Here is a 144,179-nt window from a genome sequence, read left to right on the forward strand (position 1 = left end):
GAAGACCACTGATGATCACAGCCCCTGCCTGAACGTTGTGTAAGTTTTAGTCTGAGAGTTTCAGGAATCCATTTCTATCAAGCTAGTGTGCCTGTTCCAATCATATTCATAGGGCTTTCCCTGGTGGCTCAGTGGATAATAATCCATCTGCCAATGCAGAGGACACAGGTTCAATCCCTGGTTCAGGAAGATACCACATGCCTTGGAGCAACTAAGCCTGTGCACCTCCACTCCTGAGCCTTTGCTCTAGAGCCCAAGAGCCACAACTATGGAAGCCCCGTGCCCTAGAGCCTGTGCTTTGCAACAAGAGAAGCCACTGCATCGAGAAGCCCAAGACCACAACTACAGAGAAGCCCACACAGCCCTGAAGACCCAGCACAGCCAAACATAAATCTTTTAAATATCATCTTCATAAAGAGGAATTTTGTGGTAGAAGCATTTAGTGGATTTGAAAGTCCCTTGGCTGTTTGCTGAAATGATTCGATTTCTTTTTTTAGTTTCCTTTTACTGAGAGGAGCTGAGGATATTATGGGTTAATGAACCTCCCACTATGAACGGTCTTGCCTATTGTCATCGCTGATTGCAACAGCACTTGGGTTTCCCCCTTTTCAGACATTCTCACTTGGAGCATAGTGATTATAACAGTCAGATGTCAGTTCATCTATTCCAACTCCCCAAGTAATATTTCCAAAGCAAGAGAAATGTCCTCCCTACACTACTTCCCCTAAAACTAAAAGCTCCCCCTCCCTGATTCACAGCCCTGGAAACCCGGGGGTGAGACAGAGATGAGGTTTGGAAAGCTCTTGACTGATTGGGGTCCAGGAGGAGTCCATGCTTGCCTGCCCGCCCTGACCTGGCCAGGCGGTGTGTCTCCATTCCTTGGCCGTAATAGGCGTCCTGGTTAATGAGAGTAGACATGCGTGATTCGTAAGGTCATCTGAAGCGGGTCAGGGATTTATGGGCCTCCATTCTGTTTTCTGGGGAGCGGGGGAGATGGCAGGCAACTGATGCAAAGGGAGGAGTTGGGAAACAGAATGTGACCAGTTGCAAAAAAAAAAAGATTTGGAAGAGAAAGCAGACTCCCACATCAGAGCACACTTTATGAACCAGAAGCAGTTTCGTCATCTCTGGAAAGTGTGTAAGGTTGTATCAGGCTCTGAATGGAGTGAATCAGAACCAAACAGTCCCTACACCAACCCCTGTTACAATGACTATTTGAAAACCATCATTTAAGATGCCTTGGCAGAGATGAAGCCTCTCAGATGTATCCAGAGCCCTCAAGAAGTTCATAATATAGTTGCAGAAGAGATGATCAAAAACCAGAAACACTACTCTATAGACAATAATTCAAACACAAAGTATGTCAAAGGGCAGTTTATGACAACAGGAGTAATACAAGAAAATAGTAAAATAGAACGAAAGGAAAAATATTAGGCAATGAGTTACAGATAAATGAAAATGACATTTCTGACCCCCAATAGCTGAGAAACTAGTGAAGAGATTTTCATGTAAAAAATAATGGATAATACTCCTTGACAAATGCAATAACAGAGGTATAAGCAAGATATGAAAAGAGCAAAGCAAAGCGGGTGTGATTAATTCTGCCTGGGACTGTCAGAGGTTTTCTCAATAAGGTAAAATTTGATTTTTTTTATTTTATTGGAGTATAATTGCCTTACAATATTGTATTCGTTTCTGCTGTGCAACAAGGTGAATCAGCTGTATGTATACATATATCCCCTCCCTCTTACATCTCCCTCCCTCCCGCCCCATCCCAGCTCACTAGGTCATCACAGAGTACCAGGATGAGCGTTCTGTGGTAGACAGCAGCTTCCCACCAGCTCTCTCTCACATGTGGTAGTGGATATACATCAATGCTACTCTCCCAATTCGTCCATCCCGCTCCTTCCCCCCTGCCTTGCCCACATGTCCATTCTCTACACCTGCGTCTCTATTCTTGCCCTGCAGATAGATTCATCAGTACCATTGTTCTAGAGTCCTCATATATGCATCAATAGACGTTATTTGTTTTTCTCTTTCACTCTGTATGACAGACTCTAGGTCAATCCACATCACTACAAATGACCCAATTTCATTCCTTTTTATGGCTGAGAGTTGGACACGACTGAGCGACTGGACTGAACTGAGTATGTAGGATGTCTCTAGACAGAGAAAGGATACTAGGCATTCTAGGTAATACAAACAGGAAAGTGCTGGGAGCCAGCGTATTGCATATTGAGTGCATAGTGCATATTGAGTGCAGCACTTTCCACAGCATCATCTTTCAGGATCTGGAATAGCTCAACTGGAATTCTGTCACTGCCGGGAGCCAGCGTGAGGAACTCCTCCCGTGGCAAAGGTCATGAGGAAGGAGGCTCGGCATACGCAAAGGCGGGATCGAGCCTCAGGAGTCCCCCTGGAAATTCTCGAGCATCTACCCCCAAACCAGAGTCTGCCTACTTTCTGCTTTGTGCTTTCACCTACACCTCTGACTTTATGGGGAGCTGTCCCCCACTACCTCTCTCTGAAAAAAGAGTTAACTTATAGCTCCAGTTAATGAAGTTCCTGGGTGTGACAGTGTTTCAACCTACAAACTCCTTTGGAAATCCTCTAGCCTGCCTGAATAGGTTTTTCCGGCCACATGTGATTGCTCAGAGCCTCCCAACTGTGAGAGGCAGGAGATGTTCTAAACTGTCTAAACACAGATTCCTTTGAGTAGTTAAAAGATTGATTAGAAATTATATTGGTAAAGGGTTTTTCACTTGTTGGGCCAATGTTTGCTGCTAAGTCTCCATACCCCTTACCTACTGTGTCCTTGGCAGTGTATTGATTGATATAATGGGTGTATAGAAATGGAAGTAGTAGCCTCAATGTTTGTAACCTTGGACCCTTGAGTTAATTCTTTTCTTGATTGAGCCCACCTCACCTTTGCCCTATAGGAATGCAGCTTTGTCCAATGCTTTTTTGGAGGCTGTCACCTGACTTTGGAATAATCACCTTTAGAGAAAAATAAGTTTCTTAAAATGTTAACAGGCCTCTGGGCCAGAAGATGATGCAAATCACCTAAACTTTTGCATATGATAAGTTTGCAGGAAGAAAGCCTGGCTTACTGCATGACTCTACCCCTTCCCCCATTATCCTCTATGCATAACTTAAGGTATAAAAACTACTTTGGAAAATAAAGTGCGGGCCTTGTTCACCGAAACTTGGTCTCCCCATGTCGTTCTTTCTCTCACCTTCTGGCTGAATTATTCAGCCTCTTTTCTCCACTGAATTTACTCACTGAGCTATCCTTATTTCAGCCTCTTTTCTCCACTGAATTTCCTCACTGAGCTATCCTCATTCTATTACTCTTTATATCTTTGATGAATATTTAAATAAATAGGTCGCTGATGCCATCTCTCCTTTGAATACCCTGGATCAGCCGGGGCTGGACCCCAGCAGGAAAGGAAGAAAGAGAGAAAAGACTCAGTGTTTTTAAAATCCTTTGTTACTGTGCGTATACAGAGAATGAAGTAGGAAGAAAGGCAGGAAATAAAGTAAGAGTTAATGGGGACAGATTATGTGGGGTTTTCCATGTCATACTTAAGGGTGTGGACATTATCCTTTGGCACTAGGGAGCCAAAGAAGGGTGTAGGCAGGAAGCAGACTGATCCTGCTTATGACTTAGAAATATCACCTTGATGACAACATGGAGATGAATTGGAGCAGGGAAAGAGGAGGGGGACCACTCAAAAGACACTTGAAATATACCAGGAAAAAAACAAGGGGTGGGGGCTTGAAGTAAGGAAGAGACATTAGGAGCAAATTAAGGGGTAGGTTAGGAGGTATTTAGGAGGAGAATGGAAAAGCATGGTGAAAGCTTGGGGGTGGGGAAAACACAGGGTGTGGACAGTAAGCCATCACCCAAGCCAGAAACTCAGGGGTGGATCTCCCCTTCACTTGATAGGAACTGCTGGGAAAGGAATAGTTTCGTAGGGAAACTTGGCAAGAGGGAGTACAAGATAGGTTTTGTACCTCTTATTTTCAAAGAAACCCCAGTGGAGAAGGCATTTGAATACATGAGAAAGGACCAACATTGCCTGATGCCCGAGAGAATCTAGAGACAAAAACTGACAAGTGTCTATTGAACAAGTGGGTCATTACTTGTCATCTTGGTGCCCCTGCAGAATAGACAATACAAAGGGGAATTGAAGAATTTGCACCACATCCATGGCACCCACCCAAGACTGAATGACAACCCTGAGTCCAGCTGTGGGCAGTGCGCTTTCATCTTCCATACCCTCCATGGCAAGCAAGTCACAGCAGTGTGACAGGCTCTTGCATATACCCTGGGCCAGGGACACCACCATGCCTTAAATTCAGCACCAACCAGCCTAATGGAGCTGAGATGACTGGAGTAGTTTGAGTCAAACACTGTTAGATGTATTTTTTTTTTTTAAAGAATTGAGGTACAGTTGTTGGCTTCCCTGTTAGGTCAGCTGGTAAAGAATCCACCTGCAATGCTAGAGATCCCGGTTCAATTCCTGGGTCAGGAAGATTTGCCTGGAGAAGGGATAGGCTACCCACTCAAGTATTCTTGGGCTTCCCTGGTGACTCAGATGGTAAAGAGTCCACCTGTAATGTAGGAGACATGGGTTCGATCTCTGGGTTGGGAAGATCCCCGGGAGGAGGAAATGACAACCCTCTCCAGTATTCTTGCCTGGAGAATCCCCATGGACAGAGGAGCCTGGCAGGCTGTACAGTCCATAGTGTCACAAAGAGTTGGACACGACTGAGCAACTAAGCACAGTACAGTTGATTTACAGCGTTGTGTTAATTTCTACTGTACAACAAAGTGATTCAGATATATATATATGTGTGTGTGTGTATATATATATATATATATATACATCCTTTTATTTTTTTCATTATGGTTTATCATAGGATATTGAATATAGTTCCCCATGCGGTACAATAGAACCTTGTTGTTTATCCATTCCATATATAATAACTTAACCTCTGCTAAGCCCAACCCCCTCCCCCTTGGCACCTACAAGTCTGTTCCCTGTGAGTCTGTTTCTACTTCATAGATACATCCATTTACGTCCCATTTTAGATTCCACGTATAAATGATATCATATGGGATTAGTCTTTCTCTGTCTGACTTACTTCACTTAGTGCGATCATTTCTAGTTGCATCCATGCTGTTGCAAATGGCATTACTGTGTTCTTTTGTGGCTGTGTAATATTCCACTGTGTATATGCACCACATCTTCTTAATCCATTCATCTGTCAATGGACATTCATGTTGTCTCCATGGCCTCGCTCTTGTAACTCCTGCTGCTATGAACACAGGGGAAGATGATGATGATGAGACGATGTTAGTCATTCAGTTGTGTCCAACTCTTTGCAACTTCATGCACTGTAGCCCACCAGGCCTCTCTGTCCATGGCATTTCCCAAGCAAGAATACTGGAGTGGGTTGTCATTCCCTTCTCCAGGGGATCTTCCCAACTCAGGGATCAAACCTGTGTTTCCTGTATTGCAGGCTGATTCTTTACTGTCTGAGTCACCAGGGAAGCCCATAGGGGCCAGATGCACATTCTTTATTTCAGATCTACACTCCTCCCCACCTCTTAAAGTTAGAGCATCAAGGAAGAAGCAGAATAGTAGGCAAAATGCATATGCATGACTTTTCAACACAGTGACCCTATTCTGCAAAAGTGCCCAACCCAGTGGCTCTAACTCTGAATTATCAAATTAGATTCCCTTGTCTTGGGCAGGGGTGAGACAGAGAAGGAAAGGTGAGAGGCATTGCTGGCAGGCAGAGGAAGAAGAAGGAGCTGTGACCAAAACTCTCAACTGAAACTACTTTCTTCATATTTGTTTAACTTAAGAGTGAAGTCATTCAGTCATGTCCTACTCTTTGCGACCCCATGGACTATAGGCTGCCAGGTTCCTCCATCCATGGGATTTTCCAGGCAAGAATACTGGAGTGGGTTGCCATGTCCTTCTCCAATTGTTTAACTTAAAGTCTTTGTTTAAATCAGGCCAAAGTCCTTTTGTATTCACATTCATAAGAGAAAACAGGCTATGTTAATAGAGTGGTTCATATGAGTTCCATCTGAGATTTCATTGCTGGTGTAATAATGACATGGGATTTCTGGTTTATTGGGAGTTTTGGGGGGTCCTGCCACTCTATTCTAGTCCTTAGAGATCCAAGATCATGTCTGCTTCATCTTTATAACCCCTAGAGTTCTAGAACACATTCTGTGCTTTATACACATTTCTGGTATTGAAACTGATAGGAAATTGAGAAATTTATAGGCAGAGGCTGAATTCCTTAAATGGGTGATTGGTAGTCCAGATTCACCCCTCCCTTCTGGAATCTAGATAGAGACCCTTGGAGGTCAGAGCACAGATGTCATCACAGGGGTCACCAAGCAGAACCACAAGTCTCCCCGAGCTCACACACGTTTCACCGGCCTCAGAGGTAGATTTACTGGGAAGGCAATGGGGGTCCCCCATCTTGCACTGGCAGTATGGGTACCTCGAGGAGCTGGGAATTCTCCAGAGTTCCAGGTGGGAAAGGGAAGCCAGGTTGTAACTGGGAAACATTTCTGTGTTGCTATTTCTGGTCAGTTGACCATGCATCTCAGAAGACTTGAATCACTCCAGGTCACAAGGGTAGCTTAGATTCAAATGGAGATCTCCCTGGCAGCTCTTGTCTCTCCCTTACATCACATCCCATCCCAGGCTCTCTCCGGGTCTCAGGGGGAGAGCAAGTCCCCTGAGAAGTATAGCCGCTGTGATCAAATTGCAAGAAAGAGGCTTGGGGGCCTGTGGTGCTGTGTTAGCCCGCTGCTCTCAAAACACAGCAGCCTGGAAGATCAGCTTCCCTGGGGATATCCTCTTTTAAATTCCACCAAAATTTTTTTCCAGAAAAATTGCTTGCATAGAGAGGGGGATGGATGAGCTTCTATATGAGCGTATTTATATCCATAGATATTCCATGCCATAGGCGGTATAAATCCCAGAGAGAAGATGTCAGCAGCTCCATGCTCAGATGGGAAACTTAAGGAAGGCTACAGTTACTAGTATTTCTTAAACATACTCAAAAAAGAAACTACACTTCCAGACACACACACACACACACTCTCTCTCTCTCTCTTTTTTTCCTCTCTCTTTCTCTCCGTCTCTCTCTCCCTCGCTCAGGCCTGCAGAGGAAAAACAATCTACTCCTGTCCAACTCATCTGGGTCAGGCAGACCCTTATCCCAACTTTCACTGCAAGAAGAGTTCTCTGCCAAGTTGCCATGTATCTCTCTTCAGCTCCACAACCCTCAGGATAAAAATCTGTTTGGCTTTTTTTTTTTTTTTTTATGTGGCTCAGAATAGTTTTTTCTCTACTCAGATCATTTAGCAACATTCCTTCTTCTACCAGTCTCTCCCCTGTCAAGTACCTCCCTGTCACAGGCATCTCAAAGCTGGCCAGGGTTCTTCCAGGCCCCAGGGCATCTCTATTCCCAAATCTTCCTCCCCTTGACCTCTTTTCATTGAAGATCAGGAGCCTGGGGTTCAACCAAGGACAAGAACATGCTGGTAGGGAAAGTGGTCACTTTGTGTCACAAATAACATAATGCCACTACCCCCTATGTTCACATCTTAACCCCAGGAATCTGTATTTTCCATCACATGGCGAAGAAGAGTTAAAGAATGCATGTAGGGACCTCCCTTGCAGTCCAGTGGTTAAGACTCTGTGCTTCCAGTGCAGGGGGTGTGGGTTTGATCCCTGCTTGGGGAACTAAGTTTTCACATGCCACATGGCATGGCCGAAAAATGAAAAGTAAATTTTTTGTTTGCTTCCATATTTATTTCCTTTTAAAATGAATTATATTTGCATGCTCTTTACCTATTTTTTCTTTTTTCAAAAAAAATATTTTTAATTGAAGAATGATTGCTTTACAATATTATGTTGGCTTCCAACATACATCAACATGAATCAGCCATAGGTATACATAAGTCCCCTCCTTCCTAAACCTGCCTGCCACCTCCCATCCCATCCCAACCCTCTAGGTAAAATTATATAGCCAGTGGAAATGTACTGTATGAGGCAGAAAGCTCAAATCCAGTGCACCACGATAACCTAAAAATATTTTTTTAATATTATATAATAAAAAGATGCAGGTGGAATTAAGATTGATAATCAGCTGACCTTACCACAGGGTTTATCCAAGGTAGGCCCAGTATAATCACAAGGTCCTTAAACGTGGACGAGGGGGACAAAGGGGAGAGGGCAGAGCCATCTCACGTGAGAATAACTGGGCCCATCAAGATGACTTTGAACCTGAAGAAGCCACGAGACATAAAACATGGGCGCCCTCTAGAAGCTGGAAAGGGCAAGGAAACAGTTCTCCCCTAAATCTTCCACAAGGGAAGGTGGTCCTGATAAGACTAGAAGGTTAGCCGGGTGAGACCCACTGTGGACTTGTCACCACCAGAACTGCAAGATAATAAATCTGTGTTATATGAAATTACTCAAGGTGTAATTTATTCCAGCAAGACTAGGAGACTGAGGTCTTCTGCAGGAGCATGTGGCACAGAACCTGAGCTGCTCATGAGCTCATCCTCGGAAAACAGGCCTCCAGGGACAGGACCCTATTTCCAAGAGGAACAAGGACCCGACTGCTCTGCCTCTCTGATGTGTCAGGAGTCAGATGGTCTATTCCAGAACATCTCAGTTATGCAAACTGCTGGTCAGATCCCAAGGACCCGAGCATATGGGCAAGGCCCAAACTCAGAGCATTACAGGTTGTCCCAGGAGGTATGGTCGCATCAAGTCTTCATCTGTCACCCACTTATCTTGGAAGGGTTTTGCACTCTAAGACAATAAGCAGGCATGTATGTAAGTAACAGATGCTTACTTCGAGGCCCACATGCGTAGAACGTTGCAGATAAATTTAACCCAACGCTGTATGTGTATATAGTTTAGTTTTTATTTTCTGTGCTGCTAACAAGCAAACTTCTTCAGGTCTTGAGAGCAGGTTTCATTTACAGAGGCGCCTAGCACATCTGGCACATTCTGGATGCGCAATCCCTCGGGGTCGGATTCGAGATGGATTTGCCCCTCAGGAAGGAGGGACCCCCTCCTGGGAAAAGTCAGTCTTTCCAACCTGAACCCAAGCCCAGGTCCGACATCCCTCTGCTCCTGAGACTCTCCCTCCTTGAGCCCCGCCCAAGGGAAGGAAGCTCTTCAAAGGGCTTCCAACTCTTGCCTCTCCCCCTGGAGGGAGAGCATTGAGCCCCGGCTGGATCTGCAGCCATTCTGACTCCTAGAAAAATGAAAGGCGTTTCGTTTTCTCCGTGGACGTGTGTCCAGGTTTGATACGGGAACTGCGGGATGTTTGTTCGGTCTCTGCCTCTGCAGACGGGGAGAGAACGTGAGGACCCTGGGAACCCTGGGATCCTAGGTTATTTGTCAGAGCTCCGTGCGCCCCGGGAGCGCGGGAGCGCAAGTGTCCCCCTGGGGTGGTACACACGCACAGCCTACAGCCCCCCCGCCGTCTCCCAGGCTTCGGGCAAGGAAAGTCCGCTCCCCGGGGGTCCCCACCCTCCCACCTGGCCCGCCCCCTACGCGCCGGGCGCCGCGCCCCTCCGCTCCTCTTCTCCCCGGCTCCGCCCCCCGCCCGCGCCCCCGCATCCCGGCCTCCCACCCCCGCGCAGCCCGAATCCAGACCGGCTCCCGGGACTCCGGCGGCTGAGAGTCCCGGGCGCCGCTCGCTCCTCCTGATTGGTTGAGCTCCTGTCAGTAGTAAAAAAGGATCAGATAGCAAACTGGGGACCTTCATAAAGGCGTGGTGGGGATGCTCGAGGAGCGGGCAGCCTATGACATCAGCCGCGCACGCCTGGGATGCCCGCGGCGCCCGGCCAGACCCCGAGGAGGCGCAGGGTCCCGCCGGCCGAGAGCGCAGTAGCCCCGCTGCGGCGAGGGGGGAGGCCGCCGCTTTCCGGGGACACTGGTTTCGGTCCCTGGCTGCCGCTGTACTCCTACCCAGGGGAGCTCGAGGAGAGTTGGATGAATTCTGGGTTGTTCACTGCGGTCAGCTGAGCTCCCGGGAGCCCGTTCCTGGTGGACATCAGGGGGCGTCTGGCTAAGGGACCAGCGGCTCTCTGAGACTCAACTCAACATGACACTCCTGGGGTCTGAGCACTCTTTGCTGATTAGGACCAAGTTCAGATCAGGTAGGGCGAAGACACTGAGCGTTCCTTCTTCAGCTCTTCCTCCTCTTCTACGTCTCAGCTGCACACTGCTTCCAGTGCGCGTTTCAGAGCCCGCCTTGGCTCCTGCACCTCTGTCCCCCAGAAGCACATTTGGGAAGTCAAGAATTTTATGAGCCTGGGTGGTGGGGCGTGGGGGGGGGGTGGCTTTCATGTCTTCTGTTGTCAATGCTTTGAGCCGCAGAGTGTGGTTTGGTTTGTGAGAAGGCCAATCCCTTTATTTTTGTTTCTGTATCTGTGTCTAGAAAAAAAAAAAAAAATTAGTTGTGGGGGGAGGGTGCATCCCAAAAGGAATAACCTTGAAAATGAGCTCATGGGGATTTCAGGTTTGAGAGCTGAGAACTGTGAGAAGATGAACCTGGCGCTGGACATTACATACAGGAGCCACTTCAAATGTAGCTAATCCAAACAAATGTATTTCCCAAAAAAAGTCACTTGGGGAAAGTAAAAATAGCAAATTTGGAGCGCACCAAGTATTCAAAATGACATCACTGTAGGGAAAAAAAAAAGTCTAGTGCCACAAATATTTTTTCCCAAACCATCTGATATTTATAAATGGAGACTTTCCCCCCAAATTTCTGTCCCAATAGAGAAACTTCTCCGCGGACACTGAGGGAAGGTGAGTGGGGAAGGAGACGGGGCCTTTAACTGCCCTGCAAACAGGCCGCTGCGTGTACTTGCCCCTGGAAGATATTGGTGTGCGGGTCTGCACGCCGAGACAGGGACAGTTCTTCAGTTCTTTGTCAGCAGCTCTGTGTAGAATATTGGTTTTAGAAAAGTGGTGACAAACCGCTCAATAAATGGTACAGCTTCTACCTAGAAGATGCCATGTCTGCATGCTCAGTCGCTGCAGTCGTGACTGACTTTGCAACCCTGTGGACTGTATCGCGCCAGGCTCCTGTGTCCATGCGATTCTCCAGGCAAGAATACTGGAAAGGGTTGCCATGCCCTCCTCCCCGGGAATCTTCCTGACCCAGGGATGGACCCCGCACCTCCTGCATTGGGAGGCCCGGGTTCTTTACCACTACTGCCACCTGGGAAGCCCAGAAGATGCTGTGAGTTACTTTAAACTGTGGTGTGAACATTGCCCATAACAGGTGTTATAAGGATGCTGGCATAGTTTGCTAAGTTTTCCATAGCCTTTCTACATGGGACCACTCAGCATGTCACTTGGAAGGAGGTTACAAAAAATGAGAAGAGTGGATGCTGTAAAGTAGGGCCCTCTGGGACCTCCTTAGGTGCGCCTGGCTTTTAGATGTCTGTGGGATCCCATGGAGATTTTCTATGGCTCTGTACTGTCAAAGCGAGATAAAAACTTGAGAACTTGGGCTCAAGACAAAGCGCCCTGAAACAAGACTCAGCGCCCTGAAGATCCGGGGCGAGTCTGTGAGGCACTACGTTCTGCAGCGGAGTAATCCATCCTTTCCGTGGTGAGGTGAGGTGCTTGGTCCGTTAATCCACTAGAGACACAGAGACACGGCCACCACTTCGCAATTTGGTCAGGACCGCAGGGCAACACTGCCACCTTTCTGAAGAACAGAGGATGTGAGTTTGTTCTGTGAGAAGCTCCACACATTTCCGATGCGCCCTCACCAGTTCCCTGTAGGGCCAGGGGAGGGCCTGGTTTGTCTCTGGATGGATTTGGGAATGTACTTGATAGTGGAATTTCGAAACAGGCTTGTCAAGCGATGCTTCCTTCAGCTGCAGTGCAGAGGAGAGGCGGACGGTTCTCCCAATTCCTGCCTTGGTGGGCTGGTGGAGTCCTGTGTCTCCCAGGCAGATCTTGCAGACCTGGACCCTGGAGCTTCTGAGAACTCCAATGGCAGCCTCACTTTTGTCCTTCTTGGTTTGTTTGTTTGTTTTAACTTGGACATGCTTTTGTGTCACAGAAAGAGTTGCTTTGGGAAAACGTGCTATCAAAGCAGACAAAGGCAGGCTTAATCTTCTACTTTCTATAAACAGAAACAGAGGGTCTGAAAATGGACCAAGTGTTTTGGTCATCTGAGATGTTAGGAGTTGATGATGTCTTGAAAGATAGAGAAGAAGACAAACTGAATGTAAAACTAAGTAGGCATCATTTTTCTTATGTGATTATTCTTCCTGGAGATCATTACTGCTGTAGCTGCAGGAACACAGAAGTCTGGCTGGCAGCTTGAGAGCACAAGGGCCTCTTCAAGAGTCCTCAGTTTACTTTATGGCTAACAATGGATCAAGAAGCCTCTTCTCTGTTTTGATTTCTCTCTCTCTCTCTTTCTCTCTTGTTTTCTTTTTTTTTTTTTTTTCTACTCCTTTTCTTTCACAAACTGCTCAAAATGTAAACTTGTAAAACTCCATCTCACTGCTAATGTTTGCTTTGATAGTAGATTCTGGTGTATTTCATTTAAAATGTTTCAAAAAGCAGGAAACAATTGTTCTCTGATCATAGTAAGATGGTAGGACTGGTTTATAAGGGAGCAGATAACTGTTTCCACTCTGAAACTAACATTATGGTAACCGTTTCCAACTGACTTTCTATAAACTTTCTATAAAAGGTATTTGAGTGACCTTGTTATTGAACTATAAAGTCTGCTACCGGAGCAATACGCATGAAAGTTTACATGGACAAACATGTTTAGTGATCTAAATTCATCCTACTGGAATGCCAGACTCCCTGGATTTTTAGCAGGTACCTGTTCTTATCAGCTGTGTAACCTGAAACCTTAGATAAATTACATAATTTTCTCTGCCTCAATTTGTTTTGTTTGAATAATAAGAAGAATCATAAGATTGTTGTGACAAATGTGGTAATACAAGCAGAGCATTAAAAAGAAAATGCCTGGCACTTAGTTAGCCCACAAAAAAAAAATACTGTTCTATTATTCATATTCATTTACAGGGTGGTCCTAGGTTTGACATTTCTTCCCTGTGACTCTTGGTTGCTTCATCTGTAAATGTCTAGGCTAGGTTCGGTGATTTCTCCCACCCTTGAGAAACATTTTATGGTTCTGTGAAAATGCGAAGATTTAGAATACGTGAAACTGTGATCGGGCTGTGTGTCAGTTGGGCATACATCATAGGCAGTTTACTTACATGCAGTCATTTTAGTGTTTTTGAATTAACCACATTTTATTGTATTCCATCTTCTAGTTATGTCGATATCTGTAGTCGGTATCACTGTTGATAATTTTCCTCATTACCATAATCCTCTGCCAGGAAGACACAAGGACCCATATGTGTGCACACATGCACACACACACACACACATACACACACACACCATGCACAAAAGATCAAAAGGAGAGAGAGAGGTCCATTAGTGGGTTTCCCTTTTTAAAAACTATTGTGTTTCTTTTGCTTTGTTCTCTTTTTCTCTTCTTCCCATTCAAACAGCTCATACCAAGGTGGACTCTGGTTTCTGCCATGACCTTGACTCTATCCCCCAGAAATTTAGGGTTGTCAATATTTAGCAAATCAAAATGCAAGATCCCTAGTTGAATTTGAGATAAGCAGTGATTAATTTTTTAGCCTGTTGCAATATTAGGAGCATACTTTCACCTACACTGGACATTCTGCATTTTCTGTGGTAGCTGGGCTATAAAACTATGTATATCACCAAATTTAATTGGTCTCTTCAGATCTCTTTTTTTTTCCCATCTACAAAATAGAGGATTTGAGTGGTTCATCTTTGCAGTCAGTTTTTAAATTTTCCTGAATGAATAGCCTGAGTACTTTTGTAAAGTTTTAGTGACTATAAGCTTCATAAAAGCATCACTATGTCATTTTTTAACTGTCATATCCTTGGGGAACCAGACATAGAGTAGATGTTCAGTAAGTTTGTCTTGCGTGGATTGATGAATAATTCACACCTGCCATCTTTATAATTTGTTGGTTTCGTTCAGTCACTAAATCGTGTCTGACTCTTTTGTGACCCCACGGGCCGTAGCCCGCCAGGCTCCTCTGTCTATGGGATTTCCCAGGCAAGAATACTGGAGTAGGTTGCTATTTCCTTCTCCAGGGGATCTTCCCAACTCAGGGATAGAACCCACGTCTCCTGCTTTGGCAGGCGGGTTCTTTACCACTGAGCCACCAGGGAAGCCCTGACTTTATGATTAGCCCATTATTATCCTAAGATTATTCTGAAGGCAGTCTTTTCAATTGCTTCATATATTCAGTGTTCTTTTCGTAATTTGGAATTTTGCGAGAACTAAACACCATAGCCTGGGTAGCAAAACAACAGACATTTATTTTCTCTGGGGGCTGGAAATCCAACATTACCATCATGGTAATTTTCTGGTCGGAGTTCTCTCCCTGGCTTGCAGACGGTCGCTTTCTCACTGTGTCCTCACATGGCAGAGAGGAAGATAGGCAGACAGACAGCGAGCTCTCTGATCTCTTCTCATAGGACCCTGATCTCATCACGAGGGGCCCACTATCAAGTCCTCGTCTAAATCTAATTATTCCCAAAGGCTTCATCTCCAAGGACATCCCTGATGGTCCAGTGGTTAAGACTCCAATCTCCCAATGCAGAGGATTTTGGTTTGATTCCTGGTTGGGAAATTGGATCCTGCATGCTGCAACTGAAACCCAGCCAGCCAAATAAGTAAAATAAATAAACCAAGTCTGTAAAAAAAAAAAAAAAAATACTATCACATACGGAGGTTAGGGCTTCAGCATGTGAATGTGGTATGTGGTGGGTGGGTGGGGGGCACAGTTCAGTCCATAAGAACAGCTAAGGTCACATACTCATAGGCCCCAGGGGTTAGGATGTACACATCTGTGGGGAAGGAGACATTATTCTACCTTATGATAGTAGCGGCCACTATGTCATTCCTCACTGTAACCCCTCCACATGCCTCTGTCCTACAGACTGTACTTCAGCCCTTTTCCCTGCATATGGATTATCCAGCCTTAATCCCATTGTTGTCCACAGGGTGGTCCCCAGAAGACTCATTTCATAGTATGTTAAAGTTGTTCAGCAGGAAATCTGAGGGATGCAAGGACTTCCTTGGTGGTCCAGGCATTAAGACTTCACCTTCTAAAGCAGGGGGTTCAGGTTCGATCCCTGGTTGGGGATTTCCCTCTCAGGGAAAAAAAACAAAACATGAGACAGAAGCAATATGGTAACAAACTCAATAAAGGCTTCTAAAAAAAAATAGCTCACATCAAAACCAGAAAATGGAAAGAGGGAACAGAGTATAGTGAAAAATTAAATTGGATTTTTAATTGCAGAATTTCTGAAGACTTTACTATTTCTAATGTCAGTTATGAGCTTCTAAAAGGCAGTGATTCCCAGGCATGTTTCACCTTTATTCACACAGCACCTCAGAGGGCAAGTTTAGCTGGACAGACACATCATGGAAAATTTTTTCTGGACAGAGAGCCTCACAGTTTCTGAGCGTGATTTCTCTAACGGGGTTAATCTCTACACATAGGTCGCCGACAGGCCCTCCACACCAGCCAGGTGTAAACTCTGATGCTTTTCCTTCCCCCGCCTCACTCCTCAAACCTCTGTTATTTATTGTCACCAATGCCCCATCCCAGGAATATCCAGCAGAGGCTTATATATAATGCCTGTCCCCTAGGAGCTCACAGGCCACCTGGAAAGTGCTGAACAATGCTATATGAGAGTTACATATTTATGCATTCATTCAACAGACATGCATGAGATATCTCTTTCCTGTTGCCCTTGTAATGGAGTCTGTGTTAGGAGCTGGGAGTCTGTCTGGGGGACAGAAAAGACCTAGCCCATGTTCTCACATGGGATGTTAGAGCCAACCCTCTAATTCTCTGTGTGTGATTCCTTTAAGCTGTGCTGTCTAAAAGCCCATGTGACAACACAGTTAGCTGGATCCTAGAAGATGAGTGTATTTCAAGTCCTAAATAGGAATTTTAAATCTTTTATAAAAACTAGAGGGGGAGGACTTCCCCGATAGTCCAGTGGTTAAGAACTCGCCTTCCAATGCAGGGGGATGTAGGTTCAATCCCAAGTCAGGGAACTAAGATCCCACATGCTGCAGGGCACCACAACCAGAGTGAAGCTGGCGCGATGCAGCCAAAAATAAGTAAATAAATAAATTTTTTTAAAAAGCTAGAGGAATATTCAGTCAGGTCACCTGCCTGAGACCATTACTTTCACCTCATATACTCGGAGGCGCTTGGCTTCCCTAGCATCTTCATTACCATGGCAACACTCCCAAATTCCCCTCCACACCTAACCATCCTTATTATTATCCCTAGCTCTAACCACTACAGCAGACACTAAACTTTTTACTTGGTTATTTGTTTATTTGTCCACGAGGGCAGGAATTTTTGTTTGTTCCTTCATTTTCACTGCTTTCTTCCCTGGCACCGAAAACGGTGATGGGCATAGATTAGGCACTGTTAAAAATGCCTTGAATGAGTACATTTTATTTTCCCACCAAAGACTATTCAGAAACAATAAAAGTAAACGGGGTATGTTTTTATATATATTTTAGGCATATTGGTGTCAAGGGTAGGGGCTTAAAACTAGAACAACAAAAAAAAGAATGAGTGGATATAAATACAGAATTCTGAAAAGTAGTTGCCTCTGAAGTGGGAGACACGGGGAGAGTATATACGAATGTGGTCCAAGGGAAGAGAAAGGTTATCGTGATGCTGGTTTTAGCTTGATTGGTGGTGACATGCATGCTGATTTTTAATCAAATGAATTAAATTGAAAGATGCTTGCTTCTTGGAAGGAAAGCTATGATAAACCTAGACAGCATATTAAAAAGCAGAGATATCACTTTGCCAACACATGTCCATATAGTCAAAGCTATGGTTTTTCCAGTAGTCATGTACAGATGTGAGAGTTAGTCCATAAAGAAAGCTGAGTGCTGAATAATTGATGCTTTCAAATTGTGGTGCTGGAAAAGACTCTTGAGAGTCCCTTTGACCGCAAGGAGATCAAACCAGTCAATAGTAAAGGACATCAACCTTAAATATTCATTGGAAGGACTGATGCTAAAGCTGAAGCTCCATACTTTGGCCACCTGATGCGAAGAGCCAACTCACTGCAAAAGACCCTGATGCTGGGAAGGACTGGAGACAAAGGAGAAGAGGGCTGCAGAGGATGAAATGGTAAGATAGCATCACTGACTCAGTGGACATAAATCCGAGCAAACTCCGGGAGACAGTAAAGGACAGAGGAGCCTGGCATGCTGCAGTCCATGGAGTCGAAAAGAATCAAACACAACTTAGTGGCTGAACAACAACATTCATGGGTCAGTGATGACATTGTGACCTGTACTAAGGACAACAATGAATCCAATTTAATGTACCTGGGATCTTTGGAAAAATGAAAATGTTTTTTAAGACCATAAAGAGTGGCCTTCCTCTTTTATCTGCTACAGTGCATGATAGACACAGTAAGATTTTGTCAAATTGAACTGAACCAAATTTAATGGCTTCTGATCTAATTGAGTTGAACTGGACAATTAATAGAATTGCATGGCAGATGTCCAAGTGCTCAACTGGAGGGATAGGGTTTCATGTACCTCAGAAAAGCCGAACCTGAATAGGAGGTGTTGGAGCATAACGTGGTCTTTCATCTGCTTCATTCTCATGTAGCACGAGCTCACTGGTCCTCTATCGGATAGTGACTAGCTGTCTTGCATCTCTGCCTAGATCAGGAAGGTGAAGTCAGCAAGTGTGTTTCCCAGGTACCAGCCTTTGAAGTCTTATGCCCGCTCTCCAGTGGGTAGAACTTAGACCTATGCAGGAGCCCACACACCCACTCTCTGACTCACAATCTTGGGAAAGTCAGCTCAGCTCACTGGGTACCTGTTTCCATGCTGGCAAAATGGTTCCTGCCATTTGTGAGGGAAAGACCTTCGTAGAATTACTGAGGCTTTCTCTGCATTCCCCATGTGAGAAGGGATTATTTGATCTGGTGGCTTGTGAATTGCACAAGAGAGAGGCATGGAATGGTGAGTTCGATAGACATACATAAGATTTTTTTTAATTAGTTAATTTTGGGCTGCACTGGGTCTTTGTTGCTATGCACAGGCTTTCTCTCGTTGCAGCAAACGGAGGCTACTCTCAAGTTGTGGGGATGGGCTTCTCTTTGTGGGGGCTTCTCTTGTTGTGGAGCACAGGCTCTAGAGCGAGGCTCAGTAGTTGCGGTGCATGGTCTTAGCTACACCATGGCATGTGGAATCTTCCTGGACCAGGGATTGAACCCATGTCCCCAGCATTAGCAGGTGGATTCTTAACCACTGAACCACCATGGAAGTCCTAAATATGATTTTTAAGACATCAGCACAACCATTAGCCAAATAACAAATTTTTGCAGTCTTATGATTTAAGTACTCAGATTTTCAGCTTTATTGAGCAGAGAGCATTTGTTTAAATCAGCGATTTGCAGTCATTTCCATCCTGACATCATCCAGAATAGCTGGTAAGTCAAGCTTTACTTAACTATATTTGAATTGCTTTAAAAAAAATTTTTTTTTTCTGTCACACTGCATGGCTTGTGGGATCTTCGTTCCTTGACCAGGAATTGAGCCCACACCTTCTTCAGTGAGAGTGCAGAATCCTGACTGCTGGACCACCAGAGAATTCTCTGAATTAATATTTTTAGGTAAAAAACAAGGATCTCCAAATTTTGTTACAATAAGATGTATCATTTATTCCCAGAAATTTAGAATAAATAAAGCTGATTCCCAACTTTAATTTTTACAGAGCGTAGCAAAGTGCTCCCTGGAACCACTGAAGAAAGAATCATTTCTTTCTTTTCTCCTGTTATTTGAAGGAAGATAAATTCTCCTATTCCCCTATAGATACTACTAGAATACTTCTCTTACATTTCAGCCACTCCAGTTGATGTTTGCTGTATTCAGATACCTTAGATCATTAGAGAAAGCAATAGGATTCAAGCAGTAGAAGCAGTGGATTAAGCCACTGTAACATTGCAAAATGTATTTATTGGGTCCCCCATCTAGAACGTCAGTCATCACTGGGTATGTGTAGCAATGGTCAGTGATTACAGCCTGTCAAATTCTCAGTATGTCTTGCCTAACATCTCCATCTGAACTGCCTCTCAAGTAAGTTATCCAGCCCTCAATCTGCGTCTCTTTCCCCTTAGACTCTTAAATGGTACAAAGGCATCAGTTCTTTCTCATTAAATATAGTCCAGTAGCCCCCAGGAATGTCCCTATTCCACAGATAATGACTTGAAAATACCCCATAAGCAGCTTTTTACTTTCCTATTTCCGGGAACTCTCCTTTCAGGAAGTCATTCAATTTTGTTGTCCTCACGACTGGTTGGTCTGGCTTCTTATCCGAGGTAAAGTTCCACATGGAACTTTTTTTTTTTCCTCTCCTTTTTTTTTTTTGAAATTTTATTTTATTTTTAAACTTTACATAATTGTATTAGTTTTGCCAAATAATCACATGGAACTTTTTGATACTCAGTTTTACAGAGAGTAACCGATGAGGCATAAAATGTTAGAAGAAAATTTTCTTTAAATTTATTTATTTTTCAATTGAAGGATAATTGCTTTATAGAATTGTGTTGGTTTCTGCCAAACATCAACATGAATCAGCCACAGGTATATTTATGTCCCTTCTCTCTTCAACCTTCTTCCCACCTCCCTAGAAGACAGTTTTAAATTTAGTGCCCTCCCCAAACACAGAGAAATGTCAGTAAATGTTATATATTATCTCATTTCTTGATCAAATGGCAATTAAAAAGCATTCTTTTATTTTTTGTATTTTTTAAATTTTTATACAATTTTTAAGTTACTTTCCATTTATAGTTATTACAAAATGTTGACTATATCCCTCATGTTGTATAACACATCCTTGAGCCTATTTTATACCCAGCAGTTTGTACCTCTTAATCCCCTACCCCTATACTGGTCGTCTCCCTCTTCTCCACTGGAAACCACCAGTTTGTTCTCTATATATGTGAGTCTGCTTCTTTCGTTGTTATAATTTAGGTATTATGGCTTGTTGTATTTTTAAAATCCCACATGTCAGTGGTATCATACAACATTTATCTTTTTTTATATGTCTTATTTCACTTAACATAATGCCCTCCAAATCCATCCATGTTGCTGCAAGTGACAAGTTTTCATTCTTCTTTATGGTCAAGTAATATTCCACTGTGTGTAAATACCATGTCTTATTCATCTATTTATCTTTATCCAGGTGTTGATGGACACTCTGGTTATTTCTATATCTTGGCATTTATAGACAATAATATTGTGAATGTTGGGGTGTGTGTATCTTTTCAAATTAACATTTTTTTAATGTATACCCAGGAGTGGAATTGCTGAATCATTTGGTTGTTGTATTTCTAGTGTTTTGAAGAACGTCCATACTATTTTCCGCAGTGGAGGCACCAATTTATATTCCCACCAATAGTGCATGAGGGTTCCCTTTAAACAGAAACTACTTTGAAAGTTGAAATATTTTAAACTCAGCAAATTAGGGATCAAAACATACCAGAAACTACCAGAAGTGTTCAAGCATAGAATAAAGTCTAAAAAGACCCATTCTCAGTGATGATCTCCGGGTATCTAGACAATAAGTAATTTTTAATTTTTCTTATATCCTTTCTTATATTCCTATATTCCTTATTTCAAAGATCTATTCAGTGTCTCCTGCATCTTCTGTAGTCATCAGGAATAACTTGGGTGATTCATACATTAGCAGTGGGCTTTGCTTGCATGTTTATGTTTAAGCCATGGAGTCACAGGAGATAAAGATTCCTGATGGGAAGAGCTGCTGAGCCAAGTTGGCTGAATACCTGGGAGGTTGAAGGTGTTTTAAATTCCCACTAATCCAAGAGCATGTTCACATTCAAACTACAACAGAGAAAACCTGGTCCCCAGCTGAGACTGAACACTGACAATCCCTCTGGTTAATTTATGTCAGAAAATTCCAATATGTATGTTGTGATACAGACCCTGCTGTCTCATTGACCTGGGTTCAGATTGTGGCTCCTCCATTCCTGATCGTGTGAACTTGAGCATATTCTTCAAGCTCTCCTCTTATCCATCTGAGAACATGGGACCAAAAACTGCCCGCTCTGTGGAAATTTTGTGTGGCTGTAGTGAAAAGGCAAATAAAAAGTACTTGATCTAGTACAGGGATGTGCTTGCTGTTGTTCAGTTGCTAAGGTGTGTCCGACTCTGGGACCCCACGGACTGCAGCCTCCAGGCTCCCCTACCCTTCACTCTCTTCCAGAGTTTGTAAAACTCATGTCCATTGAATCAGTGATGCCATTCAACCATCCCTTCTTCTGCTGCCCCCTTCTCCTTTTGCCTTCATGTGTCTATAGACTTCAACAAAGCTAGCACTTTTATTCACAGATTAGTATTCATGATTTTATCCTTGCTGCTGCTGCTGCTAAGTCGCTTCAGTCGTGTCTGACTCTGTGCGACCCCATAGACGGCAGCCCACCAGGCTCCCCCGTCCCTGGGATTCTCCAGGCAAGAACACTGGAGTGGGTTGCCATTGCCTTCTCCTTACCTACATCCATATACTATAGGCTGTTGTACAGTATTTTTAAATACCTTTAATATTATTATAAAATATCAATTTGTTTGTAAATTACCAACCACTAGCCTCTGATGATTATGTCATAAGACTTGCTGCTAACTCTCCTCATTGCTTTCTTTTTTTAAGATATCTTTTAATGTGGACCATTTTTAAAATATTTATTTTACTTGTTTATTTATTTGTCTGTGCCGCGTCTTAGTTACAGCATATGGGATCTAGTTCCCTGACCAGGGATCGAACCCAGGCCCCCATATTGGGAGTGTGGAGTTTTAGCCACTGGATCAACAACAAAGTCCTTGGACCATTTTAATATCTTTACTGAATTTGTTACAATATTGTTTCTGTCTTATGTTTTGGTTTTTTGGGCCTGAGTCATGCGGGATCTAAGCCCCACCCCCCAGCTGGGAGTTGAACCTGCACCCTCTGCATTGGAAAATGAAGTCTTAACCACTGGACAACCAAGGAAGTCCCTCATTCCTTTTCAACCCCAGGTGGTGTTTGCAAGTAATACAGATAATCATTATCACTGCAGCATTTACAATATATTCTATAAATGTTTTATATACATACTATCACTTTCCCTCTCTTTCAAAAAAAACTTTTTGAGGAAGACATTGTTATCATTTTCATTCTCCAGACAGAGGTGGTGGTTGTTCAGCTCAGGTCTTAATGTGTTTCCGGTGAGAGCCGAATCTTGCAAGGTTACCAGTCAGCTCTAAGGATGAGCATGGCTCATGACTGTTCTTCCAGCTCCCCTGATATCCCAGATCCTCCACCTTGACAACTGAAAATGTCATTCTGTCTAAAGCTGAAACCAAGGTGGAGAGCTCTGACTACAGGGAGCAGTGCCTGGGGTTCAGACAGCAGTCTGCTAAATTATAACATCTTTTATTTTTATGGTGAATTAAACTCTCAAGTCGTTGTGCCTATATTTTCATAACAACTCTGTGAGATTGCAAAATTGGTCGTGCGGATGAGGAGACCTGAGGGTCAGGGATGTTAAGAAATTTGCCCAAGGTCACTTAGTAGATTTAGAAGCAGAGCCTGGGCTCTGGGCTCCCAGAACCAAGTTGGCCACGTGGTTCCTCTGAGGAACACACAGCCAGGGGGAAGCCATGGGGATGGTGCAGAGATGGGTGGACGCCTGGCTTTTTCAAAGCCAGTCACTCTCAACAAAATAAATGGTCCTTCTGCTTAGAGCTGTTTTAGCGGGAAGCAGCTATCTCCTCTGGCTTCAAGACAGAAAGGACTGAATTAGGAGAGGTGGAATTCAGCAAGTTCTACTGAGAGAACTGAATAGGCATAGAAACAAAGGAGACTTTGGCTTTGGTAAAGCACCACCCTCTGCAGAAGTTTCTGGTCTTAGCACATAGACTAGAACCCAGCACCATGGAACGTCCCAGAGACAGGAAATGTTCCAGCTAGAATACTGGAGTGGGTTGCCATTTCCTCCCCCAGGGGATCTTCCCAATCCAAGGATCGAACCTGCCTCTCTTACATCTCCTGCATTGGCAGGCATCTTCTTTAACCACTGTGCCACCAGGGAAGGAAATGGCAACCCACTCCAGTGTTCTTGCCTGGAGAATCCCAGGGACGGGGGAGCCTGGTGGGCTGCCATCTCTGGGGTCACACAGAGTCGGACACAACTGAAGTGACTTAGCAGTAGCAGCCACCAGGGAAGTCCTGAAATATTATTTTTGATTGTTGCAAAACCTTGTTAAAAAAAAAAAAGCAGGGCCAAGATTATTTTCTAATGTGTAAAAAAATTGTAATATACCTACACTTTCTATTTTCCCTGTATCTCACAATGTTTCCCATGACAGGTGGGCACTGGCAGGTGGAAATGCGAGTTTCTTTCCTCCAGAATCCCCCACCCCCAGCATCAGCTTTCAAGGAAAGCAGGTCAAATAGCAGGTGCTGGTCCACACAGGCCCTTCCCGCCTCCCCGGGCGTGAGCGCGCTGTCCGCCTAATTCACTTGTGGCTGGAGGCCACGGAACACATAAACAGGCAGGGAAAGCCTCTGGGAGGAATCTTGATGCCCAAATGGAGCCATTTGTCTTTTGAAATGATTGTTTGAAATTGTTTATGTCAGTTGCTGAGTTGCTGTTCTGCGCTCCAGGGACCTGTTTGCGATGGAGGAAAAAATTTCCCCACGGCTGAGCGGGCAGGGCTCAGTGGGCAGTTCTGATGACAGCGTGGCCCGAGGCTGGCTGGTCCTCCCCACACAGGGAGGACTTTGGGGACACACACCACAGTCCTTTAGAGCACCCCAAGATTGATCACGTGCTCATTGCTTACTGAGTACGGCTATTAGCACATCACGTATATGTTATACGAACTGACTCCTCACAACAGTCCTAGGGGGTGGTACGTTGGCCCCCTGTCTGTCCCCCCACATTCATGGATGGAGAAATTGGAGCACCCAGCCCCAAAGGACATCTCATAAAACTCCACGAGTAGTAAATGGAAAAGCTGAGACTTGAACGCACCTACCCCTGGCTTCAGAGCCCACGTCTGTGACTCCTGCCCTGTACTGCTCTTCACAGGCATCTAGACTGGCCAGAGCTGGCTTCCTCGTCCCATCCCCCCTGCCAGAGAGCAGGTGAAGAGCCTTCGGTCCCCTTATTGACGTCGTCAGCCCCACGGGACGTCCACTCGAGGCCCGCGTTCCTCCTGTCTCTAGTGTCTTGAAATATTGTAACATAAAGCCTTCGGCTCACAGACCTGGCAGCTGGCTGCGTGAGAGAGAATTCCTTTTGAGGCCTGAATTAGTCTTCTTCAAATGTTTTGACAAACTGAGAGCATGGTGCTTAGGGAAAGGGTCGCTTTGCAGTGTTTGTGTGAGCAGACGTCGTTCTCAAACAACTCGACTCTGTGCGTGAGGCTTAATCATTGAAACAACCGCGTGGTCAGCCCGAGCTGGGGCTCTTGGCATGTGAACATGCCCATGGTTTTCTAACCGACGTGTGTCCAGCACTGGAAGCTGACCTGAATTCGTGTGTCTCCTTCTGTGTCTCAAAGGAAGTAGAGTCAGGACGTCTTGTGAGGTGAAGAAAGAATTGTGGTGCCTGGCCCCAGCCTCTTTCCCGTGCTCATCCATGAGGACTGCTCAGGCCAGTCTAGCAGCCCCTAGGCTCCCCTTCTCCGTCTGACCACAAAGGGTTACTTCAGTCACCCGATGGTCATTTTCTCCTCCTCTTTCTGGGTGTCCCCAGACATGGATGGGTGGACGGTCCACTTCTGTCCTTCTTGGTCACTGTGACCCCTTGGCTGCATGTCAGTGCACAGGGTAAGTGGCCAAGGGAACAGTTATTGTTGGTGCCTGGACTCTGAAGGTGAGGAGCAGAGTGTGCTCAGATGTCAACAGGACACACGAAGATAATCCCTGGCTTTCAGCCTTGTTTGAAAAACACGGCCAGGGTTGGGGCAGGAACAGTGTAGACAACCTGGCCTAAAAGGCCACCTTCTCTCAGCTCTCATCGGCTTGTGTCCTCTGTACCAGGTGGGCTGATGCCTGTGTACCCCAACCGAGACAGCATCAGACCCACAAGTGATGCAGGCTGCTCCTGGGAGGGCGGTTTGTCCCAGAGTTGGAAAATACCAGGTCAGTCAGTTCAGTCGCTCACTGGTGTCCAACTCTTTGCAACTCCATGAGCTGCAGCACGCCAAGCTTTCCTATCCATCACCAACTGCCAGAGCTCACTCAAACTCATGTCGGTCGAGTCAGTGATGTCATCCAACCATCTCGTCCTCTGTTGTCCCCCTATCCTCCTGCCTTCAATCTTTCCTAGCATCTGGGTCTTTTCCAATGAGTCAGCTCTTCACATCAGGTGGCCAAAGTATTAGAGCTTCAACTTCAGCATTAGTCCTTCCAATAAACATTCAGGACTGATTTGCTTTAGGATGGACTGGTTGGATCTCCTTGAGTCCAAGGGACTCTCAAGAGTCTTCTCCAACATGACGGTTCAAAAGCATCAATTCTTCAGTGCTCAGCTTTCTTTACAGTCCAACTGTCACATCCATACATGATTACTGGAAAACCATAGCTTTGACTAGACAGACCTTTGTTGGCAAAACAATGTCTCTGCTTTTTAATATGCTGTCTAGGTTGGTCATAACTTTTCTTCCAAGGAGCAAGCGTCTCTTAATTTTATGGCTGCAGTCACCATCTGCAGTGATTTTTCAGCTCAAAATAAAAAAAAAAATTCTGTCACTGTTTCCATTGTTTTCCCATCTATTTGCCATGAAGTGGCAGGTAGAGGAAAGGATTCTGAGGCAGGCCACCTATTGGACAAGAAGAGAGCAGTTATTTCAACAGTCTGTGTCCAACAGTATCAGCTTCTAGCCCAGAACATCGCTGAAACTTCTGGGGGTGGTCCTGCTTGTTACTTTCTTTCCTTTTTTTAAACATTTTATTTTTTAAATTAAATATTTATTTATTTGACTGAGCCAGGTCTTAGTTGCAGCATGTGGGAATCTTTAGTTGCAGTATGCTAATTCTTAGTTGAGGCATGTGGTATCTAGTTCCCTGCCCAGGGATCGAACCTGGGCTCCCTGCATTGGGAGCCTGGAATCTTAGCCACTGGACCACCAGAGAAGTCCCTTGCTTGTTACTTTTCACAAAACCCTCCACTGGCCTGTGTCCTTGAAGACAGTGATGTCAAAGTCAGGGGTTGTACCTGAAGGTCGGTTCAGCTAAACCCAGGGTGTGGTTGTTTTTTAGTTGCTCAGTCATGTCTGACTCATTTCAACCCCATGGACTGTAGCCCCCCAGGCTCCTCTGTCCATGGGATTTCCCAGGCAAGAATGCTGGAGTGGGAAGCCATTACCCCTCCAGCAGATCTTCCCGACCCAGGGATAGAACTCATGTCCCATGCATTGTGGGTGGATTCTTTACTGCTGAGCCACCCAGGAAGCCCCAAACCCAGGGTGGAGGTCAACAAAAGAAGTTCAATGCCTACATTATGGACAGATATGACTGCCCCTTCTGAGGGGAGAACCTGCAGCTGGCTGATGCTCTGCTCTGTCTAGGGCTTGAGGTCCTTACCTGGCCCCACAGAGAGAAGATGCAACATTAACACCACTCAGAGACGTTTCCTGCAACATGCCTATCCCGGCTTCCAGGCTCTGCCAATGTCACACTTTGCAGTATATGTTTTCGCCACCTTTACAAACCCTGGGTCCACACCTTAGGGATTTTGATTAGTGAACCAGGATTTAAAATAGGTCTCAGAGCTTTGCTTGCTTGTCCTGGTAACTTTCCACTGCCACCGGCTGTCCCTCTTCAATGCTAATCAGTAGGGAGCATCTTGGTTTGCAAACAGTAGAGAATTAAATAGAATTCCTGAACAAGCTTAAACAGAAAAGCTTATAAGCATACAGGGATGTCTCATGGAACTCAGCAACAGGAACGTGATTGATCCATAGAGGAGGATGGGCTGGAATTGGGGACTGGAACACCCTCCAGCCACACTCTCACTGGCTCTTTGCATCCTGTCAGCCAGGTTCACCATCTGTCCAGTTCATGTGGTTGAAAATGGCCACTCCTCACAGCTCCAAAATAGACATCTGTCTCCCAGTCCTATTTCCAAAATTTCTAGGGAAAAGCCCAGCCTCGCTGGGTGAGAGGCCATCCAGTGGGAACATCTTGGCTACACAAAACCCATCTCTGTAGTAGGTCAAAAGAGCATTGCCTGGTAATTCAGTGGAAAACCATTCAGAAGGGAACGGAAGGCAAGTATCACTTGCTTCTCATTTTCTCTTTTATCTTTTACTCTGTCAAAATCTCCCCTTCTCATCGGGGAAGCCAAGTCTTTTGGAAACGGAAATTACCATTGCACACACACACACACACACACACACACACACCCCCCACACACACACACAGACACACACAAAGTAGGCTGTAGTTTAGTGAAATGGAAAGGTAGCAAATTAAGTGTCATGGGCTTAACAACTCCATTTATTTATTTGTTTAAGTTTCCTGGGAGAAAAGACCAGAAAAGTCTCTCTGATTCAAAATGACGTGCCACTTCCCATTCACCATATACCCACAATTGTAATTGTTTAACATCTTTTCCCTCCTAGGCTGTAAAATTTTCATAGGCAGAGCCTGTGACTGCTTTATTTGCAGCCAGATCTTTAATACCTAAAGTGGTATCTAGACGTTTAGGAAGAGATCAGTAAATACTGAGTGGATAAAATGAAAGATTGAACAGTGTTAACCCACTCGCCTTTCTGCCAATGAAAGCCTTGCCTCAGAGGCCCCTGACAGACTTACCAATTTTGCCACCAATAATTACAGTCACCGTGCTTTAGTGTTTGTCGTTTTATTTTTATCTTTTTTTGCAAAAGCCTGGGGAAAGAAATTGTCATGTAAATTTGATTCAACTGTCTCTGTCTCTCCGTCTTCGATTTATTATCAAGACACAGTGATTCCTCTTTTCCATTTGTTTCTCAAATTTTACCTCTCCTCTCTGTTCTCACCATGTCTAAGTGAACTTTCTTACTTTGCTAATGGATCCTGATAAGGGTCTTCACACCAGCCGTGTCTCCCCCATTCATTGTAATCACAAGATTATTTGTCCTAAAATCTCAATGTTACCATATAACTGTGCTGCTCAAAAAATACCTTCTAGAACTATGATATGACATCCGTCATAGGTAGAATCTAAAAAGAAATGATACAAATGAACTTACAAAACAGAAAGAAACTCACAGACTTATGGTCGCCTAGGTGGGGAGGGGAAGGAATAGCTAGGGAGTTTGGAAAGGTCATGTATACACTGCTCCACTTAAAATGAATAATCAACAAAGTGCTACTGTATAGCACATGGGACTTTACTCAGTGTTATGTTAGCCTGGATGGGAGGAGGGTTTGGGGAAGAATGGATACATGTACAGATATGGCTGAGATCCTTAGCTGTTCACCTGGAACTACCACACCATTGTTGATCAGCTGTGCCCTAATACAAAAAAGTTTAAAATTTAAACTCTTAAAAAAGTTTAAAATTTGAAAAAATAACCTTCTATCTTTCTACAGGATGAAGTCTGAGCAGTACAGCATAGAATTCAAGGCCCTCTGTCCATGAACCTCACTTCCTTTTCCAGTCCTATCTCTTCCCACCCCATAGTAGGATCCCTCTCCTGGAACAAGGTGATATTCTGGGGTACACTCCATAGTGGGTGGGGCCCGATGCAGGATTATAATGTGAGGCCCTGTAAATGGTTACAATTTCAGGTGGTGAAAACACAGCGTTAGACTAAGCACGGGGCCCTTCATGGGATGCTGGTGGCAGGTGATATGCTCACAAAGCTGGCACTGGACAGGAGGTAGCATGTCGATTCCATATTCTAGTTTTCAATGAGTGCTTCTTCCCTTGATCAGCAATTCCCTTTATCAGCCCTCTTTCTAATAAGATTCTCCCTTGAAAAAGTAAAGGTTCTGTTCTTTTATCCTTGGTAGCCTCCTGTGAATATGGATGCTTTAATCATGTGTTGCCTAACACTTTATTTCTCTGACTCATGTGTGGGTGTCTTTTCTTCCTCACTAGATTATTCACACCTTAAATTACTGTATATCATGGTCAGTGTCTGGAGATGCCTCAGCCTATAGCAAGGAACAACTGAATCCTTTTTGAGAGACTGAGTTGGTAGATTCATGCAAGATTGTGTGATCAGCAAATTGGCCTGGGGTCCCTAAAGATTTCTGGAGTCTTTGTAAAAGTGATAGTATTTGGGGTCACGTTTCCTCCTCCAGGTTCATTTCAAGACCCAGCATTTCACATCTGACTTCTTAGAACCAAAAAGGAAAAAACTGCCTTTTTCCTGCAGTTTGAACATAATGCTTAGAACTATTCCAAGACATGTCGCATCATCTCATGGGGAAAACTCTTGAGATTAAGAAACATCTCAGTGGCTTGAATTTGGAGACATACAAAGAAAGACCCTGGTCAAAGATGAAGCCAAGGGTCATGAAATATTAACACTCCAAGGGACCTCCGGGATCACCAGCTCATCTTTCTTGTTTTAGTAGAAGAGAGCCGAGTTGTGGAGAGGTGACGTATCTTTGACCAAGGTCACACAGCTATTTCATGGGAAGAGCAGGGCCTGGTCCCCTGAACTCTCTTCTGACTTGCAGAGGACATCCACTGATATATTTCAGCAGACAGAGTTCTGGTGAGCTTCTAACTGCAACCCATAAGTATTTTGCCTGTGTGCAAAGTAGGAATTCTGTATAGATGCAGGTTAATTTTTGAATGCAGTTCACTTTGGTTTTCTCTGGGATTCTGGACTTTGACCTCCATTATCCAATACTCAAATGATTAAAAGAATTCGTATTTAGACAGAGGGCATGTTGCATATGCAGGACTTGAAGAAAGTATAGAGCAACGAGAGTAAAAGCAGCGCTATAGGTCTGATGGAAAGATGGCTCTCAGGGTTACCAAGGGATGCTGATTGCTAAGTAGGGTTCAGAGGATTCTACTGGGAGCCAAGAGCCCACTGTAAGAAGGTGATACAGAAAGAGAGCAACAGCCCACCACCATCTGCTGGTGAGAAAGGCTTCCCTCTGCTGCTGTTGCTAAGGAACCTGGGTGTGGTCCTCTGAATCCGAAGCTTTCCTGCATCTTGTGAGGCTTTATACCCCTGCAAAGAGGTTCAATGGAGAAGGAAATGGCAACCCACTCCAGTATTCTTGCCTGGAGAATCCCATGGACAGAGGAGCCTGGTGGGCTACAGTCCATGGGGTCGCAAAGGGTCAGACACGACTGAAGCTACTGAGCACACAAGGACATTCAAAGGACGGAGAAGGGCTGGAGAAACAGGGTTCTGCTGAGGCAAAGGTGGCGTCGTAATCCACCCCTCAGTCCTCACTCCGTGGATAAAATCAACCCATCTGTTCCTGAGCAATGTCTCCTTGGCGGGTTGAGACTTTTTCAGATCAAAATCATGAAAGTAACATGTTTAAGTTGGAAGAGATTTAGAGACGATCCAATCCAATGATTTTTCAAACTCTGATTCTTAGAACTCTGACATTTCACAAGAGGTTCTGCTTTTATTGTGCACCCTGGTCCTGGGTGTTGTTTTGTTTTTGCTTTTCCTTCCATGTAGGATTTCAGCTTGGAAAAACAAAAAGTTTTCAGTGATTTTTTTTAAGTTTGAGAACACCTATTGCTGACTTTGTCTGTCCTGTCCTTCATGGGAAGGGAGACTGGGGCCCAGAGAGGACCACCTTGTGTTATTATTTTGAAATGTTGTTGGAAGAAGACTCTTGGGTTCACTCATCAAAATTAGGGAATTGCTTTCACCTTCCCTGGTAATCATGGCAGTGCCATTGTTGGGCTGGATTTTGTGGAACATTAGAAGAAAGATGATGATGATGAATATATGATTCATCATATATATTCATATATATCCATATGAATATATATATTCATATAGATGATGAATATATGATTGGTTTAGTGAGTACATGTCTTCTGTTTATCATTCACTTTCCTTGAGGTTTTTTTTTTTAATTTATTTCTCCTCCCACCCAAAAATGACTTACTAAATGTAAAATAAATAAAAGTTAGGTTATGATGTTTGTTATGTTTAAATACGAATTAATTTAAAAATTGGGGAGAAAATCTTGTTAATCCATGCATTCTGGTGTTCTTTAGAAAATATGACCATTCTTAGAGGCTGTAGAGGTGATGGCAAGTTAGCTGCACAGAGACCATGGGTGAGACGAGGCTAAGAGAGATTCACTTAAGAAAAATGGAGAATTTGGTAGGGAAAGAAAAAAAAGTTGAGTGGCGGAAGGGTGGAACAGAAAATCAATCAAATACCAATAATATGATAGTCTTAGGAAGCCATTGTTTCCATGGCAGCATGGGAGGAGTGGTGGGTAAGGATAAAGATGATGCTCTTTGTAATAATTTTTTTAGATGGACCAAATAAAACTTTAATGCACAGATCCCAGAAATTTCTTTGGGATTCTTTGTGTGATACAACTGCATGGGCCCATGTCACATTCTAGACAGAAAGTAATAAACAAGAATTCACAATTGCCAAAGAGCTGGGAAACACTAAGACACGGGGCCCATCTCCTGCTTCCTTTCTGGAGCAGGACTCATATGCCCCTAATCTGACCCATCTTTTACATTCTGTTAATTACATATGAACTGAGAGCCATCACTGGAGTACTTACACAAACACAAATACTCTTCTTACAATAAAAAATTAACCCTCTGTCCTACTCTCTTTCTTCTTTACTTCCTCTTTCTACCTTTAGCCCATCTTTGCTTTCTCTTCTTTTGTCTTCTCCCTTTTCTGATAGAATGAGTAGTTCAGGATTGATTCAGACTCAGACTTCACTGGATTAAGCTTTCCCTACCTGCCATGGCTGAGACGGTAAAGCGTCTGCCTACAATGCAGGAGACCCGGGTTCAATCCCTGGGTCGGGAAGATCTCCTGGAGAAGGAAATTGCACCCCACTCCAGTATTCTTGCTGGGAAAATCCCATGGATGGCGAAACCTGGTAGGCTACAGTCCATGGGGTCTCAAAGAGTCAGACATGACTGAGCGACTTCACACACACACACATCTGCCATATGTAAACATGCTCATGGACACATGGCACTGTCTGGACTTGATATGTCACCTCTGTTGCTGATAGAAGCTACTGTTTTATTTTTCAATTTTTATTTTTTTTAATTATGAAAGCATGAGGACACATTTACAGGAGACTTAGAAAATACAGAACAAGGTTATATATAGTTTCACTATATATTACAATTATTTATAAGTAGACAAAATGAGATTTTTAGGTGGAATTTCAATATCAAGCTCTCAAAAATTAATAGAATGAATATACAAAGAAGTAGAAGGATATGCATGCAGATGCTTGCATAGTACTGTCCAGCTCTTTGTGACCTCATGGACTGTAGCCTGCCAGGCTCCTCTGTCCATGGGATTGTCCAGGCAAGAATACTGGAGTGGGTTGCCATGCCTTCCTCCAGGGGAATCTTCCCAACCCAGGGATCGAACTCACATTTCTGACATCTCCTGCATTGGCAGGTGGATTGTTAACCACTAACACCACGTGGGAAGCCCAGAAGAATATAATAGACCTGAAAAGCCCTGTGAAGAGAAGCTTTTGTGTGTATATATATAGAAATTTTATGAATTTTTGTCTATCTAAAATATTTATAACATTCTGATTCCACTTGTTTGATTTAGTATGGTCAGAATGCTAGATTTCTAATTTATGTTCACGCAAAACTTTGATACAGTTCCATGTATTTTGGCATCTACTATTACTGCTGAAAGTCTAGAAAATGTATACTTTTAGAAGATAATTTTATTGTTTGGAACTCTGGACCCTTGTAATTGGGAATCATTCTGAAGGCTTGGACTGGGTCATCTACACAAATATTATGCAACTGGAGAGCTGAGGGTTTCCCAAATCAGACTCCCATGCCATACAAAATGTATATTTAAGTCAGGAATAAATCCAGCCTGTAAGCAAACAAAACAAAATATTGAGGTCAGAATGTAAAGAGTAGAAACAGATTCAAGGGTTATATATGTAGTATATAACAAAATTAACATCTAAAATCCATTTGATTAGAAATTATGTTAGAATAATTAGTTAACAATTTGTAAAATTAATGAAAACCTTTTTTAATACTATATACCAAATTTAACTCCAGATGCATTCCAAAGTCAGATACAAAACCCCAAATCTTAAAGATATAAGAACATTTAAATGAATATATAATCTGGAGATGAAAAGGATTTTCCAAAGTATACACCAAAGATAGAAATCATAAAAGAGCTTTTAAAAGGATTGCATATAGAAATGTTAAATGCCAAAAACCATTGCACTCAAAACTGAGTGGAAACTAAAACCCAGGGGGAATTTACAACATATGACTATGTTTAATGTGCTTCAGATAAAAATAGCTCTCCCAAAACCTATAAGAAAATGTAATGCCAATGGAAAACTTTGCAAAGACTGTTATCAAGTCATTCACAAAAGAAAAGATACTAATAATCAACAAATCTATGAAAATGTGTCTGACTTATTAGAAAGTATAATGGATACCAATCAAATTAGTAAGGCTTTTTTCTTCTTTAATAGCATTGATAATAAGGGTGTAGTGAAAGGGAAACCCTCCAATAGTCCCAGTAGGAGTACAAATACATCACTTATGCAGGAAGAAAAATTAAATGTAAAATAAAATGAGATTTGTTAAACAGTTATTGGTGCATGACCAGATACTGTGCAGTCATTAAAAATGATGGTGTACATATATACCCCTGACCCCCAAAAATGACAGTATATTACCAATGAAAAAGAAAGTCACAAAACAGTGTAAAAACGTGGTCTCATTTTTTCACATAGTATATTTGCTTATTTCTATTTCTCAAACCTACTTTTTTTCCTCAGAATTTCCTGGAGTGTTTGTTAAAATATATTTCCAATATACCACAGGACTATTGGACCATAGTCTCCAGGAAAGGCACCAAAGAGATAGTTTTTTTTCCCCCAGGACCCAGGTGACTCTTGATATAAGATAAATTGGGTAAATCCTTGATCTAAGCTAAGCTAATCTCTTCTTTTGCTTTGTATTAAACTGCAATCCAGAGAGATTCTGGAACCAGTCTAAACTACAGCTTCGTAGGAGTGGGGGATGGGGGTGGGAGTTAAAATTATGTGTGCTACATTCCAGATGAGTGATCCCGTTTTAGAGCTTCAAGCTTGTTCAGACCAATATTATTAAATCAAATTCCCATCAGCCTCCTTCTATTTTGGTCAGACAGGTAACAGAACTTCTCTTCAGCTCCTCTGCTTCACATTCAGTAACGATCTTCCTTTGTTGATGGCAAATGGAAAGTTTTCCATTTCCACTGTTCCCTAGCAATGTGACATTTTCAAACAGTAGCACAAAACTCTTTAAATAGAAAAGATCCATTTCTACTCTATCGTGACTCAGTAACAGCCTCAGGATTCTTCTCAAACTTTCCTAAAAATGTCATCTTTGGGCTGGACTCAAGAGGAACATTTCAGCCAAGGAGACGCATTTTCCACTCTGTCAGGAATGAGCCAGCATGGGGTTGGAACATAAAGTGTTTTGTAATCCTCAGAAAAGCAATACTTCTCACCAAAACCATGGCAACAACTCTGTGTGATGCCGTCAGAGCCTGGGATTATTCAGGAGCCTCATCCTAACCAGAGACACGGCTGAGCCATTCACCTGTGTTGGTGAGAATGGTACCCTACAAGACTGTTGCTATGGAAACACTACAGACAGTGATACTGAGCTGAAGGTCCCTTGTGCTTAGTTACCAAGGAAGCAGTGAAAATGAAACATGCTTCCTGTTTTAGTGGCTTCTGATTCTTCATTTGAAAGGATACCTTCCAATGGAAGAAATACATTTTATCATCCAAATTGTTTCATTTGAAATTTGCACCCACGAGGCTAAACTTTAGAGTCCAAAGTCTATGTGACAAGAGGAATGTCACTATATCCATCAATTCCTATATTCCCTTCCTCTTCTACCTGAAACTCTTGAGAGACGTGCCCCGCTAGACCTGGTCCTTCCCATCCTGGCTGGCTCTGCTCTGCTGGGCACAGGCCACTGTTGTGTTCTGGTAGCAAGCCAGTGGTGTGTAGACGTATTCTAGCTACCATCTTTAAAAAATGTATTTTATTGAGGTATAGTTGATTTATAATGTGTTGATTTCTGCTCTCCAGCAAAGTAGATTCAGATATAGATATATCTAATCTTCTTTTTCATAGTTTCCCACAATGGTTTATCACAGGATGTTGAATATAATTCCCTGTGCTCTACAGCAGGACCTTGTTGTTTATCCATTCTTTATATACTACTTTGCATCTACTAAGCCTAAACTCCCAATCCATCCCTTTCCTCATCACCCTTTGGCAACTGTCCTCTGTGTTTGGGAGTCCTACGTGTTTCCCCAACACACAGATGTGCTCATCTGTGTTGTATTTTAGATTCCACATATAAGTGATATCATATGCTATTTGCCTTTTTCTGACTTACTTCTCTTAGTGTGATAATCTCTAGGTCTACCCATTTGCTGCAAATAGCAGTCTTTCTTTCTTTTTCATGGCTTAGTAATATTCCGTTGTGTGTGTATAGCACAGATTTATTTATCCATTTATCTGTAGATGGTCATTTAGGTTATCTCCATATCTTGGCTACTGTGAATAGTACTTCTAGCTCCCATTCTTGAGTTGGGTACCCAGTCTCAGTCCCAGCTGCATTCAGAGAACCTATTCCTGGTCTTGCACAATCCTTGATCCTAAAGTTTCTATATATTCTTTAATAATCTTAAACAGGAAATGCTTCCCTGGCTGGTTAGGGTTCACACTTATATAATATTACAGGAATGTATCCCCTCTGCTTCCAGAGAGGTAGGTTCTTGAGGTGGTGGCAGAACTTGCTACTCACATCCTAAAATACATTTGAGGGGGTGGGTGGGAAAGCAGGCTAGAGTAGTCAAGACACGTTTATAAAAGAAGATTGGTATAAGATCCTCACTACCAGGTATGAACATCTATGCTTAAGTCTAGAATAATTCAAATAGTGTAGAACTAGGACAGGAAAAGGCAGACAGATGAGAAAATCAGAATTGAGAGCCCAGAACTTCTGAATAAAGAAGCAACTTGATTAGTATAAACATCTGTGTTTGTACCAAGAAAACTTCTGCTACTGCTGCTAAGTTGTTTCAGTCGTGTCTGACTCTGTGCAACCCCACGGACAGCAGCCCACCAGGCTCGTCTCTCCACAGGATTCTCTAGGCAAGAAAACTGGAGTGGGTTGCCATTTCCTTCTCCACCAAGAAAACCAAGTTGGGCTAATATCAGTCTTGAAGAGAATTTAATATAGTAGAGCTGATATTTTTATGATTAGATAAAAATCACTAATCTCAGTATTGTGTAGAAAAGAACAGCATGTACTGAGGATTCCTTCTTGTTCTAAACTTAATATCTTCTCAGATCTACTTATTGGTTCCTAGGCAATTTATGGAAATTTCTAGAATGACATAAATATTGCCTAACTCAACTTGGTCACAGTAATCACCATGCTTTATTTTAACATTCGGGGGACATATCACATTGTTTTTTATTATCTCATTTTGTCCTTAAATATAACATTGTAGTGATTTTAATTTTTTTTAATAAAGAAACTTACTGGAAAAAAAAAGAAGCAACTTGAGTATAAACACAGGACTCTCAATTCTGATAGCGATGACTAGAAGAATATAAAACTAGAGAAAAAAAAATTGCTTTGTTTCTGAAAGCTAAAACAGATTGACACCTGAATGCCAGAACCATATGAGAACACGTTGGGATGATGTGGAAAAGATATCAAGAACTCCCTCCCTTTCACCTCCCAAAGAAAACCATATGGCCTCAAATGAAGTGAAGAGAGAGCTTCATGGACACCTGTAGTGTGTAGCTGGTTGGACCTGGAAGCAGGCATTAGGCTTGGACTGGAGAGCAACCCTCTGCTCAGAGTATTTTTAGCTATAGTGGAGCAGTGGAGGGTTGCCAAGGGCTCTGGGGACACAGATGACCACAGCAAGCTGAAAGAGGGGAGGGCAGTAAAGCACGAAGAGACCATCGGGGATGGAGGCCAGGCAGTAGCTAAAGACAGCTGTGCCCAAAGGTGCCGGCCACTGGTGGTGCGGTTTTGGCCCAGTGTCAGGACTCTCCCAGGTGCAGCAGGAAGCAGGCGCAGAAAGGGATGTGGTCATTCAATCTCCACCTCTAGCCTTGGAGCTTTGCCAGACCTGGAGAAGAAGCCTCCCAGGGACAAATGCCACTGCCAGGATCATCCTGCCCCTGGCTGTCTGGCCTTTCCCTCTAGGCTTGGAGCGCTGAACTGACAGCCTGCCCACCAGTCCTTCACTGGAGAGAAGGACTACAGAAGCTCCCAGGTGACAATAGGGGCAACGCCAGGGGCGCTGGGCAGCCAGCCATGCTTCACTTAGCTAGTGAGAAGAACACAGTCTTTACAGTTTACCCAGAGAGTTACCGTTTCTGATATAGTCTAGTCATTCTTGAATACCCTGATTTCCTTCTGATACCATTTCTGTTCAACCTGAAGGATTTCCCTAAGTATTTATTGTAGTCAAGTCTGCTAGGAAACAAATTATCTGATTTTCTCCTTTACCTGAACTATCTTTATTTCACCTTCATTCCTACAGGATATTATGTGTTCTGGGTTGATAGTTTTTGTTTGGTTTTCATTTTGTTTTATTTTCTGAACTGTGATTTCTGCTGAGAAGTCTGTGGTTATTTAAATCAATGTTTTCCTTTATGTAATGTTTTGTTTTTCCTGGCTACTTTTAAGATTTTCTCCTTCTCTTTGGTTTTCAGCCATTAGATTATGATGAATCTAAGTGTGGTTTTTCTGTGACTATATCTGGTTTGGGGCTTCTTGAACTTTCTGAATCTGTACATTTCTGTTTTTCACCAAATTTGGGGAGTTGTGGCAATTATTTATTTTTCTGCTCTCTTTCTGGGGCTCTAGTGAGCCAATTATTATATATACATCAGGTAGATCTAATGATCTAATTGATGCCTTTGAACTGTGGTGTTGGAGAAGACTCTTGAGAGTCCCTTGGACTGCAAGGAGATCAAATCAGGCAATATTAAAGGAAATCAATCCTGAATATTCATCGGAAGGACTGATGCTGAAGCTGAAGCTCCAGTACTTTGGCCACCTGATGTAAGGAGCTGACTCATTAGAAAAGACCCTGATGCTGGGAAAGATTGAAGGTAGGAGGAGAAGGAGATGACAGAAGATGAGATGGTTGTATGGCATCACTAACTCAAAGGACGTGAGTTTGAGCAAGCTCTGGCAGTTGGTGATGGACAGGGAACCCTGGCATGCTGCAGTCCATTTGGTCGCCGAGTAGGACACAACTGAGCAACTGAACTGAACTGAACTAAACTGAATGAGCTGATGTTGTTAACAGACTTTTTGATACTGGGGCACAGGAAACTGAGGGTCTGACCACTTTTTTCATCATTTTATCTCTCTTCTTCAGTTTGCTCTGTGTTCAAGTGTACTGACTTGATACTCATTCTTTTTTTAGGCCTTTTGGTGAATTTTTTTTTACTTCAGATATTCTACTGTAAATCTTGTATTTCCATTTGATTCTGTTTTGTGTGTTCAGTCCTAAGATGGAGTCACATGAGACTGTTCAGCGAAGCACAGTCTAGCCACCAAAAGGAATTGATAGCAATTCAGCAACATTGGTCTCTCCCATGAAGGTTGGCGAGAAGCCAGTTCAAAACCCATAGCAACACCTTTAAAAATTACTCATCTTCATTACTGTTTCAGAATATCTTGTTTTTTATGTTTATTTATTCATATATTTTTGTGCTGGGTCTTCCTTATTACATGGGCTTTGTCTCTAGTTGTGGCATGCGGGGACTACTATTCCTTGTGGTGTGCAGGCTCCTAATTGCAGTGGCTTCTCTTGTGGAGCATGGCCTCTAGGGCTCAGTAGCTGCAACTCCCGGGCTCTACAGCACAGGCTCAATAATTGTGGCACAGGCTTAGTTGCTCCATAGCTTATGGGATCTTTGCAGATCAGAGATCGAACCCGTGTCTCCTGCATTGGCAGGTGGGTTCTTTACCACTGAGCCACCAGAGAAGCTCGTCTCAGTATATCTTATGACTGCATTTGCTCTGAAGCCTCACTGTGGAATAGTAAATGAACTTGAAAGACAGCTGTATAGCCTTTTCATTTTTATTCTCTCCATTCTAATTTTCTCTTCATAAAAGCAATGCTTGTTCTCTCTTTTCATTATAAGGTGATCAAACCAGTTCCTCTCTTTGAAAATCTCTGCTCTTTCTATTCTCATCCTGAGCAGCTTAAACCCAGGAATCAAGACGGCAAACTCTGAATCTCCCTGAGAAAATGTATATGTCCAAAGATAGATTCTTTTAGGGGGTTAAGTGAGAAGGAAATAATAAGTATTACACTCATAATATATATCATATATGTAACTTACTTATATACATAAATATATGTGATATATATGTAATCTACTTGTGCTACACATAGTAACAGAAAGTTCCATAATTTACAGTGTGTACAATTTATAGTGTTTTACATTTTCTAACCAAAGCATGACTCCATTGGCCCTTCTCTGAATTTCCAGGTGAATTCCAGACTCTCATGATAGTACGATTATTATTTTAATATTCATTTCATTCATTTATTTGGCTGTGCCAGGTCTTGGTTGTGGCACACGGGATCTTCCAGCTTCGTTGTGGCATATGAACTCTTAGTTGCAGCCTGAGGGATCTAGTTCCCTGAGCAGGGATCAAACCTGGGCCACCAGCATTGGAAGCATGGAGTCTTAGCCACTGGGCTTCCAGGGAAGTCCCAATACTACCATTTATTAATGACTTATGGTACCAGGCACTCTGCTAAGCAAACTGCATACATGTTTTAATCAAATTATAGCAATCCCACAGGGCATGGTTCCCATTTACAAATGAAAAAGCTGAGGGTCAAAGAGGTTGAACAGCTTGCCCAGAGTTATCCACCCAGGAAGGGGCAATCCCAGGTGGGATTTGAACCCAGGTGACACTTCTGAGACCAAACTTTCTTTATTCTGTCTCCTGTTTTGAACTCGTGGCAGCATTTGATGGTAATCATCTCCCCGGTAGCATAGCAGGGGGAACAGAGTGTGACACTGAAAATAATGCTCACTTCAAAGAGGAGACTAGACTTCTAGTCTCCAGTGGTCACTCACTTGCTGGAAAACCCTGCAACCCCTCAGCTTCTCTCATCCTTTCTTGCCCATGTCTACAACAAAACACAAGTGTCCTTCACACACTTCAGACTTTCAGAACTGTTCTAGAAATATGAGAAGTGTGATCAGGCCAAAAAAGATACGAGGCAAATAGAAGTGATCGCAATCGGTCGTAGCCTAGCTCACATACTAACACTTCCTTTTCTAAGTTTTACAGTTACGACTCCAACAGAGAAGGACCCAAGAACAGCTGGCTAACCAAGGCATTGTACCACGTGAGTAGCTCTGTTTCTTATGGACTGGTCTATATGGGGGTGGCAGGGGGGCATGCAATTTGGGAGCTGGAAAGCACCTCAGAGGTCATAATCCAATTTCATGGATCAGTCTCCCCAGATCCTCACGGACTCTGGGTCAGCAGGAATCCCAGACCTTAGAGGCTTTGTCCCAAATGCTACTCACCTGCCAGGGCTTCCCTTTACTCATAGAGGTTGTACCTAAAATTCTAATGTAGTGGATTTGATTACAAGACAAACACAATTCTATGGGCCTTCATCCCCCTCTATTTTTAGAATTGGACATAATCATTGTTCTTCCTGGAAGCATCAATTGTATCATCTTTCTCTCACCTCCTTGGTTTCACTTCTATTTGAGTACTTGAGTCCCCAGTTAATTGAATATTGTCAATTACTTCCTTTCTGGAATAATGAGCAGCAATACCATTCTAGTATAAATGGTGTAACATTGAATTGCTGCCCATCATTTGGGTCAAAGAAGGATTATCCTATCTTTTGGAAGATATATTTGAAATTTCCTACCTTGAAACTTGAAAACTTCAAGTTTAGCAGTTGAAGCTACCTTCTGGTGAGCTATAAAAACAGAAAAAGTACCAAATAAATGGAATTACCATGTAAGCTCCTTTAGGTTACACTTTTTTACTTCTTCCCGCAGAAGTTAAAATTTTTAATTTTTTAATTAAAATTTTAAAACTAAAAATCCATAATGACTCCTGCAGAAATCCAGGTCCTTGTCCAGACTGTGACTTCATAGTTAAGCATGCAACAAGCCAGCATTTGCCCTTGATTGAATGTCCTACAGTTAGTAACCTTGGTGCCCTGTGATCCAAAGTCTAAACATTTTAAGTATAGTCGGTGCTTCAGAACCAGAAAAGAACTAAGAATATTTCAAGCTCTTTCCTTTGGGAGTTCAGATGAAGTTCTTTGTTCATGGCTCAGCCCTGCAAAGAATAAACAGCAGGTGACCTATGGCAGAACAACTTTTTTTAGCGATTTGCTAAGCGCAAAAGAAAGATCTCACCCTGCAACTGAAAGGCTGCTTTGATCAAATGTACAGTTAGAATGAGAAACCAAAGGCACAAGGCTGTGTGGCCTGTTTCATCTTAGCCAGCCCAGCAAGGCAGGTGTTAAAACACAGGAGAGACCCACAGTCTACAGGCTTCATGTCAGATAAATACATTGGCGCTCAAAGCCGAGCAGGCCAGTCTTATTTCTGAATCCTGTTGCAAATGTGTAGAATTGAATTTGTTTAACCACCATCTAGAACTGAACGATTCACTAACAGTGAAGTGTAGACAAGTGTAGATCCACCAGGATCCTCTCAGCAGATCACAGTCTCTACCACATGCCTTCAAATATAAGATGAATACGTCAGTTTCAGTGGGATTAAAATACTCAGTTCTTTCGTGGGGGCTTCCCTGGTGGCTTAGAGGTAAAGAACCCACCTACCAATGCAGGAGACTCGGGTTCGATCCCCAGGTCAGGAAGATCCTCTGGAAAGGAAATGGCAAGCCTCTCCAGTGTTCTTGCCTAGAAGACCCCAAGGATAGAGAAGCCTGGCTGGCTACAGTCCACGGGGTCCCACAGAGTCGGACACAACTTGGCAACTAAACAATAACAACAGCAATCCTTCATGGACATGTCTTTCCTTGATTCTGGAAAGAAAATTGAAGTAGAGAGACCCAGTATCTTTACGTTTGCTCAAGCTGTTCACAACTGATTTAAAGTTTAACCTACATGTTTAAATAATCCAAACCTGGGTCTTGCAGCTGCCATTTGGAGGAAAATAAAAATTTTTTTTAAGTTTCTGGAGTTAAATTTCAGAAATAAGACACCTAATAAAAACAGGAATGAATCTAACGGCACATTTTTACATAACACCCCTATGTAAGGTATGCAAATTAAATGTCCATTTGCAGAGTAGGGTCCAAAGGAAATAGAATCTTTTGTTATCCAGGATTTCCAGAATCAGATAGTGTGGGGCTTCCCCAGTGGTTCAAATGGTAAAGAATCTACCTGCAGATCAGGGGACACAGGTTCAATCCCTGGGTCAGGAAGATCCCCTGGAGAAGGGAATGGCAACTCACTTCAGTATTCTTGCCTGGAGAATCCCCATGGACAGAGGAGCTTGATGGGCTACAGTCCATGGGATCGCAAAGAGTTGGACATGACTAAGTGACTAACACTTTCACTTTTTTTCACTTTTCTCCAGGATTTCCAGAATCAGATAGTGTATATATTAACGAAATACTGCTTAACAGAAATTTTGCACTCATAGCCCATTGTGTCTTGAAGACAGTTGCTGGGGAAAGTCCTATGAGTCATGCAGTGATATTTCCTTTTTAATTCAGCAAAATGAGAAAGGTAGATTAAGCAGCATCAGTTTCCCATAGTCTTCAGCCACCTCCTCTCCAAGGGCGTCACTTCTGCTGTAGAAAATTGTCAAAGCTACAGCAGGTGCACCCGCCCAGTGCAGGCCTGGCCCCTAGATCTCAGGGACTTAGCACTTCTGGGGAAGCCAGACCCAGACAAGCCTCTGCACCTGCTGAGATGGGGAGCCCAGATGGTGGCCCCATTGACCCAGAGCTTAAACACTAGTCTCTCTACTCAGCCACCCCACCACGACCAGGCACACGTGTGTAAAGGCAGTTGCTCCAGAGAAGGAACAGGAACTCACAGTCTCTGGGTCTTTTCTACTCAATCAGATTCAACATATTTCAAGATGACCCAGACTCTGTGCAGGGTGGTATGCTGGGCGCTGTGGGGACCACCGTGAGCACAGCTGTACTTTGTAGAGGCTCAAGATTTTAGGGGAAAAGGTGACAAGAAACACAGAAAGTGGGACCAGTTATATTTCCCAAGAGGGCTTTTTATGTCTTCCTTCTATCATTTGAATTTTCTGAAGCAGAAGAAAAGAGGAAAGGAGGAAGAAAGTGAGTAGAACATAGGGAATCAAAGCCGGTAGTCATTGGAGATCACCTAATTTGATGATTTGGGGTGTTTTTTAATAGTTAAATATATTGTGTATTATGTGTGTATACACACACACACATACTGGCTGGAACAGGGTCAGGGGCCTCTGCCCCACTCACTTGGCCCCCGTCACTCCTCTTAGATAACCCTGTTTCTCTTCCCCAGGGTCCTCTTCAAACAGAGTTTGAAAACCCTGCCCTAGTCCCCGTCTCACTGCCTTTAACCTTTATGAAGCTGAGATTGGAGAGGCCTCAGAGATGCGTCAAACATCCCAAAGCCAGAGCCCAGAGCGGTCCTATTTACAAACTGGAACCGCGAGACTTTAAATGCACGCGCAGTAAAATGATAACACAGCCTCACCTTGTCCATAACACCCGAAATAACTGCAGTGCTCCCCCTGAGTTTTCAAACTTGTTATAAATTGCTCAAGTGGAGAGCTGCTGGCCAGGTGAATTGTTCATTGTCCTTCCGTTACTACCAGGTAGCCCTGCTGGTTTAGTTTGTTCACAGAAATACCTGCTCGCCTTGGATAGAATTATTCTTGAATTGTGCATTAGATTGACCCAAGGCCATTGCCCATTGCAAAAAGAAGAAATTGCAGTCCCCTCCTGTTGCAGCAGCTGAGGCCAAAACCTGCATCTCTTGATCCTGGAGTAGCAGCCAGCACAGAGCCCCTTTAAACAGTACGAAAGTGCTCTCAGCCAGAAGTACACCCCCAGGCTGGCTTCTAAGACTGCTTTCACATTTATAGTATCAATGGTGGAGTTCACATTTTCAAAAGAGTCAGGAAAGCTGATGAACTAGCCTCTCAACAGTAGTGTAGAAATATTACTTAAGAATTTATGGTTCAGACTCCCTTCCAGAATCCCACCTCTGAATCTCAAGAGGAAAGTTTCAAATTGCCTACTTGCCACCATCAACTGGAATTCAGAAGCATGGCTCTGCCACCATCCCCATCAGGCTCAAGGCTGCAAGAGGACATCAGGGTTCTCTTATTTTTTCTTGTTTTGGGACACAGCCCAACCTCCTGTGGGCAGGCTCAGGTCTGCTCATCATTTCTCATGCAGGTTTTCTCCACTACATTCTTCTCTTTGGGCACCAATCTCCTGGGTTGGAGGGTAAATGCTGTGGCTCAGATGGTAAAGAATCTGCCTGCACAGCAGGAGTCGTGGGTTCGATCCCTGGGTGGGAAAGATCCCCTGGAGAAGGAAATGGCAACCCACTCCAGTATTCTTGCCTGGAGAATCCCATGGACAGAGGAGCATGGCAGACTACAGTCCATGGGGTCACAAAAGAGTTGGACATGACTGAGTGACTAACACATATCTCCTGAGTTGAATCTTAAATACTATTTTATTCCAACCCCTTCAGAATTCTTAGTGCAGAAAGAGATTCAGCTCTGAGTGTTCGATGAAAAAAAAAAGTCATAGAGCAGTTCAGTAGATATTTTGACCGTCTGTTGGGAGAAAAGCCCCATGGAACACAGAGGAGTTAGACGTGAATTCTGTTTCAAAGAGCTTACCGTCTAGAATGTTCTCCCAATTCTCTTGCTTAGTTATGCCTGTTAATAATATTGGACAACATCTCACAACTACATGGAGTAGGTTTCTGGGAGACCTGAAGGAAAGAAATGACTTTCTCTCTCCTTCTGCTAGTACACTGGGGCTGATCTCTATGAATCCAGGGGAGAGAAGCAGGAACATTGAGTTGATTCTCCTGGAATCCAGAAAACGGCATTAGAGAACTGAAGTCGATTACAGAAGCCCAGGGGGCGCCCAAGAGGCTACGACTTCGCCGAGACTCAAAGAAAGCCCCGCTGGCCAGAAAGAAGCATCTGGGCAGCTTGGTTCCGTGGTCTGATGGATGTCGATGAATGGAAAGATACAATGAGCTGTGTGTGAATGGTGCTGCCTTTATTTGTTTTGCAGACTAATCCAGGCCTCCGCAGCCGCATACTTACGGCAAAGCCTTGGTAAATCCCTGGATTCTCTGGTCCTCCTCCTGAATAGCGAGAGGCGTCACGGGCCGGTCCCTGCACCCACAGCACACGCAGCGTCTTGATAGTTTTGAGAAGCTGGCGGGGCAGAGCCTTCCTTCCTTTCTTCAATGCCTTCATCTGACTTGGCTTCTCCCCACAGCACCGCCTCCCCACCCCCCACTGTTGGCTGTTTGAGCAGAACACGCACAAGGGTTTCATCTGTCCCCCTTCGCTCCCTCCTAACATCTCAAATGTGGAGTGAGAAAAAAGCCTCCTCGGTTTTCATACCAAGCCCATTTGGGTCCAAAATCCTAACTTCTCTATTTCCCCCAACTCTTTGCTTCATCTCTAGTTCCTTGCTCCTTAGAAATTAGTGATCTAGCAATGCAGGCATCACATGAATGTATGTATCTGTGGACCCTTCTGAGAAATTTCGGAGTATTTGTGTAGAAGGCATTGCATTCCCTGAGCATGCAAGCCAGGCTGTAATATTACAAAGGTCCATTGGGAAAAGGCAATCTTTTCAGGCTCCCTGAGACTATCATTTGGGTCCTGAATGGGCCATCTGTTGTCACCCTAAAGAGATGAGACAGTTTCCAAAGTATTAACCACACATGCATACCATGGATCCCATTTGTTTGGAAGAAAAATACTCCTGGTCCAATTTGTCTTTAAAAGCAAAGCCAATGGACTTCCCTGGTGGTCCAGTGGTTAAGACTCTGCACTTCCAATGCAGGAGGGTGCAGGTTCGATCCCTGGTTGGTGAGCTAAGATCCCCCATGCCATACAGCATGACCAAAAAAAAAAAAGCAAAGTCAAGAGGACAAGCATTGCTAAACCTGTTTGTAAGTGGGAAACTGAGAACATGGGAAGACTCTCAGACTTGTTCAAGGCTGCACCAGAAGTAGATGGTAAAGCAAGGACAGAACCCAGAGGGATGGCTCCCAAAACTTTAGTCACCCAAGACTTCTTTAATTATACCCATGACTATTGTAGAGCTTGTATGTAAATCAGCTGTGTCTTCCTCCCCCCAAACCCCTATATATATGAATTATTATCCATATATCTGTCTTTGATTAATTAATGGCATATAAACTTACCAGCCAGTGCTTTTTGATGAGAACAAGCAGTTCTAAACCAAGTTGTTCTGCTTCTAGGCAGCAACTATGAAAAGTGGCAGTTTCATGAAACTAAGCAGCCTTTCTCTGGACAAACACACCCTTTTTCTTCAGCTCTTTGAAATACTGAGAAATCAGTCGTAGACATCAGGCACCCCTTTTTGAAGTCTCTGATTCCCAAGTACCTCTGATTCCCATCTACAGATCAGGACCTACTTGCCATGGAAATGCCAGAGAACCAGAATCCCCCTGGGGGCTTGTCCGAACACAGACCCTCTGTCCCTCTGCCTCTCACCCAAGCTTTGGATTCTGTAGGTCTGGGTGGGGCCTGAAAATTGGTACTGTTGGCAGGTTTCCAGATGATGCCAAAGATGCTGGTCCAGGGCCACACTTTGGGAACCACTGCCCCAGCTGCTGCCCCAGAACACCAGCTCTTGGACGCAGCCTCTTGGTCCTGACCCGTACACCAGAGGAGGAGCTGGGTTCTCCCCTCCAAGCCGAAGGGGAGAAGGCAGGCTCCGCCTCCACCATCAGAACTGCCACCAGCCCCAGGCTTCTCTCCCTTAACAGATTGTCAACGGCCCTCCAGACTGTTTTCTCGTTTTTCCGGGTCCCTGTTGGAGGCAGGAGGTTAGAAGCAGGGGGCCACCGCAGGAGGTCTGTTCATATCTTGGGATCTTTTCCTGAGCTCTAAGTAAGCAAATGTTTATACACACAGCTGACCCAAATTAGCCAGAGCTGCGCAGACAGAAATAGGAATAGCCCGTGACTAAACTCCTCATCGAGAACATGAATTCCCCTGTGAGAAGCGATTCATCTTCTTCCCAGGGGATGAGCGAGACGTGTGGCTGACTGAATTTACAACCGTATTTTAATTTGGAATCACATTGACTTATTTTTTTTTATTTAGCAATCCAAATTCCTTTTTCAATCCTAAATGTCAATGTCCCTTAAATACAAAATGTTGCCATTTGATACTCCCAGGGCTGTCAGCAGAGGAGGTCCTTCATGGATTTTCCAAAAAGTCAATGTGGTACACAGGAATGCAGTTTCACTTTCTTTGGCCCTTGGGGGGAGGGGATGAAACCCTCTTTTCTCTGGAATCCCAGAAAAGATACATGTCACAGAGGCCATGGCAGGCCAACCCAGTGCCCCATGTAACATCTTTTAAGTCCTAGAAAGAAGAGCATGGGGTATAACCCAGTGTGTGAATCTTTTTAGCTTCCTTCCCAAGTCCTTGCTGAATGGTCATAGCCTCTCCCACCCTGTGGCAGAAGGTTCCAGAAGACCATTGTGTGCCTGGCATCAGAGAACTGGACTATTCAGTCATTTCACAGGGGAATTGTTACCACCAAAGAGTGATGAATTGTAACTTTAAGATACAGGAAATGCAGCATTTCGTGGAAGAGTTAATAAGCTCTACTAATAAGAATTGAAAAGCCTCAGGGATAAGAGAAGCAGATAAATTCCCCCTAAACCCTAAGCCCAATTAAAACCAATTGAGTTTGGAATGTAAGAGCCATCTCAAGATAGATTCATGCTGTCCCCTTAGGGTTGCTTCTTAAGGAAAAAGTTATGTCACTCTTTTTAATGACTTAGTAAGGAAGGCCACACTAAAATCAATTCCTTTTCTGGATTGTGGAAGGGATTAAGCCACATCAGTATTATAATACCTAGGTGACCACCAGACTGTTGGACAGAGGTGAAGACCCATGGGTTCAGATGGTACAGGCTCACCAGGACCCAGTGGCCCTCAAGCAGATTTGTAGGATCTGGTTGCCTGGGGAAATAGCAGATGGTTTCAGAACTCCATCAGTGTAAATTGCAGCTGTGATCAAAGGCAAATAAAGACAAGCCTCCTGACTCAGGATGGGGGTCAGACCCAAGTCAGAGAAACTGTATGAGCAATGCAGCAGACCGTCACATTTTTCCAGAGCCACTGAGTCAGGGGACAGGGGAGGGGAAAGAGGCCATTGAAAAGGGCAGAGTTGGCAGAGAGGTTCCTTTTAAGAGTGAAAAGCAGCAAAGAGAAACTGGAGGTGTTAGATCGATGGGAGATGTGGTGGTCAAGCAACAATTTATTTTTTTTTCTCCTATAAAAAGGAAGCCCCTTAGTCTCTGGTCAAATTGAGGAGAAAAGGACTTGTCCAGTCTCCTTGGCACAAGGCAGCCAGCTGGGACCAGTCTGCCTGTTCCTTTGGTCAACTCTGCAGTAGTTTGGGTGAGACAGGAAAGTCTAGAGAGAGATGCCTCAGTAGCTCCTCAAGCTCCCCAAGCAATATCCAAGGATAATGGGCTTGACCAGCTGCCAGGACCCAGAGTGGAGTCTCCCTTCTCTCCAACAAGCCCGTCCAAGAGCTGGGCTCACATGAGGCATGGTTTTGAGGCTGAATGAGACACACACATTCACACGCATGCACATGCTCACACATTCACACACAAGTGTCCATCTGGTTAGATATCCAATTTTTTGTTTGTTTGTTTATGCCAGTCAAAGTTTAGAAGACTGTTTCCTTGCCTGCAGCTTGTGAGTTGACATCTGTTGAAGTAATATTAGAATTCTGGATCACGTGATCCACCCACTTGTTCAGACCTCCAGTCCAAGAGAATATTCGACGCAATTCTGCAACCGCTGATCAACCTCATCACTTCTGATGAAAAGTTACTGTTTATGGCTCTGGGTTGTGATTGTTCCAGGGGATCAGGAAAGGCAACGAAAAGGCAGATTTTTGCAAAAGCAAAGCCAAAAGTTCATCCCCATGAGGCATTGCTGGGAGCTGGTAGGAGGAAAAGCAGTGGGGTCGTGGAGAGAAGGAGGCTGGCGTCCGGTCCAGGTCGTTCCTGGCTGCTGTGGACTGTGAGGGCCCAGTGCCCGTGTCTCCCGGTCATCAGTGTTTTGAGCATCACAGCTGAAGAGAAGTTAGATGGTCAGAGGACCTTGGCTCCTAGCCCTACCTGTGTGACCCTGGGCGAGTCAATCCCATTCCAGGGGCCTTAAGTTTCCCCATTATTTTACCATCTCCAAGGTCCCTTCCAGCCCTCAAAGTCTCATTCCGTGCTTCTCTCTCAACACCCTTTTGTTGCATGTTCTTGCCCGACCAGCCACCTCCCTGACCCAAAAGGACAAGTCACCTCCCACAACATGGATCACAGCCCTTCCACTGACCTTGACCTCCACCCAGACTTCTGCACTCAAGGGCAGGGCAAAGTCAAAGAGAGTGGTGGTCACCCCAGTCTCCCCATCTCCCTAAAACTAGAGCATCACCTGTCCCCACCCCTGGGCCTGCCCCTCTTCGGAATCTTGGAATGCCCCGTCTCTGCCACTCCTTTTCCTATTGCGTATTCTGCCCCTGCTGCTCCTCCTGTTTGAGGCTGACGTCCACCTTTCTCTGTGTCCTCCGGCCTCGGGGAAGCTGGTGACCTCCAGGCCTTTCTTCTTCAACTGCTTGTGGCCTGAAGAAGGCGATCACCTCCCCGCCGCCCCCGTGCACAGCTCAGCAAGCACACCGGCAAACGCCGCCGCGCCGCTCCGGGCCCCAAGGCCCCCTGCTCACGTCTGTATCTTTCTGTTTCAGCCCTGAAAAGCCCACCTGAATTCCATGAACAAAGAAAACGTTTGGATAGTGACAAGGTAACTTTCTGCAAACCTCCCATCTTTCTGATCTCAGACTCCAGGCTATGGATCTCCAGGTACTAAGTTTGGGCAAATTTCTCCTACAATTGGCTGGTCCCCTCCCCCCACACTGTGTGGCATCTTCCTCCTAGGCTCTGAAAACTGTGGAAATAGGATCAATGATGTTGGCTTTGAAAGTGCTATTGGTGAGCTTTAAAAAAAAAGATGTCCCCAGTCTTTCTGATGTCGGCAGGGGCATCCCTACAAGGAGTTTTCAGAGACATGAAATGAGGTAGATGAAGTGGGTTGGCAAGCTGGCCTCTCTTTCATAACAGGTGTTTCTCAGTGATGAACAGATGATTTTAAATCCAATTCAGTGGTAGGATAAGGCCTGCGGATACTTGGCTTATTTGAGGCTATTTAAAGGCGAAGAGGTTTCCCTGGTGGCTCAGTGACAAAGAATCCGCCTGCCAATGCAGGAGATGCAGGCTCAATCCTTGGGTTGGGAAGATCCCCTGGAGAAGGAAAAGGCAACCCACTCCAGCATTCTTGCCTGGAGAATCCCATGGTCAGAGGAGCCTGGCGGGCTACAGTCCGTGGGGTCGAATAAGTTGGACACGACTGAGTGACTAAACAACAATGGAAGGCTGAAGGAATTCTGTTTATTTCTCTTTCTTTTAGCATTTGAGGGGGGAAATTAGCATGTATTCTCTACCTTCAGAGCAAGCCTCTGCAATTGAATTTATAGATACCGTAAGTGCTAATTAGGGAGCATCAGCAGCGCACCTAGAAGGAAGGCCAGCAAGTTCCTTCTCCTGGGAGGCCACTGCTAGAGAATCCTAGTGGCTAGCGAGAGGGTAGGGGAGCAGGGAAGAGGGGCGGAGCTCCAGGACTCCCTAGGGCTGCTCATGGGAGGCTGTGCTTCCTGCTGCCTGGAGAATAACTGCCTTTCATCAGAACTGGAGTGAGCCCCAGACCCCTCTTCTGGGGGCCAATACACTGAGATCAGAACCCAGAAATGAGGGCCCTGAAGTTCGGTTATGGCTCTGCCACAGCCCACACCGTCTGTGCAGACAACTCCATCATCAAAAAAACTTTGCTGCTGCTGCTACTGCTAAGTCGCTTCAGTCGTGTCCGACTCTGTATGACCCCACAGACAGCAGCCCAACCAGGCTTCTCCGTCCCTGGGATTCTCCAGGCAAGAACACTGGAGTGGGTTGCCATTTCCTTCTCCAAAGCATGAAAGTGAAGAGTGAAAATGAAGTCACTCAGTCGTGTCCGACTCTTAGCTACCCCATGGACTATAGCCTACCAGGCTCCTCCATCCATGGGATTGTACCTGTCTGCCCTTTAAGTTTGGAGCGCTGAGATGGACCAAAGCTTTTGACCTCTTTATCTTATTTCTCCATCCTGAAATTACTAGAGAGGTTTTACTAGATGAGTCCTCCTTCATCAGAATGTAGAACAGGGTTATTTGCATGTTTCATTTGTAAGAAAGTAATGCTTTTTTCCTTTTGAGAGAAAAGGGGTTTCTTTTAAAGTTAAAATTAGATGATTCGGCTGTATGATACTGAGAGTAGAATTGATTCCATGTTCGTGTCCAACAGGCTGAAGACACCCTGAAGCGCAAGGCAAGAAGCAGGTCCGACCGTGCAGCCGTGGTGAAAATGCACATACTCCAAGGTAGGGCTGCTCGAGATCATTAAAGCAGTACCGTCGGTGAGAGGGAACACGGACCATTGCTCAAGGTTCTTTGTCTCTGCACAGTGGCTGAGTCCGCTTAGAAAGGAGCCACTTCCATTCTGAAGTGGTTTTTGAGCTGTCACCTAGTCATTCGAGGCCATGTTGATGGTCAAATCGAGAAGCCATATGGTGGCCCCAGAAGGTACCACACTTGGGGTCCAATCTGAGCTGCACCACTGCTCAGCTTTCTCTGCGCACACAGGGCATGGCCAACATATATCAACTTCCTTTAAAATGTCCATCCTTCATACCAGTAATAAATGTTTAGTTTTGAAAGAGTTTCCCCGGGGCTCAGCAGTAAAGAATCTGCCTGCAAAGCAGGAGTCTCAGGTTCGATCCCTGGGTTGGGAAGATCCCCTGGAGGAGGGCATGGCAACCCACTCCAGTATTCGTGCCTGGAGAATCCCCTGGACAGAGGAGCCTGGCGGGCTACAGTCCATGGGGTCACAAAAGAGTTGGACACGACTGAAGCAGCTGAGCATGCAAGGCTTACCAAATGATGTTTACTGAGGAGACCAGAAAACAAAACTATATTCACAGTCGAATTCAGGAAAGCAAAGTATATACATAAATTGTATTTATAGTCAGATTCTATGATGAAAAGACAAAGACCTAACAATAAATACTGTGTAAGTAATTAAGAAATACACCCAATTATTAAAAACAGTAGATTCTAAGTGGAGGAGGTTTCCCAATGCTTTCATTTCTTTTGCATAATTTTTTTAACATTTTCTACACTTCCAGCAATATATATGTATAAGAATACATAATCAAAAAAGGAATGTTATCTGTTGCATCATTACCATCTTGAATTAAAATATCAGGCTATGAGCCCCGAGAATCGGATGCAACTGAGCAACCGAGCACACACACACATGAATAGAACAGTGGTACTATGAGGTCTGGAAAGATCTCACCTTCTAAATTTTCAGAGTTGAGCAGAAAGCGGCAAACTCTCATGGAACCCTAACTTCCGGTTCTGCCTTATTGCAACAACTGGCTTTCAAGACTCTCTTCCATGTTCTTGCACAGAAATAAGTCAGGGCCCCGCCCAGAGAGGAATAAAGAGTGATTTAGAGCTTGTCAGTGATCGTTCTCACCCTCCCAGTGATGAGAAGCTGAGCTGCCTGTTGGGTATATTCTTTTTTTAAATCCCTGTTTAATTAAATAACCATTTCCCTCCAAAATTGTTTCTCTTTTACAACCAGATCAGGACATTTGAATCAGTTAGTATCACAACCTCAACAGGTCTGAAACCCTTAAGAAGTCATGCTATCGCAATTATTACAATTGAATCGGATTGTTAGGTCCCTTCAGTTGTGTCTGACTCTTTTGCAACCCCAAGGACTGTAGCCCGCCAGGCTGTCTATCCACGGGATTTTCCAGGCAAGAATACTGGAATGGGTTGCCATTTCCTTCTCCAGGGGCTTCCCAACCCAGGGATCAAACCTGCATCTCCTGCATCTCCTTTATTGCAGGCAAATTTTTTTACCGCTGAGCCACTAGGGAAGCCCCAATTATAACAATAGATAATATTTACTGCCAGCTCATCATGGGCCAGGTAGTACCCAGGTCTCTGGCATTTCAGGCAGATTCTTTACCAGCTGAGCCACCAGGGAAGCGCATACAGACTGGATGGGCATGTGAATGCTGTCGTTTAAAGTCAGTAAACGAGGCAGGCCCTGTGGACTGTTTGCTTACAGAATCGACAAATCGCACATTTTTCTCCCGAAATCCTCACAAAGCCAGTTTGTCTAACACTTCTATGCTCTTCAATTTGCCTATATTTGGAACTGTCTAGTCTTTGCTGCTAATCCATGTGAAAGGAGGATGATTGCATCAAAAAATTATTAGGATGGCTGCATACAATGTGTCAGAGTGTTTGGGTTACAGAAGCAAGAAACAGAATAAAAATAAAACCACAAAAATGATATTAAATTCTAGAGCCAATCCTCTTGATTTTAACCCCTCAGCTTCCACTGCAGAGAGATCGGTTCCAACTGCCCAGATGAAGCTGAAAAGAGCCCGTCTCGCAGATGACCTCAACGAAAAGATTGCTCTCCGGCCGGGGCCGCTGGAGCTGGTGGAGAAGAACATACTCCCTGTGGACTCTGCTGTGAAAGAGGCCATTAAAGGTAATTAGCTCCAATGGCAGGCTTCCTCCGTGCTGGGATCTGAGGGCAGCCGTGGCTCTGAAGTGCTGGGGTCCTGGGGGTGAAGGTGTGTCACTAAACAAGAGTCTATCCAGGGGTTACTGTCCCAAAATGTTTCCAGAAATCCCAGGAACAAGGAAGAAATTCCCAGCCACCTGCCTCCAACGTCAGGTTGACATAGACCAGGGTGGTTCTGGTCAAGCAGGTCAGAACATCTCCCCCATGGGGATCCATCACTCTGGAGTCATGGTGCTCCTTGGTTCCCTCTTTTAAAGGGGTGGAGACTGGCAGAACAGAAAGAGCACTGGACCTGAGTGGGAAGAACTGGGCGCTAAGCCCAGTTTGGGCTCTGTGGGTTGAAAAGTGTTAGTCACTCAGTTGTGTCTGACTCTTTGCCGCCCCATGGACTGTAGCCCGCCAGGCTCCTCTGTCTAGAGAACTGTCCAGACAAGAATACTGGAGTGGATAGCCATTTCCTTCTCCAGGGGAATCTTCCCAGCCCACAGATTGAACCCAGGTCTCCTACATTGCAAACAGATTCTTTACTGTCTGCGCTACCAGGGAAGCCCCCTCCACCCCCCCCCCCAAAAAAAATATATATACACAAAATATATCTTTAAAAAGCTGATCCTCTATCTGTTACAAATATTACACATCCTTTTGTCAACATGTCCTTTACCTTTTTGTTTGTTTTATTTCTGTCCTTTGTCTTTTGATTTTCTGTGTAGTGTATTTTACCTGTAGCAGTTTTTAATTTCTGTATAGTTCAATCTCTTAATCTTTTTCTTTGAGTTTTTGGATGTTACTGCTTACTGAAAACACTTCTTACCTCAAGAATGGAGTTATTCACCTATTCTATTTTCTAACATGTTTATACTTCATTTTTATATTTCAGTCTTTATGCTGAAATATAAAAGTATTTACACTTTTATATATGAGAGTGCGTGGTTTAAGAGACAAGGTTTAGTTTTCTTTTTTCCACAGTTTTAGTGGTTTGTGTTATAATGTGTCTTGATCTCTGTCTTCACAAGTTTTTTTTTACATTGGCCTGATTTTTCTCATGTTTCTTGGCTATTCTGTTAAGTTTCTGGTTGGTGAAATTTAGGATCAGTTTGTAACATGCCAACTTCGATCCTGTTAGAATGTTGTTCGGGATTGCAGTGAATTTATGGGTTAAGTCACGGTGAATTCATATGTTTAAATTATATGAATTCTTCTGTGGCAAAAAGATAGTATCTCTTTTCACCTACACGAGCCTTTTTTAAAAATTCCCCTTGGTAAGGTTTTCAAAAATAAATTCATCTCAGTTATTGCTTGCGTATGGGAAACCTATTAATTTTGCACGTTTATTCTGTAACTGGGGTACTTTGAAGATTTTCTTAATAGTTCCAGTGGTTTCTCATTTTTATCTTAAATTGTTTGGATATATAATCACATCATCTGCAAATAATGAAGATGTGCCTTCTGGTTTGTTCCTCCTTTCTGTCTGGAAACACTGGCTGGTTGTTGAAAAGAAACATCATGGAATTATTAGTAAATTGCAAAATATCATTTTAAGTTACATGCAGTATATTCATAGCACAAATTATATATAATTTTGTGTATTTTATTTATAAGTTACCTGTTTGTATTTGTAAATGATAAATAAATGATAACAATAGACTATATTATATAAGTCTAATAATATATATATTTTATTATACATAAAATATACAGGTGTGTATCTAACCTATAAAATATGTATGAATTATATAAAACACATATAATTTATATCTTTACATTATACAGCTTTATTGTATAATTTAATAATTATTGATATATTACATAGAAGAAAATTATTATTATTGCTATATTGCCAGTGGTTCAAAAATAGTATTATAATGTTATATATTGGATTGGCCAAAAAGTTAGTCCAGTTTTATTTGTGATGTTGGTGATAACACTTTTGTTTGATTCAGTCTTCCTTGGGAATTTCTCTAGTCATTCACCTCTAAATATGATACTGACTTTTGCTATAAACAGATATTCTAAGGAAGTGTTTGTTCTATTCCATTATTAAGAGTAGCTTGCAAGATGGATGTTTAGTTTTTAAAATGCTTTCCACGTTCATGAAAAGATGACCATTTGAGTTTCTTTCTCTCTTCTAGGAATGTGATACTACTGCCTTTCTTAATCATCCTTGTATTTCTGGAAATAAATCCTACATGGATATTTCCCCCCTAGAAATTGCTAATATTTTATTTGCAAATTTTACATCTCTTTTGTTATTAGTTGGGATAACAGAAGCTGCTAACCAAACCACAAAGTTTCAGCTGCTTGACAGACATTTATTTCTTATTTATAAATGGTCCAGAGAGGGTTTTCTTCTATGGCAAACGTTTCAGGCACACAGACTCCTTTGGTCTTGCTGCTCCATCATCCCCTAGCACAAAGGCGGCAAACTTAAAGAGCTAGAGAGTAAGCAAGCTCTCCGAGCTGTCACAACAACTCAGCTCAGCCATCGTAGTGGAAAAGGAACCACAGGCAATACATAAACAAATGGGCATGGCTGTGTTCCAATAAAACTTTATTTACAAAAACAGACAGCAGGCTCACCAGCCATAAATTTGCCAACCTGTGCCCTGCAGCCTTATCATCCTCCAAATCTAGCCAGAGAAGAGGAAAGGAAGGAACAGCAATTTCACAGGAATATCTCTGTACTGTGGAAGGGGGAGGGGGGTATAAATTTTAATGAGTAGCTTTTGGTCAAGAGCCTGAACAACAGCCATGCTGTGGGCACAGAAAAAAAAAAAAAGAGCATCTGAGAAGTACTTGATATGCATTGTTAGATACTGGTAGAATGTGTCAGTGTGGATAAATGGAAGAGTCACTGATGACCAACCTTGGTTCCCCTGCTGGTCAGCTAGTTAAATGGCAGCCATGTATCAAGATGGGGACTGTGAGCAGAGGGGCAGATCAGGGGAGAGATGATGAATTCCTGTTTCATGTTGGAGCTGAGGGGTCCACAGGAACTCCAGGGGCAGGGGTTCAGTAAGCAGGGCTTTCAACCAAACTAGACTGCAGAAGAAAGTCTTGGTCTAGAGCTACAGACTTAGAAGACTAAGGAAACTTAAACTGATGGACTTGCTAAGAGATCCCTTTCACGTATTCATTTCTTCATTTAATGTTTATGGAGCATCTTCTGTGTGTCAGGCACTGTTCAAGCATTTGTGACATATTAATGAACAAAACCTACAAAAACGTCTGCTCTAGCAGAGCTTATATTCTAGCACAGGAGACACAGATGATCAGCAAAACCCGTGAATAATTATATATCCTAATAAAAAGTGATAAATGGTGTGAAAATAGAAGTTGTGCAGGGTACAGAGTGCCCAGTAGAGGGTGGTTGGGGGGAAGGAAGGAAGTATAAAGAACAAAGAGAATAATGTATAAACAGAGGTAGGGATCTGTGAAGAATAAAGAGAAGGAAAAGCTAGAGAAAAGGTCGGCAGAGGTTGACCTCATCCAGGGAACCCCCATGCGTCAGCCTGTTTAGCAGCAATCTTTCAACGTGCGTGAGTTTCTACCAGCAAGGCAGTGGCATCTTCAGTTCAGTCTCTCAGTCACGTCCAACTCTTTGCAACCCCATGGACTGCAGCACACCAGGCTTCCCTGTCCATCACCAACTCCTGGAGCTTGCTCAAACTCATGTCCATTGAGTTGGTGATGCCATCCAACCATCTCATCCTCTGTCATCCCCTTCTCCTCCTGCCTTCAATCTTTCCCAGCATCAGGGTCTTTTCAAATGAGTGGCATCTTATGACATGTCATCTATCTTATGACATGTCATAGGGACAGAGGAAGCTTCTCAGAGACCAGCTGTAGAAATAGCCCTCTGAGTAACCCTTCCAATGGCACTGATGGTCCCCACCCCTCTCCTGGCTGTCACTTCTCTGGATCTCATCTTCCACCCTCAGCAAAGCAGCAACTCAGGGTGGTGGTTTTCTGTGTATTGTTCTCCTGGCCTCTGTGTATATTCCGTCCTTGGTCCACGCGCCTTTCCAGATGTGTTTACATTTTCCAGCTCCCTCCGCAGCTGTGCGTCTGTGTTTCTGCCAATTCCAGAGCGAAACTCTCACTGTCTTCCTCCCCATCCCCCCGCCCAGGTTTTATTCAAGACCAATTTTTCTTCAACACGAAGATGAAATAAACTAGAACATCTCGCAAGGAGGCTGTTGACAGAGAACCAGCCCCCACTGTGGGGTTTTTCTTCTCCTTGGCAGATGTCCCCACCCTTGCCCTCAGCTGAGTGACTGTAGCAAATCTTTCCCCCTGCACCTTCCTCTCCTTCAGGGTGCCAGCCAACCTTCACTCTTCCAGCCTGCAGGTTTATTTTCTGAGTCAGGTAGAAGTTTACAGATTCCAGCTGGAGGAAACTTAGGCTTGTGTGGGCTACCGTGATATGATGTGAAAGAAAAGGGGGCTTGTGTTTTAGGTTCTTTTTTGTTTTGGTTTTCATTTATTTTTAGTTGGAGGATAATTGCTTTACAATACTGTGTTGTTGTCTGCCATGCATCAACATGAATCAGCCAAAGGTATACCTATGTCCCCCGATCCTTGAACCCTCCTCCCACCTCCTTCCCTATCCCACCCCTCTAGGTTGTCACAGAGCACCAGCTCTGGGCTCCCTGGCTGTCTATTTTGCATATGGTAATGTGTATGTTTCCATGCTGCTCTATCAATTCGCCCCTCCCTCTCCTTCCCCACTGTGTCCACAAGTCTGTTTTCTGTGTCTATGCCTCCTTTGCTGCCCTGCAGATGAGTTCATCCGTACCATCCTTCTCGATCCACATATATGCAATTTTTCTCTTTCTGACTTGCTTCACTCTATGCAATTGGTTCTAGGTTCATCTACCTCATTAGAACTGACTCAAATGTGTTCCTTTTGTATGGCTGAGTAATATTCCATGTATATACGCACTACAACTTCTTTATCCATTCATCTGCTGATGGACATCTAGGTTGCTTCCATGTCCTAGCTATGGTAAATACCAGGTTTTCTGATTTTACTGACTCGGGGTTTCCTCGTGGCTACATCTCACAGCCTACACCTGTTTTCCTGTTTCTCCTACTTAGAAAACCACCAACAGCCTCTCTCTCTCTCAGGCCAGAACACTGAATGTAACAAATGCCATAAGGGAGGGATACCGTGCGAGACCAGAAGATGTGCACTGGAGTTGAGCCTGGCTTTGTTCTGCTTGTGTGTGGTCATCGGCACTTCACACTCTCAGTTTGGAGAGCTCTCCTCCGAGCTGGTTAATCCTCTCTTTGGTCATCCGAGTATCTCCTTCACTGCCAGGAGCATCCCTTAGCTACCAAGGAAGCTGTCATTGTCCAGAGGCCTGGCTTCTGCTTGAGGAAAGGAGAACCCCGGCTGGCTTTCCCAGCTATTTAGACAATAAAAGGGTCCTGGTGTCCTGCTCCAGGGGGCAAGCTCCTCCACCCTAAAGTGTCCTCCTCTTTTCCTTGGATTGAGCCAGGCTTCCCACCTGAATGCCTGAATTTGTTTTTTCAGCTCCTTTTAAAAAAAGTGAACCCTCAATTCAGAATGAAAAGAAAGTGAAAGTCACTCTGTCAGTTGTGCCTGACTCTTTGCGACCCCATACATGAACTGTAGCCCACCAGGCTCCTCTGTCCATGGGATTCTCCAGGCATGAATACTGGAGTGGGTAGCCATTCTTTTCTCCAGGGGATCTTCCTGACCCAGGGATTGAACCTGGGTCTCCTGTATTGCAGGTGGATTCTTTCATGATTGGAGCCGCCAGTGAAGCCTGATTCAGAATATACAGCCCCATTTTCAAAGATAAAGTCATTCTTTCTATCACTGTAACCTTTCAACACAGGAAGCAACATTTCTGTCCCTGGGGGATGGCCCAGAAATCATCCATTTACAAGTGTCATGTACCTTTTTCTAAAAGACCCTACAATAGTCTCAGCTCACTTATAACCACAAGGCTAAGACTTTATAATAAAACAAAACAAAAATTCTTGTTTACTAGGAATCCAGCCATCCTTCAGACTTCTAGAAGTCTCAACACTCTCTAATCATCCATTTTCAAGGCAAATAGACACCAACCATGGCCCCTAAACCAGATGGCGGGGTCATTTGCTTTGGCATAACTTTCTCATGACCAGAATCTATCATTCCATAATGAGAAAGGATTTCCAAAGTGCAAATGATCCTTGAGGGAAAGAAACATGTGATAAATACTTTTCTGAGGAAGATTCTAAAAAAGGTGGTGGGAAAAGAGAACCAGGAAGCCAGTAGCTTTGGGGGTCGGGGATGTCAAGGAGGAAAGTTCAGGTGCTCTAAGATGACGCTAATGTATCTTTACCCACCTAACAATCTTCTTTGTTCCTGGAGAATTGGTTTCAATGGTCAATAGAGAACAAGTGCTGATGCAGCGTAACTGTTTTTCCCAACTCCTGTAGTCCTTAGCATCAGGGTCTGTCTAGAGACTTAAAGTCAGTTTCCTTTTTTTTTCTTTTTAAACTTTTTATTTTGTATTGGAATATAGCCAATTAACAATGTTATAATAGTTTCAGGTAGACAGCAAAGAGATTCAGCAATACATGTACATAAATGAATATGTACACTGTAATATGTATGTATGTAAACAGTCAGACACAACTGAGTGACTAGGCACAGCACAGCACATAGAAAGGACCGTGTTAGTCGCTCAGCCACGTCCTACTCCTTGCAACCCCATGCACTGTCGGCTGCCAGGATCCTCTCTCCATGGGTGTTCCTAGGCAAGAATCTTCCTGATGTAGGGATGGAACCTGAGTCTCCCACATTGCAGGCAGATTCTTTACCATCTGGGTCACCAGAGAAGTCCCTGGGTCAAGAAGATTCCCTGGAGAAGGGCATGGCAACTCACTCCAGTATTCTTGCCTGAAGAATCCCATGGATAGAGGAGCCTGATGGACTACAGTCCATGGGGTCACAAAGAGTCAGACACAACTGAGCAACTAACACTTTTATTTTCATGTATATATATTCTCCCCTAATAAAGTCAATTTCTAAAGTGCCAGGAATTTGAGATAAAGGAATGCTTGTTTCTCCAAAGTCCCATGTCCACCTATTCTCTTCCTGAAGCCATCTGATCCCCTTCAAGAGCCGTGGGCTCCACGGCCTTTGTTGGACAGTTCAATCAGTCTCCTCCAGACTGTAGTATCCTCAGTGTATAGGAACCTCTTTAGGCGGAAGCTGCATTTAAACTAGCTCCTGGCACCCGACCACCTCCTCCCTCAGGAAGTGGATTTGGCTTCCGCCTCTTCCAGGAGGATGTTAGGAGAAGGGCTGACCGAGAATTAAAATAGCCTTCATACATGCACCGCTCAGGCTTGCATACAGATAAGCGAGTGAAGTTTGTTCTCGTGTTCCACCCCCTGCACTCCAGTCCGTGGTGTGGATCCAGAGGCAAGGTAACCAGGACCCTTACTATCTTACTGTAATCTCGGAATTTTAAATGTTTATACAGAGGAAAGTCCAACTGACTCATTCATCTAATCACTTCCGAGAGAGAGAAAGAGGAGTGGGGGTGCGCCAAGGGGCCAGACTGAGATCCCCAAGAGGCCAGGCCCGGAGTCAGCCCTATGGGCATAGCTGCGGGGTGATGTCAGGACTTCCCGAAGCGGGTCCTTGTCATCACATGGCCCGACGTGTCTCCAGGGACAATAGCCAGCGCCCTACACTCCAGCAGCTCCCAGCGAGCCCCGGGAGATTGGAGCAGGGGCCCTGGGTCACAACACGGAGCTGATAGACTCTGCTTGTTCCTGCGGCAGCCAGATAAGGTGACCTCTGTCCCTCTTCACTGAGCCTGGCCTGAACCAGGCAAGAGAGGGGGGAGCGCACAGCCTTTCCTGCGATGTCCCTTGTGCTCTGGAGAAGGTCTGCTTCGCTTTCCCAGAATGAACCTCTTGATGTTTCTGGCTCCAGAGTTGTGCTGACTTTTGCACAGCTAACCACAGGATCAACTGCCTCTTGGGTGGTCTTTTTAAAATTTTTGATCATGGTAAACTTGAGACAGGCAGACACTCCTACCAAAACCAATAATAATAACAACAGCTAGAAATGATTGGACACTTGTGTGTCAGGAACCTTGTGAATAACATATAACATATGTCAACCTCAATGCTTTTTTATTTTAAGAAAGCTATCTCATTGATTTTTGAAAAATACCTATTTATTAATTTGGCTGCCCTGCATATTAGTTGTTGCATGCTGAGCTTCCCAGGTGGCACTAGTGGTAAAGAATTTGCCTGCAACACAGGAGATGTAATAGACGTGTGTTCGATCCCTGGGTCCGGAAGGTCCCCTGGAGGAGGGCTTGGCAACCCACTCCAGTATTCTTGCCTGGAGAATCCCATGGACAGAAGAGCCTGGCGAGCTACAGTCTATGGGGTCACAAAGAGTCAGACATGACTGAGTGACTGAGCATGCACTCACAGTGTCAGAGTGGAAAGGACATGCTGATTTATGACCACGACAGCAGGGCTCCACAGTCCTCCCACGCCTTCTCTGAGACAATGGCAACAAGACTGTCGTGATCCCCTGCCTCCTTTATTCTCACGGTCAGGGTGTCACGTTCATTCCCTCAGATCTCAAAAACTCAAGTAAAAGATGTTGTGAAGGATGGAGCTGTCCTTAGCACACATGTGCAGAAAAAGGGACACGGCTGATTTCTACGTCATCAGCCCCACCTCACCCACCAGCCCAGCAGGTCTTAACATGTTCCCGAAACAACACACATCTGACAACCTCCCTGGAGGAAAATCCATTTTGCCACCCCCTCTGCTGGGACTCTGAGCATCTGAAGGCTGGACCTTCAGTCTTAGCTCAATCTCTAGAGAACTGGGGCCAGCCTGGACCTTGTGATGACCTCCTCTACAAAACAGGGATGAGAGATTGCAGTCCTTACTCTGACTTCCTGGGCCATTCTGAAGCCAAACACAAGTTGACTGTTTCTATTACTGCTGCCACTGCTAAATGGACTGCTGATTTGAACTACTATCTTTTGTGTGTGGGGGGGTGGGGGGAATTGTTTGTTTTTTAGTGTTTGTTTATTTATTTGGCTCACTGGGCCTTAGTTGCACACAGGATTTTTCATCTTCGTTGCGGCACAAGGGATCTTTTTTGTTGTGACATGTGAGATCTAGTTCCCTGACCGGGGATCAAGCCCAGGCCCCCCACACTGGGAGCATGGAGTCTTAGCCACTGGCCCACCCAGGGAAGTTGCACAAACTACTATTTTCATCATGTGTTATCTTTCCACTTAAAGTCATTGAAGGGGAGTAGTCAGGGAGTAAGAGAAATTTTCTCTCTTTTTCCATCCCCACCCTTCTTATGATATTTCTACATGAGTTAGAACCCTTGGACAACTTTGTGGTTTAATTAATTCACTCTCATTTGTATGAGTTTCAGATGTAATACTCTTGTATGGAGTGGGGAGTGGGGGTTGGGGGGCAGGGAGGCAGGGGGTGAATTCTTTGTCACATGAAGGGTCAGATCATACAGAGAAGATCCATACCTGTTCAGACTGAAGGAAGTGGGGAGGGAATATAAGATGCTAATGCTCGGCCATCAAGAGTTCTGTTGGGCAGAGGAGGCTGACAGCCCCTGGGGGCTAGCACAGTCAGTTCTGGGCTCTCTGAGTCGCTGTGCACTCAGGCCCTGTACCAAGTAAACCCCAACAAAATGCTGCAATTTCTGTGGATCAGTTCAGATCAGTCGCTCAGTCATGTCCGACTCTTTGTGACCCCATGGACCGCAGCACACCAGGCTCCCCGGTCTATCACCAACTCCCAGAGCTTGCTCAAACTCATGTCCATCAAGTTGGTGATGCCATCCAACCATCTCTTCCTCTGTTGTCCCCTTCTCCTCCTGCCTTCAATCTTTCCCAGCATCAGGGTCTTTTCTAATGAGTCAGTTCTTCACATCAGGTGGCCAAAGTATTGGAGCTTCAACTTCAGCATCAGCTCTTCCAATGAATATTCAGGACTTATTTCCTTTAGGATTGACTGGTTTGATTTCCTTTCTGTCCAAGGGACTCTCGAGAGTCTTCTCCAACTGTTCAAAGTATCAATTCTTCAGCACTCAGCCTTCTTTATAGTCCAACTCACATCTGTATATGACTACTGAAAAGACCATAGTTTTGAATAGATGGACCTTTGTTGCAAAGTAACATCTCTGCTTTTTAATTCACTATCTAGGTTGGTCACAGCTTTTATTCCAAGGAGCAAGCGTCTTTTAATTTTATGGCTGCAGTCACCATCTGCAGTTATTTTGGAACCCCAAAAAATAAAGTCTGTCCCTGTTTCCTTTGTTTCTTCATCTATTTGCCATGAAGTGATGGGACCAGATGCCATGATCTTCGTTTTTTGAATGTTGAGTTTTAAGCCAGTGAGGAAGACTTAATACCCACTCAACCCCAACTCCTATGCCCAGCTGGCCCTGAATAACACATGTCATCTTTTAAACAGGGACAAAGCCTTCTTTAACAATGATATATGTATCTATTTACTTCCTTGGCTTTGTCGGGTCTTGGTTGTGGGACATGAGATCTTCCATCCTTGTTGCAGGTTTTTTAGCTGTGGCACGTGGGATCTAGTTCCTAAACCAGGGATCGAACCCAGTGCCCCTGCATCGGGAGTGCAGAGTCTTAGCCATTGGACCACAAGGGAAGTCCCGGGACAAAGCCTTTATTTAATTCCACAAACAGAAGTAGGAGTTGAAATGCCAGTGAAAACGTGTTTTCTAAAGTAAAGAAATTAACAGGTTGAGTTACAATGGAAGCATATTCATAGAGGCTTCCAGAAGGACCTGCCGGGGAAGATCACACAATCTCCTGGAGAAAGGGAAAACAGTATAAAAATTCCTTCATGTTGTGTGAAAAAAACAAATTGAGCTTCTTTGCAGAGTCCAGGGTTTGCCATGAGAAAAGAAGGGAGGGAGTGATCTAACTCTGGACCCTTAAAATAGAGGATGGGGACAGGGGTGCAGTGGTCTGAGACCAGATGGGAGAGAAAAGTGACCCATGATTGCAAAGAAAAAGCAGACATTTGTCAAATAACCCTCTGTTAGAAAATGAATCGGTTTCTGACACACACATAAAAAATACTGGCATGTATTTATTTCAGATGATACATGAACAGATGTTTTATATTCTTCTCTGCACTTTTCTATTATTTCAAATTTTTATAGATACAAATAAGGGCCCTTTGGGGAATAAAAATTGAAAACTAAAAGTTCCTGTTAAGACAGTCGAATACTATGTAGCTGTTACCAAAAAATTGAGGCCCATCTCTATGTGTTCACATGCAAAGATCTCCAAGAAGCACTGTGGAGTTAAAAAATATATATATATTTTTAAAGCAAGTTTCAGCATGGTCTCTTTCACCCAGTCCTAACTGAATGAAATGCTTTTTAAATCCGTGTGTGTCTTGCTATATGGATAGAATTAAATCCGGAAGAAGAAATAAATCATTAATGCAAGTGGGATTATTATATACCTTGTTATGTTCATTTCATATGGTGCGAATGAATTTTTATAAGTAAAAATTACTTTTATAATCATAGAAAAGTGGCATTGAGTTTTATAAGGAATCCTGGAAGCCGAGAAGCAGCAGGGCTGGTCCCCTAGCCTTTCCAGATTAGCAGTCTGCCCAGCGACTGGAGTTCTCAGCCGCTCTGTGCTTGCCCGGCCTCCCTCCTGACTTGACGCTTGCGTGTCTGAGTGGGGGTCCGGGACACATGCCAGCAGCGGTGGCGGTGACAAGCCCCAAACCACGTTTGTTCCATTACTTCCAGCTCCTTTCCAATCTCCCCAGTGAGAGCTCCTCTCTCTTATCTGCCCAGAGCTTGAGTCAAAAGTTCTTGTCAGCATGATTGCGGAACACCGGGCTGGAAAACTTGCTGATAATACATAAATTCCTTTCCAAGAGCTGTGCCTGCAAGCGGGTCAGGAGGGCTCTGTGGCCTCGGCACATTTTGTACTCTGCACTTGGATAATAAGAGAGGAGATCTGGTAACTAAGAAATGGGAGGGACATTCAAGGATGTCACCACAGTCCCACCTGGTCTGGTAACCCCACTTTCCAAGCCCAGGCCTGGGTTCCCCTCCCAAAACCATGAAGCCTGCTGGGGAAGAATCTGAACATGTACGAGTCGCTGGGGATTTCCAAAATAGACAGAAAGATAAGAGGAATAACAACAAAATCCAAAGAATTAAAAAAAAATAATAAAGATCACGCTCCAGTTTCTGAGACACATTTATGGCTTTTTATAAACAGATATGCGTTTGTTGAATGGAGCTTCAGTACACCCTGGTGACATTAGGCCTCTTCTGACATTTAGAAATTTAAATTTAGGCGCTCCCTTGGCTTATCCTTAATAGCAAAGTTTGCAAAACATTTTGTGCCGGGTGCCTGCTTTGTATGTGAACACGATGCAAATGGCACGCCGTCACATCAACTTCACCTCTCCTCGTAAAGCCCGAGGGAGACAGGGGGCCTTCTCCCCCAGTGGCCCACATTCTTTCCTTCATCTTCCCTGATTTAGCTCCAGAAAGATAGGGGTTCACATAACAAAATGTGCAGGAATGGATCAACACTAAGTAAAGGTTGACAGGTGATGATAGACCTCTAGTATGTCACTCATTCCTCCCCGCCAAACATGCCACTTTTATAAATGCACATCCCCCTCTACGGAGTAAATAGAGGAGAGACCAAATCATTTTAAATCTACCTTCACTCTTACCTTGGGCTTCCCTGGTGGCTCGGACAGTAAAGAATCTACCTGTAGTGCAGGGGACCGGGGTTCCTTGAACTGGGAACTCTGAAGGCAGCTGGTAGTGCCCCGAATGGGGGCGACATCTGGAAGCTTGTCTGCTGACCCAGTTCTTGGCTTCCCCTCCCTCAGGGAACCAGGTGACTTTCTCCAAGTCGGCGGATGCATTTGCCTTTGAGGAGGACAGCAGCAGTGATGGGCTTTCTCCAGATCAGACTCGAGGGGAAGACCTCCAGGGCTCAGCGGGATCCCCCCCGGACACGAAAGCTATGGAGACCCCTTTGGCGGGTCCTCGAGGGACAGTCCAGGTAAACAAACCCCCTTCCAGCCTGCTCATCTCTTCAGTCCTGAAATCACGGCTGCCACGGTGGGTTTAGCATAGAGACCTGAGAGATGTCTCTTCACAACACATCGTCCTGTTGCTAACTCTCACCGTGTTCAGTTCAGGGTTCTGTGTGTGAGGGCAGGAGCTTCCAGAAAACACCAAGAGAGAGAGTCCCCAGAAATATGTCCTTTGACTTAAATTTTCAGTATCTACTCGGCCAAGTAGATCTCTTTTATCTCCATTTTTGCAGACAAGGTAGAAATGAGGCTCCCAAAGATTTGACAGTCAGTCGACAGTCTCCTGGAAAGAAAGGGCCACTGCAGGACTGGTTTCAAAGCTCACGGTCCTTCCTGTGATTGAGTTGCCACTGTAGGATCTGGGGAGCAGGAGCTGGAGGTGCTGGTGGTTGCTGTTCAGTCGCTAAGTCATGTCCAACTCTTTGTGACCCCAAGGACTGCAGCACGCCAGACTCCTCTGTCTTTCACTGTCTCCAGGAGTTTGCTCAAATTCATGTCCATTGAGTCAGTGACACTATTTAATTCATCTCATCCTCTGCTGCCCACTTGTCCTCCTGCCCTCAATCTTTCCCAGCAGCAGAATCTTTTCCAATGAGTTGGCTCTTCATGTCAGGTGACCAAGTATTAGAGCTTCATCTTTAGCATCAGTCCTTCCAGTAATATTCAGGGTTGATTTCCTTTAGGATTGACTGGTTTGACCTCCTTGCTGTCCAAGGGACTCTTAAGAGTCTTCTCTAGCACCACAATGGGAAAGCATTGATTCTTTGGTACTCAGTCCTCTTTATGGTCCAAATCTCACATCCGTACTTCACTACTGGAAAAACTGATTGGCTAAAAAGCAGGAGACCCAAGCTGCTCCTGCCTTTAGCAGGTGTCCACACGCCAAATCCTGCAAAGGCTGCCTCCAGCCCTAGCCCAAACGTAGCACTCCCCTCTTTCTGGACAAATCTACAGACTGTCCAGACATGATAAATATATGTTGCAAATACTATTAAAAGCACATTTATAAAGAGCAGGATGATAGCTGTCAACAGCTACTGCCATGATTAAGCACCAGCTGTGTACCAGGACCAGTGCTAGGCACCTTGCGGGCGTTTTCTATCAGATGTTACAGAGAAGGAAATGAGTTGGTGAGGCTGAGTGTGGCCCTGGGAGCACCACAGACCACCCACCCTCCAACTCTGGAGCATCCCCTCTAGAAGCCACATCTAGCCTTGATGACACTCCCCTCTGCCTGGCAGGATGGTATTCCTGGAGCCCCCAGAGAAGATGAGTGTGAGCGTCCGCATAGGAGGAGGAGAGGAGGGGTCACACTCATGTGACAGCAAGATGTGAATCTTCCACCACATTCCGACTCTGGAGAGAACCCTCCACCCTCAGCCCCCTCCTTTCAGGAAGACCTCACTCCTCTTGGCCTCACAGGAATTGTTCAATGACTTGAAATCAGATACTATATATATATATATATACACACACACACACACACACATATTGCCTATTTTTATTATTTTTTTATATTATTTTATATGGGGTTTCCCTGGTAGCTCAGTGGTAAAGAACCTGCCTGCCAATGTAGAAGACATAAGTGATGCAGGTTTAATCCCTGGGTCGGGAAGATCCCCTGGAGAAGGAAATGGTAACCCATTCCGGTATTCTTGCCTGGGAAATATCATGGACAGAGTCCCGGGCACTCGGAGAATCCGGGTAGCCCCGGCTAGAGCCATGTCCCGGAGCCTGCGCACTGCTCTCATTTTCGGCGGCTTCATCTCCCTGATCGGCGCCGCCTTCTACCCCATCTACTTCTGGCCCTTAATGCGGCTGGAGAAGTGCAAGAAGGAACAAGCCATAAATCGAGCTGTTATTGTTCAAGAAGACGTGCAGCCACCAAGGTTGAAAGTGTGGTCGGATCCATTTGGCCAGAAATGAGAAGACTAACACCACCTCTAACTATGAAAGTAGATAAGAGACTTCATGCTTTCAGTTCTGCAGTAAGTTCAATAAGTCACCTGGCTAGAGAACGCTGGCTGGAGCAGAAAACTCTAGAAGACCATAAAAAGTCCTATGCATGAGGAGTAGGTCCCTTCTTAAAAGGACCCTGGAACAAATCATACTATTAGGAGGGTTTTCATGATTTGGTATCCTTTCTAAAAATGAAGCTGTCTCACTCAGCTGGACTTGAAGGCTATCTACATATTATTCAGTCTCTACCTCTTAGCCAGCCAAGCTGTGATATGAATACAAGCAATTAGTAGACTGGGGAAGATTCTAGACTGTTTTGCTATCCTCCAAATAGGAAATTTCAGGGGGAAACTACCATATTGAGCAGGCTCATAGGGCTCTTTGAAAATGTTAAAGTTGATAAAACTCTTTGAGGACAAGGTACATTGTACTTTTTAAGAATAAATAGTTCAAGTCAACTATCTCATTAGGAAGGTTGCTGCATGTTGAGAAATAAACAAATTTGAAGCAAACTAAATGGGTCTGCATGCCTATTAGAAATCATTGTTGAATTGACTGAAATGAAAATATATATATTAAAATGATTTCTCTTACTTAAAAACAAACAAACAAAAAAAAGAAATATCATGGACAGAGGAGCCTGGTGGGCTACAGTCCATGAGGTCAAAAAAGAGTCGGACACAGCTTAACAACTGAGCATGCATTATTTTATATATTTTAATTATATATAGATATCTTATATCTTATTTTTATTATATATAGATATTTTATATCTGTGTGCACTTTTAATTTTTCAATTGAGGTATATAATTGACATATAACACTATACTACTTTCAGGTGTTCACCACAACTGTTTGATACCATATATGTCATGAAATACACAATATATCAGATCAGATCAGTCACTCAGTCATGTCTAACTCTTTGCGACCCCATGAATCACAGCATGCCAGGCCTCCCTGTCCAACACCAACTTCCGGAGTTCACTGAGATATCCATCGAGTCAGTGATGCCATCCAGCCATCTCATCCTCTGTAGTCCCCTTCTCCTCTTGCCCCCAATCCCTCCCAGCATCAGAGTCTTTTCCAATGAGTCAACTCTTCGCATGAGGTGGCCAAAGTACTGGAGTTTCAGCTTTAGCATCATTCCTTCCAAAGTAATCCCAGGGCTGATCTCCTTCAGAATGGACTGGTTGGATCTCCTTGCAGTCCAAAGGACTCTCAAGAGTCTTCTCCCAACACCACAGTTCAAAAGCATCAATTCTTCAGCGCTCAGCCTTCTTCACAGTCCAACTCTCACATCCATACATGACCACAGGAAAAACCATAGCCTTGACTAGATGGACCTTTGTTGGCAAAGTAATGTCTCTGCTTTTGAATATGCTATCTAGGTTGGTCATAACTTTCCTTCCAAGGAGTAAGCGTCTTTTAATTTCATGGTTGCAGTCACCATCTGTAGTGATTTTGGAGCCCAGAAAAATAAAGTCTGACACTGTTTCCACTGTTTCCCCATCTATTTCCCATGAAGTGGTGGGACCAGATGCCATGATCTTCGTTTTCTGAATGTTGAGCTTTAAGCCAACTTTTTCACTCTCCTCTTTCACTTTCATCAAGAGGCTTTTTAGTTCCTCTTTACTTTCTGCCATAAGGGTGGTGTCATCTGCATATCTGAGGTTATTGATATTTCTCCCGGCAATCTTGATTCCAGCTTGTGTTTCTTCCAGTCCAGCATTTCTCATGATGTACTCTGCATAGTAGTGAAATAAACAGGGTGACAATATACAGCCTTGACGTACTCCTTTTCCTATTTGGAACCAGTCTGTTGGTCCATGTCCAGTTCTAACTGTTGCTTCCTGACCTGCATACAAATTTCTCAAGAGGCAGATCAGGTGGTCTGGTATTCCCATCTCTTTCAGAATTTCTCACAGTTTATTGTGATCCACACAGTCAAAGGCTTTGGCATAGTCAATAAAGCAGAAATAGATGTTTTTCTGGAACTCTCTTGCTTTTTCCATGATCCAGCGGATGTTGGCAATTTGATCTCTGGTTCCTCTGCCTTTTCTAAAACCAGCTTGAACATCAGGAAGTTCACGGTTCACATATTGCTGAAGCCTGGCTTGGAGAATTTTGAGCATTACTTTACTAGCGTGTGAGATGAGTGCAATTGTGTGGTAGTTTGAGCATTCTTTGGCATTGCCTTTCTTTGGGATTGGAATGAAAACTGACCTTTTCCAGTCCTGTGGCCACTGCTGAGTTTTCCAAATTTGCTGGCATATTGAGTTCAGCACTTTCACAGCATCATCTTTCAGGATTTGGAATAGCTCAACTGGAATTCTATCACCTCCACTAGCTTTGTTCATAGTGATGCTTTCTAAGGCCCACTTGACTTCACATTCCAGGATGTCTGGCTCTAGGTCAGTGATCACACCATCATAATTATCTGGATCGTGAAGATCTTTTTTGTACAGTTCTTCTGTGTATTCTTGCCACCTCTTCTTAATATCTTCTGCTTCTGTTAGGTCCATACCATTTCTGTCCTTTATCGAGCCCATCTTTGCATGAAATGTTCCCTTGGTATCTCTAATTTTCTTGAAGAGATCTCTAGTCTTTCCCATTCTGTTGTTTTCCTCTATTTCTTTGCATTGATTGCTGAAGAAGGCTTTCTTATCTCTTCGTGCTATTCTTTGGAACTCTGCATTCAGATGCTTATATCTTTCCTTTCCTCCTTTGCTTTTTGCTTCTCTTCTTTTCACAGCTATTTGTAAGGCCTCCCCAGACAGCCATTTTGCTTTTTTGCATTTCTTTTCCACCGGGATGGTCTTGATCTCTGTCTCCTGTACAATGTCACGAACCTCATTCCATAGCTAGGCCCTTAAATCTATTTCTCACTTCCACTGTATAATCATAAGGGATTTGATTTAGGTCATACCTGAATGGTCTAGTGGTTTTCCCTACTTTCTTCAATTTAAGTCTGAATTTGGCAATAAGGAGTTTGTGGTCTGAGCCACAGTCAGCTCCTGGTCTTGTTTTTGCTGACTGTATAGAGCTTCTCCATCTTTGGCTGCAAAGAATATAATCAATCTGATTTCGGTGTTGACCATCTGGCGATGTCCATGTATAGAGTCTTCTCTTGTGTTGTTGGAAGAGGGTGTTTGTTATGACCAGTGCATTTTCTTGGCAAAACTCTATTAGTCTTTGCCCTGCTTCATTCCGTATTCCAAGGCCAAATTTGCCTGTTACTCCAGGTGTTTCTTGACTTCCTACTTTTGCATTTTGGCCTAGTTATTTGCATTTTGCATTAGGCATTAGGCCTAGTTTGGCCTAGTTGCATTAGGCCTAGTTGCATTAGGCCTAGTTTGGCCTAGTTATTTGCATTTTGCATCAGTTAATCCAGCAGCCTCAAGTGAGAGATGAGGGCATGGGCTCTGAGAGAAAAGGATGCTACAGACCTTTGACACGTGCTCAGGCAAAGACTGGGCAGCTCAGGGGCCTTTTCTGAAAGTCATGGCATAGGACTGTGGGACAGGAAGAGGATGCTGCGTTCATTTCTGCATCCTCTATGTGTGGGAACGTGCCTCTCATTAAGGTTTTCCTGATGCTGCATCCCTACACACACATATTTATATACACAGACATACACACAGACACACAGGTATGCACACACAGACACACATGCAAAGGAATGTATACACATACACATATCCACACATACATTACAGAAGCATACACAGAGACATATACGCACATACAGAGACACACATACACACACATACCTACACACTTTCCTTCCATCTGCCAACCCCCTTCTCATCTGACTTTTTCATTGTCCTACCTTTCCCCCAAAGTCCCTCCACTCATTCCTCCCGCTTCTTCTCTTTTTCAATCCACTGTCAATTCCAACATGTAGACCTCACTGCAAGTAGGTAGATCCCGCCCACAGGGTGACCAGATGTCCCAGTTCGCCTAGCCCAAGCTAATTCTATACCTGTTGGATGGAATGATTATTTATCATGCCTGCTTTCTCTCTTAAAAAGAGTCCTCAATTGGTTGACAGATCATGTACTTGACTCTCCACCCCTGGGGACAGAGTCTGAGGTTTTCCTCAGATAAGAAGCTGGGGTTGATGCAGCAGAGCTGGGGGTGAGGGTGGGTGCCTCCACTGCAGCATCCCCGTGTCACAGTTTCTGCTCCTGCATCCTAATCAGGCTCAAATTTGGATTTTCAGGATTCAGAAAATGAGAGGAGTGACCCAGCCCCACACCCCGGCAACCAGCCAGACCCGGGCAAGCAGGGGCTTGGCTCCCTGGGCACCCCCATCACTGGGCACACAGCCGTAAAGGTAGGATGGGCCAGCCTCCATGCCCGCCTGAGCATGCAGCTCACGGGGCCATTGCGGGGCAGGGCATGCTGAGTTAGGTCTGGCAACGGGGAAAGTCATGTGGACCGATGGATGGATTCAGTCCACTGGGAGCATCACTAGACAGGGGTGGAGAAGTGGGCTATCACTGTACATGGACCAAGAGGCTCTTGCCCATCAGGGATCTTCCCCACAGAAAAGAAGCGTCTGTGGCTCCTTTCTTTGGGCTCACAGTTCAGCCAGCAGGTTCCTGACTTGAAAGCCTTCGGTAGCTTAGCCTAGAGACAGACACTGACCTCAGTGCACACAGGATTTGCACGCGCCGTAACACAGGTTTAGATAGGACAGTGGCTTTTACACAAGGGAGGCCAGCTTGAAGGTCTTGCCTAAAGTAAAACCTCTGTCAGTCAAGCCAGTCTCCCTGTGGACATGAACGGAGGCCTCATATTCGCAGGAGGCACAGAATAAGCAGGATCGCGTAGTTTGGGTTTAATTTTCTCAGCATTATATCTAACAATTCACAAAGTACTTTCTCCTCAGTTAACTGGTAGTCATTTGACTTTTTTCATAATATTTTATCCCAAATAACTTCTCATTGACTTGGGGGCATATTAATATTTTCTCAGCTCTAAAGCTGGCACTTAATGCTGAGATGATTCTTAAGAAATACTTTTAAAAGCTTGCAAGCTGAGTAAGAATCAGTGTTAAAGTAATGGCCCTGCCACCCTGTCCATGCATATACACAAAAGTGGTCTTCTTTTTTTTAATTTTGTTTGTTTCTTTATGGCTATGCTGGTCACCACTGCTGCATGGGCTTTTCTCTAGTTGTGGAGAGTGGGAACTGCTCTCCAGTTGCGGTGCTCGGGCTTTTCCTTGCGGTGGCTTCTCTTGTTGCAGAGCACGGGTTCTAGGGTGCTCGGGCTTCAGCAGGTGCAGCACGTGGGCTCAGCAGTTGTGGCCCTTGGGCTTAGTTGCTCTGGAATCTTCCTGGATCAGGGATCAAGCCCATGTTTCCTGCACTGGCAGGCAGATTATTTACCACGGAGCCACCAGAGAAGCCCACAAAACTAGTTTTCATGTTCTGAATGGATGACAGGCATTTCTGATTCCCAGGAAAGCTCCCCAGACTGCAGTGGCTTAAACCCAGCCTACAATCCACTCTTTCCTGGTGGCTCAGCTGGTAAAGAATCCACCTGCCAATGCAGGAGACACAGGAGATCTAAGTTCGATCCCTAGATTGGGAAGATCCCCTGGAGAAGGGAACCCACTCCAGTATTCTGACCTGGAGAATTTCATGGACTTGTCCATGGAGTCGCAAAGAGCGACTTTCACTTCACAATCCACTCAGCTCAACAGCTTTGAAATTATGTGGCTATTGGTGAATTTTGCTCATTACAGGTAGAGGGAAGAGACATATTGACTTGGGAGAATATTTATATCTTAATATTAATATGATTCAGTGATTTCCACCATTGGGAGCAAAGAGAAATTGTATTAATATTTCTACTGAAGTGTTTAAATTTTGCCTAATGCAAAAGAGTTGGAAAAGACCCTGAAGCTGGGAAAGATTGAAGGCAGGAGGAGAAGGGGACGACAGAGGATGAGATAGTTGGATGGCATCACCGACTCCATAGACATGAGTTTGAGCAAGCTCCAGGAGTTGGTGATGGACAGGGAAGCCTGGTGTGCTGCAGTCCATGGGGTCGCAAAGAGTCAACTGAGCAACTGAACTGAACTGAATGCAAGTGAGCAGAGCCTTCAGCCTCTTCGTACTAAGAAAGTGTAGTAATTGTCCTGAGAAAGGACAATCAATTTCAATTAAGAGTCATGTCAAAAATATGCAACTATACAGTTCCAGGTGTGCTTCCCATGTGATGCTAGTGGTAAAAAAAAAAAAAAAAAAAAAAAAAAACCGCCTGCCAATGAAGGAGACATAAGGGATGCGGGTTTGATTCCTGGGTTGGGAAGATCCCTTGGAAGAGGGCATGGCAAGCCACTCCAATATTCTTGCCTGGAGAATCCCATGGACAGAAAAGCCTGGCAGGCTCCAGCCCACGGGGTTGTATGGAGTCAGACATGACTGAGCAAATGAGTGCAGCACACACAAAGTTCCAGTGATTCAGAGTTCCGTGGCTTCTGTGGTCCGTGCTTCTCACTATCTGGAGCAAACGGTTTGATTTACAATACCTTCTGAATGCTCAGAGTCTCCGTGATAATAAGGCAACAAATAGAGAAGATGGCTGAGCCCCTGATTTAGTTGCTTTAGACGCAAGGCTGCAGCTTCCCCAGACAAGCAGGTCCTAGGAGGAGTGCGAGCAGGGCAGAGCTGACTGCAGGAGCTGGGGGAAACTCTCCCAAGAACAGAAGGCTGACTCGTTACCTGGAGCACTAACTCATCGATGACTGAGCAGGGAGGAGGGCCCCTGGCCCATAGGAATCCTTGAGCTAAGTGTACAAGAAGCCTTCCTGAGAACACACACACACAAAAAGGCTTTGGTGGACAGGCACGCTGAGTCAGAGAAAAGCAAATCCAATAGGTCACCTTCAGATGTGTGTTTCGTGGTTAAAATGGGAAAGCTTCCCTGTGACAACCTGCCTGCTGGCTATTCAGGAGTTCCCTCTTCTGGACACTGCTGGTACCACACCTTCCCCTGCCGGCTTGTTCTCAGATTAAGACCCTTCCATCATCACATCCCTGTTCATTTCAATCTTCTATAATACAGTCAGGAATTGGAAATGTATTTTTTTTTTAACTGAATGAAGTACAGACGTATTTCTTCTCAGTCTCTGGAGGTCTTTGGATTTCAGGGACAGGTTATAAATATAATCACACTGTCCTTTGAAATCTTAATTGTTTCAACAATATATTTTACCATTCTCCCGTTGGTTACTGAAATCAAAAGTAGAGAATATTTTACCCAACTTGCAGGTCGGGGTCATTGAGATATGGTAAAGTTGGATAACTATACCATGTTCAAAAATGTGTCTTCACTTCCAGGCCTCCGTCCTTAACTTTTGTCAAGGATCCAAACCGTACACCATGATTGGTAACTTCTGGAAAGGTCTCAGTGGGTGACTTGTCCTTCCTGTAGTCAGTGAAGAATCTTTAGTTCAGAGGGTGTCACTTCCTGATTTTATATCAGTATTTGGTGGGAAGGGGAATTGATTTAGAAGCAACAAGAATCCACCTTTTGGGTTTTTAGAGACAGCCTTAATTTCATCTCCTTTTATGTTGTTAATAAGTCAGCTCACGAGGAGCTTCACTAAAGATGATGACACATATGCAGACGAAAGAACCTTCTTCGGACCGCCCTGGCGATGCAACGGTTAGGACTTGCCCTTTCAATGCGGGGAGTGTGGGTTCAATCCCTGGTCGGGCAGCAAAGATCCCACATGTCTCACGACCAAAAAACCAAAACAGAAACAGCAGTGCAACAGATTAAATAAAGGCTTTAAAAATGGTCCACAGTGAACTTTTTTTTTTTTCCAAAAAAAAAAGAACCTTCTTATGAACCTAACCCAAGAACAGAATGTCGTCTTCATTAGTCATCAGGTTTAGGTTTTAGGTTAGGAAGCTGGCCTCAGTGAAACATAGACTTACCTCTCTGTTCTGGGAAGGAAGTTCCCCGAAGCCACTTCTAAGACTCAAGACTTCCTGCCTAAGGAGTGTCCATCCTTTGCGATGTATTTGCATGGATTTGTTTGTTAGGTACCTTAACTTCCAGGATCTCCTCGTGCCTCCTGTCTTTGCTATATTGTGTGTCGGGGGTTCAAGGACACCCATCAGATAAAATCTAGAGGTAATATTCCTGATGCCAAGCCGTTCCCATCCACCACCTAAAAGCACATGCCGTCTCTCCATCTGCTTTGCAGTCCAAGTCCTTGAGCGACAGCAAGAACCGCCACAAAAAGCCCAAGGACCCCAAGCCAAAGGTGAAGAAGCTCAAGTACCACCAGTACATCCCCCCCGACCAGAAGGCGGAGAAGTCCCCTCCGCCCATGGACTCTGCCTATGCCCGGCTGCTCCAGCAGCAGCAGCTCTTCCTACAGCTGCAGATCCTCAGCCAGCAGCAGCAGCACCGCTTCAGCTACCCCGGGCTGCACGCAGCTCCACCCAAGTAAGTCAGCCAAGCCCGGGGGGCGGGGGGAGGGCGGGGTGGGGGGGGCACCTGGGGATGGAGGCTGGCTGTGGCTTCTCCATCAGAGGACCCAGCGAGTCCCACACCGCACCACGTCCTGTGGTCGGGTCGCCCAGTCTTCCCCGAAACACCAGACACCAGCTGGGTCGGGGGGTGGGTCCCGAAGTTCAACTCAGTTCTGATGCCCTCTACCCAGAGATGGTGTTGGATCTCAGTCTCAAAGCTTGAGGGCTTAGTCCCCCAGGACTGGCCCCTCACCCTCCAGACACCAGTCACAAGTCCAAGTTGTCACCTATCCTTCTGACAGACCAGCTATTGACTGGACTTTCCAATAACCTCTTCCTTGGGTTCCAATTAATTTCCTAGAGTTGCTCACAGAACTCAGAGAAACATTTTACTTATTAGACTACCAGTCTGTTGTAAAAGCATGTAGGTCCTCATGGGAGCAGCCAGATGGAAGAGAGGCCTGGGGCCGTACATGGGAGTCAGGCAGAGCATCCATGTCCCTCCAGATACACCACTCTCCCCAAATCTCCACCTGCTACACAACCCGGAAGCTCTCCAAACCCCATTCTTTTGGGTTTTTATAGAGGCTTCATTACGTTATTGAGTAGATCATTGACCTTTGTGAATCAATTCAACCTCCAGCTATTTCTCTTCCCTAGAGGTCAGGGGTGGGACTGAAAACTCCAACTCTCTAATCACATGATTCAGTCTCCAGGCCACCAGTCTCCAAGCTTAAGTGGCTTCCAACAGTCACCTCATTAGGATAACAAAAGACAGCTTTTGTTTTCATGACTTAGGAAACCCCCAGGGTTTTAGAAGCTGTGCCAGAAACCAGGATGAAGACCAAATATATACATTTCCTATTATAAATCACAATATCATATCCCCATACATAAATCTGACTGTATTTTCAGTACCTCTTCTGTGTTTGTTTTACAGGGAACCAAATGAGCAGATGGCCAGAAATCCAAATGCTTCTTCAGCCCCGTTGAGCAATACCCCTTTGTCTCCTGCCAAAAACAGCTTTTCTGGACAAACTGGTGTCTCCTCTCTCAAGCCAGGCCCACTCCCATCCAACCTAGATGATCTGAAGGTATAGGGTTTGGCATTATTTTGTTTTTTTAAAACAAATATTTTTAAATTATTTATGTATTCATTTGGCGGTGCCGGGTCTTGGTTGCGACATGCAGGATCTTTAGTTGCAGAGTGTGGGATCTAGTTCCCTGACCAGGGATGGAGCCCAGGTCCCCTGCATTGGGAGCACAGTCTTAGCCACTGGGCCACCAGAGAAGGCCCTGGTGTTCAGTCACTCAGTTGTGTGCGACCTTTTGTGACCCCATGAACTGTAGCACTCCAGGGTTCCCTGTCCTTCACCAGCTCCCAGAGTTTGCCCAAACTCATGTCTATCCAGTCAGTGATGCCATCCAACCATCTCATCCTCTGCTGCCCCCTTCTCCTGCCCTCAACCTTTCCCAGCATCAGGGTCTTTTCCAATAAGTTGGCCCTTCACATCAGGTGGCCAAAGGGTTAGAGTTTCATCTTCAGTGTCAGTCCTTCCAGTGAATATTCAGAGTTGATTTCCTTTAGGATTGGCTGGTTTGACTTAAAAATTCAGCAACAATTAAAACACCAGTGAATGTATAAAAGAGGTGAATACAAATCTTTGTGCCAAGCAAGCCTACACAGCATAACAGTCTGAAATTTAAAGTAAACTGGACTGAACAAGTATTCATTTTATTTTAGAATATGAGCTGCATTATTTAATAATGTAGTTTAAATTATTCAGTGCCAGAGCGGATTCTAAAAATGAATGTAGAACTCATTAATTTTAAGTAATTCTAAATTAAAACAATAACGAGTTGCCATTTTTCACTTTTTCAAACCAGTGAATATAGAAGAAAATGGCAAGACAAGGCTAGCCAGGCTGGGGGGCTGAGAGCATATCTTATTGCTTGTGATATAGTCAGTAATTGCAATCCTTTTGAAGATAATTTTTTAAGTAACTCTTAAGGTAATATATACTCACTACTGAAATATGATAGTGTATAAAAAAAGTATTTTAAAAGACAATTGACTCACAGATTCTATAGTATTTCCTTTTAGACTTAAAATATTTGTGAATATGTTTGGTTTTAAAATAATTACTGAGTATATACTTCTGGCATGCTTTTCTATTTTATTTATCATGGACTTTTTCATAACTTTTAATATTTCAGTAAGGTTTTTCTTTTTAGTACTGGCATATCATTTCTCCACCTCATTGACCTCCGTCTATTGGACTTCTGCTTCCAAATTTTTGCTATGAAATGTATAATTCACATACACATTTAATTTCTCTAGTTATCTCCCCAGGCTGAATACAGGTTCAGGAGTGGAACTCCTGAACCTAAACGCATGACTGTTTTTGAAAGCTCTTTGTCCGTGTTGTCACATTCCTGTCCTGAATGTCTGTGCCAATCTGTTCCCAGAAGGAGTGTGTTCGGGCAAAACCCCTCAAGCCGGCACGTGCCCAGTGGTCCACCTGGGGCTCGCGGTCAAATGCAGATTCTGATTCGATAGGTGTGGCGAGGGCCCTCAGAGTCTGCATTTCTATCATAAGCTCCCAGATGCTGTCTGATGCTGCTGGGCCCATGGTCAGAATAGCAAGGTTTAAAAAGCTTTTTTTTTTTCCTTAACATTTTTATCGGAGAAGGCAACGGCACCCCACTCCAGTACTCCTGCCTGGAAAATCCCATGGACGGAGGAGCCTGGTAGGCTGCCGTCCTTGGGGTCGCTGAGAGTCAGACACGACTGAGCGACTTCACTTTCACTTTTCACTTTTCTGCATTGGAGAAGGAAATGGCAACCCACTCCTGTGTTCTTGCCTGGAGTATCCCAGGGACAGGGTAGCCTGGTGGGCTGCTAAGGGGTCACACAGAGTTGGACACGACTGAAGCGACTTAGCAGCAGCAGCAGCAACATTTTTATACAATTATTTTTGCTGCTACTTCACTGACACAAAGTGTTATTATTCATTTCTTTGTCTATCTGGTAAACGCAAAGCTATGTACATATTTATTTCTTGGAATGTTAGCTGGTACTCAGATGTTATAGGTCATTTTTCTTTTAATTTTCTTAAAAAATAATTTTTTTTTTGATGTGGACCATTTTTCAGGTCTTTATTGGATTTGTTACAATATTGCTTCCGTTTTATCTTTTGGTGTTTTGGCCACAAGGCACGTGGAATCTTAGCTCCCCAACCAGGGATCAAACTTGCATTGGAAGGTGAAGTTTTAACCAATGTATTGCTAGGGAAGTCCCCATTTTTCTTTTAATTTTATCTTTTGTTTGTGAAGGGTTGGATTGTGTCCATTACCCAGTTTTAGTTTGGGTGTCAATATTTTCCTGTGGATATGCTGAGCTTACTATTATTTTCCCTGCTTTTTTTTTTTTAATGAGATGGCTATTTGTATTTTCTCCCAGTATTTTTGACCTATAGTTTTCAGTTTTGTGGCCAGTATTTTTATTATTAGTCTCTTAGCTTTGAGGTTCAAAAAAACCTTTTTGTACAAAACATCACAAGAGTATCTCCCTATTGATTTCTGGCTGTTGTATTGAATTATTGACACTTAGGTATCTGATACATTTTCCATTTTGATTACAAAAGTAATATGCTGATGAGGGCTATTTTAGAAATGCAGATAAAGAGAACTGTTGGTAGAATTTTAGCTTATTTTTATCCAGACGTTTTCATCTGCAAGCAGACGTTTAGATATATATACACGTACATGTATTTATAGGCTTCCCATGGTAAAGAATCCACCTGCCAATGCATGAAACATGGGTTTGATCTCTGGGATAGGAAGATCCCCTGGAGAAGGAAATGGCAACCCACTCCAGTATTCTTGCCTGGGAAATCCCATGGACAGAGGAGCCTGGTGGGCTACAGTCCATGGGGTCGAAAAGAATCGGACACGACCGGGGTGGCTAACACAACAGCAACAGACATTTATGGATATAAATGTGGGGTTAAAATAATTCCTTGTGAGTCCACATAACAATAAAGCAAGAACCTTGCACCAACAATTGTGAGGCACTACTCCAAGCCCTTTACAAATCCTAAGCCATTTTTATCCCCACAAAACTGTGTAAGAGAGGTACTGTCACCCCATTTCACAGAGCGATCACTGAGTTGGGAGGAGGCAGGACCAGGATTTGAACTGATGGTCTCATCTCCGCACACACTTCTCTCAGTATATGACTGTTATCCAGCCAGTCACTAAAATTAGGACATTCATGGCAATGCAGAACTGTGATGCTCCAAACTTGGTCCTGGCACCAACAGCATCCTCCAGGAGCTTGTTTGAGACCCGGATTCTCAGTGCCCAACCCAGACCTGCTGAATCAGGAACCCCATGGGGGGGCATGGCTCTGCTCTAATGTTCTTGCCAGGTGTGGGGAAAATGGGATGAGCAGGCTGTTCACCAAAGGCACAGAGGCCCTAGCATGTCAGGCTGCCCTGTGTTGCTGGTTGAGGGTTGACGTCTAAACCCAGGCAGGTACCAGCTTTGTCACCTGTTAAATGGGGGCAAGGACTAGGATGGGGGTTGCAAGGCAATAGACCAGATAACCCCCGTGGTTCATCTGAGCTAGACATTTCTATAATGTGAGACCATGAAAACATGGTGTATGATTTTTTTTTTTTACAAATCATTAAAAATGTGCAAGATGATATCAAAATTGTTAACAAATAAGGGGACATGTTAGATTCCATTTGTGACATCTTAAAGCTGCCATAACAATACTTAAAAAAAAAAAAAGATTGTCACTAAGCAGCATTAACGCCAGCCTGGTTCCTTCAGGTCTCTGAGTTAAGACAACAGCTTCGAATACGAGGTTTGCCTGTGTCCGGTACCAAGACGGCCCTCATGGACCGACTTCGGCCCTTCCAGGACTGCTCTGGGAACCCTGTGCCCAACTTCGGTGACATCACGACTGTCACCTTTCCGGTGACGCCCAGCAATGCGCTGCCCAGTTACCAGTCCTCCCCCTCCACCGGCGCCCTGTCCAACGGCTTCTACCACTTCGGCAGCACTAGCTCCAGCCCCCCAATCTCACCCGCCTCGTCTGACCTGTCGGTGGCGGGGTCCCTGCCGGACACCTTCAACGACGCCTCCCCATCCTTTGGCCTGCATCCCTCCCCGGTCCCCGCGTGCGCCGAGGAAACTCTCATGGGCAGTCTGAATGGCGGCTCCATGCTTCCGGAGCTGGACGGGCTGGACTCGGAGAAGGACAAGATGCTGGTGGAGAAGCAGAAGGTGATCAACGAGCTCACCTGGAAGCTCCAGCAAGAACAGAGGCAGGTGGAGGAGCTGAGGCTGCAGCTGCAGAAGCACAAGAGGAGCGGCTGTCCTGACAAGAAGCCGCCCCCCTTCCCAGCCGCCCCCATCAAGCAGGAAGATGCCGTGTCCAGCTGTCCTTTCTCATCCCGGCAAACAGCCATGAAAAGACAGAGCACTGGCTCGGAGGGCCAGCCGCCACCGCCTCGTGAAGACACTCAGCTCCTGCCCCTGGGGAGCACTCACTGTGCAGAGCCCTCGGGTCAGACCAACGTACTGTCTTCCACATTCCTCAGCCCGCAGTGCTCACCGCAGCATTCGCCCCTCGGGGCTGTGAAAAGCCCACAGCACATCAGTTTGCCCCCATCGCCAAACAACCATTACTTCCTTCCCCCATCATCAGGCGCCCAAGGAGAAGAACACAGGGTCTCCTCACCTGTCAGCAGCCAGGTGTGCACTGCACAGGTAAGAACTGGCCCCGTGCTCTTCCCGAAAGTGCGATGTGAATTTACAACTGCTAAGGAGCTGACCTTGGAACTTTGCATGGGGAGGGTTTGCTAAAAGTCTGATAGTAACTTCCGGGCACCACGATCCACAAACCTTTACAGTCAGACAAACTCACTTATGAGACAAGGATGGCAAACTTATTCTGTAAAGAGCTGGGTGATAAATGTTTTTTCTTTGTGGAATGTACAGTCTTTGTCACAGCCACTCAGCTCTACCTCTGGAACCCCAAAGCAGCCATAGACAACATGGTAAATGAATGCACATGGCTGTTCCAATAAAACTTTATTTACAAAAACAAGCTGGGGACTGGATTTGGCTCATGGGGCTGTTCCCAAGACCCCTTGGTGTCAAACTTCATTGTAGGCCAAACTAACTCATCAAAAGGGCCAAAGGGAAAGTTATCAGACCTTACTGTTCTCTCTGAGTAATGGTCTGTAAAGTGCAAATATTTACCTACTGTGTGCCAGGCTCTGTTCTAGTATCTGGGGATTAGTGTTGAGCTAGCCAGACAAAAATTCCTATTCTCATGGGGAGACAGACAGTAAGCAAAAGATCTAAGTAAAGTATTTAATATATTAGAAGATGAAACATCTTACAGAGAAAAAGCAGACAAGGGAAATGAGAAATTTGGAAGTTTAAATGGAAGGGCCAGGGACATCTGAAGGGGGTAAAGGAGAAAACCTTGTAAGTGTTTGGGGTGAAGGCATTATACGCAAAGGAGGAACAGCAAGTGCAAGGGCCCTGTTCTAGGAGCCTATGTGGGATAGTCCAGGACCAGAAAGAAGTTGGTGTGGCAGGAGCAGAATGAAGGGTGTCATAGGGAAGGCCCAGAAGAACATACGGTTCAAAGACTAGACCAAGGGGAGCATCCAAGACTTCCTCTGTCCATGAAACCGAAGAATTATTAGAAAAGTCTAAGTCTCTTTGAGAAAGAAAATTATGAAGATTCTGAAATCTATGTTATTAGGAAGGGAATAGGAAGAAAAGTTAATTGGATCCCTGCCATGCGCCAGGTATTAAGGGGCAATGTACAGGACTTCCCTTGCGGTCCAGGGGCTAAGACTCCATGCTGCCAATGCAGGGGGCCTGGGTTTGATCCCTGGTCAGCGAACTAGATCCCACGAGTGGCAGCTACAAATCCCCTATGCCACAATGAACGTTGAAGATCTCATGTGCTGAAACTAAGACCCAGAGCATCAAAATCAATCTATCAATAAGTCAAAAAATAACAATAAGATGATCTTTTTAAAAAAATCACTGTATTTTTTTCAAAAGAGGTATGTATGTGAGCAACTCATTAATTGTCAAAACAGCCTTGAGTGAGTGAGTAAATGAAGTCACTCAGTCGTGTCTGACTCCTTGCAACCCCATGGACTGTAGCCTACCACGCTCCTCCATCCATGGGATTCTCCAGGCAAGAGTACTGGAGTGGGTTGCCATTTCCTTCTCCAGAGGATCTTCCTGACCCAGGGATCAAACCCGGGTCTCCCACATTGTAGGCAGATGCTTTACCATCTGAGCCACCAGGGAAGTCCTTACGAATTCCAAAACAGCCTTACGAATTACAATTTGCTATTCTTCACTATTGAGGAAAATAAGGCCCAGGGAGGTGAAGCCAGTTGCCCAGGGTCATGGAACCAAGGATTATCTGATACTATTAATAAAATGTATGCCTCTTTCACGTTGAATATTCTCTACCCTGGGAGTATGAGGTGGGGTAATGCAGATACATTTTTATGAACCCACTAGAGCAACACATTCACATGAAGGATGCTCACTCCTGAGTCAGCACTCTGGGAGGAGCTGAAATTTAACATGGATTCTCATCCTTATGGACAACAGGTGTCAATGTGGTGTTCTCGGAATCAAAAGTACAAGTAGCTCTTGAAATACCTCTGGACCATAAGATGCTGAAGTGAATGATATGGATGCTATCAAGAAGAACCACCACTTGTACAGTAATTGATGGCTTACAAAGCACTCTTTGAAGACATGAATGATTCCATGATAAAAAATGAATAAATAAAAAGACAAAGAGCAATATAGGATAACATCACCGAGCAGCATGATGTTAAATGCTACACAGAGCCTTAGGGGAGTGGGTGTTGACCACGAAGGGCTAGCAGAGTGGGAGGACTTGCAAAGGGATTTGGACTTGAGGAGTTGGAAGAGGAGAATCAGGAAAAGGTCATTCCATGTGAAAAAAGCATAAGCAAAATGTACAAGTTGTGGCTGGATTAGCAGAATTTAAGCTCTCAGAGGGCTTCCCTGGTGGCCCAGTGGTAGAGAATCCACCTATAATACAGGAGACATGGGTTTGATCCTTGGGTTGGAAAGATCCCCTGGAGAAGGCCATGGCAACCCACTCTAGTATTCTTGCCTGGAGAATCCCATGCACAGAGGAGTCTGGTGGGCCACAGTCCATGGGGTCATAAAGAATGAGACGTGACGAAGCAACTGAACATGCCCACACGCAAGCTCACAGAGGGAAATGAATAATGCTTGACTGTGGAGCATTTTGAAGACTCACCCTGGTTAGATGTGGACCCTCCATTGTAGACGTGTGGAAACCATGGAGAGTTTGTGAGCAGAAGGTGAAGTGTCCAAAGCTGGCTTTGAGGCCTTGGTGATGGAATTTAGGGAGGTGTGGAAAGATAAGACACCAGGGCAGGGATCAGCCATTTCATCTGTCCTTCTTCCTCTCCACAGAACTCAGGGGCACACGAGGGCCACCCTCCAAGCTTCTCTCCCCAGCCTCCCAGCCTTCACCCCCCTTTCTCTGGAGCTGCGGCAGACAGCAGTCATGCTGTCGGGGGCAGACCTTCTCCCAAAAGCCCAGGTGTGCAGCAAAAGGTAGGCGCCTGGAGAAAGGTTTAAGCTGGGAGCCAACTTGGCCTCGTCTATCTCTGTGGCCCCTCTCCTCCCCGTGTTGAGGTTCAAACAGAAAGAAATGACATTTTGGATAGAAACAAGTTTACTTGAAATGGATATACGGATATAAGTCCGAGTATTCCAAGGCATCATTTCCTTGGTTCATCCCAGAAATTATGACAAGTAAAATGGCCTTGGCAGGTTTGCAAAAGAGTGTGGCGAACAGACCAAGTTCAGTGAAGTTGAAGATAGGAGTCAGGGAGCATGGGGGGAAAAAATGCAGAGAATGAGAGAAATAGTGGATCCTCGGAAATGAATGGAGAGGTGCAGAAAGTTGGAGTCGCCAAGTAAAAGGGAGGAGATGACACATGTCAGTAGGCGGGAGAATCAGAGAGGTAAAAGATGCAGGATATGGGGAATGCAAGGAGCAGTGGGAAGGTAGTCAAAAAGGAGGCAGACTTTTATGTAGCAGCCTGGATGGGAAGGGGGCTTGGGAGAGAATGGATGCGTGTATATGTATGGCTGAGTTCCTTCACTCTTCACCTGAAACTATCACAGCATTGTCTGTTAATGAGCTATATATACCCCAATACAAAATTAAAAGTTCAAAAAATATATAAAATTAGTCTTAAAAAAAAAAAAAAAGAAGGTGGCAGACACGAGTTGACCATGACACAAAAGCGTTGCATGCCACAGGGCAGGGCATCATTTGGGGATGGAGACTCTGTAATGTCCTAGGTACCCCCACAGAACACACTTACAGCACACAGGGCTGGCTTATGAAGAGACACTCCAGCAATATCTGCATATACACTCACTTAGGAATGAAACGGGCTTCCCTGGTGGCTCAGATGGTAAAGAATCTGCTGTCAATCTGAGAGACCTGGGTTCAATCCCTAGTTTAGCAAGATCCCCTGGAGAAGGGAATGGCTACCCACTCCAGTATTCTTGCCTGGGAAATCTCATGGACAGAAGAGCCTGGAGGGCAACAGTCCATGGGGTGCAAAGAGTTGGATATGATTGGGCAACTAATACTTTCACTTAGGAACAACACAGGCTGAGAGATAAATTACTCTGGAAATGCCTGGGTTGATAGAGCTCTTTGTGTTGGACTGGACAGACACTTGGCTTCTTTCTCATCTCGCTTTCTCCCAACAGACAGGGTGCCCCTTAGAGGAGGGGAATGAATTTCTGAGGCTCCCATCCTGAGATGCCTCCAGCATCGCATCCACAGTGATGTGTCCTGTTGTTCATATACATCTGTAACATATCTGTGATATATATTTAAGCCCCAGATCTTTTTCCCCTTTAATCAATTTTTTCTACAGTTGAGTCTATAGTTTCTAAAACAGGAGCTATATACAATGTCGATGCATGGATTGATCGTCTTTCTTTGAATTTTACTCACGCAGATGGCGGGTCTGCACTCTTCTGATAAGGCAGGGCCAAAGTTTCCAATTCCATCCCCAACTTTTTCCAAGTCCACTTCCGCAGTTTCAGAAATAACCCAGCCGCCATCCTACGAAGATGCAGTGAAGCAGGTAAGCGCACGATTTGATCTTCATGGAAGAACAGGCTGACTCAGTGCATGTTGTTTTATACGATGTGGCTTCACGCATGTAGATTCTGTGGCCTCCCCTGCCAGAACAAGCAGACTGTCCAGATGCTCACTGTGAAGAAGCGTGGTGTGTGTAGACACGCTGTATGAGGCAGAGAGACAAGAGGCTGACTTAGCATCCAAATGTCCAGACTTGGTGCCAGCTGCCACTGCCACAAACACTGGTCAAGAATTCAACTTCTCTTCTGTGAAATGAAGACGATATCTACTGGATAAGGGTGCTAGATGACATAGCATTGATCGCATTGTCCTGACACAAGATACGTACTCAAATATTAACACATGAGAGTTATGCTGGGGCAACTGTTTCTAAGGTTCTTCCTAGCTTCCAAACTCAGTGATCCCAGGGACTGAGATCCGTGTATGCCTTTGTCCTCCTCATTCCCATGCCCTGGTATCTGTAAACATCAAATGGATCCTTTGTGGTTTCAAAAGAAAAGAAGAGGGCCAGGCAAAGTGGACTTCCACAGACAGAGCTTACTTAACTCAGATGAGCCGGAGGGGAAGTTGTGTTCACTACAAGTGCAGTGGAGAGCCAGAGAAACGGGAGCCACATCCCCAGCACCCAGACGGGAGGCAGATCCAAGTCACTTCACTTCTTATTTTCTTTATTTGGGTCCGTCCTTCTTGGTGAGCCAAAGGTTTGTCTATTTTGTTCTGTGTTTGAAAGAACCAGCTCTTGGATTTATTGATTTTTTTTCTATTGTTATTTCATCTCTATCTTATGTAATTCCTCTCTGATCTTTAATGTCCTTCCTTCTGCTGAGTTTAGGTTTTGTTTGCTCTTTTTCTAATTTTTTTTTCCCCAGCCCCCTTCCTTAGTTGCTTTTTTTTGGCCACACTGCACAGCATGAGAGATCTGATTCCCCAACCAGAGATAGGACCCACACCCTCTGTATTGGGAGTGCAGAGTCTTAACCACTGGACCACCAGGGAAGTCCCTCTAACTGTTTTAGATGATAGGTTAGGTTGTTCATTTGAGATTCTTCTTATTTTATTAAGGAATTTCGGTATCCCTATGAACTACCTCTTAAGAATTGTTTTCGCTGCATCCCATAGATTTTGCATGCTTGTGTTTTTATTGACATTTGTCTCTCAGTTCAGTTCAGTCTCTATGTCACATCTGACTCTTTTCGACCCCACAGACTGCAACACGCCAGGCTTCCCTGTCCATCACCAACTCCCAGAGCTTGCTCAAACTCTTGTCATCAAGTTGGTGATGCCATCCAACCATGTCATCCTGTGTTGCCCTCTTTTCCTTCCACCTTCAATCTTTCCCAGTATCAGGGTCTTTTCCAATGTGTTAGTTCTTTTCATCAGGTGGCCAAAGTATTGGAGTTTCATCTTCAGCATCAGTCCTTCCAATGAATATTCAGGACTGATTTCCTTTAGGATGGACTGGTTGGATCTCCTTGCTGTCCAAGGGACTCTCAAGAGTCTTCTCCAGCATCACGGTTCAAAAGCATCAATTCTTCAGTGCTCAGCTTTCTTTATAGTCCAACTTTTAGACTAAGTCCAACTTTTCTTTGTCTCTAGGTATCTTTTAATTTCCTCTTTGATTTCATCACTGACCAATTCATGTTTTAGTAGCATGTTGTTTAGCCTCCAAATAAGCATTTTTTTCCATTGCTTTTTCTCTGATCAATTTCTGATTAATTTCTCTGATTAATTTGCAGCAGGGGTCAGAATCTCTTTCCTTATTAACTCTGAGTAATATTCATTGTGGGGCTTCCCCACAATTAACGTTGTGATCAGAAAAGATGCTTGATTGTTGAGGCTTATTTTGCGTCCTAGCCAAGTCACTTCAAAGTGATAAAAATGGCCATCCTATTTATATATTAAGGTGCCCATCTCCTGGAATGGGAACTTCTCAAACAACTGAATTTACTCTGAATGACTCTGGGCTAGGGATCATTCTGCCTCCTTTCCCCCCTTCTCTTGTTGTGTCAGATCGTTTTATTTAGTAGTTTTCCTGTCCAAAAACGCATGCTACCAAAATCTTTAGCCAGTTAACGTCCGTATTCATGAAGGCCAAAGGTGGAACCAACCCAAGTGTTCATTGAAGGATGAATGGATAAATGAAATACATATTGTATACATCCAATGAATAATGAATATTATGCCTGCATGCTAAGTTGCTTCAGTCATGTCTGACTCTTTGCAACCTCATAGACTATACCCCGCCAGCCTCCTCTGTCCATGGGATTCTCCAGGCAAGAACACTAGAGTGCGTTGCCTCCAGGGGATCTTCCCCATCCAGGGACTGAACCCAAGCCTCTTAGGAGACTTCCTGCATTGCCAGGTGTTCTTTATCACTAGGGCCACCTGGGAAGCCCCACAATGAATATTACTCAGAGTTAATAAGGAAGGAGAGTCTGACTCCTGCTGCAAAACCTTGAAGACATTCAGTTCAGTTCAGTCGCTCAGTCATGTCTGACTCTTTGCAACCCCACGAATGGCAGCACATCAGGCCTCCCTGTCCATCCCAACTCCCGGAGTTCACTCAAACTCACATCTATTGAGTCGGTGATGCCATCCAGCCATCTCATCCTCTGTCGTCCCCTTCTCCTCCTGCCCCAATCCCTCCCAGCATCAGAGTCTTTTCCAATTGAGTCAACTCTTCGCATAAAGTGGCCAAACTAAGCTAAATAAGCCAGCCACAAAGGGAAAGACACTGTGAAAGTGAAAGTGGCTCAGTCGTGTCTGCTTTGCGACCCCATCATGGTCTATACAGTCCATGGAATTTTCCAGGCCAGAATACTAGAGTGGGTGGCCTATCCCTCCTCCAGCGGATCTTCCCTACCCAGGAATCAAACCAGGCTGTCCTGCATCGCAGGCAGATTCTTTACCAACTGAACTATTAGGAAAGCCCCAAAGATACTGTATCAGTCCACTTATATGAGATACCTAGAGTCATCAAATCCACAGCAGCAGAGAACAGAACAGTGGTGTCCAGGAGCTGTAGGGAGGAGGGGGTGGGGAGTTAGTGTTCAGTGGGGTCAGAGTTGCAGTTTTGCAAGATGAAAAAGCTCCAGAGCTGAACGGTGGTGCCAGTTGGACAACCACGTGAATGACCTTAGTGGATTTGCACACTGTACTCTGAAATGGTTAAGATGGTAAATTTTTATGTTGTTTATAGTTTACCACAATTTAAAAAAAAAAAACACTACTAACCAAACCTAATTCAAGAACCTGTCATACTGCTTCCGATGATTTCCTACAGAAGCAGTCGCTACGTTTTAATTTCTCTGTTCTCCTTTGGTTAATTGGCAACAGCAAATGACCCGGAGCCAGCAGATGGACGAACTCCTGGATGTCCTCATTGAAAGTGGAGGTAAGACATCAGGATGCTCTGCCCCTGTGTGCACTCTAGGGTGTGGACTCTCAGGGCCAAGGTCAGATGCTCACTGTGAGTTGGACTAAAGAGCCATGTCGGGGTAGAACGTCTCTGCCTCTGAGCCTCCTGTCCATGTTTGGAGCAGATAAAAGAAGTCCTAGAGGGTGACCCCTCATCACCTTTGTCCCATTTTCCTCAGAAAACTTTTCAGCAATCGTTTTAACAGTTTTCATCTTTCAGCTTGGTCCTTGTTTTCCTAAATGTTTTTCCTGCTAAACCATTTTCCCCTACTGTTCTAATCCCAACGTCCCTCTCTTCTTATTATGAGAAGAAGGAAGCAGGTAAAGCAAGTCTGCTCAAAATGAATCTCCCACCGATGGGCCCTTCATGTTCACATGTCATTCAAGCAGTGACAGTGGTCAATGTGTTCTTTTTTGCCTCCTTGTAAGTCATTCGTTTATTTCTTTTTAAACAGTTACACAGTTGTGCCTAAAATCTGAAAGCACACAAGTGACTATGACCATGTAAGGAGAATGTGTGGATAAAAAGAAAAGACTCCATATTGGAGCCCTCAAGCTGTTGCTGTTTTTCAGTCCCTAAGTCCAACTCTTTGCCACCCCATGGACTACTTCATGCCAGGCTTCCTTGTCCTTCACGATCTCCCTGAGTTTGCTCAAACTCATGACCATAGAGTCAGTGATGCCATCCAATCATCTCATCCTGTATCATTCCCTTCTCTTCCTACCTTCAGTCTTTCACAGCATCAAGGTCTTTTCCAATGAGTCCGCTCTTTGCATCAGGTGACTGAAGTACTAGAGCTTCGGCATCAGTCCTTCCAATGAGGATTCAGGGTTGATTTCCTTTAGGATTGGTTTGCTCTCCTTGCTGTTCAGGGGACTCTCAAGAGTCTTCTCCAACACCATAGTTCGAAAACATCAATTCTTCAGTGCTGAGCGCTTAAGTGACAGCATTGAAAGTTTCAGAGAGAAAGTGGCCAGGCATCGGACTAGGTCCATCGCTGAACCAGGCAAACCACCTCCTTTAGGGGGTTTGCTGTCTGGCAAGAGATATGGGCATCATGCAAGGAAATAGGCAGTTCCTCCCTTGTAACAAAGTGAAGAAGAAAAACATGGGCATAGATGTCTGTATTGTTGTTAAGTTTCATGATGGAAAGATGAGCAGGTTTCTATCAGACACCATTATATTTTGTATTTAAACTTTTTATTTTGTATTGGGGTATAGCCAATTAACAACATTGTGAAAGTTTCAGGTGAACAGCAAAGGGACTCAGCCATGGATATACACGTATCCATTCTCCCTCAAACCCCCCTCCCATCCTGGCTGCCACATGATAACACTGATCAGAGTTCCCTGTGCTATACAGTAGGTCCTTGTTGATTATCCAGTTTAAATATAGCAGTGAAGATACCCTTATGTTTTTAATGAAGTATGTGGCAAGGTCTGCAAACAGGGTGTGGGAGTGGAGCCGGGGAAATTCCAGGAAAGAAGAACAGTGATGAATCGATCACAAGAAACGATGTATAGAACAGTCTTATGGACTCTGTGGGAGAGGGAGAGGGTGGGAAGATATGGGAGAATGGCAGTGAAACATGTAAAATATCATGTATGAAATGAGATGCCAGTCCAGGTTCGATGCACGATACTGGATGCTTGGGGCTAGTGCACTGGGATGACCCAGAGGGATGGTATGGGGAGGGAGGAGGGAGGAGGGTTCAGGATGGGGAACACATGTATACTTGTGGTGGATTCATTTTGATATTTGGCAAAACTTGGTAAAGTTTAAAAATAAAATAAAATTTAAAAAAGAAAGAAAGAAAGAAACAACAGCAGGATCACCCTCTCTCTGTGCCTGAATGCATGCGTGCTAAGTCGCTTCAGTCGTGTCTGACTCTGCAACCCTATGGACTGTAGCCTGCCGGGCTCCTCCAGCGGACCTTCCCAACCTAGGGATTCAACCTTCGTCTGTTACGTCTCTTGTGTCTTTCACATCTTACAATGGAGATGGCCGGTTCTTTACCACTAGCGCCACCTGGGAAGCCCCCTACTAGGCAGTATTAAGTGCCGACTTAACATCATGAACTTAAAAATGAACTGGGCAACTTCATTGTGCAATTTTTTTCTTAAAAGTCCAACCAATCCTGGAAGGACTCGGAGAAAACAGACGGTTAGATTCATCCAGGTGTGGGGTTTTGCCAAGGGAATATGGTGATGGAAGGAAAGGGCAGGGGGATTGAGGATATATGTGAGAGTAATTAGAGTGGTGGATCAAGAGTACAGACTGCACGAGGAAAGGAGTAAAAGCGAGGAAATTGCCTGGTGGTCCAGTGCTTGTGATGCCATGCTTCCACTGCAGGGAAGGCAGGTTCGATCTCTGGTTCAGGGAACTAAGATCCCGCATGCCGCATGTATCGGCCAAAATAAATAAAAATCAGAAGAAGCTGATGGATGGTGAGAAAATCGTGGAGTCAGTAGACTGGGGTGACTCAAAATGGCTGAGAATTTGTTATCAGAGGGTCCTTATGAAGTGAACTTGAGGAGTGGGAGGCGATGGACAGGGAGTTGGAAATGGTGATTGAAACGGGACTTTCAGAGGATGCAGTGTTTGGGGCCACAAGGTCCAGGGTGTGTCCAGCAGAGTGGCAATGGCAGCATCACTTGCACTGGGGGGGATGGCGTATCAGGGAACAGAGAGGCCCCCTGGACAACAAGTCACTTCTGGGATACTGAAGTCACGGAGAATGACAAGAGTTGAAGTGGAAGAAAGGCAGTGAACAGGGAGTAGTTTTTTGTGGATGAGGAGGAAGGACCAGGAGACGGGGGGTGAGGGGTGGACTTTGAGAGCAGGATGACCTTCAAAACCACTGAGGAGTTACAATAAGGAGGAGGAGTAACGATCAGACAGTGGTGGCAGGAAAGGACCTGATGACTCATCTTCTGGCTGGGCAGCAAAGAGCCCCCAGTGAGGGTATAGTGAGGGTGCAGTGTCTTCAGGGGCAGCCAGGTGTCAGTGAAGGAGCAGGTAAAAGCACCTGCTTTGAGCGTCTGATAATCGCAGAGTGGAATTTCCAGCAAGAGAGGGTTTGGGGAGAGACCCAAGGGAAGAACTTGCAATATACAGAGTGGTTTAGGGGTGAGACCAGGTGAAGAGCCGTGACCCAAGAAGCATGGCCATCTCCTTCTGTAAGTCATTCATTCATTCCAAAGATTCATTCAAGTGAATGAATCAATCTTTGAGTGATCAATCTTTGAATGATCACAATCGATCGGAAGTGATTGAACAATTCCCGTTGTGTTTTACCAACAGAAATGCCCGCTGACGCCAGAGAGGATCATTCATGTCTTCACAGAGTCCCAAAGATACCTGGGTCTTCTCGAAGCCCCACTGGTGCCCTCCCCAAGTCCTCAGCAGCCTTTGAACCAGCATCCGCAGGAGGCCAGCTCTCCTTTGATCACTTTGGTGCTGAGAGCAACGAGCACCTGGAAGTCTTATTAAATTCTCAGAGCCCCTTGGGGAAGGTGAGTGACACCACCCTTCTGAAAATCGGGAGTGAGGAGCCTCCTTTCGACGGGATGATGGATGGATTCTCAGGGAAGGCTGCAGAAGACCTCTTCAACGCACACGAGATCCTGCCGGGCCCCCTGTCCCCCATGCAGACCCAGTTCTCACCTTCCTCTGTGGACAGCAGTGGGCTGCCCTTAAGCTTCACAGAATCTCCTTGGGAAAGCATGGAGTGGCTGGACCTCACACCGCCCAGCTCCACCCCAAGCTTCAGCTCCCTATCTACCGGGGGCCCCAGCATCTTCAACATTGATTTCCTGGATGTCACGGATCTCAATCTGAATTCCCCCATGGACCTCCACTTACAGCAGTGGTAAACACCTGATGAAGTGCTAAGGAAGGCCAAGAGGAATCCCATCGGGGAAAGCACATGACCACAAATATTTACATTCTCCCAAAGAAGGAGGAGCTGGAAGAGGAGGAGGAGAGGAAGAAGAAGGAGGAGGAAGAAGGGGAGGAGGAGCTGGAGAGAATGAAAAACAAGCATGGAGACTTCAGTTACAACCAGCAAGAACAAACAGGAGTCTTTTTTTTAATAGATGGATAGTGTAATATTTGCCAACGTTCAGTGACTATTATTGATTTCAGCAATGGTTTCAAAATTATGTTTTTTCAGATCAAGAATACAAAAAAAATTTTTTTTGCTTCCAATGCCTTTCAAACACTAATCTTTTTTTCTAGCTTGTATTTTTTTCAGGCACTGTTGGGGCATAATCTCACTTTGTAAGATTTTCTCATGAATTTGTTACTCTTACCATGGAAAGAAGTTGTAAGCTCTCTGGGGAACACACAGAAGCCAGTCCTTCAAAGTAGATGGAAGTCGTACCCCTGAAGGCTCTTTCTCATGTCTCCATCACTTGCCTTTCAAAACAGAGGTCAGGCCCAGTGTCAGGTTCTTAAGGCAGAACAGAGGGACAGGACCAATCCATTCCCAGGGAAGTGAAGTGAATTCAATATCCCTTGGCCACAAAGCTGCCCCCGCTACAGTGACCCCAACCCTGTACCCAGGACTCCATGTGGTCACAGATAACAACCAACCTACCTTTGGCCCAAAGAAGCACACCTGAAATTTCCCTTTCTTAACCAGTGGCCGGATCACTGTCACTGTCTCCATGGTGATGTGTATGCTCAGTTGCTCAGTGGAGTCCGACTCTTTGCTACCCCCTGGGCTGTAGCCCGCCAGGCTCCTCTGTCCGTGGGGTTTCCCAGGCAAGAATACTGGAGTGGGTTGCCATGTCCTCCTCCGGGGGATCTTCCCAACCCAGGGATCAAATTTCGGTCTCCTGTATTGGCAGGTGGATTCTTTACCACTGAGCCACCTGGGAATCCCCGCCATGGTGTTAAGCATTGTGAAACAGGAGAGAACCCTAAAGCAAGAAGAGAGACAAAACCTCCTGCCATTCTCCAGCACAACCTCCTTTAGTGTCAAAGACTAGAGACGACCACGTAAGCAAATCAGAGTATCTCTCTGGTCTCAAGTAACTGTTATCAGGAATAATGCAGACAGCACTAAGGAACATCATTTCACGTATGATGGGAATAAACACAGTGGGTTACTATTCATATAACAGGGTGATTATTTATGGACGTTCGGCTTCTCTTTTTATTTTCTTATTGGAAGGAGGGGTTCACCTCCATTATCTTTCTCCCACTCTACTTTTCTTTCAAATTTTCCATCCATTCTCTCCCTTCTTTTGAAGATCTCCCTTTCTCTGCCCCAACGTTTGGAGAAGAGGATTTCATCCATTTATCAGCTGTCCTACTGCTAATAAAACCATACGTTAAAAAGCTGAAAGTCAAGGTTCTCCCGGGTAACCGATTCTCCATCTGCACAATAACTTGCTGTAAAAGGAAGTCAAAAGAAAGAAATCAAAGGAAAGAAACCAATGATTCCGTCCATCAGTCGTGAAGCTCTCCCTACCCTCATTTGGTTCAAGATCACTGATTTGGGTTGCTCTGGGGAAAACCGGAAATTGTTACATTGTATATATAGTAGGAAAGAGTATTTTAGGTCTGGGTTTCTGAAAGAAAACACAATCGCACGTCGAAAAGGACGGAAGGGAAAAAAGACGATGGTCTACTGTGCATTCCTCACCACTTCCCCTGCTTTTGCTGGGAGTTGAAAACTTAAATTGCAGGATAGTCTCTAAGGCTCACTGTGGTTCTAATGCACGGACTCATAGTGTTGCATGCTGTAGAAGGTAGCTCTCGCTGTTTTTATTTTTTATTTAAATCACTAAGGCACTGTTTTCTTCTTTTGTAAAAAAAAAAAAAATGTTCACTGTGCACTTATGGAGAAAATAACCAAACATGTTGTGATTTTAGAAGTTCTCTTTTTGAAAAAAAAAAAAAGATTTAGAAGTCATTCCATTGTTAACCTGTTAACATGTGTGAACACAGAGTGTTTTTGGTGATTGCTACTCTGAAAGCTGCCGCATCTTACTGAGGGGGTGGGGAGGGCAGGAGGAAAATATATATATATTATATATGTGTATATATATATATATATACACACACATATGCATGTGTGTATAGATATATACATATGTATATGTATGTGTGTCTATAGGTGTGTGTGGATATGTGTATCCATATATACACATCCATATGTACATATACATACACATGTGTGTATGTGTGTGTATCTTCAAGGCAGTGCAACAGAGTTCTATACCAAAAGCCTTTAAGCCTCCATCTGCTGTGAAATGATCTTGGCCTTTCTCACTGCGAGTTCCCGATTCATCACCCAGACTACAAGTTGCTTCTATGTATGACTCATGGCTCCAAGCCAGTGACGCACAGCCACCTGCTCACGATGAACAAGCCCGTCTCGAGAGTGACTGTGATGTGAAGAGACAGGGAGCGTTCACCTTTGGTCACTGGAAAGGTACTGCCTCCTCTCACAGAGAGCAGCGGTGGAAGACGACAGTCGTTTTACATTCCTTCATCTGCCTTGTGCTTTAAAAGAGCCACACGGTACATTTTCCACTTTGCTTTGATGTCTGTCATCAAAACCAAAGATTCTGAGGGGAAAATTGCCATCTCTTCTTTGATGATGAAGCTATGGGGAAGAAAATCTTCCTGACACATTCCTCACCTTTGTGTGTTCCTCAGACATTGACATTTTGGGGGGATCTTGACAAAGCTCACTGGTCAGTCCATTTCTCATGTGCCAAGTTGTGTGAATTTTTTAATGTTATTTTTATCCCCCTTCCTTTGGAGAACAACCTCACAGCAATCTCTGAGACTCTGGTCTGAGTGTCAATTATTTTTTTTTCCTTTGGGTATTTCTGTCTGAAGGGCTAGACTTGGCTAGGAGGCCTCTGTCTTTGTAAGGCTATGCATTTTCATTGGGATATTTTTAGGCTATTATCTGGCACTGACATATATGCCTCACAGTTAACGAAAGATATTTGCTGCTACAAACCAGCACGCAACCCAGAGCAGACTCCTGGATCATTGCTTTCAACCTCCACCCACAACCCCCACCCACCATATTCACGCTCTCTTTCTGTAGATCTGATGTGAGATTTGAAAGATAAAACTGAGGATAATTGGGAAAAGGTTGATGAAGCTGGTTGCTCCCTGATCATCTGTGTTAATTTATGTTTCCTATAAGGGAGATTTTTTTTTTTAAGTTCTTTTAAACTCTTAATTGTGTCTTCTATTCTGGTGACAAATTGGGCATGACTAAAAGATGTACAGAGGCTTAAGAAGATGGCCACGGTCAAGTTTCTTCAGGCTTTTAGAGCCTGAAACTAACCACATGTGGTCCTCTCAAGACCCCCAGGAGCACCCTGTGGTTAAGCTGACCTGCAGACATTTGCAGCTGCTCCCAACTCTGGTGCAGTCCTGTGGGTTCACCCTTATCCAATGGATTCAGGAAGTTCCTTTGCGCAAATACTTCATTAAGCCTGTGCTCAGTAGAAGCCCTGCTTCTAACACTGTTACTGAGATGGCACACATTCTACTATAAGGAAAGCGAGAGGAAGAGGGAAAGGAAAGAAGGAAGGAAGGAAAGAGGGAGGAAGGGAAGGAAGGTCAGGCCACAGCCTCTCAGTTCAGCTGAGACATTACATTACGAAAAGGAAATCGAAAAGTTTGGGATGAGAAACCATTCTCTCCATGAAGTGATCGCCCCGACAGATAAGGAAAGCAGGAGGGTCTTCAGTTGAACAACCAACATCTGTGAACAGGTGGCCTTTGCCATCCAGAAACATTTATTTCCAATCTGAAAAAAAGGAGGTGGGGTGGATCAAAAACCTACCCCAAGCGTTCAAGACAGTCTTTTCTAAAGACCTGTTGAAGAGGTTTCTATCACCTCTTCTAGAAACCAATGCTGGTTTGGCCAAAAACTCCTGCATCAGATTTACTCATCCTGGAGATAATAACTTGATGTCTCACCTGTGCAGAGCACATCCCCTGTCCCAGATGTCCAGTACCACGTAGACTCTGCACAGATGGTTCCGATCTTGAGGGACTGGGAGGTTGCAAGAAGCCTGGTAATTTCCAAGTCTTCCAACCAGAATCCCTTTACCTATGATGACAAGGCAGGGGGTGGGGGGTGGTTTTCATTTTCCCAAAGGAGAGGGGCTTTTTAGCTAAAACCTACACTCATGCTGCATTTTTTTCTTCTGTGATCAAACAGCAGCAACATATGACTTAGATGTCTTTCTACCACTTAAAACATCTGTTTGAGCTTTTAGGGTTTATCTTCATTGCCAGATACAGAAACATTTGGAAAATCAGAGAAGGACAAAGGAAACTTATTATTATTATTTTGTCCCATGCCTTCATCTTGATCTTCAGAACAAGCTCTCTGGACAAAAGGGACACCTACAAGGTAGGGTGTCCATGGAGAGCCTCTGTCTTTAGGGAAAAAAAGCTGCAGGATTGTGAGGGCAGTTTGCCCTCCACCTTCAGGGCTTGGCTGTGGCCCACAGATGCACCAAGTTTGCTGTCAGCTGTAAGCAAACTCAGAGTGAGAGTCTGGAGTCTTCAGTTTTCTTACAAATCCAGTAGAAACCAGCGGGGCAATTGAGATGCGGAAACTCAACTAGCATTAGATGATATTACTAGACATACAACAAGACAGTCCTATAAGCTAGAGAGCTGCTCAGCGTGGTGAGGAGCTGGGTTTGATTCTGGAATCCACGTTTTCAGGGGAGCCCTGGCTAGGGTGAGACTATGCATTAGGAAATGACTTTAAGACCAGAAGAGATCCGAGAAAAATTTCTCTATTACCTCCCAGGGAAATTGCTGTAGACTCATTGGGTTTGGTAACATGAAGAAGTTCCCATCTGATGGTAGGAGTTGGTGGAATCTAAGTTTCTAGAATTCTATGGGTTAAGACAAACTCATGGTGGTCTCTTGCGCTTACTTCAATCACCTTCAGCCTTGTGAGCTCCCTGTGTGTGCTTTAACAGTTCCAGAGGGTTTTTGGGAGAAGGTCATAGAATGATGGCAATCCTGGAGGCTGCTGTAATGTTTTCCAAAGGAAGGGAACCCACGCTGCTCCCCAGAGTCCTCTCCAACGTGCCTGCAGTGAGGAAAGAGGGCAGTGCACAGCTGGGTGCTTGAAATCCTGCCTCCTGGAAACACAAAGAGGCACTTTGCAAAGAAATCCAAAGAGCCAGCATATGTTCTCTGCAGGGACCCCGTGTGGTGGAGCTTTCACGTTGGCTCCTTCACTCAACTATACATAACTAGGAAGAAATGTGGGTGACCAGGAAGAGAAAAGAAGCAATGGCTAAATACCAAAGTTGGCATGTGTTCTTTTTAAAAAAATATATGTATATTTTTAAATAAAATGTTTATTTTAGAGAGAGATGAAAGCTTTTTTCTTGACTGTGCAATGTACCAGGCATTGTGCTGTTATTTTGTCAAATCCCCGCAGTGGTACCATGAAACAGTAGTATTACGATCACCCCCAGTTTACAGATGAAGAAACTGAGTCTGCAAAGGCTGAGTTAATCACTTAAGGTTACACATCTGCAACCTGGCAGAACCAGTGATCACACTTTACTTATCTGCAGTGCTTCTGATCTCACACACTGTACGTCTCACCCACACTAATCAAATGAGGACATTAGTGAGCCTACATATATGCTATTAAAATACACGCAGTAAATCGTGAATTAGTTTGATAAATCACTGGTGCCCTCCTTAGTCTACAGATGTAAGAACTTCAAGGGGAATTCAACATACTGAATTCAGTACAGAAGAAACGATGGGGTAACGGTAAGGGTTGGAGTGAAAGTAATAACTTAAGATTCTTTAATAAACCAGCCAAGTAGATGGTGACTTGACTAAGAAAAACAGCTGTAGGAATAGAGACTAAGGTAGTTTTGAAACATGTTAATAGAATGGAAAGTATGGGATTTGATCATGGGATGGGAATGGCAAAGGAGAGAGAGGTGGATGTCCGTGCGTGCACGCTAAGTTGCTTCAGTCATGTCTGACTCTTTGTGGCTCCATGGACTGTAACCCACCAGGCTCCTCTGTTCTGGAGTTCTCCAGGCAATAATACTGGCGTGGATTGCCAGGCCCTCTTCCAGGGGATCTTCCCCACCCAGGATGGAATCTGCATTTCTTATGTCTCCTGCATTGGCAGGTGGCTTATTTATCACTAGCACCACCTGGGAAGCCCAGATGAATGTCCAGTGTATGTTAATTCCATTCACAGAGGCAAAAGGCCAGAGTGAGTAACCTTAATATGAAAAATCGTGAATCTGAGTGCCTGTCACCTGTAGGACGCTCAAGTCAAAAGCATTCACTAGAGAGGTCTGGAGCTCAGAGTCCTTTGCACATAGATTTAGAGGTGGCAGATACCAGCATTTGGAAGATCACTGAAATCATGAGGATGGCTGTGGCCTACACAACCTGTGGAGTGATAAGAAAAGGGGATGCCGAGGACCACCAACATGGTTTGCTATTGGTAGAGGGGAGGAAGGGGCGGGACTAGGAAACCAGGAAGAAGACCGGAAGAAGGAAGTATTCCAGGCTCCAAGGTGGGAGAAAGAGGGAATCTTCAATCCTGTCTAGTGCTGCTGTTTCTGTAAGGTAAGGAAGAGTACTGTTTGATTTAATAATAAGGAGGTGGTTGGTCGGTAGAAAAGGTGAGAGCATCGTGGTGCAGTGGTAAAGCCAGGTGGATGTGGACCAAGGAATTGGAAGGCAATGAAGAGGCCATTCCCTGGTTGGCCTAGTGGTTATGATTCCCGGCTTTCACTGCCGTGGTCGGGGAACGAGACCCCACAGGTCATGTGCTGCATGGCCAAAAAAAAAAAAGAAAAAGGTGGGGGTGATGAAAAAATGAAGACTGAATCTAGGCATCTCCTTTCAAGGGGCATGGCCATGTGAGGAAGAAAGTGCACAAGACCAGAGCAGACAGAAATTTAAAGGACATCTGTCTCACTTTTTATTTATCCACTCTACTGTTGATGGACACTTCAGTTGTTTCCAATTTTTGACGATTGGAAATGTTGCTGATACAAACATCCTGGCACATCCATTTTGGTAAAGACATTACCAATTTTTTTTTTTTGGCTGAGTGTTGCATCATGTGGAATCTTAATTCCCCAACCAGGGATTGAACCCATGCCCCTTGCAGTAGAAGCACAGAGTCTTAAACACTGAACCACCAGGGAAGTCTCCTTACATTTTTGTTGAACATGTGAAATTGTTGGGTCGTGGTGTTTGCCTACCGTTAAGTCGTAGCCAATGACGTAAAAACAGCTTTCTGAGGGGCTTGTCCGCATACCCCTCCCATCAGAATACATGAGCTTCGGCTGAGCTATGTCCCCATCAACACTTGGTTTTGCCCGTCTTTTTCAGTTTTAGCCATGCTGTGGATGTGTTTTGGTATTCCCTGTAAAATTGCCTGGCATAGATTGGATGACCAATAGGTTCAGCAACTTTTCATATTATCTTGGCCATTTGGATTCCTATCTGTGGTAAGGTGACCGTTCAGGTCCCCTGCCCATTTTTCCTTTAAGTTTCTTGCCTTTTTCCTGTTGTATTGCAGAACTCTTTACGTATTATGGAGTTGAGTCTTTGACTATTATATAGTTTTTGCAAGTAACTTCTCCCACTCTAAGGACTGCTTTTTTATTCTCTTAATGATATTATCTCATAAACCAAAGTCTTTTATTGTTAAGTAATACAATTTATAAAGATTTCCTTTAAGGTGAGAATTTTTGGTATCATGTTTAAGGAATCCTTCCCTACTCCAAGATCCTATGGAAAATCTTCTCTCTTGTTCTTTATTTTGATTTTTATTTCTCTTGGGAAAAATAATTTTTTTAGAGAATGGGTGGCTGATAAACCTTTTAAGTTCATTGCATGTTTAAAAACATCTTATTTTTCACCCTTGTTTGTGAATGTTAGACCAGATGCAGTTTTTGAGTCCCACTTTAGTTACAACCTGTTTCCATTGAGCTCTGTAAATATTGCTCAAAATTTTATTACACTGTTGCAAAAAGGAAGCTTGAGGGAATCGGCTTTTCTTCAGAGAGAAACTTCTTTTCTCTGAACAGTACTTATATACATTTATATCTATCTTTGTATTTATATTGTGGTGGTTTTATTTTAATTTGCTTGTTGATGTATACTGGGTTTACAATGTGTAAGTTCCTGCTGTGTACAGCAAAGTGATTCACTTATACATATACTATATACACATTCTTTTTTACATTATTTTTCATTATGGTTTATCATAGGATACTGACTATAGTTCCTTGTGAAATACTGTAGGACCTGTTGTTTATCCATTCCATATATAAAATCTTATATCTACTAACCCTAGACTCCCACTTCACCACTCACCCAACCCGCCCCCCGGCCCCCCGCCACCCCTTGGCCTTGGTGGTTGTTCCCATTGAAGTGTAATTAACATATAATATTATATTAGTTTCAGGAGTACAGTGTAATGATGTGATGTTTGTACATACAGCAAAATGATCACCACAGTGATCATTAGTTAATATGGTCTAGTTAACATCCATGCCACACAAATTACATTTATTTCCTATGATTAGAACTTTTAAGATCTACTCTCTTGCTGCCGCTGCTGCTGCTGCTAAGTCGCTTCAGTCGTGTCCAACTCTGTGCGACCCCAGAGACGGCAGCCCATCAGGCTCCCCCGTCCCTGGCATTCTCCAGGCAAGAATACTGGAGTGCGTTGCCATTTCCTTCTCCAATGCATGAAAGTGAAAAGTCAAAGTGAAGTCGCTCAGTTGTGTCCGACCCTCAGCAACCCCATGGACTGCAGCCTACCAGGCTCCTCCGTTCATGGGATTTTCCAGGCAAGAGTACTGGAGTGGGGTGCCATTGCCTTCTCTGATCTACTCTCCTAGCAACTTTCAGATATAGCATACAACATGTATCTAGCTTTGAAATTTAGAAATTTTACCCAGTTACTTCTGGGGCCCCCACCTCTACCCGCCGAAGTAGTGGTTTCTGGCACTTGATGAATGATTTCAAGCTTGATTTGGGCCTTTCTGCAGCTGTGCAAAATATCTTTTCAAGAATTTCCATGCTATTTTCTTCTTCATCATCTGCTCTGGAAATGCTATTACATATATATTTTTCAATGTTCTGAGGAAGATTCTGCATCTCTGCCTTTTCCCTTCTTTTCATAGAATTACCTCCTTCTTTCCTCTGAATTTTGGGAGATTTCTTCCAGCCCATCTTGGAATGGACTCTGAAGTCTGGCTTCGGGCAGTGGCAAATCTGTTATTTCCTGCCTCTATTGAGTTTCATTAGTTTAGAAGTCATGTGTTTCTTATCCGAGAACTCTTCCTTCCTTGTTTAAAATGGCTCTTTTTCATGGCAGCCTGCTCCTGTCATATTAAAGCAGTGTTCTCTCTGTTCTCACCAGGAATACAAATTAGACTTTAAAAATATATTTCCCTTACTTCCTGATTAACTTTTTCACTGGAGGACAGTTCTCTGAATTCTCAGATTAGCCTCCCTGTTTTATGGAGGTAATAACCTATAATAACAGCACAAGCATTTGAACTAGAAAAACCTGGCATCTCAGTGGTGATGCATGAATGACTCTTCACAGAAACCCTCTGAGCTTTGATTTATTCGAGGGGTGTAATAAACCCCTCATCCTAAAGTTCTTTTAAGGATTAAATAAGATGATGTATGTTGAAAGAATCTGCCTGCAATGCAGGGGATCCCAGTTCTATTCCTGGGTTGGGAAGATCCCCTGCAGAAGGGATAGGCTACCCACTCCAGTATTCTTGGGCTTCCCTGGTGACTCAGCTGGTAAGGAATCCACCTGCAATGCAGGAGACCTGGGTTTGATCCCTGGGTCAGGAAGATCCCCTGGGTAGGGAATGGCTACCCACTCCAGTATGCCTGGAGAACTCCATGAGGTCACAACAAGTTGGACATGACTAAACAACTAAGACTATATGATTTATTATTTTCATTGTATCTTGCGATCATCATTGTAGTCATCATCTTTATCATCATCTTTACTATTATATTTAATTACTGATTTTTTTCTGTTTGTTCAATTCTCAGGTAGAGAGGTCTGATTAGTCAGGATTTGGTGGCTGAGATGGTGGGGGAGGTGATCTATCAGAGATGATATTAGTCTCCATTTAATTTCCCTCAAGAGGTTACCACACATAGTAACTTTTTCCTGGCCAGTTCTTCCCTGATTCAGAAATCACTGGTATCATTTTTTTTTCCTGTAAGAACAAAATTTATTAGCATTAATATATGTACTAATAATGACCACTTCCTTAGTTTCAATGTAGCAAACATTTCACATGTGTGCACTAATGTGTTTGATCTTCATAACAATCTTGCGAAGTAGGAACTGCAGGTATAATGGTGACCAGCAGAGACAAGGTTCTTGCCTTCATTTTCCAGAGGAAGAAACTGAGTTACTAGAGAAGTTGAGTAACTTGTCCGTCATGTCGTGTTGCTTCATTAAAATTTGACACGGTTGCCATCGGAACTTACTGCATAAGGCTCCCAGTTCTTTCCATCTCAGTTTTCCATTTCCATTGTATATATTCCTTATCATACTTAACACTTGTTGAACGTCTTCTACATACCCAGGTCTTATTTTGGGCAAAAAGAGGTCCGAGATGAAGTCTCTACTCTTAAGGTTGAGTTTTCCTATGTAGTGACTGCTTCCATTTTCTGCCAAGATAGCAAGTGGGATCTTTCCCTAATTTCCATGAGTGACATAGAATTTCTCTGGGGTGTGTGTGTGTGTGTGTGCGTGTGTGTGTAGATATATTTGAGTTATTTCAAAATGATATTGGAGGAAGAAATGAGTCAAAGCTACTGGCTCTAGTTAACTTTTTGGTCCCCAAAACAGAATTTAAAATTTACTCTAAATAAAGAGAATTAACAAATGAAGGATCTTAGATGAAAATACAGTTGAATATTTCTACCCTTTGGGGATAGGGAAGGCTTTCTAAGCATTAAACTAGAGGCATAAAACATAAAGGAAAAGATGGATGGCTTTGACCATATTAAAAATGTAAAATTCCTGGAAGACAAAAATCAACATTAGAGATATTAAAGGGGGAAGGTCAAAAGTAAGGAAATATCTGACATAAGATAACAATAGCATCAGTGTAGTTAAGATAACTAAAGAGCTTTTTAAAATCAATAAGATAATATGGAGCCCCATAAGAGAAAACCAGGCTGAGGACATGAAGAAGTGAGCAGTTAACTGAAGAAGGAATGCTCATAGCCTTGAAACGTGAGACGCATGTTTACTGTGATAAAGAAGAAAAATGCTGCAAATTAAAAGAGCACTATAATGCTGCTGCTGCCACCAAGTCGCTTCAGTCGTGTCCGACTCTGTGTGACCCCATAGACGGCAGCCCACCAGGCTCCCCTGTCCCTGGGATTCTCCAGGCAAGAACACTGGAGTGGGTTGCCATTTCCTTCTCCAATGCATGAGAGTGAAAAGTGAAAGTGAAGTCGCTCAGTCGTGTCCGACTAATGCTATTTCTCAGCTATTCATCAGGCAGGATTATTAACAGTGGTAATATCCCATGTAGATCAGGGTGTGGGCAGAATAGGACATTTATGCATGGTAGGTGGGCCTGCAAAACGTTTCCATTTTTTAATCTAGAGGATAATTTGGCAACACAAGAATAATTGGAAAACATGACAGACACACTGTGATGCAGAAATTCTTTTTTCTAACTGAACCATACTTGATCGACAATGTTGTGTCGGCTTCAGGTGCACAGCGCGGTGGGTCAGGTATACACATATATGTATGTATGTGCATGTGTGTGTGCTCAGCCGTGTCTGACTCTTTGCGACTCCATGGACTGTAGCCTGCCAGGCTCCTCTGTTCATGGAATCTTCCAGGCGAGATTATTGGAGAGGGTTGCCTCCAGGAGATCTTCCCGACCCAGGGATTGAACCTATGTCTCTTGAATCTCCTGAATTGGCAGGCGGATTATTTACCACTGTGCCACCTGGGAAGCCCATACACACACACACACACACACAAACACACACACACACACACACACACACACACACACACACACACACACATACACATACATATTTTTTCAGTTTCTTTTCCATTATAGGTTATTACAGAATATTGAATACAGTTCCCTGTGCTATATAGGAGTTGATTCTCTATTTTATAGATAGTTGTGTGTATCCGCGAATCCCAAACTCCTAGTTTATCCCTCCCCCGTCCCCTTCCTCTTTGGTAGCCACTAGTTTGTTCTCCGTGTCTGTGAGTCTGTTTCTATTTTGTAGATAAGTTCATTTGTCTCATACTTTAGATCCCACATATAAGTGATATCATATGGTATTTTTGCCCTGTGTTTTGAATTCTGTTCTCCAGACCAGTACTGTCCAGTGGAACTGTCAGCGATGATGTAGATGTTCTGTTTTACACTATCTAATATGGCAGGCACTAGCTATGTGTGGTTTGCGGGTATTTGAAATGTGGCTAGTGTCACTGAGGAACTAAATTTCTAATTTTATTGAATTTAACTGAAATTTAAATAAGCACATGTCTTTTGTGACTTCTGAGTTGGACAGGGCAGCTCCAGCCAGTGCTGGGGTGCAGAATGAAGATGCTAAAACTAATTCAGGGGCCTGCAAGTGGAATATCGGATTTCAGAGGAAAGGGATCTCAGATAAATAGTACTACAACATTATAGAAGCAAGTAAGAAGCCTTTATTTTTGTTGGTCAAAGCAAGTCATGTGGTCACATTTAAGGTCCACAGGAGCAGGAAGTGTAACCCTTCCATAGATCAAAGTCAGGGATATGAGAAGTAGAATGTTCTTTCTTTCTCTTCCCCTTCCTTCATCTTGTCCACATCTCTTCCTTTCTTCCCTCCTCCCTCACCTTCCTTCCCCTTCCCCTCCCCTCCTCCCCCTTTTCACCTTCTTCTTCAAATGCACTTAATTGAAACGTTCAGTCCATTCTTCTGGAGGTAGAAATCGAATTTCAGGTAATCTGGGGCTTCTTCATTCCACACCTCAGCCATTGCTGCCTTCTGCTTACCTTTGTTGCCAACAGCATCATGCCCAGCTCCTTTGGTGCCCTTGTAGGCCCTCCTCGCACACACGTTCACTGCACATGGCACTGTGTCTTGGGCACTCCAGGTCCTCCATGTGGAGGGTCTCTGTGATCTTTGCTATATGACCCATAGCTATATAATCTACCTGTCTCCAACCTGCCTGGACTCTACTTAAACTGTGACCTTGGGAAGGGCAAAATGAGGCAAGTCACTTTCTTAGAGATTCTTTCTGTAGTAAGCTTAGACTCAGTGATGCTGCAGTAATGAACAGTCCACTAACCTCTGACTGACAACAACAAAGGTATCATTTTTTCACTCCAAGCGGATAACCGTGAGTCTGATCCACAGCAGCCCCCCAACTGCTCATTGCTGGTCTCGTGGGAGGGTAAAGAAAGAAGGGGGTGGGTCACAAAATGACTCTTAAGCTTCTACTTTGAAGTGGCATAAATCACCTCTGTGCATATTCTATGTCCAAGGAAAAAATCACGTGATTGATCTTGACCTCAAAGAGAAGAGGAAGTATAATCCCTTCCTATGGAGATAGGCAGTGAAATTTTTGAACAATAATAAAATCAGCACATTCATCATCAACTTTTCCTCTTCCTGTCTCCTTTCCCACTCCCCTATCATCATCTTCAGTATTCCACAGCTTGGGGGTTCTTTATCTAGAATATACGGGGTAGGATATTCTTCAAACGGTGCTATTTATGGCATAGACATAAACATTCCAAAGCCCATAATCTTCAAACTCAAAACCCCCTTTTAAAAAAAAAAACAAAACTCTATTCTCTCACATGTGTTTTTGAAGTCTGCTTTGAGAGATGAAAAGATTTGACACTCCTTTCTCTTTTTTTCTGCACTGTCATCCCCTCCCTGGGGTAGGAAGCAGAAAAAGCCCTGGCTGCTTCTTGAATGGAGGAAATACTCATGGGAGAACAGAAACTTGTGAAGAAACCATCAGTTAATAACATATTATTAGACCACAGTCTAGCAGGGTAGGCTGTCTCTTGAGGAGAAGCAGAACAGAACTGAAATATCTCAGCATTGAAGGCAGAGGCTGACATGATATTGGAGTTGTCTGCCAGAGTTCTGGAGGACAAGTGCTGTCCACTAGAACTTTCTGAGATGATAGGAGTCTCCTAATTCTGTGCTGTTCAATACAGCAACTCCCTAGTCGCATGGGGCTATGAAGCCCTTAACATGTGGCTAGGGTGATGGAGAAACTAAATTTTATTGCTTTTAACTTTTAAAAGTTGGAGGATAGTATTTTTTTTTTAAGATTTTTTTATTTTTGGCTGTTTGGGGTCGTTGCTGCCGCACGGTCTCTTCTCTATTGCTGGGAAGCGGGTGCTACCCTTTGTCGAGTTGTGCGCTGTGCGGACTTCTCTTTGTGGTGGCAGAGCTCGGATGCTACGGGCCTCAGGTTTCAGTCGTTGCGACACATGGGCTCCGTAGTTGCAGCTTCCAGGCACTAGAGCACAGGCTCAATAATTGTGGCAAGAGGGCTTAGTTGCTCTGCAGTATGAGAGATCTTCCAGATCAGGGATCGAACCTGTGATTCCTGCACTGGCAGGCAGATTCTTTACCACTGATCCACCGGGGAAGCCCCAGTGTTTTAAAATTATTTTTATTTTTTAGGCTGCACCAGGTGGCTTCCAGGGATCTTAGTTCCTTGACCAGGTATCGAACTCGTGCCCCCTGCAGTGGAAGTACAGAATCTTAACCACTGGACCACCAGGGAAGTCCTGAGGAATTACATTTTAAATTTTAATTTCAATAGCCATGTGTTGTTGGTGACTACTATACTGGACACTCTAGACATTACCAGAGACAGTGCTACTATTAATAAAAATCACCCAGTGTCCTTACTGCCTCACTATTATTTATACATATAAAAACATGTTGTGACTTGGTTTTTAAAAAAATTCTCAAAATGGAAATAACTTTAGTTTGTAGAAAAATTATATTGACATTATAGGCATAACTCAGTTAAAAGCAAAGAATGCCTTAACTTATTAATAGGCTAGAGCTGCTGACCTAATAAGCTGAGGCTAAATTCACAACTTAATTAAAGATTTCATGTTCATTCAGCCAAGACATGCCTCAAACCATCTTTTGTTCAGCTGGTCAGCAAGATACTTAGAACCATATGTAGGACATCTTGAGACTATAATCAACCTATGCAAAATAGCCCATTGCAAAAAAAAACTTCTTTCATTTGTCAGATTAGTAATTCTGCTGTAGGAATAGCATTTCTCTCTATTGCAATCATGCTAATCTTATTTGTAGTAAATGAAGAGGACATAATGTACTATATAGAAATTTAGATGTTACTTGACTGTTGATAGTGTAGCAAACAGATCTCTAACTTTGCTATCTCTCAAGTGGTATTATTTCTCTATTGGAGATGAAAAAACTGACTTAGGGTATGTACTTTCTCCCTAAGGTTATATAATTGGTATTTGGAGTTTTAATATTCATATCTTTTTGATCCAAAGACCCTCCCACCCAACACACTGCTCTCACTTGGTAAATGATGATAAAACCTAACTGAAGTCACCATTGTTTTCCAAAGGATAAAGGCTGCAGAAGGTCATGACCCCTTTTCAAAAGCCAACTGATGCTAATGCGCCACCACCATGTAGGATGCTGCTGGCCAGTCACAGCTGATGGCACTTGTTCTTCAGCGGTAGAAGGGACATGAGGCTGGAGTCTAAGCCACACAAGAAAGTGATCCTGGTCAAACTGGAACCCGTGATCATGATGCCACTATCATTTTATTGGCTTCTGGGTACCTACTGCTAAGTCACTTCAGTCGTGTCTGACTCGGTGCGACCGCATAGATGGCAGCCGACTAGGCTCCTCTGTCCCTGGGATTCTCCAGGCAAGAACACTGGAGTGGGTTGCCATTTCCTTCTCCAATGCATGAAAGTGAAAAGTGAAAGTAAAGTTGCTCAGTCATTCCCAACTTTTAGCGACCCCATGGACTGCAGCCCACCAGGCCCCTCCGTCCATGGGATTTTCCAGGCAAGAGTACTGGAGTGGGGTGCCATCGCCTTCTCCTCTGGGTACCTACTAGGTTTGTTGAAAAGCAAGCGTCACATTTCTGGGATGTATGCTACACCTGGTGCAAAATCTGCACGACACTCTTGCCCCAAGCTTAACCCTGGCCCTCAGTGTTAATCATCTGCAGGTTTATGAGCCATGTTCTTGCAGGCATGTCTTCCTTCTGGGAATTCAAAGCAGCAATACCCCACGTTCTCTTAAAATACAAACAGGTGGTTGCCAGAAAGGAGGAGGGTGGGAGGCAGTGGGCGAAAGAGGTGAAGGGGATTAAGAGGCACAAATCTCCAGTTATATGTCAGTTGTTCAGTTGCTGTGTTCTGTTGGACTCTTTGCAACATAAGGGATATGGCCAGTAACATTGTAATAGCTTTGTGTGGGGACAGTTCGTTAATAGATTTATGGTGGTGATCGTTTGCAAATATCAAATCATCATATAAAACACCTGAAGTATTAGTCCCTCAGTCCTGTCCGACTACTTGCGACCCGGTGGACTGCAGCCTGAGAGGCACCTCTGTCCATGTTCTCCAGGCAAGAATACTGGAGTGGGTAGCCATTCCCTTCTCCAAGGAATCTTCCCAACCCAGGGACTGAACCCAGGTCTCCTGCATTGCAGGCAGATTCTTTACCCTCCGAGCCTCCAGGGAAACACAGTACACCTGAAACTGACATGATATTGTACATGCCCTGTATTTCATTTAAAAGAAAAAAAAAGGCAATGGATGCTCCTTATTTGCTGTTGTATTCTCGGTTCCACTTTGCTATTTCTAAAGCAGGAAAACCTTGCCCTTCCTAGAACGCTGAAGTGCAGAGCCGCTGGCCCCACGTGGACACCCGGGACCGTGGCGAGGTGGGCGCCGGGCGCGGAACTACAAGCCCCAGAATGCACGGCGCCCTCCGCACAGGCGCAGCGGGGACCCCCCTCCACCCCCCCCCCACCCCCCCCGCCCCCCAGCTCCGGGCCAGCCGGTCAGCGGCCAGCCTGCGGAGACCCGGGTCCCGCGCCGTAGCGGGGCTGGGGGCAGCGGCCGGGGCGGACCCGGCGGCGGCGCCCAGGGCGGCCCGGGCGTGGCCATGAGGGCTCCGCGGCTGCACGAGGAGTAGGCGGTGGAGCCCCCGGGAGGGAGCCGCGCGCGGGCCAGACGGCTCGAGAGGCTCCGCAGTGCCGCCGCCCGGGAGGCTCGGCGCGGGAGCCATGTAACCCTGCGGCGGGCTCCGGGCTGCTCCGTCCTCCCCAGCTCCGGGCTAGCGCACCAGCGGGGCCACGATGAAGAAGCAGTTCAACCGCATGCGCCAGCTGGCCAACCAGACAGTGGGCAGGTAGGTCACCCGCGGGCCGGGCGCGCGGCGGAGCTGTATCCCCCCGCGCGCGCAGGTAGGTGATGGAGCGGGCGCGCCGGCCCCCGCCGGTCCTCTCCTCTAGCTCCGGGCGCCGCTCGCGGGCGCGACCCCTCCTCCCCGAACTTCTCTCGGACCCCCGAGCCATTCTGGACCTCTGCCCGCCGCTCCGGGGCTCCGGTTGCCAAGCGCGAAGAATGACGCATCCTTTACCTGCGTCCCCAGCTGCCCCTTCACCTCGTCCTCCCTGCACACCGCCCCCCCTCCCCGGGACTCCCTTCTCCCTCTGGCACCAGAGCGTCGTGGAAACAGGTGTTCGCTCTGATCGTGCTGGAGGCCGCCGACCCGTGGTCGCTCTTCGAAGATGCATGCCCCTCCTCCTCCGAGTTCGGGGCTTCTCGGGGGGTCCGGCGGCGCGGGGAGGTGGGGCAGTGTTGGGCCTGGTGGGTCGGCTTGACAGAACTGAGCCTGCCCCTCCCGGGGCTCTGGCTGTGCGAGATACTGAATCTCTTTTCCTGGCCGGTTTGTCGATGTGTTAGGTGGCGGGGAGAGATCGGTAGGGGTGGGGGCCGCGGCAGGGAAGGTGCCGGTGGAATGGCGCGGCAGTCGCTCGGTCCTGAAACTGATTTCAGTTGGGGGGGGGGGGGGTTGGCGGGGGGGAAGGGGGGGTGACGGTGAAGGCTGCAGAGGAGGAGGCCCAGCTCCTCTGGAAGATGAGATAAGCAGAAAGAAGATCACAGCCAGGTAGGGGAGGCCGGGGGCGGGGTGGGGAACCCCGGCCCCAGAGTTGGAAAGAACCGGATCCTAGCGCAAGACCCCGCCGCCGGCTGTCATCACCAAAATGGGCTACATCTGGGCTAGTGTCTCCTGGGGCCGCTGTGTGGGGTGCCGGCGTCTATTCTTGTTACATAAGGGTTCTGGTGGGTCTCTTCCCAAGCTCTGCACACAGACTGGTTAGTAGAGAGGGTTTTTCGTGAAACTTCTGTCCCTGGAGAGAGATTTCCGTTGCTTCTGTGGCCAAGGAATTTGGGTGCGCTGTCTTAAGGCCAGCGAAAAGCAGAGAACCCAGTCTTGGGTGCAGTTCAAGTACGAGCTCAACACCTCGAGGGCCCTCCACTAGGTTTACCAAGAAACCGAATACCTTTATTGGGTGGGAAATGGAGCCCCAACTGGCATCTGGCCAGTCGGGAGTGGGGACCTCCCCGGGGGACACTGAACACCCTTGTAAGCACACTGCCCTAATTACGGTGGGCATTTGAGGGCAGGGGGGTGCCGGCAGCTTGTTAGGCTTCCAGATGGCTCCCAAGCAACCATGTCTAAAATGGACTTGGATACATTTTCCTTTTTCCCAAACACATGTGCTTTCACATTGGGGAGAATTTATGAATAGCAGAGTCAGATTAGCCCAGATTTCTGGCATGGTATTGCCACAGATAGAGCCTCACGTGGGCTGCTTTTCTGTATGTTGGATGTGGAAACCGTGTTTTCCTGTCTGGGTCATTTAGCAGATGATGGTCCAGTTGACCTGTCTTTAGTGAATGACTTCTGCATCACCCCAGGGGCTGGCATGGATCTTCAGGTCTTCACACCAGACCAACGACGTGACCAGGGACCCATAACCTTAGACCTGGATCTCCCTTCTCACTTGGTCTTGAGGTTCCACTTCGGTCATCAAAGCAAAATGTTAGCAAGTTGTCATGCTTTCGTCCCAGTATCCCTAAAACATAGCTGTCTCTCTTCAGGACTTGTTTCAAAGTAGGAAGATTTACTACAAAACTTGGGCATAAAACATGATTTCCAGCCTCATCCATGGATGGAATGACCAAGGGAGAATGGAGGTTGGGTTTCAGAATAGGTACCAGGTGTTCTTACTGATTTAAAAGCATATTCTTGGAGCTCCAAGCAGCTGGTCACTAAGAGGTACTTTCCACTTGTTTATGGAGACACTGGTGGTTGCTGGCGTGTGGGTGAATTTTGACTCTTTATCAGGTAGCGTTGGGACCAGTCCACTATTGTGTTAATCACTAGTCTCTATCCATTTTGATGACGTTCTGAGTTGAGTGAACCTTTTAGGGCAAAAGCTAGTTTGTATTATTTTGCTGCTGAAAAGCCTCCAGTGGCCTTTCATTGCACTGAGTGCCCCAAATCTTTCCAGGGGCCTATAAGACCTGGCCAGACTTGACTCCCTTCTGGTCTTTTCATTCTCATTCTGTTCCGCCAACCCCACCTCCTTTGTGCTCCATCGACAGCAGCCTTCCTTGCCCCAAACGCACCAAGCTCATTTCTATCTGGGGATCCCACTTTTCCTGCTTGCCTAAGGGTCTGCTCTTCCTGCATGCCTCTTCCTCTTCATCCAGGTCTTTGCTCAGAGACCTTTGAGAGGTCCCCCTCCCCTCTTCCCACTCCCCCCATCATCTTGTTCATTTTCGTCACAGCACTCATCACTCTTTGAAATTCTCTTCTTTTTCATTTTTTTGATTTCTTACAAGCACAAAACTGTAGAATGTACTGACTGCCATTGTATGCTCAGTGTGTATAGTGCAATGCCTTCTAGACCATTGGTCCTCAGTTCATGGTTATTTAATCCAGTTGACTGTGGGGTCCATGCAGTAAGTAAAAGGGGACAACGTTCACTTTCTCTTGCGGAGAATGTACCAAGGCATGATCCTAATGCTGCTTCTTAATTTCTTGACTCGGTAGAAGCAGTGGGATTGGATGCTTGGCATTTAGGTGTGGGGTTGGTGGACCACCTATTGGTGATGCTTTAACAAGCCACTGGATGCTTGCCCTGTGTGTGTCTTTGAAAGGATGACATTCTTGTCTTTGAGGCAGGGCTAAGAGATGGGCTGGAGGGTGGTCCTAACTCTTGGCATTTCATCTGGCTTGCCTTCTGTAAGTTGTAGGTTCTGGACGTCTTCTGAATATAAAACTGCCAGGGATCAGATCCAGTCTCTTTAACAACGAGGAAATGTTCTACTTACACATACCTTATGGAGTTAGCAGTATTTTCTCTTGAAGTGAGTACTTCTCTGTAGAGAGGGTGCCAGCAACTGGGAAAAGTTTCAAGCACACTGCAGTTAACTAGGAAAAGTGTCATCTCCTCCTTGGTTTGCTTCTCCCATCTGTGCACACATTCCTTCTCCTCTCCGTTCACTTCAGCCCATCTCTTGGGAAGCATCTCTCGACTTTCCGGACTGTACCACCAAGTGCCTCATGGTTCCAAGTAGCACTGGCTTTCGAGTGGGATGGATCTGGCTGGTTGGTTACTGACTACAGGATCTTGAGCTGGGCTCTGCTCCTTAGTTTCCTCATCTGCAAAATGGGCATAATAAGGGTTGTGCTGAGGTGATGTAATAGGGAGGGACCTTTTGTATTCTATGACAAGTTCATCACTAAAGGGATGTTGCCTGTAAGCTTAAATTACACATAATGGCCCATCTCTGGGAGTCATGCCTCCCAGGTCATGAGCATTAAGCCAAAATACCTTTGTTTAGCTTCCAGGAAACTTCCTGATCAGGCCCACCTGTGAATGACTGCAGGGAGGAAGAAATTAACACATCCCTTCTGGAGGCTAACCCAAACCAAGAAATGTTTGACTTTACTGTCCTTTTTTTTTTTTTTTTTTTAAAGTATTAATGTAAAAGAAGCCTGAATTCTAACTCACGTGAGATGGTTCTTTGGGACATGAGTCCACCATCTTCTTGGTTGGCTGGCTTTCCAAATAAAGGCACTATTCCTTGCTCCAACAGCTCCTCTCTTGATTAATTGGCCTCTTGTGTGGCAAGCAGTACAAGCTTGGACTGAGTACCAGTGATGTGGTGATTGTGGCAATGAGGTCATGGGATTACCCCCAGAAAGCACCCAAAACCATGCTCAGCCAGGGCATGCTTCATAAACAGTAGCCACAAGTACCTTTGGGCAGACGCTATTCCTGGCTTGTATGCTCATGCTTTCGTCCATCCAGTAAATGCTTATTGGATGCCTGCTGTTTGCCGGGCTCTGTGCTGGTTCATGAACTGTTGCCGTGCAGAGTAAACAAAACCCATTTCTCTTGTGTAGTGTAATTTTTATCTTGTCTCATTTACCTTTTCCAATAGTCTTTAAGCTCCTTGCAGGCAGAAACAGCTGTCCTCTAATGCCTGGCATATAGTCGGTTCTCCAAAATTCTTTGGCAATTGAATATATAAGTGAACGAGAGGTCCCGGTGTCATAGACAAGGATGCGAGAGGCTCCAGACACGGCCCCTCTCTCCTTTTGGGATGGTGATGGATGTACTGATGCATGACCACAGCTGTATTCCTGGGCTTTGAAAGGATAGAGCAGGAGTTAAGGGAGGAATCAGTTCATGCTGACTTAGGATACCGGGGTTTTTTTGCCTTCAGGAGAGTCTATCGGTTGCTGGGGTGAGAGGCACTCTGAAAGACATAGAGTATTTTTTCTGCAAATGGCATGTGGTTTGTGTTGGGTGGAAATAGAGCCTGAGCTGAGATTTAGAGACCTGCTAGGTGACCCAGAAAATAGAAGTAAAACTGGTCTTCCTGGTGGCTCAGATGGTAGAGAAGCTGCCTGCAATGCAGGAAACTTGGGTTTGATCCCTGGATCAAGAAGATCCCCATGGAGAAGAGAATGGCTACCCACTCCAGTATTCTTGCCTGGAGAATTCCATGGACAGAGGAGCCTGGCAGGCTACAGTCCATGGGGTCACAAAAGTGTCAGACACGAATGAGAGACTAACACACTAGGTGACTGAGAAATTGGAAGTAAACCTGGCCCTTTGACTTGATGAGGAGGAGGTTCCTTCAGTCTCCAGTGAGGGGTGGTGGACGGCATAGCAGCCCCTGCCCTAGATGTCTGTTAAGAGTTAAAGGGAGCCTGGCTTACATCGAGTACCCAGGAAATGGTTGGTGAGGCTCCTTGTGCCCATTCAGTCCTCTGAAAACACTGGCTCCGGAGTGTAAAGGACTTCTCAGATGCCCACAGCCACTGACCAGTGATGGCTGTCAATGGGCTCTGTGCTAAGTCGCATCAGTCATGTCCAACTCTTTGTGACCCCATGAACCATAGCTCACCAGGCTCCTCTGTCCATGGGATTCTCCAGGCAAGAATATTGGAGTGGGTTGCCATTTCTTTCTCCAGGGGATCTTCCTGATCCAGGAATCGAACCCCCGTCCCTTATGTCTCCTAAATTGGTAGGTGCCACCAGGGAAGCCCTCAGTGCTCGTGTGCAAAACAGGGTGACATTCAAGGGACTTGAGAGTAGACAAGGAGCTCTGGAAGTGTGGGAGGGACCAAGTCCGGTTGGGTTGGATTCTTTGGTTCTTAAAGCTCTGAGTTGGGGGAGTGGAAGGTCAAGTTTGGTCTGGACAGCCCCATCTTCCACTCCTAGACTGCTCCTTGAGCAGGCTTGGTTTCTGGTGCAGAGCCGGGTGGGCTGAGCATCACTGCTGCTGTGCAGCTCTCAGGATGCCACTGCTGCCACCAGGGGTACCCAGATAGATGCTGAGGATGCAACCATCAGGAGCACTGGTGCTGCAGGCATCTTGGCTCGAACCAAAGCAGCCAAGACCAGTGAGGATCTTTTCCTTGAAGGTGTCTCTGAGACACTACTTTGCCCATCAGCAGGCCTCCTAAGAGCCGTGGCCCAGTTGATAGGGCATCACTGCCCTATAGGGAAGTGAACGTCACTGTTCTGATAGGGAAAAGTTGGAACCAACTCCAGATTAGTCATTGGACTCTTTTGCTCCTGCCTATATTTCCCCGTGTCTTTCTGTTACACAACAGGGCTGGGCACACCCAAACCTGTCCCCCAGGGAGCACTGTGCATGTTTGTAAGGTCTCAGAGTGATGTTTTTCATTAGTTTTATGGAAGCCTGTGTCAGGCCACCTGCTGCGGTGTGTGTGTGACAGAGAAACAGAATGTACTCACCAACAGATGAGCAGGCTAGCAGATCTGGAATGTATTCTCTGCTTGAGTCTTCCAGGCTCCTCGCTATGCAGACCTGCCAGCTTGCAGCCTCGGGCTGGGCTGCTCCCAGTTGTCAGGACTTCCTGCAGGACTCTCTTCTCCCAGACCTACAAGTCATTGCCAGGGAGCCATTCTTCTCACCAGCAGATAATGACTCCCCCTCCCATTGTCCATCCAGGGAAGAAATGTATCACGATGGGTGATAAGGACTGTTTCCCCTCTAGACAAAGTGAATCAGTAGCTGAGCAAAACAGTCATTCCGTTGAAGGTTGTTTCTTTTAGAGGGGATTAGTAAGGATCTCTTGATCTCTTTTAATAATAATCAAGAGATTCAAATGCTATATTGATAATGACAGCCTGTATTTCAAATGCTATATTGATGACAATGGGAAATAATACAATTAAGCCTCAACTCTGCATGGAGTTAGTGGTAGTTTGGAGAGAGGTGTGGGGAGACTGGGAGTGGGGGAGAGTTAGGGCTCTCCCGTTGGGTGATGACACACCTCTGCCTTTGGGAAGTGTGTGGCTGTCTAGCAATTTTAAACTCTCCTTTCTGTCCAGGAAGCAGATGTTTTTGCTTTCATTTTCCAACTTCAGAGTTTATTTTTAGGATAAATGTTTATTTTCCCACAGAATTCAATTTACTTTTTTTAAAACTTTCTTTTTGGTTGTGTAGATGATACTTGTTTATTGTAGAAAAGTTATAAACTTGTGGGTGGGCAAAAAGGCAAAAAAAAAAAAAAAATCATCAATCTTACTACCTGGAGCGACTTCATGGGTGGTGCAGTGGTTAAGACTCCCTACTTCCACTGCAGGGGACTCGGGTTCAATCCCTAGTCAGGAGCTTAGATCCTGCCTGCCATAAGGTATGGCCAGAAAACAAAACAGAAACCCCCCAAACCAGTAATCTCGCTACCTGGAGACCACAGTAATATTTTGGATATAGTCATCCAAGTTTTTAATAGGTATATTTCTATTCTTAAAGACATAGAGACCATTGGCTGTGTACTTTTTGCAACCTGTCTTTTCCCTCTTTGTGTTATATTTTGAGTATCATCCCATGTCAGTGGCTGTGTTTACAGCATGATTTTTCAAAGCTGTGTAATATTGCATTAGAGTCCACTGAGTTCCTTTGGTAATCATGTAGCAAGTATTTCCTATGGGTTTACTTTCCTAGGATGAAGTCTTAGAAATGGAATTTCTGGGCCAAAGAATAAGTGAGTTTTTAAGACTGTGTGAGTATATATTTCATGTATATGAATGGCACACACATTTTCTGTTTTCATCCTCAGAAGAATTGTTAATTTCTTCTCCCCAACTCCATCAGTAACTAATTTTATGACTTCGTTAATTACCTGAATAAAACCAAAACCTTTTTTCCTCTCAAATGTCTATAGTGAGGTTGAGCATTTTTTATGTCTGTTGGATGTTTGTGGCCTTTTCTGAGTTGCCTGCATGGGTCTTTGTCCCATTTCTTTGCAGTCTTGTTCATGACTATTTCTTATTGATTTCTTATTGATTTTAAGGTCATTGCTAATATATTACGTATATATACTTTGTCTTATGCCACGCACTCTCTCTGTAGTTTTCTCTGCCTTTGATATTTTGTTTTATGTCATTTTTAATATTTCATGACCTCAAGTCTATCACTTGATGGTTTGTGCTTTAAATGTTATGCTTTGGAACACTTTTCCCAGCCTGCCGCCGCCGCCGCCGCCAAGTCGCTTCAGTCGTGTCCGACTCTGTGCGACCCCATGGACTGCAGCCCACCAGGCTTCTCCGTCCATGGGATTCTCCAGGCAAGAACACTGGAGTGGGTTGCCATTTCCTTCTCCAATGCATGAAAGTGGAAAGTGAAAGTGAAGTCACTCAGTCGTACATTAATATTGATACATTTTCATGACCATTTATATAATTTTACTTTGCCACCAGATCTTTTATTTGTCAAATTCTGTGATTTTGGCGTGCGATATCACATAGGTGTCACGTTTAGGTTTTGTTTCTAAACAGTTGTTGTTCGGTTGCTAAGCTGTTTCTGACTCTTGGCGATGCCATGGACTGCAATACGCCAGGCTCCTCTGTCCTTCACTCTCTCCCAGATTTCATGTCCATTGAATCGGTGGTGCTGTCTAACCTTTCATCCTCTCTTTTCCTCTTTTCCTCCTGCTCTCAAGGTTTCCCAGCATCAGGGTCTTTTCCAATAAGTCAGCTCTCACAGTACTAGAGCTTCAGCAGCAGTCCTTCAATGAGTATTCATGGTTGATTTCCTTTAGGATGGACTGGTTTGATCTCCTTGCAGTCCAAGGGACTCTCAAGAGTCTTCCACAGCACCACAGTTCAAAATCATCAATTCTTTGGCACTGAGCAAGGATTTGAGGTGGGCTTTGCTGCCCAGGCGAGCAGGGGTGGATCCCATTCTTTGGGGAGGAGTGCAGTGGAGTTGGTCTGGGCCCCTCATCCTAGCTTCATCTGGGGCAACTCCTTGACTGGCTTGACAATTAGGACTCAACAGCTTTGCCCAAAGATCGTGTGCCTTAGTCACAGCTAATTACAAGTAGCTTCCTTATTTTAAAAAAGTTGATTATATTCTTTTGGCTTTGCTCACTGGTTTATTTTTAGTATGTTTTAAAATGTATGCATTAAGTTGGGGGAAAATTGACAATTTTGCAGTATTTAGTATGATGAGAATTCTTTCTGTCTGGGAATGACATATTTATTCAAGTTTGTTTATGATCTTGTAATCTAGTTTTTGTCTACAAAGGTCCTGAATAATCTTGCTTTTATGTTTAGGTCATTTGTTATTGTCATTACTGTAGCCTTAATGGTTGGAGTCTTATGTTAAGTGATATTTTCTTACTCTTTATTGTTGGAATGTAGGAAAGTGGTTGATTCTTGTATAATTATCTTAATCACCTTCATCCAGACTTTCCCATTGCTTATAAGTACTTTAGCAGAAACTGAGTGTATTGAGTTTTCCAAATAGTAATCATATTTTCTACAAATAGTAATTTTGTTTCTTCCTCCCCAGTATTCTACGTATCATATTTTCTTGTCTAATTGCATTGTCTAGGACTTATAGAACACTGTTAAACTACTGATGAATACATGGTGAAATGTGAACTTCCCCGTCTTATTATCTCTGGAAATGCATGATTGGTTTGAGAGACTTTGTTTTTTAATCATGTTACATGTTGCATAAATTTATTATTTTATTTTGAATTTTTCTTTGGCACTGAAGTTAAATTTGACTATATTGTTGTGGTCTTTAGAGGTAATCATGTATTTTTCTCCTTTAATTTGTTACTGTATTCACTCAGTAATTTATGCCATAGGTATTTATGGAGCACTTACTATGTTCCAGGCATTGTTTTCTGTGCTGGTGATATACCAGTGATAGTTCCTCTGCACATGAAGGCCTTGTGTTCTACATTCTTGAGCCTCAGCAGATTTTCTAGTATTGAGCTCTCCCTGCCTTCCTGCAGTTGATCTTATTTGACTATGTTTGCCAGTTATTTTTATACAATGCTAGATTTAGTTGTTTAGGGTTTGGGCATTCAGTATTTCTACGTGTTCTTTTGTTGCTAAGTCTTATCCGACTCTTTGTGACCCCAAGTACTGCAGGACTCCAGGCTCCTCTGTCTATGGGATTTCCCAGGCAAGAATACTGGAGTGGGCTGCTGTTTCCTCCTCTAGGACATCTTCCCAACCTAGGAATCAAACCCATGTCACCCGCATTGGCCAGTGGATTCTTTACCACTGAGCCATAACGTTGTTAAACAGACTGTTCACTTCTTTTCCTGTGCAATGGTGAAGTAAGGAATTACTTGTTCTTTGAAGGTTCAAAACAACCTTTCCAGGACAGTTTTTGGAGGTGGTTCTTTGGCAGTTTTCCCAGTTTCTTCAGTGATCACTGGGCTATTTATGTTTTCTATCTTTTCCTGAGTCATTTTAGTAACCTGTGTTATAGAAAAGCATTCATTTTTTTAATGATTTTAAAACTCAGTAGAATCTATGAGTATATAGTCGTACCTCCTTTGTCAGCCAAATCTGCATTTCCCTCTTTTCATCTGGACTAACTTTGCCAGGGGTTTTCCTTCTTCCCATACCCCACATGGACCTCTGTGATGGTGGCGGATGTGACGAATCATGTTGGTTCTTTATGGAAGTCACACATGTCACTTCTGCTCACATCCAGTGGCTATAGCAAGTCACCTGCCCCACCCCAGCTGGAGCTGGGGCAGGGAAGAGCAGTCCCTCATGGACCCGGAAAAGGAGAGCCACAAAAGCCACAGCTCTGTCTCTTGTCACTCAGGACTGGGCAGTGTCTTTTATAGGCTTTATTTTTTTTTGACTCATGGCAGAAATACTTTGGCCATCTGATGTGAAGAGCTAACTCACTGGAAAAGACCCTGATGCTGGGAAAGATTGAGGGCAGGAGGAGAAGGGGGCAACAGAGGATGAGATGGTTGGATGGCATCACTGACTCAATGGACATGAGTTTTCGCAAACCCTGGGAGATGGTGAAGGACAGGGAAGCCTGGTGTGCTGCAGTCCATGGGGTCGAAAAGACTGGGACATGACTTAGTGGTTGAACAACAACAGCGTGGAAGCGTGGCTAGGAGTTGGGTGCCCTGCGTAGCTCCGTTTTGTGGAAGTGGCAGACTGAGACAGGAGCAGACCATCAGAGCTGCGGCCTAAGCAGGCCACATGCGGGCAAATGCTCCCCGCTCAGCTGCTCTCTCCTGAAGGTGGATCTCTGTAGCCTCTGGGTCCCTCCTGTTACTTCAGTTTAGGTGGTTCTGGAAATGCTAATGAACTGCTCTTGACATGAATAAAAATAACACTGTCACGTTCACTCAAGGTAATCGAGTGTCTTGTTGGTAGCCATCCACAAAGAGCATACTATGAATATCTGCCAATAGAAAATTCTTCATTTTGTTTCCTGACTGCAATTTCGCCAGAAAGGATAAGGAGAGTGAGTGCCCTTTGAAAGTACTTTTGCTTTTTTAAAAGCTCTGTATTGGAAAAAAAGCAGTTTCTGTATCTGCAAAAGCCTCTACCAACTTCTACATGACAAACTGAGCAGGGACCTTTACAAAACGAATGCTATAGAAAAGCATTCTTTTTTATGATTTTAAAACTTAGTAGAATGTATGAGTATATACTCATATCTCGTTTGTCATATCAGGAAAATGAAAAGCGGACCGAACTTTTGTTATTTTGTCATTTGCTTATGGATACTGTTATGGAGCTTCCCTGGTGGCTCAAATGGTAAAGAATCTGCCTGCAATGCAGGATACACGGGTTCGATCCCTGGGATGGGAAGAACCCCTACAGGAGGAAATGGCAACCCACCCCAGTATTCTTGCCTGGAGAATCCTACGGACAGAGGAGCCTGGTGGGCTGCAAAGAGTTGGACACGACTGAAGCGACTTGGCGCGGCATAGATACTGCTGGGATTGCAGACACAAGCTTCGTGTGCATAGCTGCTCTTGGTCGTGTGTGTCCTGCGTCTTGCGGCAGACACTTGAATGCACTTTACAGACGTTCCTGTTTCATCTTCATGACTCTTCAGAATAGTTACTGAAGTAGCAGGAGGGGCCCTGAGGCTGCAGAGGTCCGCCCTCAGGAGACACCTCCGGTGTTTGCACAAGTCTCCAAGCAGGTGAGCGTGTGATGCGTCTGGGTGCAGAGTTGGTAAGGAAAGGACAGCAGTTGAGATTTGCTCCTGGATTTGCTGGTTCTGACACTGATGTTCTTTATTGCTATACTTTGAGTCTGGGCTTCCTTGGTGGCTCAGACGATAAAGAATCTGCCTGCAATGCAGGAGACCCGGGTTCAATCCCTGCATCAGGAAGATCCCCTGGAGAAGAAGTGGCTACCCACTCCAGTATTCTTGCTTGGAGAATTCCATGGACAGAGGAGCCTGGTTGGCTATAGTCCATGGGGTCACAAAGATTTGGACACAGCTGAGAGACTAACACTTTAACTTTTCACTTTGAGTCTGCAGGAGGGAAAAATTTGGAAAATGTTGAAATGTCTGACGTTAGTGGGATGACTAAATTCTGGCCCATCTATGCAGTTGTAACAATCTTAGCGTTTCCCTAACATTGAAAAAAATGTAATGACTTGGGAGAAATGTTTAAGATAAGGAAACAGGATACAGAAGGCATACAGAGTTGAGACTGTACAGTTTTTTTTTTTTGTAAAGAGTACATAGAACAGACTGGAAGGAAATCAGGAAAGCCTGGACAGTTTGGCATGCAGTGTTTATCTCTGGGTAGGATTAGAAGTGGTTTGGTTTCTTGCTGCTTGCACTTTCTAAAAATTTCCAAATTCTTTAAAAATAAACACACAAAAAAATCAAACCCTTTCAAAGTGGGCAAATGTAAAATGTAGCTGGAAGTTCTCATGTGATACTGTTAAGTTTGGGGCCCTGAAAGATCTGAATAGAAATGTTTGAAGTCCTTCTCAGCCTTGATTTTCAAACATGGGAAACATCTTATCTTCATACTCTGGAAGGGACCTGATGTCAGATCTCACTTTATAGAACAGGATAGTCATCTCTTAGGAAGTGATCGGCTAATAGCCTTTGCGCGTGGCTACTTTTGAAAGACACATTTTGAAACTTGGTCTGCATGACTAGGAGCTGAGGTCTGGTGGATCCTCGTGACCAGTTGGGGTTCTCTGGTTGAGGCAGTAGGAAGAGCTAATTTGAGCCAAAATGAAGCTTTGGAAAGGAGAAGTGCACCTCAGAAAATCAACGGAGTGACCAGGTGCAAGGGACCACAGGACAGCCCTGCAGAGGCCACCTTCAGAAGGGTTACTTCCCTGTAAATGGGCTTATTGACAAAACAGAAACAGACCCACAGACTTAGCAAACAAACCTAAGATTACCAAAAGGGAAAAAGGAGGGGTGGATAAGTTAGGGATTTGGGAATAACGTATACACACTGCTACATTTAAAATAGGTAACCAACAAAGATCCTATAATAACCTATATGGGGAAAGAATCTGGAAAGTATATATATATACACACACACACACATAGGGCTTCCCAGGTGGCACTAGTGGTAAAGAACCCACCTGCCAATGCAGGATTGACCCAGGGTTTGATCCCTGGGTTGGGGAGTTCCCTTGGAGGAGGGCATGGCAACCCACTCCACTATTCTTGCCTGGAGAATCCTGTGGAAAGAGGAGCCTGGAGGGCTACAGACCATGGAGTTCCAAAGAGTTGGACATGACTGAAGCGACTTAGCATGCACACACACACACATATATTAAACTATATAAATGTATAACTGAATCACTTTGCTGTATGCCTGAAACTAACACAACATTGTAAATCAACTGTACTTCAATTAAAAAAAAATTTTTTTAAGGGGGTTAGTTCCCGGTTGTTTTCTGTCATTGGGCCACTCAGGATTCCACTGCAGAGGAGAGTCTGATTGGCTTGGTGTGGGTCATGTGACCTGGCCAACCCTTTGCGGAACGAGGAAGGGTAAAGAGTTGACAACATGTCCACACAGACCAAACGGGGAGAAGCAATTCCTAAAAGGAAAACCAGAGGCTTCTACCCAAAGGCTCAAGAAAGGACGGTGGCCTTTAGTCCACTCAGACGGTTGACTAGACTCTAATCAGTGACATCAAAGACCCAACCTAGGTCACTTCGCCAGGGAGCTGTGACCTTAGCAGTGACCTGGAGAGCTTGTTTCCTGGTATTCTGAGGTCATTCCTCACTCCTCCATGTCCAGTAAGTTCCTCCAAATTTCTCTCTGAATCATGATTTATATATGTTATTTCATTCCTGTATCTTTTAAAAAACTTTTTATTTTGTATTGGAGTGTAGCCAGTTAACAGTGTTGTGATAGTTTCTGGTGGACAGCAAAGGGACTCAGCTGTATGCATACATGTATCCATTCTCCCCCCAAACTCCCCTCCCAACCAGGCTGCCACATAACATGGAGCAGAATTCCCCTTGCTATACAGTAGATCCTTGTTGGTCATCCATTTTAAACATGTACAGGAGCGTATACATGTCCATCCCAACATTTCTGATTGTTCCTTGTTGTCTGTGTCCCTACCGTCGCCTGCTACAGCGTCCTCTTTATGTGTATTCCTGTCTGGGATCTCTCCTCTCTGGCTTCCTGCAACACCGGAAAGATGATATTTTTGAGTACACGGACAGAAGAATGTCCTTCTCCTTCTTTATCAAGTTTTGTTCTGTGGGAAAAAAATCCCCGGACTGTGAGGAATGTGGCACGCTGTCGATTCTTCTTAGAGACTTACAATCTATATTTCTATTTAAGGTTCTCAAGTTCTGCAGTAAAGGAAACTGGATCACTTGTATCACCTAGAATGCTTTCATTACAGTAGCAGATGTCAGTTCAGAGACACTTAGTAAGGAGGCTTTGCTTCAGGTGAAGGTGTGCACACAGGTATGGAGAGTCCAGGTGCCCTGAGCACAGGGTCCCTGTGTCTTTCTCACCATTTCTCTTTGCTTTGCCTTCGCCTGCATCTTGGCTTTTTTTCACGGTCAAAATACAGCTGGTAGCAGCAACTGAGATAGTTTCTTCATGCTCATGAACCCATGAGAGGACATGGGAGAGAGATGCTTGGGTCTGAATGTTTGTGTTCCCCCAAATTCATATTGAAATCCTGACCCTCAAGGTGGTGGTTTGGGAAGTAGGGCCTTTAGGAGTTAATGAGATCATGAAGACAGAGCGGCCATGAATGGGATTAGTGGCCTTATAAAGGCATCCCTGGAGGGATCCCTGATGATCCAGTAGTTAAGACTCTGAGTTTCTGATGCAAAGGACGCGGATTCGATCCCTGATCAGGGAGCTGAGATCCTACATGCAGTGTGGTGCAGCCAAAAAAGAATCCCCCGAAAGCTCCCTTGGCCCCTCCACTACATGAGGGCTCAAGGAGAAGACATTATCATAAAGCAGATCAGCTGTCGCCTTGACCATGGGCTTGCCAGTTTCTAGAACTGGGAGACATTTCTACTGATGTGAAGCGACTTGAATCCCTAAGGCATTCTGTTACAGCAGCCCCAAAATGACTCAGACAAGTGGAGCAGTCCCTAGAGTCCCAGTCATGGGATAAGAGTCCTCTCCTCTTACCTGCTGCTAAGTCACTTCAGTCACGTCCGACTCTGTGTGACCCCATAGATGGCAGCCCACCAGGCTCCCCTGTCCCTGGGATTCTCCAGGCAAGAACACTGGAGTGGGTTGCCATTTCCTTCTCCAATGCATGAAAGTGAAAAGTGAGAGTGAAGTTGCTCAGTCACGTCTGACTCTTAGAGACCCCATGGACTGCAGCCTACCAGGCTCCTCCATCCATGGGATTTTCCAGGCAAGAGTATTAGAGTAGGGTGCCATTGCCTTCTCCGCTAAGGCAGTTTATATGCATGCTCAGTCCTGTCTGACACTTTGTGACTGTAACCCACCAGGGTCCTCTGTTCATGGGATTTCCCAGGCATGAATACTGGAGTGGGTTGCCATTTCCTTCTCCGGGGGATCTTCCCCACCCAGAGATGGCACCCAGGTCTCCCTCATTGCAGGTGGATTCTTTAGGGAAGCCCAAGGATATTGGAGTGGGTTGCCCTTTCCTCCTCCAGGGAGTAAACCTGCATCTCCTGTATCTCCTGCACTGACAGGCAAATTCTTTTCCCTGAGCAGCCTGTGAAGCATATTTACATGTTTCCATTGACTTACCACGTGCCTGAGGGAGGAGGTGCCGTGGGCTGCTGGGTGCAAGCCTGCATCTTAGACTCGGTCCCTAGCAGGGGAGGCAGGATTGTGATGACTAGTGGCATGGAGACCCCTGGGAGTAGAGATGGAGTGCTCCATGGGGGAGGAATGGGTACTTGTCCAGAAGGGAGGAGGAAAAGGGCATCTGGGTAGACAGTCAGACTGCAGCTAGGTTGAACCCAGCATTTTGAGTGTGAAAACCAATTTTTCAGAGACCACCCATGCTTCAAACTAGAGTTTTTAGACTGTCGTTGAAAGTGTGGTTCAGAGAAGTTCAAGTCTTAACCTTAGTGATGTTTTCACCTTGAGTCAGAATGTTGTCGCTTCTCTTTGTATCTGTCAGGGCCTTTCTTCCGTATTCCAGAGCTCTGGTTTGTATCGACATATGAAACATGGTGTACTGTGTCATCATGATAGTCCAGCTTGTAGTCTGTGGACCCCAGCGCCGTGTCTGGAATACAGAAGGGGCTCGGAAGCTGGGAGGCTCGTTCTCGGAGCTCAATTCGGATGCCGCCCCTACCTGTCTCTCCCCGCGACCGTGTCTTGCTTTGTGCTTGCACACGCTCTGCTGCTTCTGTACCACTTCTCTCATCCTGCTCTGGTCTCCAGCTGCTGCCAGCTCTGTTTACCTCACTGGGTTGGGTGCTGCGCCTTTGCAGGGATCCAGGCTGATACCTCTGTGTCCGGAGCTGTCCCAGGTGCTGTGCAGACAGCAGGAGCAGGCGCTTCTGAAGAGGTGGCAGTGAGGCAGTGTGTGGTTTTCTAACAGGTGTCAGAATGGGTTTTTTGAGTCCTCTAAATTGAGGTTTTCCATGTTAAATATTTAGCTGGAAGCTTGTAGTCGTGCCTTCCTAATCGCCAGGATTTTACTCTGCAAGCAAAAAAATAGGACATGGCTTTAGAATTGGTCCCTACTAAGTATAATGTCTTTAATTTGTAAGTATGATTTTCCATAAGCCAGACCCAGGCCATTGTCATATTTGCAAAGAGGAAGGTGTAGTCGTGGAAATGTATTAAGTAAAGAAGTCATTCGTTAACAGATAACTATTGACCACCTACTGTTGTGGTAGGTGACAGGTGGGGTCACAGGAAGCAGATACTGAGAGTAACACGCAGAGTGGTTATTAGGAAATGCTCTTAACATCAGCAGGTGTGGAAGAAGTGAATGGAAACAGGACTTGGCAGAAGGAGAAATGAGTCCGTGATGCAGTCCCAGGAAAGGTCTCAGCTGGTTCCCTGTTGGGTTGGTGTCTGGAGCTCGGATGTCTCTTCAGAGTCGTCCTTGGTTGGGAGGAAGGCATTAAGCCATTTTTTTTATCTCTGTATTGATCAGTCGTTGGAATCGCACCTTTCATTGGAACACAGGGTGACTTTCAGCCCAAGCAGTGCCAGAGGGTAGACCGCTGAAGGTGGTCATCTGGCAGCGTTCCTGCGAGATGGGGCGCATAGCTTTCATTCCTGAAGGGGAGTCTGGTGTCCGCTGTACCTACCAGGTGGCCGGTCCTTTGCTAGAAACGTGCATGTGAGGAGAAGCGCACTTAAACCAGGACAGTGACGTCTCGGGTGACAGGTCCGTCGTTCATGGCATCCTGAGAACATAATGGTGTTTGGATGGAGTGAGGTTTGGGAGGATGTCATGGAAGCTGAGACCTGAAGGACGAGGCATTTCTAGCAGGATAAGGGAGTAGAAATGCCAAGGGATGTAGAGTGTGGCACCGCAAGGAAGTCAAATAAATTCTCTGTGTTTGGAATGTCATTGGCAGTCGGGGTAAGGCTTAGACTGTCTAATTTACTGTCCAAAGTGGGACACTTCTGAGGCTGGTTGCATAATTCAGTGCCAGGGACGGTAGGGCAAAGCCTGGGCACACGTCGTATGGATAGCCTACTTTTGCCATGACTCAGCGAATTTGGATTTTACACAAGAACCAGAGGTAAATTGCTCAGTAAATTACCAAATCACTGGACCTCTTTCCACACTTCTGGGGTCGTGACAAGGGTTCCGATGTTGGATTCCCACAGGTTTAGATCTTGCCTCCGTCCCTTAACTATTTGCAAAATCTTAGGCACGTCACTTAGACTCGGTCAGCCTCAATTATCTTATTTGCAAAATTGGTATATTAATAATTGCCATGATATTTTATGATGTTTTAAATGATAAAATATATTTTATGATATGAGAAAGTATGATATTTAAATGAATTAGTACACCCGCAGTACTTGAAATAGTTTCTGGGACAGTATAAGCCAGCAGTAAGCGTAAGATGCTGCTATTATTTTAACAGGGGAGGAGATTGGGTTTTAGGCTAATTACTCTGGATGCAGGATGGGAAACCAAATTGAGAGGGGAGCAAGCCTAGGGCAGAGGGACCAGTGAGGAGATGACGCTATTGAACTCAGAGACTAGGTAAGTCATTCAAGCCAGGTGATGGCCACCTGGATCAGATCTGTGGTCATGAAGATGGAAGATGCAGAGAGATTAGAGGTAATTAAGTTGTTGACTTGGGGACCTTGGTAGAACTTGAGGGAGCAGCAGGAGATAAAGCTGCCCTGAGGTTTGGGATTAGGGCAAAGGGTGGGCAGTCCTGCCAGTCACTGAGAAACACAAGGGGAAGATGTTCCACTGGGCATCTGGGTCTGGAGCTCAGGAGGAGGTCTATTGGTGGTGGAGTTAGGAGTCCTCAGCAGGTGGGTGGAATCGAAGCATTGAAGTGGAGGGTGGGGGGAGTGTTGCTAAGAAGAGAGGGCTGCAAAGGAATGTCCTGAGGAAACTCAGGAAATAATAGATGGTGTGGGGGTGAGGGGATTGCACTGGAGCCCCCATTTTAGCTCAGAGTTACAACAGAGAAAGCCTTGCTCCACCTACTGTGTCAGTTCTTATGGCTCCTGTAATCAGTTACCACACACCCAGGTGGGAGGGGGGTTTAAAATAACAGACTGTTGTTTTCTGACAGTTCTAAAGGTTACTGAGTCAAAATCCAGGGTGTAGGCAGGGCCATGCTCTCTCTGAAGGCTCCGGGGAGGATAGATCCCTTGCTGGGATGTAATGAAGAGGATCTCCTTTTCAGGGCTTCCCTGGTGGCCCACCGGTAAAGAACCTGCCTGCCAGTTCAGAAGACTTGGGTTCCATCCCTGGCTTGGGGAGATCCCCTGGAGAAGGAAGTGGCAACCTACTGCAGTATTCTTGTCTGGGAAATCCCGTGGACAGAGGAGCCTAGAGGGCTACAGTTATTGGGGTCACAAAAGAATCGAACATGACTTAGCGACTAAACCACTACCACCATCTCCTTTTCATCAGCTTCTGACAGGAAGCTTCAGAAGTCCCTGGAATTTCTTGAGTTAATACTTGTGCTTTCTTATGTTAATGAGGTGACCTCGGTGGGCCCCTAGATGACTTCAGGATGGGGGCTGGTCTCCAGAAAGACAAACCTTGTGATTGAAGGGTTGGAACATTGGGCGGGCACAACGTCTGGGGAGGAGAGAGGAGCTGGGTGCCCAGTGCTGTGGCCAGTGACTCAGTCCATCCTGTCTATGTGCTGAAACTCATGTATAATCTCTGGACAGTGGAGCTCAGTAGAGCTTCCTAGATGGGAACATATTGAGGTGCTGGGGGTGGGGTGCCTATTCCACGAGAAGAGGCCATGGAAACCCAGCATCTCCCCCCATCCCGCGCCTTGCTCTCTGTACGCCTCTCATCTGGTTGTTGCCAAGTTGTATCCTTCTTTATTGAGCTATAGTTGATTTACAATGTTGTGTGTTTAATTTCTGCTGTGCAGCAAAGTGGCTCAGTTATACACTGAATAATCTTTTTCGTGTTCTTTTCCATTATGGTTTATCCCAGGATATTGAATATGGTTCCCTGTGCTCTACAGTAGGACCTTGTTACTTATCCATCCTGTATGTAATAGTTTGCATCTGCTAATCCCAATTGAGTTGTTTCCATCATACATACACACAAAGCTGTAATCCTCAGAGGAACGCTTTCAGGGAGTTCGGCGAGTCATTCTAAGAAATGATCCCACCTAAGGGAGATGGGGGAAGCCCTGAATTTGCAGCCAGCTGGGCAGCATGGGCAGCTTGGGGACACCCAAGACTGGGGCTGGCACCAGAAGTAGGGGAAATCTTGTGTAGCCCTCTGTCCTTAACTTCTGGGATCTGCTCTGACTTTGGGTCGTTAGTGTCAGAATGTAGGACATCTGGTTGGTACCAGGGAGCAGTGTCAGAACTTTCTCTTAACTTCTGGTGTTGCCAGCAATCCTTGCTGTTATTAATACTTGGGTTGTAGACACAAGTATTAATAGAGATTAATCTAATCTCTACCGCTGTCATCGCATGGCATTATCACTGACTCTGTCTCATCTTCTTATAAGTACACCAGTCATATTGGGTTAAGGGTCCACCTATCCCAGCACATGTGATAGTGTGTGTTGTGTCATTTTTCACTCTTTTCTTGTAACTCTGTGTTTCTGTATGGGCTTCCCTAGTAGCTCAGCTGATAAAGAATCCGCCTGCAATGCAGGAGACCCTGGTTCAATTTCTGGATCTGGAAGATCTGCTTGGGAAGGGGTAAGCTACCCACTCGAGTATTCTTGAGCTTCCCTTGTGGCTCAGCTGGTAAAAAGAATCTGCCTGCAATGTTCAATCCCTGGGTTGGGAAGATCCTCTGGAGAAGGGAATGGCTACCCATTCCAGTATTCTGGGCTGGAGAATTCCATGGACTATATAGTCCACAGGGTCGCAAAGAGTCAGACACGACTGAGCAACTTTCACTTTCACCATGGACTGTAACCCACCAGGCTCCTCTGTCCATGAAATTTCCCAGACAAGAATACTGAAGTGGGTTGCCATTTCCTACTTCAGGGGATCTTGCTGACCCAAGGATCAAACCCACATCTCTTGTGTCTCCTGCATTGGCAGACGGGTTCTTTACCACTAGTGCCACCTAGGAAACCCATACCCCCAACATACCCTCCTCTTAAAGTGAATTACACATGCAAGAACCCTATTCCCAGCTAAGGCCACATTCTGACTGTAACTTCTGCGGGGATAGGGGTGGGGTTGTTTGTGACACAGTTCAGTCAACAAAACCAATGAAACACATGTTTATCCTTCAACAAGAATAAAAAGGTTTAACCATATTTTTGTGCCAAGCTTAAGTGGTGGGGGCAGTGAGCCCAACGAAGATGATACGTCTAGATGAGTAGTGAGTTTCTCCAGCACCATTTATTAAAAAAAACCTATCCTTTCCCTGTTTCATTGCAGTGTTCTCCTTGTCATAAATCAGTTGATAGTACATGTGGGTCTGGATTTGCCTGCTGGCCATAGTTTGCTGACCCTGCAGTAGGTTGTCATGGACTTCCTAGCTTGGGAGGGAGAGTGGTGGCACCACTTTGGGTACCTGGGTTCACACTTCTGGGCCTCAGGGAGTTCAACGCCAGTAGGTGTGTGGAGCTCCAGTAAAACCATTCTCTATTTAATAAACCATTACTGTTAATTATTCACGGAAAGAAACCAAAGTCTAGAATGGAAGCCATTTGCAAATCAGGATAGAATTGTCTCATCACTTTATGTCTTGAGCAGAAGTGATGAGAGCTGAAGAAAGTGATGAGAGCTGAAGGAAGTGATGAGAGCTGAAGGAAGTGATGAGAGCCGAACAAAGACAATTGTGTACAGCATTAGAGCCAGAAAAAAAGATATCTTAGATATTAAAATACTGTTTTCCTTGGCCACCCTTCTTGCCTGGTGACTCCATCTTTCTCTTCCCAAGGCACATCTGTGACTCAGAGGCTGGACTTAAGAAATGTTACATCTGTGAAAGAGACAATTGTTCTGCATGAGGTAATGTCAAAGCCAAGTAGAAGTGCTGGATCAATTGTGTTTTCTTAAAGTATCAGGAAGGCGGGTTACTGGGTAGACCTTTTTCCTGATCTGCTGTGCTGCATGGGTAGATTCTGCTTTCTAACTTCTTTCATCTGCATAGTCTCATAACTCAGAAATCTGCTGTGGTTTAATACCAACTTAGTGTAGACTCTAGTTATAAAGTAATGTTCTGTCTGGCAGTCTTGACCCTGGAGATCAGCAGCAGCTTTGGTTCCTTGGGAGGGCATGACTGTCTTTATGATAATAGGAATCTTCAGAACTCCAGGTTTCTTTAATACTTCCAATCAACTTGCAGACTACTGAACTCTCTTAAAGTGTTTCCCGGGGAGCTTTGTGCCTGCAACTGAGGCAGTACACTCTGCTGTCGTGGGTGACTCAACAAGGCCGGTTGGTACCTTATGAATTCTTTACTGTCCAACTTGAATGGGCCTGCCCCTCATGGCTCCCTCCAAATCCTTCTGTTGTCAGATCAGCTTCTTCTGTCCTTCTCTAAAACAAGAGTACTTCCTTTTTCTATTTTCCTCAAACTGCCTCCTCCCTAGCACTTTTACTAACCTCACCTTCTACTTCCTATAGAAAGCTGATGCTCTTATCAGATGAATGAGATGGCCTTTCCACTGTGAAAGTCAAGACTTCCTCTGTCTGTAGCTTCTCTACCTTCTCACCTGTTCCAACAGAGGAGGAATTCTTCTCATTTTCTTTCTGTCCTTCCGTCTGTGCTTTGGGTCTCATCTCTAGAACCTTACTGTGTTATCAAATCTCCCTTCTTTCCCCAATATATTTAACTTTACTCTTTCAAATAGTTTGTTCCATCAACAATGAAGGTGTTCAATCCCTTCCATCTCAACCATAAAATTTCCCCTGGCATTCCCTCCAACACTGACTTCCCTCTCGTCTTTTAAAGCCAGACTTTGGGGAAAGATGCCTGTATTCACAGTCTCTGTTGGTTTGCCGCCTCTTTTTTGGTAAGTATAAATTTTTTACTGAAGTATAGGTGATTTACAGTTTTGTACCAGTCTCTGATGTACAGCGAAGTGACTGTTACACACACATATACATTTTCACGTTCTTTTCCATCGTGGTTTATCCCAGGATATTGAATATAGTTCCCTATGCTATACAGTAGGACCTTTTTTATCCACCCTATATATAGTAGTTCGCATCTGCTAATTGAAAACTCCCAGTTTTCAATTCAATTTCAATTCAATTTCAATTCAATTTCAATTTCAAACTCCCAGCAACCACAAGCCTGTTCTCTCTGTATGTCTGTGAGTCTGTCGCTATTTCATAGATAGGTGCATTTGTGGCATATTTTAAATTCCACACATAAGTAATATCATATGGTATTTGTCTTTCTCTGACTTACTTCACTCAGTACGATCGTTTCTGGGTCCATCCATGATGCTGCAAATGTCTCTGCCCCCTCTTGACTGTGTATCCCTCTGCCTGGCCTCTGGTCCTGTTCCTTACCCACATCCCTCTGCCTGAACTCAATGAGGTACCAGAAAGGCACCAGACTCCATATGGCTAAATCCACTGACATCTCTGAGTCTTTATTTGCTCTTTAACCTTTCAGCAGCCTTGGTTGATCACTTTTCCCTGAAGTGCTTTTTTTCTCTCCCTTGGCTTCAGTGATACGATATTGTGCTGCGATTCTTCCTGTTTTTCTGGCCATTCCTTATCTGTCTCCATTGCAGGAAATAATGGATTTCCTCGTGGATTCTATGGTCTTTCCCTATGCAATTTCCTTCATATCCTTGGCTTCTGTGACCACTCTCTGCAGATAACTGAGTTCTCGTAAGCCGTCTTGGAGCTGCCAGTGGTGAAGCCCCAGGTCCTTAATGCACTGTGAAGTTTGAAGTTTCGGTGAAGGAATAATACAGTTTTATTGACATTTTTAAAAGATTAGTCTTCCTGATGTGTGCAGGATACTTAGTAGAGAGACAAGCGGAAGCAGGGAAACCTTTTAGGAAGCTAATATCCAGAAATGAGGCCATGGGGGCCTCATGTGTTCAGACGTGCCTTAAACACAACCTCTCTAAGGCCTATTTCATGGTCTTCTTCCCAGGCTTCCCTACTGTCATGTCTGTCATCACCATCCACCCAGTTGGCTGGGTTAGGGACATTGACCACACCTGTTTTGGTCTGTTCCAGCTACTAAAACAAAATACCATGGACTGGAGCTCTTAACAACAATAGACATTTACTTCTCATAGTTGTGGAGAGTGGAAGTCCAAGATCAAGATAGTAGCATGGTCTGGTTCTGGTAAAATCTCTTTTCCTTTTCCTGGCTGGCACCTTCTTGCTGTGTCCTTACATTGTGGAAGGAGCTCAGGGGTCTCTCTGGAGCTTCTTTTATAAAAACATTTATGTCGGGCATGGAGGCACTACTCTCATGACCAAATCGGTTTCCAAAGATTTCATCCCCTGATACTATCATCATCTCTGAGAGTGAGGATTTAAACATTGAATTTTAGAGGTCAGTTCAGTTCAGGCACTTAGTCGTGTCTGACTCTTTGTGACCCCATGGGCTGCAGCACACCAGGCCTCCCTGTCTGTCACCAATTCCCAGAGCTTGCTCAAACTCATGTCCATTGAGTCGGTGATGCCATCCAACCATCTCATCCTCTGTTGTCCCCTTCTCCTGCTGCCTTCAATCTTTCTCAGCATCAGGGTCTTTTCCAATGAGTCAGTTCTTTGCATCAGGTGGCCAAAGTACTGGAGTTTCAGCTTTAGCATCATTCCTTCCAAAGAACACCCAGGACTGATCTCTTTTAGGATGGACTGGTTGGATCTCCTTGCAGTCCAAGGGACTCTCAAGAGTCTTCTCCAACACCACAGTTCAAAAGCATCACTTCTTCGGTGCTCAGCTTTCTTCACAGTCCAACTCTCACATCCATACATGACCACTGGAAAAACCATGGCCTTGACTAGATGGACCTTTGTTGGCAAAGTAATGTCTCTGCTTTTGAATATGCTGTCTAGGTTGGTCATAACTTTCCTTCCAAGGAGTAAGCATCTTTTAATTTCATGGCTGCAATCACCATCTGCAGTGATTTTGGAGCCCAGAAAAATAAAGTCTGACACTGTTTCCACTGTTTCCCCATCTATTTCCCATGAAGTGATGGGACCAGATGCCATGATCTTCATTTTCTGAATGTTGAGCTTCTTTTTTTTTTTTGAATGTTGAGCTTTAAGCCAACTTTTTCACTCTCCTCTTTCACTTTCATCAAGAGGCTTTTTAGTTCCTCTTCACTTTCTTCTATAAGCGTGGTGTCATCTGCATATCTGAGGTTATTCATATTTCTCCCGGCAATCTTGATTCCAGCTTGTGCTTCCTCTAGCCCAGTGTTTCTCATGATGTACTCTGCATATAAGTTAAATAAACAGGGTGACAATATACAGCCTTGACGTACTCCTTTTCCTATTTGGAACCAGTCTGTTGTTCCATGTCCAGTTCTAACTGTTGTCTCCTGACCTGCATACAGATTTCTCAAGAGGCAGGTCATGGGGTCTGGTATTCCTATCTGTTTCAGTATTTTCCACAGTTTATTGTGATCCACACAGTCAAAGGCTTTAGCATAGTCAATAAAGCAGAAATAGATGTTTTTCTGGAACTCTCTTGCTTTTTCGATGATCCAGCGGATGTTGGCAATTTGATCTCTGGTTCCTCTGCCTTTTCTAAAACCAGCTTGAACATCTCGAAGTTCACAGTTCACGATTGCTGAAGCCTAGCTTGGAGAATTTTGAGCATTACTTTACTAGCGTGTGAGATGAGTGCAATTATGCAGTAGTTTGAGCAGTGATTTTGGAGCCCCCCAAAATAAAGTCTCTCACTATTTCCATTGTTTCCCCATCTGTTTGCCATGAAATGATGGGACCAGATGCCATGATCTTAGTTTTCGGAATGTTGAGTTTTAAGCCAAAAGTTTCTGAATGTTGAGTTTAAGCCCTCTTCCAATAACACAAGAGAAGACTCTAAACATGGACATCACCAGATGGTCAATATTGAAATCAGATTGATTATATTATTTGCAGCCGAAGATGGAGAAACTTTATACAATCAGCAAAAATAAGACCAGGATCTGACTGTGGCTCAGATCATGAACTCCTTACTGCAAAATTCAGACTTAAATTGAAGAAAGTAGGGAAAACCACTAGACCATTCAGGTATGACCTAAATCAAATCCCTTCCGATTATACAGTGGAAGTGGCAAATAGATTCAAGGTATTAGATTTGATAGAGTGCCTGAAGAACTATGGATGGAGGTTTGTGACATTGTACAAGAGGCAGGGATCAAGACCACCCCCAAGAAAAAGAAATGCACAAAGGCAAAATGGTTGTCTGAGGAGGCCTTCCAGATAGCTGAGAAAAGAGAAGCCAAAGGTAAAAGAGAAAAGGAAAGATATATCCATTTGAATGTAGAGTTCAAAAGAATAGCAAGGAGATATAAGAAAGCCTTCCTCAGTGATCACTTTAGGGGTCAGTCAATTCAGTCGCTCAGTCATGTCTGACTATTTGCGACCCCATAAACTGCAGCACGCCAGGCTTCCCTGTCCATCACCAACTCCCGGAGTCCACCCAAACCCATGTCCATTGAGTTGGTGATGCCATCCAACCATCTCATCCTCTATTGTCCCCTTCTCCTCCTGCCCTCAATCTTTCCCAGCATCAGGGTCTTTTCAAATGAGTCAGTTCTTTGCATCAGGTGGCCAAATATTGGAGTTTCAGCTTCAACATCAGTCCTTCCAATGAACACCCAGGACTGATCTCTTTTAGGATGGACTGGTTGGATCTCCTTGCAGTCCAAGGGACTCTCAAGAGTCTTCTCCAACACCACAGTTCAAAAGCATCAATTCTTCAGCACTCAGCTTTCTTCACAGTCAAACTCTCACATCAATACATGACCACTGGAAAACCCATAGCCTTGACTAGATGGACCTTTTTGACAAAGTAGCGTCTGCTTTTGAATATGCTATCTAGGTTGGTCATAACTTTCCTTCCAAGGAGTAAGTGTCTTTTAATTTCATGGTTGCAATCACCATCTGCAGTGATTTTGGAGCCCAGAAAAATAAAGTCAGCCACTGTTTCCACTGTTTCCCCATCTGTTTCCCATAAAGTGATGGGACCGGATGCTATGATCTTAGTTTTCTGAATGTTGAGCTTTAAGCCAACTTTTTGACTCTCCTCTTTCACTTTCATCAAGAGGCTCTTTAGTTCTTCTTCACTTTCTGCCATAAGGGTGATGTCGTCTACATATCTGAGGTTATTGATATTTCTCCTGCAGTCTTGATTCCAGCTTGTGCTTCCTCCAGCCCAGTGTTTCTCATGATGTACCCTGCATATAAGTTAAATAAACAGGGTGACAATATACAGCCTTGACGTACTCCTTGTCCTATTTGGAACCTGTCTGTTGTTCCATGTCCAGGTCTAACTGTTGCCTCCTGACCTGCATACAGGTTTCTCAAGAGGCAGGTCAGGTGGTCTGGTATTCCCATCTCTTTCATAATTTTCCACAGTTTATTGTGATCCACACAGTCAAAGGCTTTAGCATAGTCAATAAAGCAGAAATAGATGTTTTTCTGGAACTCTCTTGCTTTTTCGATGATCCAGCGGATGTTGGCAATTTGGTCTCTGGTTCCTCTGCCTTTTCTAAAACCGACATTTGAATCCTAGCACCACTTTTCCTTTAAGTTCCGTTAGGCACTCTGACCCTCTTCCACCCTGTTTCTTACGCGGTAGCCTGAGTAATCTCCACAGTGCACATCTGACGTTGCCCCACACTGATTCCTTTCAGTGCTTTCCCTCTGCTCTGAGGATAGTGAACCTCATATAAGGTTCTTCACGGTCTGGCCTTGATGTCCCTTCCTGACGTCCTTTCCCACCTGCCTCCTCCTGCTTCTTCACTGTGCTGCCTTCTACCCGAGTCATTTTCTGCCAGCCTAACTACTGTTGCCTATGTATCTCCTGTTCTTCCAGAATCTTGGCTAAAATACCACTTTTGGTGAAGACTTCCCATCAGATTTGACCCCAATTTAGGTCAGTCATCTTTTTTGTTACTATAGAGTTTGATTTCTTTCCTTTTTGTAGGCCAATATTAGTTTGCAAATTTATGTTATTTAGAGAGTCTTTTGGGGCTTCCCCGGAAGCTCAGCTGGTAAAGAATCCGCCTGCAATGCAGGAGACCCTAGTTTGATTCCAGGGTCGGGAAGATCCACTGGAGAAGGGATAGGCTACCCATCCCAGTATTCTTGAGCTTCCCTGGTGGCTCAGGTGGTAAAGAATCCGCCTGCAATATAGGAGACCTGTGTGCGATCCCTGGGTTGGGAGATCCCCTGGAGAAGGGAATGGATACCCACTCCAGTTTTCTGGCCTGGAGAATTCCATGGACTATATAGTCCATGGGGTTGCAAAGAGTTGGACACAACTGAGTGACTCTCACTTCACTTATAGAGTCATTTTATTGCTGTTTTTTTTTTTTTTTTAAGGACATGGGGGACTATGTTCATTGGAGTTTTCCGGAGAAACAGAACCAATTGGATGTATATGTGTAGAAAAGAGAGAGATTTATTTTAAGGAATTGGCTCATGTGATTGTTAGGTCTGAAATCTCGTAAGTCTGAAATCTGTGGGGCAGAGCAAATAAACTGGAGACCCAGGGGAAGGTTGATGTTGCTGTCTTGGTTCTGAAGACAGTCTGGGAGCAGAATTCGTCCTTCCTCAGAGGAACTTTTCTGTAAAGGCCCTCAATTCTGTGAAGGAGATGGCCTACTCACATTGGAGAGTGCTGTAGACTGAATGCTTGTGTCTTCCCCAAATTCTTTTGTTTAAACGTATTTCCCAAGACGGTGATCTTTGAAATTGGCGCCTTTGGGAGGTGATTAGGTCATGAGGGTGGAGCCCTCATGAATGGGGTGAGTGCCCTTATAAAAAGATCCCAGAGAGATCCTTCTTCCCTTCTGTTGTGTGAGCACACAGGGAAAAGATAGCAGAAGCAGGAAGTGGGCTCTCACCAGACATGGACTACGCCAAGACCTTGATCGTGGACTTCCCAGCCTCTAGAACTTTGAAAGATAAATTTCTGTTGTTTTTAAGCCACTTAGTTTAGGCTATTCTGTTACAGCTGCCCACATGGATTCAGGGGGTAATCTGCTTGGCTTCAAGTTTACCGATTTAAATTTTATTCACATCTTAAAAGTACCTTCACTACAATACCTAGAGTGTGGTTTAACCCAAAACTCAATACCATAGTCCAAACCAAGGTGACACATAAAATTAACCATCACAGGGACCATGTCTGTTTGACCCCATCCTTGCATCCTCATTGCCTGTCATAGTGCATGACATGTAGAAGGCATTCGATAGACATCAATTATGTAGCTTTGGGAGTGTTCGATTTCTAGATTCTCTACCTATAGCCAATGCCAGTGGGAGTGATGTCTTGTGGCTGCATGCACTGCTCTTTAGAGTAATTCTTTGTGTTCATTCTAAAGTACATTATTGATAAACCCTTTCCTGGTTCAACAGATCCCTTTAACAAATTTGCCTCTTTATAATTCATTTATAATCCCCTCTTCGACTGTTTCTTTACCAGTTCTTTTAAAGAGTCTGATGAAGAAGTCGTGTCAGCCGTTTGGCTTAATCGTGTGATTTCCTCTTCTCTGGTCTTCCGCTTTGTGCTTTTTCCTGTTTTCCTGAGTGCAGTAACCAGTGCGCTAACTTCATTCCCAGTGTCACTGGACCGTGACTTGACTTAAGGATGTGGTTGCATTTAAATTTCCCAAGGCGCTTACATTTTATTGGCAATGTTGGCTACAGCAGCACATCATGCTGATTTTTCTATTTCTAAAATCAAACTTGTCATGCTGGCCCTGTCTCCAGAGTTTTCTGTTTCCGTCAGGGGTGCCAGACACCAAGACGAAAAAGCTGGGAGTCATCCTTGTCTTTTCCACCCCCACTCTCCCCGCTCACTTCCAAGATTCTTTGGATTCTTTCTTGATGTGGTCCCTCAAAATGGTCCTTTTATTCTTCCACGTCTTCCTGCGAGGATTCATGGGCCCGTGCCATGGTAACAGATTTATCACCGGTGCTCCTCGCACTGTGCTTTTCCAGCTTTCCATCGGAACCCCCAGTGTCAGGTGAGCCTTCTGATGTATTAATATTATCTTGAATATATTCTCTTCTCCCCAACTTTCAATACCCAGTCACTACCTTGAAACCTGTTTATTAGTCCTTCCTACAAACTGTTTATAGAATATAAACTTTATTCCTTTTCTTTATTGGATGTTATAATCACACCAAAGTCTCCTCTCTTGAATCTTTTGCACTCCGTTTTTCCTCTCCCTGGAATGTTCTTCTGCCTTCCCTGCAAGTACTTCCCTACATTTAGTAAATCTTTGCCCAAAGGCCACCTTCTTGATAGAGCCTCTCTTGGCCACGTCCTGAAATTGCAGGCCCAGTGCTGCAGCGCTCATGCTTACACCTACTTACTCTACTTGCGTATTATGTTTATTTTCTTTCTCTCTCCAACCCCACTCCCCACTGTCATATAAGGCCCTCAGAGGCAGAGATTTTGGTGTATTCATCCACTGATTATCTTGTTGTCTACAAGTGTGCCTGTAACATAGTTGGCACTCAGTAAATATTAAATAAAATCAAATGTGTGTGCTTAGTCGCTCCGTTGTGTCCAACTCTTGCACCCCCATAGACTGTAACCTGCCAGGCTCCTCTGTCCAAGGGATTATCCAGGCAAGAATACTGGAGTGGGTTGCCATTTCCTCCTCCAGGGGATCTTCCCAACCCAGGAATTGAACCCAGGTTTCCTGCATTGCAGGCAGATTCTTACCTACTGAGCTACAAGGGTGCCAGTCTTCAAATGAAGAACTTGTCCTGCAATGTAGACCTCCTGTGTGGCAGCAAAGAAGTATTGGTTGTTTGGGCTCTGGGGGTTTGGGATTTTGAAGAGATTGAAGTCTTTTCATAGGTATTTATTTGAATGCTTTCCTTCTTGACCTCAAAGAGCAATGGGCTTTTTTGCTCTGATTGCTAAATTCTCTTAGGCCAAGGAACTGATCTTATGCCTTGAGATGCTCTGCCAAGATGTTCAGCTTACGTGCCGTCTGGTGCTGGTAAACAGAGTAGATGCTTCCTTTCCCTGATTCTCTGCTCTGAGCTCAGACTCTCAGCCCTGTCCCTCTTCAGTTTATTTCGGGATCGGCAAGATTCTTACATCTTTACTTTCACACTGTTTTGAACCTAATGTCTTGTAACTCAAATTTCTTGTCCTTATTGGTGATATTTCCAGGATCTGTGTTACATCTTCCTTTATGCTGTTACCA

At 44.7% G+C, this 144,179-nt stretch overlaps 3 protein-coding genes across 10 annotated transcripts in view; all 3 read left to right on the forward strand.

The window, feature by feature from the left end:
• Positions 1-9,821: 9,821 nt before the first annotated feature.
• MYOCD (myocardin) lies at positions 9,822-100,930 on the forward strand. Of its 3 annotated transcripts, XM_070773122.1 has the most exons (15): positions 9,823-10,222; positions 40,778-40,843; positions 45,763-45,806; positions 50,506-50,561; positions 52,151-52,226; positions 54,260-54,421; positions 67,400-67,575; positions 73,794-73,907; positions 77,799-78,043; positions 79,010-79,163; positions 82,912-83,853; positions 86,605-86,748; positions 88,179-88,307; positions 91,661-91,718; positions 95,047-100,930. In XM_070773122.1, the coding sequence occupies exons 5-15, from the start codon at positions 52,211-52,213 to the stop codon at positions 95,616-95,618; spliced, it is 2,712 nt and encodes a 903-aa protein (XP_070629223.1). In that variant the 5' UTR covers positions 9,823-10,222; positions 40,778-40,843; positions 45,763-45,806; positions 50,506-50,561; positions 52,151-52,210; the 3' UTR covers positions 95,619-100,930. The 3 variants fall into 3 exon arrangements, with proteins under 3 accessions (XP_070629222.1, XP_070629223.1, XP_070629221.1); XM_070773120.1 differs by lacking the exon at positions 45,763-45,806; XM_070773121.1 differs by lacking the exons at positions 45,763-45,806; positions 73,794-73,907 and having other exon boundaries at positions 9,822-10,222.
• LOC109574335 (small integral membrane protein 20-like) lies at positions 67,608-70,242 on the forward strand. Its single transcript, XM_070773123.1, has one exon. The coding sequence runs from the start codon at positions 69,281-69,283 to the stop codon at positions 69,533-69,535; it is 255 nt and encodes an 84-aa protein (XP_070629224.1). The 5' UTR covers positions 67,608-69,280; the 3' UTR covers positions 69,536-70,242.
• An 11,961-nt stretch (positions 100,931-112,891) lies between the features above and the next one.
• Positions 112,892-144,179, forward strand: part of ARHGAP44 (Rho GTPase activating protein 44) — a 125,069-nt gene continuing 93,781 nt past the window's right edge. For 2 of the 6 annotated variants that reach the window (XM_070773128.1, XM_070773127.1), the window contains exon 1: positions 112,892-113,226. Coding sequence is in view for 5 of the 6 variants with exons in the window: in XM_070773127.1 (XP_070629228.1) it covers positions 113,174-113,226 (53 nt within the window). In the remaining variant the exon portion in view is untranslated. Of the gene's footprint in view, positions 113,227-134,728; positions 134,800-135,745; positions 135,807-144,179 lie in introns of those variants that run through there. The other 4 variants (XM_070773124.1, XM_019981771.2, XM_070773126.1 and 1 more) reach the window with 3 other exon arrangements.

This window comes from Bos indicus, chromosome 19 (assembly GCF_029378745.1).
Source record: "Bos indicus isolate NIAB-ARS_2022 breed Sahiwal x Tharparkar chromosome 19, NIAB-ARS_B.indTharparkar_mat_pri_1.0, whole genome shotgun sequence".
NCBI lineage: Eukaryota > Metazoa > Chordata > Mammalia > Artiodactyla > Bovidae > Bos > Bos indicus.

Bases quoted from the DNA above. Each gene is read 5' to 3' on its own strand.
- MYOCD (XM_070773120.1), top strand. From the start codon at position 10,168: ATGACACTCCTGGGGTCTGAGCACTCTTTGCTGATTAGGACCAAGTTC. The intron at 10,223-40,777 runs GTAGGGCGAAGA...TCCTTTTCTAAG, and splicing joins TAGGACCAAGTTCAGATCAG to TTTTACAGTTACGACTCCAA. The intron at 78,044-79,009 runs GTAAGTCAGCCA...TTTGTTTTACAG, and splicing joins CTGCACGCAGCTCCACCCAA to GGAACCAAATGAGCAGATGG.
- LOC109574335 (XM_070773123.1), top strand. From the start codon at position 69,281: ATGGACAGAGTCCCGGGCACTCGGAGAATCCGGGTAGCCCCGGCTAGA.